Below are 119,455 nucleotides of genomic sequence, written 5' to 3' on the forward strand. Positions count from 1 at the left end.
ATGGGTTCAGTCTGTCCCACATGGGTGCAGTCAGTCCCACATGGGGTGCAGTCAGTCCCATGGGTTCAGTCTGTCCCATGGGTGCAGCACCTGCCATACGGAGCAGTCCCCGCCACACGTGCCGCGATGCTCAGCCCCATCCCGGGGTGGGACTCCCGGGGGATTCCCTGCGCGGGCGGGCGGGGCCGGGGCCGAGCCCCCTCCCCGGGACAGCCCGGGCTCCTCCCGCGGGCGGCGGAGCGGCGGGGCCGGGGCGCGGCGGCGGCGGCGGGATGGAGGGTCCCCGGGGCCGCTCCCGGTGCCGGTGCCGGTGGCTGCCCTGGGTCGCCCTGCGGCTGCTCGCGGTCGCCGCCTTCAACCTGGACGGCAGCAGCCCCGTGCTGAAGGACGGCGAGCGGGGCAGCCTCTTCGGGGCCGCCGTGGCGCTGCACCGGCAGCTTAGCCCCGAACCGGCGGGCTGGTGAGTGCGGGGGGCTGCGGGGGGCGACCCCCGGGGATGGGGGTGACCGGAGACCTGCGGTGGGGGCACCCGACCCCGGGAATGGGGGGGACCGTAAGTCCCGGGATTGGGGGGGATCTGGAGCTCCGGGACTGGGGGGAATCTGGAGCCCCGGGACTGAGGGGCTGAAGGAGGACCGGGAGTCCCGGCTCTGTGAGGGGACCTGGGCTGGACGAGCCCAGGAGCCCCGGGAATGGGAAGGGAAGGAGCCCCGGGGCGGGAGGAACCGGAGAGGAGGACCCCCCCGGGATTCGCGGGGGGTTCGACCCAGCTACCCACCCGCGCTGCAGCTCCGAGGGGACGGGGACAGGCGCGGAGTCGCCGCCTGCGCGGCCCGGGATTATTCAGCATTAACCGCGGACGGGGATTGGGGGGAGTGTTGGGGGGGTTCGGGGGTCCATCGCTGCATCCCCGGGGTGCTCGTGTGGAGGGACCCCCCCGGCTGGGCCCCCGGGCCGTGACCGCCGCTTCCCCCGCGGCCGCTGCGGCGAACGCCCACCCGCGGCTGCCGAGACCCCCGTCACGGCCCCGTGTCCCCTGTCCTCGTGTCCCCCAGCCCCCGTGTCCTCGTGTCCCCCAGCCCCCGTGTCCCCCAGCCCGCGGGGCTCCCCGTGTCCCCCCATGTCCCCCTGACCGCCCCCGGGCTCCTGCCGGGGGTCTCAGCGCCGGAGAGCCCCTGAGCGGGCAGGTCTCTGGGCAGTGTCACCGTCGTGTGCCCCCTTGTAGCCCCCCATTCCCGTCCGTCCCCGTGCCCCCGGTGGCGCCGTTGTCACCGTTGTCACCGTTGTCACCCGACTCCCTCCCGCGCCACGGTCTTGGCGCCGAGGGCGGTTTTTGGCTCCCGGTGGCCGCTGCGGGTGTTTGCGGAGCCGCGCTGGGCTCGGTCCCACCGGCCCCGCACCCGCAGTCCCCGCCCGTCCTCCCGGTGCCCCCCGGTCCCCTCGCAGGGTGCCCTGGCCTGGCTCCGGGGGGCACCCGGTGCCTCCCTGTGCCTCTCTCCTTTTTTGGGCATGTTACTGCGGGGTTATTTTGAGTGAATTCCAGTTTATTTTTACCGACTCTGCCTCTCTGCCACCCCCCGGGGCTCGGCCGTGTCCCCAGGCCACCAACACCCCCGGGGCAGACGGGCCGGGGGTGGCTGCAGGTGCCCCGTGGCCACCGAGGAGCCCCCAGTGGCACCGGACTTGTCCCGCGGAGTGTGACCCCTCGGGGACCCCGGGGTGGGGGTCAGGGTGCCCCCAGCGCTGCTGTCCCGGGTGGGGCAGTCGGGGAGCGTGGGGGGGCCCGAGTGTGCGTCCCCCCCGCACCCACCCGTGCACTGAGCTGCGGCTGAGGCCTGGGAACGGTGCCGGGGCAGCAGCTGCTCGGCCGGGCTGGCACCGCCCGGGCACGGGGACATCGGTGTGGGCGTGTGACAGCTCCGGGGGGGCTCCGGGGGGCTCTGGGCACCTGACGGGGGTCTGTGCCCTGCCAGGCTGCTGGTGGGGGCCCCCCAGGCGCAGGCCCTGCCCAGCCAAGGTGCCAACCGGACCGGGGGGCTCTTCGCCTGCCCGCTGACCCCCGAGCTCTCCGACTGCTGGCGGGTGCCCATCGATGAGGGAGGTGAGCTGCGCTCCCCGGGGGGGGGGCAGGGAGTCCCGGGGGGCTTCCTGGCGGGGCTGACCCTGCCCCCTGTGCCCACAGTGGACCCTCAGCGGGAGAGCAAAGAGAACCAGTGGCTGGGGGTGAGCGTGAAGAGCCAAGGAGCCGGAGGGAAGATCGTGGTGGGTGCTGGGGTAGGAGGCAGAGGGCACCGGCACCCTTAGGGGAGGGGGCCCGGCGCCCTGTGACCCCTCTGGGTGCCCCCAGACCTGTGCCCACCGGTACGAGCTGCGGCACCGGGTGCGGCAGCCGCTGGAGACGCGGGACGTGATCGGGAGGTGCTTCGTGCTGAGCCAGGACCTGCGGGTGCGGGACGAGCTGGACGGCGGCGAGTGGAAGTTCTGCGAGGGGCGGCCCCAGGGCCACGAGCGCTTTGGCACCTGCCAGCAGGGCCTGGCGGCCGCGTTCAGCCCTGACCACCGCTATGTCCTGCTCGGGGCCCCCGGCACCTACAACTGGAAGGGTGAGGGGGGCCGGGAACCCCCCGGACGGGCGAGGGGCTGCCCAGGAGAGGGAGGTGTGAGGTGTGGGAGGGCGTTCCTGCTCGGAGCCCCCTGCATGTGCAACTGGAAGGGTGAGGGAGCAGCCCGGACCCCCCGTCAAGGGGCGAGGGGCTGCCCGTGTGAGGGGCTGTGTGTGGACAGGGGGTGGATGTTCCTGCATTGGGGCCCCAGCACCTACAACTGGAAGGGTGAGGAGTTGGCCCGGACAGCCCCGTGGAGGGGTGAGGGGCTGCCCGGGAGGGGGGTGTGAGGGTGTGAGTGCAACCCCTGCCTGGGCAGGTGGGCCGGGTGTGCACATACGTGTGCAGGTGACCCTGCACGTGGAGCAGCTCAACCAGAGCCCCCCGGAGCATGAGGGATCCCCGGGGGTCCCCCTGGAGTCCCTAGGGGTCCCCCTGGTGTCCCCTGCCCAGCCCCCTCACCCCGGGCTCCCCCAGGGACCCCGAGCATGGAGCATCTCAACCAGAACTCGCCGGTGCTGAAGGGTCCCTGGGGGTCCCAGTGGTGTTCCCGGGGGTCCCCCCGGTGGTCCCCGTGGTGTCTCCCCTCACCCCGGCCCCCGCAGGGACCCTGCGCGTGGAGCAGCTCAACCAGAGCTCTCTGGACCTGCTGCGCCCGGACGCCGGTCCCTTCGAAGCGGGGGGGGAGAAGGACCAGGACCCCTCGCTCATCCCCGTGCCCGCCAACAGCTACTTCGGTACGGGGGGGCCCGGCCCGGGGGTCCCCCCCGGCTGCCGCGGCCCCTGCGCCCCCCCCGTGCCCGCCCTGACACCCACCCCCCACCCCCAGGGCTGCTCTTTGTGACAAACATTGAGAGCGCTGCCCCCGACCAGAGGGTCTTCCGGACCCCCCAGCCCGGCGAGAGGGTCCCCGGCGCCGCCCCAGACGTGGCCCACAATAGCTACATGGGTTCGTGTGTGCCACGGCTGTGCCACGCGTGTGCCATGTGTGTGCCATATGTGTGCCGTGTGTACCCTCCCTGCAGCGTGTCCTGTGCTGTGTCACCCATGTCACCTGTGGGGACAGACCCAGGCTCTGAGGGGCCCTGTGGGAGCCTGTGTGCACACACGTGTCACCATGCACATACGTGTGCCCTGTACAGACATGTCCCCTTTATCACGTGTCCCCATGCACGCGTGTCATTCTGGACATGTGTCCCCCAAACACACGCACATCCCCCCAGCACACATTTGTCCCCAGTCCTGGGGATCCCCCTGTCCCCCCTCACATCCATGTCCCCACACGTACCTCTCTCTCTCTCTCTCTCTGTACACACATCCCCCCCCATGCCCTCCCCGCACACGCAGCCGAGCACACGTGTGGCCACAGCCCCCCCTGCACGCTTCCCCCTCCTGTGTCCATCCCCCAGACCTCCCACTCCTGTCCCCTCCCATTCCTTGTCCCTGCAGCCCTGTCCCCCCAATGCCCGTGTCCCCAATCCCTGTTCCCCCACTCCTGTCCCCCCAGTGCCCGTGTCCCCAATCCCTGTTCCCCCATTCCTGTCCCCCCAATGCCCGTGTCCCCAATCCCTGTTCCCCCACTCCTGTCCCCCCAGTGCCCGTGTCCCCAATCCCTGTTCCCCCACTCCTGTCCCCCCAGTGCCCGTGTCCCCAGTCCCTGTTCCCCCATTCCTGTCCCCCCCACCCCGTCCTGTGTCCCGTCGCTGTGCCCGGGCTGTGTTGGGGGCACTGCCAGGCTGGGGGAGGGTGGACAGAACTCGGGGGGGGGGGGGGCCCAGAGCCCTGGAGGGGGGATCCCCGAGCCTGGCGTGGCCCCCAGCACCCCCCCGTCCCCCCGCTTGTCCCCCCGGAGTTTCTGCATGGGGGGGTGCACGGTTTTGGGGGGGCGGTTGGAGCCTGGCTGGGGGCTCGGGGGGCTGCGGGGGGGCTCAGGCGGCCGAGGGGGGCTGCGGGGGCTGCACTCTGCAATAGCTGCATGTGGGGAAGGGGCTCCCCCTGCTCTCTCAGCCCAAATCTGCTGCTCTGGTCCCAAAATCTGCCCTTTTTCCCCCCAAACCTTCCCTTCTGGCAATGCCGGGGGGGCTGCTCGTCGCTCCCCCCCACCCCCAAAAGGCTCAACCCCCTACCCAAGTTGGTGGGACCCCAAATCCTGCCCTCCCCAGGCAAGAAGAGCACGGACACTGAGGCACATGGGCCCCCCATTCCCACGGGGGAATCCCCCCATTCCCAGGAGCAAAATCCCCCCATTCCCCCTATTTCCATCAGAGGAATCCCCCCACTCCCCCCGTTCCCACGAGGGGAATCCCCCCATTCCCTCGGGGGTCCCAGAGGGGTCGAGCAGAGAGAGAGGGTGGGACGGACAGACGGACGGACAGCGCGGGCATTCGGGGGTCCGGGTGGGCACCGACCCTCTCCCCCGCTCCCCGCAGGGTTCTCAGTGGACTCAGGCGCGGGGCTGACGCGCCGGGGGGGGCTGAGCTTTGTGACCGGCGCCCCCCGCGCCAACCACACCGGGGCTGTCGTGATCCTGCGTCGCGACAGCGCCAACCGCCTGGTGCCCGAGGCGGTGCTGCCCGGGCCGCAGCTCAGCTCGGCCTTCGGGCACGCCCTGGCCGTGCTCGACCTCAACAGCGACGGGTGAGCGCGGGGGGACCCCCGGGAGACCCTCCCGGGCAGAGTCCAACCCCTGTCTCCCCACCCCCTCAGCCCCCAGGCTGAGGACCCCACCCGTTCCCAAGGCCCCCTCAATCCCTCGGATTCCCCCCCCCGGGACTCTCACCCTTGAGCATCCCCCCCCCGATCCCCAAGGACCCCCCAGTCCTTGAACCCCCCCAAAATCCCAGTGCCGTGTCTGGGGGCACCCAGGAGGTGACAGACCCGTGTTCCCTCAGGTGGATGGACCTGGTGGTGGGGGCCCCCCACTTCTTTGAGCGCCAGGAGGAGATCGGGGGGGCTGTTTATGTTTACATCAACCCCGGGGGGCTCTGGGACGCTGTGACCCCCCTGAGGCTCAACGGCACCCGGGGGTCCATGTTCGGCACCGCCCTGAGCACGGCCGGGGACCTCAACCATGATGGCTTTGAGGGTGAGGGGGTTTGGGGGGGATCTGGGGGAGTTTTGGGGTCCCCAGGGGCTGAGGATGGTGGAACTGGGGACTTTGACCGTGATGGATTTGAGGATGAGGGGTTTGGGGGGATTTGGGGTCCCCAAGGGCTGGGAGTGGTGCCATTGTGGACCACAAACAGGACAGCTTGGATGGTGAGGGATTTAGGGGGCTCTGGATACCCCAAAAACTGGGGATGGTGGCACCAGGACCTCAACCAGGACAGATTTGAGGGCTCGGGGGGTGGGGTTGGGGTCTCCAAGGGCTGGGGATGGTGGCACTGGGGGCTGTCCCCCCGAGAGGGTCCCGGGAGGGCTCTGTGCCCCCCCCAGCTGCCGTTGCCCCCCCAGACCTGGCCGTGGGAGCCCCTTTCGACGGCGCCGGCAAAGTGTTCATTTACCACGGGAGCGCCCTGGGCATCGTGGCCAGGCCGGCCCAGGTGAGGGGGGGATGGTGGGGAGGGGGCTGCCCCGGCAGGGCCCCCGCGGGGTCGTCACCTACCGGTGTCCCCAGGTCCTGGACGGGGAGGCCGTGGGGGTCCCAACCTTCGGGTATTCCCTGTCGGGGGGGCTGGACGTGGACGGGAACCTGTACCCCGACCTGCTGGTGGGGTCCCTGTCCGACACTGTGGTGCTCTACAGGTGAGACCCCATCCCGGGGACCCCCGAGACTGAGCATCCCCCCCAGTTCCCAAGGATCTCAATCCTTTGGAGCTCCCCATCCTCCAGGACCCCCATTCCCTAGGAGTCCCCAACCCTGCACTGCCCCCATCTCCAGAGACCCCCCCAGTCCCAAGGATTGGATCCCCAAGGACCCCCCATATCCCTGGGCATCCCCCCCTCCCTGAGGACCCTCCATCCCTGAGGACCCCCACCCCTAAGGATCCCCGTCCCAGGGCTCCCTCAACCCCTCCCAGAGCATCCCCCGCCCTGGGGGTCCCTGCAGAGCTGGGGGTGCCCTCAGGAGGGGGGTGCCCGCTCTGGGATCCCGTTTGCCCCCGGTAGGGCCCGCCCGGTGGTCCACGTGTCCCGGAACGTGTCGCTGCTGCCCCACACCATCGACCTGGAGCAGAGCAACTGCCGCCACCGGGAGGGCGTCTGGTGGGTGCCCCCGAGCCCCCTGTACCCCCTCCCCGGGCATGGGCCCAGGGGACTGCTGCCCCCCGTCTGACTCCGTGCCCCCCCCAGCGTGGAGGTCCAAGCCTGTTTCAGCTACACGGCCAGTCCTGCGAGCTACAGCCCCCACCTCGGTGAGACCCCCCGAGGGACCCCGGGAGCGTCCCAGCCCCGAGGATCCCCAGCCCTGAGGACCCCCAATCCCTGCTGCCTCCCCTCCCTGAGGCCTCCCCTCCCTGTGTCCCCAGAGCTGGAGTTCGTGCTGGACGTGGACACCGAGCGCCGGCGCCGTGGCCAAGCCCCCCGGGGGTCGTTCCTGGGCCGCGGCCCCACAGACCCCGAGCACCAGCTCTCTGGGACCCTGGAGCTGCCCCGGCAGCACAGCCGGGCCTGTGTCACCCCCACCTTCCAGCTGCACGTAGGTGCTCGGCCTCGGCCCCATCCTCATCCTCAGCATCCCCATCCCCATCCCCATCCCATCCCTGTCCCCATTCCCAATCTTCATCCTTCTCATCCCTATTCCTGTCTCCGCCTTCATCCTCATCATCCCCATCCTTGTCCCCCTCCTCAGTCCCACCCCATGGCCCCCTCCAGCTGTGCCAACACCTCCCAGGTCCCTGAGTGACCCCTGACCTTCCTCCCTCTGTCCTCCTCCTCCTCTTTGTGTCCCTCCAGGATGGGATCCGGGACAAGCTGCGGCCCATCGTTGTCACCTTGGCCTATGGGATCCGGGGGCCTGGGGGGCACAGGGGGGGGCGGGGGGCTGTGCTGCCCCCCCTTTCCCCCGCGCTCAGCCCCCACCAGCCCAGCACCCACCGCGCCGAGGTGGGCACTGCCAGGGACCGCCGGCCTGGGGGGCCTGTCCCTCCCAGGGGTACCTGGGGTGTCACCCCTGTCCCACCTGGGGGCCACCTGGAGAGTCCCCCAGTCCAACCTGGGGGTTACCTGCAGCGTCCCCCCATATCCCAGGGAGTGCCCTGTTCTACTCAGGGGTCACCTGCACTGTCCCCTGTGTCCCCAGGGGCATCCCATCCCCCCCGGAGCCTCCCTGAGTGCCCCCCGTGCCCCCCCAGGTGCATTTCCTGCGCCAGGGCTGCGGGGATGACAAGATCTGCCAGAGCAACCTCCGGCTGCACTTCCAGTTCTGCGCCCGCCGCGGTGACAGCGAGTTCCTGCCCCTGCCCAGGTGGGGGGGCAGGGGGGCAGTGCCCACCCTGGGGGGATGGGGGTGTGGGGCGGATGGTCCTGGGGGTGTGGGATGGTCCCGGAGGTGTGGGACGGTGGCTGTGCCCCCGCAGGGCCGAGGATGGCACTGCCATCTTCGCCATGAGTGACCAGAAGGACGTGGCCCTGGAGGTCCTGGTGACCAACGAGCCGTCGGACCCGGCGGAGCCGCAGCGGGACGGGGACGACGCCCACCAGGCCCAGCTCACGGCCACCCTCCCCCCGGAGCTGCCCTACGCGGCCCTGCGGCCCGACGAGGGCGGGGGGCTCGGGGTGAGGGGGGGTAGGATGGGGAGGGGGCTGGGGGTGTGGGGTGTGGAGGGGGCTGGGGGTGTAGGATGGTGAGGGGGCTGGGGGTATGGGGTGGAGAGGGGGCTGGGGGTATGGGGTGTGGAGGGGGTTGGGGGTGCAGCGGGCCGGGGGTGCCCGCTGGGGGGGCTCAATCCTGTGCCCCCCAGGACAAGCCCGTGCTGTGCCTCGCCAACCAGAACGGCTCCCAGGTGGAGTGTGAGCTGGGCAACCCCCTGAAACGTGGAGCACAGGTGGGCGCAGCCCCCTCCCCAATCCCTCGCCCCCCCCTGCCCCCTGGCCCAGCCCCAGCGCTCCCCCCTGTGCCCCCCCTGTGCCCCAGGTGCGGTTCTTCCTCATCCTCGGCACCTCGGGAATAACCATCCACACCTCGGACCTGGCCGTGGAGCTCGCACTGTCCACGTGAGCGGGGGGCGGGGGTGGAGACCCCCGGGGTTGGGGATGGAGACCCCCGGGGGGTTTGGAGACCAGAGCCCTGGGGGGGTCTGGGGGCTGGAGCACCCAGGATTTAGGACATGGAGGTCCCAGGATTTGGGGCGAAGCCGTTGGGGCTTTGGGGGGTGGATCCGCAGGGTTGGGGGAGTTCAGCCCCCCGCGCTGGGCTCTGGGCACGGCACGGGGGGATTTTTGGGTGCTGCCCCCCCCCGACCCCCCGACTCCTCCGCAGGATCAGCGAACAGCCGGGGCTGGAGCCGGTGGTCGCTCGTGCCCGGGTGGTCCTCGAGCTGCCCCTCTCTGTGACGGGGTAAGTGGGGGTCGGGACCACCCCAGAACCCCCCTGGAACCCCCTCCGGGACCCCCTTGACCCCTGTCTGTCCCCTCCCAGAGTGGCCGTGCCCCCCCGGCTGTTTTTCGGGGGGGAGGTGCAGGGGGAGAGCGCCGTGCGCAGGGAGAGCCAGGTGGGCAGCGCCGTCAGCTTCGAGGTCACGGTGAGTCCCCCTGCAGGGACCCCCACGGGAGAGCCTGGAGTGGGGCGGGGGGTGTCTGTGGGTGGGGGGGGTTCATGTGGGGGCATTTATGGGGTGGGGGGTATTTGTGGAGCGGGGGGTCCATGTGGGTGGATCATTTTGGGATGGGGGGTTTTTTGGGGGGGGGTGTCCATGTGGGGGCACCTTTGGGGCGGGGGGCCCACGGGGGAGCATTTAAGAGGTGGGGGCGTTTTGGGGTCTGGGGGGGGTCCATGTGAGTGGCATTGACGGGGTGGAGGGTGTTTGTGGGGTGTGTGGCACTCATGGGGTGGGGGTCTCGTACCCCCTCCAGGTGTCCCACAGGGGACAGGCGCTGAAGACTCTGGGCTCTGCCTTCCTCACCCTGCACTGGCCCCATGAGCTGCCCAACGGAAAGTGGCTCCTGTACCCTCTGAGCCTGGAACTGGGCACCCCCCCCGTGCCCTGCAGCCCCTCTGCCAACCCCCTGCGCCTCGCCCTGGTACGGCCACGGGGCTGGGGGTGCCTGGGGGGGGTTGGGGGTGCCTGGAGGGTGCCAATGGGGGTGCCCAGGGGCAGCCAAGGGGTGCTCAGCAGTGCCCGAGGGTGCCTCGGGGGTGTCCAGAGGTGTCTGGGGGTCTCTGGGGGTGCCCAGGTGCGCCTGAGGGTCCCTGCTGCCCCCCTCTTATTCCCCCCCAGGAGCCACTGGGACAGGGTGACCCCCCACAGGCATCCCCCCCCCGGTCCTGGTGGGTCCCAGCGCCCTCAGAGAGGAGGAGGAACGTGACACTGGTGAGTGGGGGGACACCCGCTTTGGGGGGGCCCTGCTCGGGGAGTCCTGCTTTTGGGGGGGCCTCTTCAAGGGGGGGGCACTCTGGGGATGCCCCTCCTAGAGTGCCCCTATTCCAGCACGCACAGTCCTGGGGTGCCCCTGTTCCCGGGGTGCCCCTGCTCTGGCACATGCAGTCCTGGGGTCCCCCCATTCCCAAGGCCCCCCAATTCCTGGAGTGCCCCCACCCTGGGGTCCCCCCATTCCCAAGGCCCCCCAATTCCTGGAGTGCCCCCACCCTGGTGTCCCGTTTCAGGCTGCAGTGGGACACCCCCCCCTTCCCCCATTCCCGGGGTCTCCCCCCATTCCCGATGTCCCGTCCCCCCAGGACTGTGCCCGGGGCACTGCCCGCTGCCGCCCGTTCCTGTGCCCGCTGCCCACCCTGGAGCGCTCGGAGCTGCGGGCGCGGGGCCGTCTCTGGAACAGCACCTTCCTGGAGGTACCGGGGCTGCGGGGGGCGGGGGGGCGGCGATGGGTGGAAAGGGGGCTCAGCCCGGCCCGGACTCCCCCTGTTCCCACCAGGAATTCCTGGATGTCTCCTCGCTGGAGCTGATCGTCCGTGCCGAGGTTTCCGTCACCTCCCCCAGCAAGAACCTGGTGCTCAAGGATGCGGCCACACAGGTCTGACCCCTGCCCCGACCCCCCCGGGGCCCCCCCACTCCCCTAGACTCCTCTGACCCCCCCCGCCCCCCAGATGTCGGTGTCCATCCACCTGGACCCGGGGGTGGCAGTGGCGGGGGTCCCGTGGTGGGTGGTCCCGCTGGCGGTGCTGCTCGGGATCCTCCTCCTGGCTCTGCTGGTCCTCGGGCTCTGGAAGGTGAGGGATGGATCCCCCTGAACCCCCCTGGCCCCCATGACCCACCCCCCTTTCCCCTGACCTGTCCCCCGGTGCCCCAGGTGGGGTTTTTCCGCCGTGCCCGCCGTGCCCCCCCGGCCGTGCCGCAGTACCACGCCGTGCGGATCCCGCGGGAGCAGCGGCGGCACCTCCTCGAGGGCAGGACGGGCACCATCCAGAGGCAGGAATGGGCCGCCAGCCCCGCCGAGCCCCCGGACGGACGCGGGACCCCCAGCTCCGCATAGACCCCCCACTGTGAAATGGGGGGTGGGCACGGGGGCACGGACACGGGGTATGGGGTGTGGAACATGGGCTATGGGATACAGGACATGGGTATGGGATATGGGACATGGACATAGACATGGGATAAGGGACACAGACACAGGATGTGGGACATGGACATGGGATACGGGGTGTGGGACATGGACACAGACATGGGATAAGGGACATGGACACAGGATATGAAACACGGAATATGGACATGGGACATGGACGTGGATACGGGATATGGGACATAGGACATGGACATGGGATATGGGACATGGAACACGGGATATGGAACATGGGACACGAAACATGGGACACAAACAGGGGACACAGGACATGGAACACGGGATTGTCCGCCCTGGCCGTGCTCTGGGGATGGCAGCAGGAACAGGGGACATGGACATGGACATGGAGCCTGGGAAATGGAACCTGGGACACAGGACATGGAACACGGGACATGGGATTTCCCACCCTGGCCGTGCCCTGGGAAGGTCCCAGTGAGGCACCGGCTGTGCTGGAGCACCTGGGAATGTTTGTCCTGGGATGGGGTCATCGGGCCCATGGGGCACTTTGGCCCCACAGGGTCAGTTTGGTCCCAGGGGTCACTTCAGCCCCACATGAAGGGTTTGGCCCCACACGGGGTCTCGACCCCCCGGGCTCAGCTCGGCCCCACAGCGACGTTCACCCCAATAAAAGGTGCTGTTCCCCCACCAGCCTGAGTCCTTCACAGCCTGGGGACAGTCACGGGGTAGGGGTGGGGGCTGAACCCCTGAAACTGCCCCTGGTTCATTGGGGGGCTGGGGGGAGCCCCTAAAACGGCCCTTAAATTGGCCCCTGCGTTATTGGGGTGTTGGTGCGAACCCCTGAAACAGCCCCTGGCTCAGCGGGGGCTGTAGGAACCCCTAAAAATGGCCCTTAAATTGGCCCCTGGCTCACTGGGGGCTCATGTGGCTCCCGGCTCAGACCCAAGAGCTAGTGGATATTCCAGCAGCCAAACTACACAGTTTTATTAACTAGATCGAATAAATTTGATCGGATCGATCGGGAAGTTCCAGGACCCCGTGATGGGTGAGGGCACCCGCCATGATAAGTGTGGCGGTGGTGCCACTATGATGGGAACGGCCGCTTCAACGGCCGGAACAAGCTGTATCTGCCGGGACAAGCGGGCACGTCCCGTTCCCACCCTCGTGAGTGGGGTCCGGCCGCTCTCGGCCCGCCCTCAGCTCCGGCTCAGAACGCGGGGCCGCGGCCCTGCCCTTAGTCAAGATGGCGTCACCCCGCGAGGGCAAAGGAGGAACCTTTCACATGGCGGCGGCCTCCGCGGCTTCGGTGACGTCACGGGCTTCCGGGAGGGAAGCGGCCATGGCGGCCCGGGGATGCCGGGGCTGGTGAGGCCTGGGGGGAGTGGGGGGTCCGGGGGGGTTGGGGAGGTCCGTGAGGGGTTCTGGGGGGGACACGGGGCTGGGGGACGGCGGGAGGGGCATGAGGCCCGGGCCGAGTCCCCCCCGCGCCGACAGGTTGTGCCCTTTTCGTCCCCCCCCCGTTGTCACCCCCCGTGTCTCCTCATGGCCCCCACACCCCCAGTCCGCCCCCCGGAGGTGTGACAGGACCCCCCCATGTCCTCATTGCCCCCTCCCCAATCCTCACTGTCCCCCAAATTCCTCCCGAATCCACCCCCCCGGAGTGTGACAGCCCTGGGGGGGGCACTGGGTGACACTCCCACCTGCTGTGACCCCCCCAGAGACCCCCAGGAACCCCCCCAGGACCCCCCATGGCCACGAGTCGCTCGGAGGACGAGGAGTCCCTGGGGGGGACCAAAAGGGGCCCGGCCCCCCCCCCGGGGACTGTCCCCAAACGCCGCAGCTCCTCCAGGTACGGGGGACGGGGGGGCTGGGGGAGCCTTGGTGGGGGTCGGAGGCGCTGAGAATGAGCCACAACGAGGGGGGGCTGGAGGGGTCCCCTGGGGACTGTCCCCAAACGCTGCAGCTCCTCCAGGTATGGGGGGCTTTGGGGGTTTTGGGGGTCTTGGGGGGTCTGGGAGGGTCTTGGGAGGGGTCGAGGGGAGCTGAGAATGAGCCGCAACGAGGGGACACTGGGGGTGATGTGGTAGGGGGTGGCGGACGTGGGGGGGCACGGGGGGCCCCAGGCAGGGTGTGGGGCACAGGGGGGTCTGGTGCCATGTCTGTTCCTCCCCGTGCCCCCCCGGCAGGTTCATCAAGAGGAAGAAGTTTGACGACGAGCTGGTCGAGAGCAGCCTGGCCAAGTCCTCGAGCCGCGCCAAGGGGGGCCCGGAGCCCCCCCCTCGGCCTGGTCCCGACCCCCCCCCGGGGGACAGGAGGAAGGTCAGGGCTGGGTGGGGACTGGGGGCAGCACGGGGACATTGGGGACACCCTGGGACCAGTGGGGGAGTCCCAGGGCAGGTGGTCTTGAGGCCGTCCCGGGGTCACTGGGGACATCCAGGTTCATTCAGGAGCCATTGGGAGCCCCCAGAGCCCCCCGCAGATGTTGAGGGTGGTGTCCCCCCATGACCCCAGGCCTGGGACCCCCCCATGGCTGTTGGGGACATCCAGAAGCCATTGGGGACATCCCAGCAGCCTAGGGACCCCCAGAGACCTCTCTAAACCTGTCCCTCCCCCCAAGGTGTCGAGGGCAGTGCCCCCCCCCGCGGCCCCCGGGCCCCCCCCCGGGCTGCCCAAGAGGCTCAAGAAGAGCAAACAGAGCCCGGCGGTGCCGCGGGACCTGGGCCGCTGGAAACCCGCCGACGACCTGCTGCTCATCAACGCCGTGCTGCAGGTGGGCTGGGGGGCTCAGGGACCCCCCTCACCCGGGGGGGTTTGGGGAGACCCCACAGACCCCTCCTCTGACCTGGGGGTGTTCCCAGACCAACGACCTCACCTCGGTTCACCTGGGGGTGAAGTTCAGCTGCCGCTTCACCCTGAGGGAGATCCAGGAGCGCTGGTACGCGCTGCTCTACGACCCCGTCATCTGCAAGTGAGGGGGCTCGGGGGGCTCGGGGGGGATCCAGGGGTCTATGGGGGGAGCTGGGGGTCCTTGCTCCCTAAGGGACATCCAGGGATGCTGCTCTACAGCCCCATCATCTGCAAGTGAGGGGGCTCGGGGGGCTTAGGAGGGATCCAGGGGTCTGTGTGAGGGGGAACCGGGGGTCTTGGGGGGCTCTGGGGGGTCTCAGGTGTCCCCAGAGGACCTGGGATGTCCCCAGGGGGTGGTTTCAGGTGTCCCTGAGGAGCGTCTCAGCCCTCCCTGGGGGTCTGGGTCATCCTTTGGGGTCTCACCTGTCCTTGGCGGGGTCTCATATCTGGGCTGTCCTTGGGGGTCTCTGGGGGGTCTCCCCCATGCTGGGGGTCCCTGGGGGTCTCACCCCCGGGTCCCCCAGACTGGCCTGCCAGGCCATGCGCTCGCTGCACCCCGAGGCCGTGGCTGCCGTGCAGAGCAAGGTCCTGTTCAGCAAAGCTGAGGAGCAGCTGCTCACCAGGGTCCCCTCGGTGAGTGGCCCCAAACGGCCCCAAAGAGTCCCCAGATGTCCCCTGACCCCCCAGCTGCTCATCAGGGTGGGATTGGGCACAGTGGGGGGGTTCCCAAGTGTCCCCAAGTGTCCCTTTGTGTCCCCTCCTGGCCCCTCCTGTTGTGTCCCCCCTCACATCCCTCCATGTCCCCTTGGGTTTCCATGTTTCCCCTTGCGTCTCAAAGTGTCCCCTCACATCCCCCTCATGTCCCCTGTCCTCCCCAGGCCCCCCAGCCCTCCCTGGAGACCTTCCAGGACCTGCTGCTCCGACACCCCGAGGTGTTTTACCCTTCAAGGACCCCCAAGGCCCTGCAGCTGCACTGGCAGCTCCTGCGCCAGTACCACCTGCTGCAGGACCAGACAGGTGAGGGGGGGCCTGGGGGGCACTGGGGGGGCCTGGGGGGTCACCAGCCCCTCACCCCCCCCCTCCCACCCCCCAGTGCAGCCCCTGCCCAAGGGGGACCAAGTGCTGAACTTCTCGGACGCCGAGGAGATGGTGGATGACGGGAAACTCAGGTGGGGGGGCTTGGGGAGGTTTGGGGGGGCTTTGGGGGAGTGGGGGGAAGTAGGAGGTCAAGGGAGGGACTGGAGATGAAGGGAAGGGTTTTTGTGGGGGCAGGGAGGTCAGGTGAGGTTTGGGGGGGCTCAAGGGAGAGTTTGGGAGGGCTGGAGGTGTTGGGAGCTCGAGGGTTTTGGGGGGCACAGGGAGCTCAAGGGAGGGTTTGGGGGGACTGAGGGAGAGTTGAGGGGGCTGGAGGCTGTTTGGGGGGGGCTGGGAGGGGGACAGGGCCCCCTCTGGGGAGTTCAGGGTGTCCCAGGGAGCCCCAGTGATATTTTTGGGGGGGCTGGGGTCCTGGGGGGTGGCCTCACCATCCCAACCCCCCTTCTCCTGGGCAGGGATGTGCGGGACGAGGTGCTGGAGCATGGTGAGTGTCCCCCACCCTCCTGAACCCCCCTAAACCCCCAGGACCCCTGGGGAGGGGTCAGGTACCCCCCGGCCCCCCCAGGACCCCCTTTGCCCCCCCTCCAGAGCTGACGGTGGCGGATCGGCGGCAGAAACGGGAGATCCGGCAGCTGGAGCAGGAGCTGCACAAGTGGCAGGTGCTGGTGGATTCCATCACAGGTGGGCTGTCTGTCTGTCTGTCTCCCGCTGTCCCTCTGTTCCCCCCATGTCCCTCTGTGTCCCTGGTGTCTCTGTGTCCCACTAACTCCCAGTGTCCCTCTGTCCCTCCCTCTGTGTCTGTGTGTCCCCCCTTGACCCCCACTGTCCCCCCATTCCAGGGATGAGCTCCCCAGATTTCGACAGCCAGACCCTGGCGGTGCTGCGGGGGCGGATGGTGCGGTACCTGATGCGCTCCCGAGAGGTAAAACACCCCAAAATCAACCCCAAGCCCCCACCCCCCAAAATCCTCCCGGGGACCCCTCAAACCCCCCCAAATCTCCCCCCAAAGATCACCCTGGGCAGGGCCACCAAGGACAACCAGATCGACGTGGACCTGGCGCTGGAGGGCCCGGCCTGGAAGATCTCCCGCAAACAAGGTGGGGCTGGGGGGGCTTTGGGGGAGTTTGGGGGGCTCTGCGGGGGTCAGGGGGCTGCATCCCCCCCTCTCCTAACAGGGTTTACCTGCCAGGTGTCACCAAGGTCAACCCCCCCCCCCCCCAAACGTGGGGCCCCTCATGAGGGGGAGGTTCCTCTGCTCAGGCTTTGGGGGCCATTTGCAGCCCCCTCCTGCCCCCCCCCGGACCCCCAACCCTGGGGCCCCCCTTCAGCCCCAAGGACCCCCCCAGAATCAGGGACCCCCCTTGACAGAAACCCCCCACCAGAGGAGGTTCCTGTTCTTCTCTCTTGGGGGTCGGGCTCTTCTTTGGGGGCCATTCCCGGCCCCCTCCTGCCCCCCCATCCCCACCTGGATCCCCTTGGACCCCCCGGCTCCCCTGAATCCCTGGAATTCCCTAGGGGTGATCAAGCTGAAGAACAACGGCGACTTCTTCATCGCCAACGAGGGCCGGCGCCCCATTTACATCGACGGCCGCCCCGTCCTGGGGGGCAACAAGTGGAAGCTCAACAACAACTCTGTGGTCGAGGTGGGGCCGGGGAGTCCTGGGGGGTCCTGGGGGTCCCGGGGTGTCCCAGGGGTCCCAGCAAGCCCCGCTTTGTCCCCCCAGATCGCCAGCCTGCGCTTCGTCTTCCTCATCAACCAGGACCTCATCGCCCTCATCAAGGCCGAGGCGGCCAAGCTGGCCCAGCAGTGAGGGGGGTGAGGGGGGATTGGGGTCCCAGTTTGGCACTGGGGGGGCTTGGGACCCCCCAGCACCCCCCCATCCCAAACTGCTTCCAATAAAGTCATCGCTACCCCTGGGGAGGGGCTGCTTGGGGCACCCCAAGAGCCAACTGGGACCCCCCTCAAAGATATTGGGGTGCCCCTCCCCCTTTACCTGGCCCAGGTGAGCTGGGGGGGGACACAGACAGACAACCCTCCCAACCCCCATCCCTGAATTCCTCTCCCCTCCCAAAAAAAAATTTTTAAAGCTCAACATTTCATTGATTTGTTCTGAAGTTGTAATTAATTAAAGAGAAGGAAAAAAAACAACAAAAAAAATCAAACTTGGAAAAAAACCATGGAAAAAAGGAGGGGGGCAGAAAAGTTGGGGACCCCCCCCCCCCAGCCCTCCCCCATTTGGATTTACTGTCCTTGTTCCCAGGAATGTCTGGGATTTGCTCCTGGGTGTTGCTGTGAAGGGGATTTTGGGGGGGGGAGAGGCAGGAACTGGGATGGGAATGAAAGAAATTCCCCAAAGAAAATCCAGGGAAAAAGCTGAAATGTGCAGCTGAGGGGACCCCCCCAATCCCAGCGCACACAGAGAGGTCAGAGGGGACACCCCAGATCCCACAGGGAACATTCCAGATCCTGGGGGGACACAGAGGGGACACCTCAGATCCCAGAGGGCCTCAGGGGACATCCCAGATTTGGGGGAGACAGAGGGGACTCCCCAGTTCCCAGAGGAGAACATTCCAGATCCTGGGGGGGTCAGAGGCCCCTCCTCCCCCCCGCTCCTCCTCGCTTCCAGCGCGAGGGATTTTTGGGATGGAGAAGAAGGAGAAGGGGGGGGGCGATGGCAGCACTGGGGGGGTCCTGAGCCCCCAAATCCCGATGGGACAACACGGAACAGACCAGGATGGGGGGGAGAAAGGGGTAAAAAGGAGGGGAAATGGCACAGAACGGGAATTGTAAACGTGGCTGGGACCCCTGTCAGGATCCCAGAGTTTTCCTCAGGAATTCGCTCCCTTGGGGTGGCTCTTGCGGGGTCTCCGTGGGGGGAGCCCCCCCCGGGGGGCTGGGGGGGGGCCCGGGGTCGGAGGGTTGCGGGGGCCGGGCCGGGTCCCGCTGTTGGGGGGCTCGGGGGGGCCGTTGTGCCGCGGGGTCGGGGCTCGGGGTCCTCCTTCCGCCCTCCGGATCCGCTGGGAAGGCTGGGAATGGAGGGAGTTGAGAACAGGGACCCCCCCAAAACCCCCTCCCCTGGAACCCCAAGTCCTGGGAATCTGGGAACCTCCCAACCCCCTCCCCTGGACCCCCAAATCCCACCCTGGGAACACCTGAGAATCTGGGAAGGCTGGGAATGAGAGGGGGTGAGAACCTGGACCCCCCTCAAACACCCCCCCCCCGAATCCCCAATCCATAGGGCCGATCCATCCAGGGAACCCCCAGAGCCCCCCAGACCCCCCCACACCCTCTCCAGACCCACCTCTCGGGGGGGTCGGGGCCGTCCCCCCCCCGTGTCCCCCAGAGCCCCCTCGGGGGGTCCCGGGGCTTTCCCGGCCGTGCTGGGGGTGGGGGAGGCACTGGGGGGGCCCGGGGGGGCCCCGGGGGGGCCGGAGCTGCAGCGGGAGCGGCTGGAATAGCTGGTCTTGGGGTGGGACACTGGAACAGAGACAGCAGGGGAGGGGTCAGAGGGGCTGGGATCACTGGGATACTGGCCAGGATGCTCTGGGAGCAGGTGGAGGGGCTCAGGTGAGTGACCCCAGGAGCCCCCAGCCCACCTTGGCCGAAGCAGGTGATGCTCCTCTTGAGCCCCTCCAGGTCGCAGGTGAACCTGCCGGCCCTGCCCAGCTCCTCGTCGTACTTGCGCTCGCTCACAAAGTGCTGCCAAGAGTGGGGGAAAAGGGGGGATTTGGGCTGGGAAGGGGAGCAGGGAACAGGGAGATCCTCCCAGTTCTGTGGTGGAAGGGGGAGACCCTCCTGGTTCAGCCCAGGACAGGAGGGGTTTCAGGGAATTCAGGGAATGTGGAACTTTCCCCAGGTGTTGGGTGAAATCAGGATTTTACAAAACCACTTTAAATTCTGTTTGGAATCCAAAGTGTTTGGAATTCAAGGTGCCCCCCCCAGGTGCCCCCGGGGCCCACCTTGATGTCAGCCCTGAGCTCCAGCAGCTGCTCCTCCGACATCCGCGCGGCCCCGTCCGTGAGTTTCCGCAGGGCCTCCGCCCTCCTCTGCCTCCCCACCAGGATCTCCACTGGGAAAACAGCCCTGGATCAGGGAAAAACCACCCCCCCAACCCCCCAGGCCCCTCCCTGGGGTAATTCCAGCTCCAAACAGGCACCAAACCAGAGGAGAAAGCTCCAGGAGGGACGTTGGGAGCAGCTCTGTCCCTTTGTCACCTCTGGAACTGGGTCTTTTCCATTAGATTTGTCCCCATTCTGTCGGGGAAATCCCATCAGCCCCCCTATCCCGAAAGATGGGATGTAGGATAAACCCTGAAGGGAATTTCATGGAATTTTATGGAATGGTTTGGGGTGGGAGGGACCTTAAAGGTGAGCAGAAAAGCTGTTTCCATCCTCAGGAATGTCAGGATTTCGGGAATTCCCACCCTCTGGGGAGGTTTTGTAACAGCCATGATGGAGTCCTGAGGTGTTTGGGAATGATGGGAACAGGAAGGAAATCCTGGGAAAACCCCTCCAAGAACAGCCCCTTACTTGCTTCTGCCTTCACTTTGTCCATCTCGGCCAGCAAAGCCACTTCTCGGTCCATGAGGCTGCGGAAAACAGGGAAAAGGGAAGGGATTTAGTGCTGGAGAGGGCAGGGAAAGGCTCCGGGAGGAGGATCCAGCCGGGACAGACCGGCAGGTGGAGCTGGAACCGCGGGAAGTGCCCGGAGAGCCCCGGATTGGGCTGGAATGGGGAGGGGAGAGGGGGGACAGGGAGGAACTGGGGGCGGGAGGAATTGGGGAGCAGGAGAAATTGGGGAACAGGAACTGGGAGCAGAGAGTTGGGGACAGGAGGATGGACTGGGGAGCAGGAACTGGGAGCCCCACGGGGCACCTGGAGCTCACCTGGAGCCCTGCAGGGCCCAGCACGTGGATTCTGCCGTGCCTGAGGCCCTTGGGGACACACAGGGGACACATGGGGGACACACACGGGACACCTGAGCAGGGCACAGCCCCAGGGCCTCAGGAGACTGAAATCCCCCCAGAACAGCAGCACTGAACCTGGGCCAGAGTCAGCCCAGGGGGGGGACAGAGACCCCTCGGGTGTCCTGGAGCCCCCTCAGGTCACCCAAAGGCCCCCCAGGGGAGGCAGAACCCTCTCAGGTGCCCCAGAGCCCCTTTAGGTGACCAAGAGCCCCCTCAGGTCACCCCGAGCCCACCCAAGTGACCCCGAATCCCCGGGGATGAGCAGGAGCTCTCTCAGGTGAGGAACAGCCCCCAGGGAAGGCAGAACCCTCTCGGGTGCCCCAGAGCCTCCCAGATCTCCACATCCCTCTGCTCCCACTCCAGAGCCTTTCCCACCCATTCCCCCAGGTGCCAACAAACCCTAAAGGAATCCCAGTCCCCCCAGTCTGGCTTTGTGCAGGAACTGGCTCCCAGACAGACCCTGGGCCCCTCTGCCCCCGTTCCTGGTTCCCACTGCTCCAGGTGAGTCAGGAATTCAAATCCAGCCCTTTAATTGGGCTCATTTCCCTTTTCATTCCCAACTACAAAAGCCCAAACCCTCCTGTCCCTGTTCCCCCCTCGGAGCCACCGGGGGACAGCGGGGTCAGCCCTTCATCCCTCGCCTTTTTTGAGGGAAAAATGTTGGAAAATGGGTAGAATGTTTAATTTAGTCCCTGTCTGAGGCACTGAAATACCAACCCCCCCTTCCCTGGGAGGGAGGGGGATCAATCTCCACAATTCCCTGGAACAGCAGCTCTGACATTTGGCTGCTTCTGGTGATTTATGGCTCCCTCCTCCTGCCTTTTTCCAGGGCAGGGAAGGGGCAGAGCCACGGGAATGAGGCTTCTCCCTGCTCCCAGGAATTCCCAGAGTGGCCACACCTGGATGTGCAGCACCCAAAGGGCATCAGTGTCCCCTGGAAAGGGCAGGAATTCCAGGAGCTGGGGGAGAAAGGGGGAATGTGGCCTTATTTGATTAATTCCCAGCCATTCCAAGCCATTCCCAGCCTTAATTAATGAATTTTCAGCCATTTCAGGCCATTCCCAGCCTTAATTAATGAATTCCCAGCCATTTCAGGCCATTCCCAGAGTGTTCACACCTGGATCTTCCCCTCCCACAGGTTCCCTTTCCCTCCTGCCCATCTCTGTGTGAGCATCCGGAATTCCCGGATCTGGAGAAGGGTGGGAATGTGGGTTAATTAAATATTCCTTAATTAATGATTAATTATAATGCAGGAACAGTCTCAGGGCCTGCCTCATCCTGTTCCCAGGATTATTCTCTGTTAGCCAGGAATTGAGACCAGGATTAATCCCTGTTAACCAGGAATTAGTACCAGGATTAATCCAAGGAAAGGATGTTTTCCAGACCTGGAAGAAGGTTTTTACACGTGGAATTTGTGTGGAGAGGTTAAAAAATCCTTAAACCCCCACTCTAATAATATAGAATTTTGATAATAATATAGTTAATGTTATATAAAATAGATAATAATACATTGTAGGTAATTATAAGATATATTATCAAAATTATAATTATAATATATTCTGTGTATTATATATAATAATATGTATATATATATAATTATATAATAAAGACAATATAGCTGGGAAAAGGCTGAAATTCCCTCTGGGAGTTCTCCAGGCTCAGCCCAGAGACCCCAGAACCCCCTGGGCACCTTTGACCCAAACCCTCAGGGAAATTCCAGACTCATTGATTCCCATTTTTAACTGATTTTAAGCTGATTTTAAGCCTGGAAAAAAAACCACTTCCTTCAGGGAAGCATTTTCCAGTGGGAATGTTGCAGGAGCACAAGGACAAGGCCACAATGAGCAGGCAAAACTGGCTAAAAGGTTTTAAATTCTTGGTTTTAGTAATTTAAAACTGTCAGGTTTTTGACACAAACAGCTTTTGACACCAAGAGCTGCTGAAATCCCAGGATGTGGGAGCAGGATTTCAGCTCCTTGTCAACCCAGGGCAGGGGTTTATGGATATTTTCTTGTTTTATGGATATTTTCTTCCCCCAAAACCAATATTTGTGCAGTTTCTCAGGGCTGGGTTCAATCAGCTGCTCCAAACATCATCCCCAGCACAAACCCAGCCCCAATTAAACCCCAGCACTAATTACACACAGAGGGCACAGTTTAAGCCTGGATTAAAATGGGAAAACAAGGGTTTTGATGAGTTTTTAGACCTCCCTGGTGACATCAAAGTCAAGCCTAATTTAAGGGTTTCAAATGGGAATGTTTGTTCCTCCAGGGACAAGATCCCAAAACTTCTCCTTCCACATCCCAAAATTTCTCCTTCCAGCTCGGCTCAGAGGGCAAACCAAGGCACAAACCTGGCTGGTTTTAGTCATGGATTCATGGAATGGTTTGGGTCCCACCGCCTGCTGTGGGCAGGGACACCTCCCACTATCCCGGGGGATCCAGCCTGGCCTGGGACACTCCCAGGGATGGGAAAGCCTCTGGAAAATCCATCCCAGCCCCTCACAGCCTCATAGGCAGGAATTTCATCCCAGAATTCCATCTAAATCTCCCCTTTTTCCAGATGGAAGCCCCTCACCCCTTGTGTTTGTCCCTCTTCAGCTCCTGGAGCCCCCAGGGAAGGAAAATGCCCTTTAAAGGTGATTCCAACCCAAACTGTTCCATGATCCCAGGCAAATAAACAGGAAGAGCTGCTCAAGCCTGGAATAATTCAGGGAAAATCATGGAATGTTGTGGGTTGAGAAGGAGCTCAAAGCCCACCCAGCTCCATGGGCAGCGATACCTCCCACCATCCTGGGACACTCCCAGAGGGTGGTGCAGCCACAACCCCGCTGGACAACCAATTCCAGCCATCCCAGGAGCAGGATCCATCCCCAAATTCCCACCCACCTGCTCTGGAGCTCGGCAAAGACCTGCTTCATCTTCCTGATGGACGTGTCCATCTCCTCCTTGAGCAGGGCCCGGTACCGCGCCAGGGACACGGAGCAGCGCTGCAGGTCCTTCACAGACTTCTCGATGTTCGACCCTGGAACGGAGGGAACAGGCAATTCCAGCCTCTGGATCCTTCCCAGGGACACAGGAAAGAGGGAACAGGCAATTCCAGCCTCTGGATCCTTCCCAGGGACACAGGAAAGAGGGAACAGGCAATTCCAGCCTCTGGATCCTTCCCAGGGGCACAGGAAAGAGGGAACAGGCAATTCCAACCCCTGGATCCTTCCCAGGGGCACGGGAAGGAGGGAACAGGCAATTCCAGCCTCTGGATCCTTCCCAGGGGCACGGGAAGGAGGGAACAGGCAATTCCAGCCTCTGGATCCTTCCCAGGGGCACGGGAAGGGATGTTCCAAAAACAGGGATCAAATGCAGCCCTGGGCTGGGTTTGGGCTGGAGATGAGCAAAGCCCAGGCTGCTCCAGAGCCCAGCACGAGGGAGATCAACGGTTTGTCTGGGAAGGGAATTTCATGGAATTATGGAATGGTTTGGGTTGGGAGGGACCTTAAAGCTCATCCAGTTCCACCTCCACCGGGACATCTCCCACTATCCCAGGTGGCTCCAACCCGGCCTGGGACACTGCCACGGATGGGAAATCCATGACTTCTCCAGGACTGAATGTCTGGACTCTCCAAGGGATGAAAATCCTCCCACCAGGAGGTGCCAGGACCCGTCCTTTCGGGTCCCGGGGGCAGAGTTTGGCTCCTGCCAAGTGAAATTACGGATCTTGTTCCACCATTCCCTGAACTGTGCCCCCGATCCCCCCCAGCACAACCTCCCCGGTCACCGGGGGGTCTCCAGGTCCCTCCTGTCCCTCCCTGTTACTGTCACATCCCAGATTTGGACAAAACACCCCAAAAGGGGGGGGAACTCCCTCCAGGGCTGTCACTTGTTGTCACTCGTTGTCACAGCCCCGGCCTGACCCTTCACAGGTTCTCAGGAACAGCCCCGGGATGTGACGGGACGTGGGGGGAGGGATGAGCTGTCCCTGCTCCAGAGAAAGTGCTGGAATTCCTGCTGTGCTGGGAGGAGGAGGAGGAAGGACCTGGACTACAGGAGATGGCCCTGCCCAGGGCAGGGGGTGGCACTGGATCACCTTCAGTGCCCCTCCCAACCCAGACCATTCCATGAATCCATGGCTTTATGGTTTTCCCTCAATTATCCAAGGCTTGAGCAGCTTTTCCTGTATTTTTATGGATATTTGACATATATTTTACGGATATCTGACATATTTTAGACTGATGAGTTCCCCTCCCAGTCTGGCCTAACCAAGCCCAGCTCCCAAGGCCTCTCCTCCTCCAGGAGTGGCTCCAAACCCTCCAATCCCTGCACATTCCCAAGGTTTTGTGTCCTTACCCATTTTCCTGCCGGGGGGTGACACCGGAGCCTCTTCCCGGGGGTCGGAGTGGGGGGTGGGCAGAGCCCTGGGGGGGGGGATGGGGAGCCTTGGGGGGTCAGGGCCAGACAATCCATTCCTTAGGCCGGGCTCTGCTGGGGAAAGGCAAACTCTGAGCCAAAAAAATCCAGCAAAAACCAGGATTTGGGACCCAAAACCAAGGAAAACACCTCCCAGAAAAAAAACCAGAAAATCAAGGCTGTGCTGAAAAAATCCCTGGAAAAATTAGGATTTAGGACCCAAAAACATCCCTCAAAAACCCCACCAGAAAATCAGGATTTAGGACCCAAACCCAAGGAAAATGCCCCAAAATGCCCTTCAGCCCCTCCCCACCATTCCCATTCCTGGTTTTCCAGCACTGACCATCCACTTCCCTGCCATCCATCGACATCCCATCCAGGCCCTCGCTCAGGGAATCCACGGATTCCGTGTCCTGGGCGCAGCCGTTCACGTGGAATCCGTTCATCCCCCCCTTCTCCCAGTTTCCCGGGGTCTCCTCTCCAGGAGGAACTGGTTTTCCAGGGGCTGGGAGGGCAGAGCTGGAGCCACTGGGAAGTTTGGGTTTGGGTTTCTTCTTTTTGTTCTGGGAATTTCGGCGGGGGGGAAAAAATATGTTAGTTGTGATTCCTGAGGGGATTTGTGATTCCTGGAGGGAATTCTGGCTGGAAGGGAAGGGAGTTAAATGGGTTTGAAGAGGAGGAGGGATTTATCCCACAATATGGGAATGCAGGGGGATTAATGAGGTGTGAAGGTGTCATGCCTTGTGAAATCTCATGGAAATCCCACTGGAATCCCACAGGAAATCTCATGGGAAATCACAGGAATCCCATGAGAAATCATGGGAATCTCATTGGAAATCTTATGGGAATCCCACTGGACAATCCCACAGGAATGCCATGGAAAATCACAGGAATCCCATGGGAAATCTCGTAAAAATCCCACAGGAATCTCATGGGAAATCTCATGGAAATCCCACAGGAAAACAGGGAATTTCTGTGCCAGGTCCCCACAAGGTGCAGCTCAAACTCCCCGTGGGATTCCCTTTCCCACCATTCCCAACTGGATCCCCCAAATTCCAAAGGTTTTAGGGAATATTTAAGGAGTGGTACCTTTTTTTTGCCTGTCACAGTCCATTCCTTCAGCACCTCACTGGCATTCCCTGCAAAGGAAAACAGGGATGAGAGGTGGGAAAAGAAGCATTTCAGGTCCTTCCCAGACACTTGGAGGTGCTTCCACACCTGGAAAACCAAGTTTCAAATCTCCTGGTTGATGGAATAAAAGGAGGGGTTTGAGCTGGGCTTTGGGAATTCCCAGTTGAGATGTTGCTCCCTTGGGATACAGGGGAAAAATCCCACTTTTTGGGGGAAAAATCCCATTTTCCAGGGGAAAAATCCAAGTTTCTGAGGAAAAAAATCCCCGAAATCTCCCCTTTGACTCTGCCATTTCACAGGTTTGGGCACCAAATTCCTGTCCACAAACACGGGATGAACCTTCCACACCCCAAGTTCCATCCCAAATCCCAGAATTCCCACCTTCCATGAAGGCCTGGACTGTTTTGTCCACACAGTTGTCAAAGTGCTGCAGGACCAGGACGATCTCGTTGTTGCTCCTGTTGGGAACGATCGCTCGGACAGCTCCGATCTGGGGGGAAAAACATGGAAAAGTGGCTGGAATTTGGGCCCTGGGAGGTGATTTATCTGGAATAAAGACTCCAAAGGCTCCTTTACCTTTTCCTTCATGTTCTCAAAGGTCCCTCCCTGGGCCATCACAGTGTTGGACTGAACATCAAAGATAAATCCCGAGGGATCTGTGGGAAAAGGAAAGTCCTAAATAACTGTGCCAAGGAGAATATGGCCTCCCAAATCCCACTAATCCCAAAATCCCAGCACCTGAGAACGTTGTCCACACCCTCCCTGACCTCTGGAATTATGGAATACTATCCTGGATCAAAGTCTAGCTCCAGGCCCTGCTCAGGACATCCCAAAACCTCCTTAATTCCCAAAATCCCAACTTCTCAGAGCCTTTCCCTGAGCTCTGGCAGGTTTGGAGCCTCCTCCTTCCCTGGGGAGCTATTCCAGGGCCCCACCACCCCCTGGGGGTTGGATTTATCCCAAAATCCAGCCTAAACCCTCCCCTGGCACAGCTCCAGCCATTCCCTGGGATCCCCCAGAGCAGAGACTGGGATGAACAATGACCATTCCCACCCCTCATCCCCACATTAAACCTCCCCCTGATCCCAGCAACAAAGAGTTAAGGAGCCTCTGGAGCAGCCCTTGGATACCAATTTCCTCCTCCTGGAGACACCAGTGGCATCCAGACTGATAAATGGGAATGAAGATCCAGCAGTTTGTGTTCCAGGAGCTCCCAGGGAATGTTTGGATGCTCCAAGAGACCCATAAACGGAGACGAGCCATCACTGACATCCAAAAGGTCACATAAATCTGCACATCCCCAGCCATTCCCGGGGGGATTTCCTGCCAGGCAGGTCTAATTCCAGGTTTTAAGAAGGAAAAGGGATGTTGCTGTGGTTTTCTGGGATAAAATATGGTGGTTTAGGGCTCAGAAAGGGCCTTGGAGGGGATAAAAACAGGACCCCGAGGTCTGGAATGACCCCATTTGGCACCACCACCCCTTTCCAGGGAGTCATGGAATTATTAAGGCTGGAAAAGTCCCCTCAGACACCAAATCCAACTGTTCGAGGGGGCTTTTCCAAACTTGCTAATTCCATGAACCCCCTGGAAATCCCATGACCCTCTTGGTGCTGGAATTATTAGGGTTGGAAAAGCCCCCTGAGACACCAAATCCAACTGTCTGAGGGGGCTCTTTCAACCTCAGTAATTCCAGGACTCTCCGGAAATTCCATGACACCTGTTCCCTCCTGAGACCTGAACCCCCAGGTCACCCATTTCTGTGCCAGTGAACCACACCTGGATCCCTTTTCCTTGGCAGCTCCCCAGGATTTGGGGATCCCACAGCCCAGTGCTCCTGCAGAGCCCCCCTGGTGTCCCTGGCTGTGTCCCTGCCCTCCCTGCTCCCTCCCCAGCGACATTCCCGATATCCCAGAGCCGCTGGCTCACCCCCTCCCCTCCTGTAAATAACCAGGACGTGGGGCGGAGACGCCCCATTGACTCCCAGACATTGACGGAGCTTTTCCTCCCCCACAGCTCCAAACACAGTGACAGAGCCCTGGGAATGATGGAAAGGTCAGCCCTGGATTCTGAGAGGATAAATCCCTCAGAGCCCCTCGGCTGGATCCACATTCCCACCCCCCCACGTCACTCCCCAGCATTCCAGCCCTTCATCTTCCAAAGGGCTCCAACCTCACCTCAACAGGGGGAATTAACGATGTTTTCCCCCAAAATTTTCACGGCAGAGCAGCCACTGAGGATCCTGGGGAAGGAATCCCAGAGTTCCAGGATCCCACGGATCCAGCCTGGCCCATCCCTCTGTCCCTTCCCACATCCCACCCAACTCGGTGCCATCCTGAAGGTCCCTCCATCCCCTTGTCCAGACTGATCCCAAATCATCACCAAGGACATTAAAGAGGCTCCTGAGCCCTGGCAAGTGCCCATTCCCAGCTGGAAGTGCTGGGATTCCCAGGGCAGGGAGCTCCTTCCAAGCCCCTTCTCCGGCTGCTTTGCTCCGGCCCCAAATCCTCCCGGAGTTCAGACACTTCTCATGCAAAAATTATGCACTGAGCCGACCCCAAACCCGCTGGATACGGCCCTGGATGTGCTCCCAGGAATCCTTAATGGGATCTGCTGGCACTGGGGCTCCCCGGGAAGGGACGGAATTTCAAACGCGGTCGCTGAGACTCAGGAGTTCGGAATTTGCATTTTTGTGGGAAGGGAAAGATCCTTCCTTGGGTTGGGAAAAGATCCTTCCCTGGGTTGGGAAAAGCTTCTTCCACCTGTCAGGAAAAGCTCCTTCCCCATGTCAGGAAAAGCCAGATTTTCCCTCTGGCCAGAGCCTGAATTCCCTCAAAATAACAACTTCCCAATGTTTTCCCGCAACTTCCCATCTTTTCCCTCAGCTTCCCCCTTGGTTTTCCCCTCCTTGACTCCCCAATTCCCTTCCCAGGTGGGATTTTCCCTCAGCACTGACGGAACCGACTCCATTCCTTAAAAATCCTTTAAGGATTCCTTAAATGATTCCAAGGGCTCACACTCCAACACAACCACTGAAAACCACTCCCAAACGATCCCATATCCCGATTTCCAGCACTAATTGCCTGGATCCAGCTCAGGGCTCCTCAGGTCGGTGGCATTTCTGTGACAAAGCCTCTGGAAATAACCACTTTATGGAGAACAAAAGCTCTTCCAGGAGGGAAAGGACAGGAATTGTCAACTCAGGAGCCTTAAATTATTAATTAGTCAGTGCAAATAAAGAGAAAATGTGACCTCCTGACACACAAACACCCTCTGGAATTAATATTCCACACAAAGAATCCCCTGGAATCAGCTCCGAGGTGGCACAGAAAGGTGGGTGTGGAGGGAAAAAACCTGCTTCTGGTGCCACATCCAAGGAAAAAAAGGCTTGGAGAGGGTTCACTGGAGGTGCTTTTCCAAGAGGGAAGTGTTTTTCCAAGGCCTGAGCCTTCCCACCCCAAATCCAGGCTCATTCCTTGACTGGACTCCTAGGAAGGGGTTCCCACGAGCCACTCCAAGGAGGAATCCTGTTCCCAAATCCCAAATTCTGTGGAAAACACGACCAAATTTGGGGAGAATTAATCCACAAGGAATAAAACCACACCCCAAATCCAGGCCCAGCAATGGGATTTCACCACTGGGATCCCAAAAAGCCCACAAAGCCCAGCTCTGCCACTTCCCAACTGTTATTTTTCCCTCAATGTCGCCCTTTTTTCCTGCTCTTTTCACTCCTGCTGCCCATGGAAAGGCTGAGATATTCCCATTAGAGCCTGGAAGTCACAGCTGTCCGAGTGGGGAGCTGAAATGCTCCTAAAAATGTCAGCGAGCCCGGCAGGTCCCGATGTCACCGAGCCGCTGACAAGGAGCTGTCACAGGGCCCCGGAGCTCCCCGGGGAACGGCGGGAGAGCGAGGCCTTTTCCCAATTAAAAAACTTGGGAATCACCGGCCCTGGGCCGGGTGGAAAACGGGAGGTTTGATCCTGTCACGTCTCACCTTTCGTGTTCTGCTTTTTAGACATTTCCAGCTCCAAATTTGGCCCCAGAAAGGGGAGGAAGGACGGGAATTCCGAGCGCTTTTGGGGACTGGGGAGGAAAATTCCCAGTCCGGGGGCCTGGAGCTGCTGGGAATGAAGGACAGGAGGAGCAGCTCCTTCCTGGGGGAGGGTCTGTCCAGCTCCAGGCGGAATTTCTGGAAGAGAAAAGAGGGAAGGAAAATAAGGGATGAAAGGAGGGAATTGCTGGGATGGGAGGCAAAGTGTTCCCAGGGGCTTCCAGGGGTTTGAAGGAGTTGGGATTTGAAAGGGATAAAAGAGCCAGGCAGGAAAAAAAACCAGCTAAAACTAGATAAAAATTTGTATTTATTATATAGGTTTAATTTATGTGTTATTAGTGATATTAAATGTTAGAAATATAAAAAATAATGCTATAAAATATTGTCTACAATCACTATGGTTTCTATACTTTAATTTATATATTATAGAATTTAATATACTATAAGTTGTATGTAATGTTATACATTATAATGTTTATAGCATAAATGTAATAATTCTATATATTATATTTTTATAACATAAATGGCATATAAAATAAAGTCCATATAAAATAACCTCCATATATTACAAATATATGTAATTTCATATAGCTTTTTCTAATATAATTTTATATCACAGAAATTATTCTATTATGAATTTTACAGCATATAATTTTTATACCTTATAAATTTTATAGCACATAATTAGTATTTAAAGGAAATTTTATATATTTATAACATTATTTTGTATATTTATAAAATATTACATATTTATATGTTATATATAAATATTTTCTATATGAATTTTATACAATGTACATTCTATGCTGTATAGATTTTAAGTATAATCTATATTTTGTATAATATACTTTTTGCTTAATACAAACACATAAATTATACTCAATACAAATGTTATGTAATATGAACTTTATTCTGTTATAAATTATCCATAAAATATCCATAAAGCCCCAAATCTCTTTGGATTTGCTTCAGTTCAACCCTTGAATTTAAAGCCACTTTAAACCCCTGACAGTGAGTGAAAAAATCGAGGAGATTGGAACTAAAACAATAAAAACTGCCACAAATCCCAACATTTCGGGACCAGATCCCACCCAGGGACAACCCAAACTCCTGGATTTCAGGATTGACTCCCCCAGAAAAGGCAAAATCCCTCCAGCAACACCCAAACCCCCGGATTTAACCCCTTCTTCCTGCTTGTTCCAAGGGGCACAACCCTCCCTCCGAGGTGGGAATTCCGGGGGGGGATTTTCCTTGGGGAAAAAAAAAAGCAGGATAAGGGTTAAACAAAGACCAGGATCCAAAGGTGAGGGAACAATAGACCCGGCTCTGGGATAAACCTCCGGATGGAGCAGTGGGAAAGCTCCCAAAATTCCCATTTTCTATGGAAAACAGATCCCAAAATTCTCATTTTCCTCTGGAAAACAGAGGGATCTGGAGGCACAAAATATTTGGGATATTGGGAGAGTTTGTCCCTGGCAGGAAAAGGGGCAGGAATGACCTGACAGGGAATTTGCTGCAGGATTAATTTACCCCTGGATCAAGGTTGTTTTTAAGGACTCAAAAGTGCCAGGGAATTTTTTTAAGGATTGGTAAGTCCCAGGAATTTTTTTAAAGGATTTACAGGTCCCAGGATTTTTTTTAAGGATTCACAAGTCTTGGGAATTCTCCAGGAACAGGGACAGGGTTTGGATTTAAAACCAGTCTTTTCCACTCTGGACTTTCCTTCCAAGCTCCCAAACTTATTCCCAAGGAGTGAATCCCAATGATTGAAATCCCAGATGAAATCAACCCTCCTTTCTGTACCAAAAAAAAAAACAAACAGGAAAAGGAATTTTTTACCTGGAAAGAGTCCCAAAAAGAAGGGATTAAACTCCTGCCTTCAGCTTTTCCCAGTTAAAACTCCTTCATCCCCAAAAAGCAAGTCTGGAGTTGGGAATTCCGGGGGATCCGAGGGATTCCAGCCCAGTTTCACTTCCCTGCTTTGCTCTGTGGCCAGAACCAGGAAACGCTGTGCCAGGAAAACCTTGGGATTCCAGATAAAGCCGGAGCTTAGGAAAGGCTGGAGCTCCCGCCCCGACCTCTGATCCCGGGATTAGAACCCTTTGGAAGGGCTTTAAACCCAGAGCCGGGCTTAAAATGCAGCAATTCAATAAAACCAAGACCAAAGTCCCCTTTCTAATCTTATTTTTGGGAACAAAATCGGTGGGAATGCTCAGGAATGAGGGGTTGGAGCACCTTGGGAGTGTTTCAATTCCCCGGGTTCGAATTCACGGAACAAAGGGATGTTTAAAAAGTGCCTCTGCAGGGACATCCCGGGAGCAAATCGGGGCAAAACCACCTCCAAGGCCACAAAAAAGCTGGAAAAAATAGGAGTTGTCTGTGGAGTTTTTTGAGAAAAGTCAAAAATCCCCCCAAAAATCCCACCTGAGCAGCCAAAAAATGGAGTTTTGTTGTGCAGTTTAAAGGAGGGAAATCAACAGGAATTAAGGGGGGTGGAACAAATGAGGGTTTGGAAAAGGGAATTTTGAGGAGAAAACGGAATATTGGGAATGGGAGTCAAAGCCCATGGATAGATAAAATGGGATAAAATGGTTAATTCTTGATAATTAATTAATATTAATTAATATTTCACCTGGTGAAGCTCCTGGGACCCGGCAGATCCCTGGGAATTCCAACCTAGCTTTAAGTGGGAATTTTCAACGTGAAGGGCTGGAAAAAACCACTAAATCCGAGTGGGAATTCAGTGGGAAAACAGGAATTAACGCAAAGAGGAGGTGGGGAGGTTATATAGAGAGAGGAAAGCCCCAAAACTGCCCCAAAAATCCAGATTTCAATCAAATATTGTTGTTTTAAGGGAATTTCCGTGGAGCAAAACAACCCAAATCTGGCTGGAAGGACCAAATTCCTGCAGGAAACTTCCCCACATCCCATGGAAATGCAGAGGATTGTTACAGGAGACTGTCAGCAGAGGGAAAACAGTTACATTTCTCAGCCAGCAAGTCAAAAAACCCCCTCAATTCCCAAATTCCCAATTCCAGAGCTGTTTTTGCTCCATCCAGACTGATTATTCAAGGAAAATTTGGGTGGAAAAGTGAGAAACAGGGAGAAATTTGTCTGGGTTTTTATCAGTCTCAGGGAGATTCGGCTAAAAGAACTGGTGTTTGAAAGAATTAAACAAAAATTGGGGGGTTTGGGGGTGTTTTGCGCTCCTGGAAAGGATCACGTGGATAATTGGCTTTGGAATTATGGAGCCTCATATTCCAGGTTATTTCCATCTTGGGGATCATCCCTGAGTACACAGAAATTGGCATTTTCTAATTATTTTCCAATAAAAATCCAATTTCCAACACTCTGGAGGCCCCAGGTGGGCCCTGACCCCCCTGTGGAGCACAAGGAATTAAATCCTGACTAAAAAATAGGATCAGACACTAAAAATCCAGGGATTTCTCACAAAAAACCACTGCAAAGTCCTCCCAAAAAGCTGAAAAAAGACACAAATTGTCTGTGAAGTGTCCGGGGAAGCTCAAAAATCCCCCAAAAATTCCACCTGAACAGCCAAAAAATAAGAGTTTTATTCAGTTTAAAGGAGGACAAGGAACAGGAATTAAGTGGGAAGGGGGGAATAAACACACCCAGGGTTGGGATGAGGGTTTGGAAAAGGGAATTCTGGGCAGGAAATAAAATACATAAATATATAAAATATATTATAGATTATATAAATAACATTTAAATAAAATACATAAAGATTTAACACCCCAACAGCCCAAATCCCTGTGCTGTGGTGGGAAGGTTTTTTTGTTTAGAACTCCCAGCTCCAGTTTTATCCCAAATTCTGCTGAATTCCCAGGAAATTTAAACCCTATACTTTGGGATTTTTTTTCTCCCCCAAAACATGTGAAGTTCAAGCAGAGCAAAATAAACCTTTTTATCCCTTCTTTTCACACATTCCTTGGTGGGTTCTGACCCAAAAGTGAATATTTTTACCCCAAAACAGCCACAAAATGCATCAATCCAGGGATTTTATCCCAAAGGAAAGAAGGAGTAGCACCAGCCTGCCTGGAATTGCAGGGTTTTTCCCTCCCAAAAAGTCTGGATAATCAGTTTTTTCCCCAAAAAAATCAGGATAATCAGTTTTCAGAAGCCTTTTAAAGACAAGGAAAGGCCAATTCCAGCAGCTCTTCCTATCCCAAAGGTGCTCCTGGAATACCAAACCCCATCTCAGGATTTAAAAGGAATAATTCCTTAATGTCCCTCTTGGGGCCTGGGGGGGAAGTGGAAGGTGGGAGATAATGAGGTGTCTGTATTCCAGGGAAATCCACACATTTATTGTCCGGAATTATTCCAGGCACGGCTGGGAATGAGGGATTATCCCCCATCCATCTTTTATGAGGTAACTGGGACACGTTTTCCTGCTTCAAAGGGGTAAAACTGTGGAGTTCAGGGGGTAAAATATTCCTGAACAAGGAGGGGGAGGGGGAAAGGGGGGAAAAAGGGAGAAGGGAAAAAAGGAGGAGGGAAAAGGAAAGGAAAAGGAAGGGAAAAGAAGGAGAAGGAAAAAAGGAAAGGGAAAGAAGGGAAAGAGGGAAAGAAAGAAGGGAAAGAAAGAAGGGAAAGAAAGAGGGGAAGGAAAGACCCCAAACTCTCCAGACCCTCCCCCTGCAACTTCTGAGGGGAAGAAGCCTGAACATCTTCCAAAAGAACCATTTTTATGCTGGGAAAGATCCCCAGGATCATGGAATCCAAGGAAGAACCTCCCAGGGAAGATGTGGCAGCCAGAGCTTTCCCGTGGGAGCATCCAGTGGGAAACACAGCCCAGAATGAGGGAAAAATAGTCCTAAACCCCTCAAAATCCCAAAATATCTGGTGGGACACTGAGGTCGAGCCCTCAGGAAGTTGTTGGGGAATTTTCAGGCCGTTCTTCCTGGTTTTCCAAGTTTTCCTCCCATCCCAAGCTGGAGTTGAAGCTCCTGGGACCCCTCAAACCACACCCTCAGGACCCCCAGGGGGGAACAATCACACCAGAAAGCACCTCAGGGACAATTCCCACATCCCAATTAGAATCTTCCCCATTCTCCACGTGGAATTAAATCCCACGTTTCCCCTTCCATCCCTCTGGAATCTCTGTTTTCACAGGGAATGAACCACAACTTCCCTGAAGGGGCTCCCTCAACAACAGGCTGGGACAGGAGCAGCACCCACGGGGAGGGAAAAGTGGGAATAAGGCTCTGGAAAAGTGGGATTTAAACTCTGGAAAAGTGGGAATCAGACTCTGGAAAAGCCTCCCCACATCCTGCTGCCTGGATGTCCCATGGAGAAATCCCTGAGTGGATGAGGAGGGTGAGAATCTGTGCTGATCCCAGGGACTTCGGGGGGGTTCTGGGGGGAACACGATGATGATGATGATGACGATAATAATAATAATAGTAATAATAATTTCTTGCCTATTTTCACCACGTTAACTGTTGGGAATAACGACCAAAGGAAGGGAAAACCCCAGTCCCTGGGGATTTGGGAGCCATCTGACAACCCCAAAATTCCTGTCACCCCCTTGGGCTGGCAAAGCTCCTCAGGCCCCCCAAACCCTCACAAAGCCCCTCAGACCTCCCAGAAGGTCCCTCCACCCCCATAAGTACCCTCAGAGCCTTCTCAAATCCTCACAAGGCCCCTCACCCCCCCTATGACTGGACCCCCCAACCCCCCACGAGGCCCCCTGTGACCCCCCAAACCTTCACAAGGCTCCTCTGACCCCCTCAGACCCCCCAACTCATCAAGAGACCCCTCAGCCCCCCCAAGGAGACCCTCGGCCCCCCACCCCCAACCCCTCACGAGACCCCTCGGCCCGGCCCCAACGGCGCCTCCCCCGCCTCCTCCCGCCCTCCGGGCCGATCCCGGAGGTGTCCGGGGGGTGTCCCGAGGGGTGTCCCGCACTCACCGGGGGGTCCCGGGGGGTCCCGGGGGGTCTCTCTCTTTGCCCCCCCTTCTCCTCCTCCCGCGATCGCTCCGCGCGGGGGCCACGGCCCGGCAGAGCCCCCTCCGCGCGACAGCCAATCAGCGCGCGGCCCCCGCCCCGCCGGCCAATCACCGTGCCCCCGCGGGGAGAGCTCTGCCAATGACAGCGCGGGGAGGCCCCTTTAGTCCCGCCCTCCACCGCCGTTCCGCAGCTAAGCCCCGCCCCCCGCGAGAGGGGCACGGCTAACCCCACAGACAACCAATCAGATTCCTGAATCTTTTGATCACGCCCATAATGGGCGGGGCGAATGGCGCCGAACGTGGACGGAAACTGGCGGAAATGCCCGAATGGGGGGGGGTCGCTGGAGGGAGGGGGTCCGGGATCGGGAGATGGCGGGTTCGAGTCCCTGCCTCGACACAACGAGGGACGGCCGGGGTGAGGGGACAGAGGAGTGTCGTGTTTGTCACAGTGTCACCCCCCCCGCCGCCCGCCGCGGCCCCGCCAGCTCTTCGTAGGCCTCCTGCAGCTCGATGAAGCGCCGCTCGGCCTCCCGCGCGCGGTGCCGGTTGTGGTCGGGGTGCCAGAGCTTGACGAGCTCCCGGTAGCTCCGCTGAACGTCCTCGGCCGAGCAGCCCCCGCGGAGCCCCAGGACCTGCGGGAGGCACAGGGCAGGGGAGCCCAAAGCGGGGGTGTGGCCCCCGGAGTGTGGAGCGGCCGAACCACTTGGACCCCCCATCCCAGCTTCCCCCACCCATGGAACCCCCGTCCCAGCCTCTCGTATGTCGCAGCCCCCCATCCCAGCATCCCCAACCCCACAGACCCGCATCCCACCCCCTCCACCCCACAGACCCCCATCGCAGCCCCTCCTACCCCACAGACCCCCATCGCAGCCCCTCCTACCCCACGGACCCCCAGCACATCATCCCCTGCCCCATGGACCCCCCAGCAGAGCATCCCCCACCCCACAGCCCCCACAGCCCCCCATCCCAACATCCCCCGCCCCAAAGACCCCCCAACAGAGTATCCCCTGTCCCATGGACGCCACGGACCCCCCAACCCACCATCCCCCTCCACCCTGACCCCCCAGCCCCCCACCCCTCTCGTCCCCCCCCGTGTCTCCCTCACCTCCAGCGCCCGCCGCCTCCTCTCGTTCGCTCCGCTCCCCGCGCCCCCCCGACCCCCCTCGGGGGCCCCCCCGACGACCCCCAGCCCCTCGAGCAGCGCCCACCCCGCGCGGAGGGGCAGGACCCCCACCCTGAGGGGCAGCGTCAGGACGGTGCCCGCGACCCCCAGGGCCCTGCTGACCCCCCCCCAGGCCAGGGGGGCCCCGAAAGCCGCGACCCCCAGCCCCAGGTGGCACAGCCGGGCCGACAGCGGGGGCGGGGGGTCCCGGGGGGGTTCGAACCGGCGGTGCCACGCGGCCACCGCGGTGGTCGCCAGGCTGGTGGGCAACAGCCCGCCCTGGAAAAGGAGGGAGGAGAGGAAGGCGGCGACCAGGACGCGGGGGCGGTTGGTTCCTTGGTCGCCCACCGAGGCCACCAGCAGCACCCCCAGCGCCACGGCCAGCGGGGGGGGCACCCAGGGGACCCCCAGCGCGGCCACCAGCCCGAAATACGCCCCCACCAGCAGCTGCCCCGCCACGCGTGGGGGGCTAAGGGTGGGCACGGCCCCACTTTGGGGGGGCCGGGGGGGGCCGTTGGCGGTCGCCACCCAGCCCGGGAGGTGCCACAGGTCCCAGAGCCACCCAGCACCGAAGCCCCCCAGGGTGAGGATCCAGAGCAGGGCGTGGCGGTCGCGGCCCAGGTACAGGTGGTGCAGCCCCAGGAGCCCCCCGAGCGCCCACAGCCCCAGGGCCACCACGAGGCTCTTGGCCATGGGGGGGGGGGGGGGGCTCGGGGGGTCGGTCCTGGGGGTCCCTGGCGCAGCCCCGGCGTCTGGTGAGCTGTGAGTAGGGGGTGAGGGTCAGGGACCCCCGGTCATGCCGGTGTCCCCCCCCATGTCAGGGACCTTCAGGGAGCTGCTGGTGCACCTGGGACCCCCTGAGCCCATCCCGGACCCTCCGAGCCCACCCAGGACACCCTGAGCCCACCCAGCACCCTGTGAGCCCACCCGGGACCCCCTGAACCCACCCGGGACCCTGTGAGGCCCCCCCGGTCCCACTGACCCACCCCGAGCCCCCCAGCCCCCCGTGAACCCCCCCGGGCCCCCCCGCCCCACCTGTCCCTGCGCTGCTGTCACCACGTCACCCCCAGACTTTGCCCCGGGCAAAGGGCACCGTGGGGGGGGCACCGCACGGGGGGGGACTTGCAGGAGCCTGGAGCCCCCCCAGACCTCCACAGCCCCAGATTCCCTTCCCGAAGCCCCCCCCTCTCACCACCCCCCCGAATCCCCTCTCAGGGGCGTCCAGGGGGGCTGCCACCCCCCCCCCCGAATCGCTACTGCCCTGAGGTTTGGGGGTCTATCACCTCCTCTCGCCGCTGCCTGAATGGGGACCCCCAGACCCCCCGGTTTGGGGGGTTTTGGGTGTGCGTCGTCCCCCCACCGCTGCTGCCCTGAGGTTTGGGGGTCCATCACACCCCCTTTGTTGTTGCCCTGGGCCTGGGTGGGCCCCAGGCCCCTGGTTTTTGGGGGCCCAGCCCACCCCCACTGCTGCCCGAACGAGCCTCCCCAGCCCCCCCCCCATTTTTTGGGGGTACCTCCCCCCTGCTCTCTGCTGTCCCCCCGGTTTCGGCAGAGCTGGAGCTCCCCCCGGTGCCCCCCCTTTGCCGTGGCCGGGGGGCCGCTGTAGCCCCCCCGTCTCGCTGCCGTCAGGGCTGACGGGCCCCCCCCGCTGCCCACCCGCGCCTCGCTGCCTCCCTGACAGCGGCTCCCGCGGGACCCCCGCCCACGCTCCGCTGCCCCCCGGCCCCGACAGCCCCAAACAGGGGGGTCCAGCCCCCCCCCGCGGCCCATTTTGGGGGGTCCAGCCCCCGCCAGCACCATTGGGGGGGGTCACCGCAGCCTGGGCAGCCCCCAGACCTCTCAGTGTTCCCCCCCCCCTCGGTGCGGGGGGGTCTCTCTGACATCCCGATCGATCCCTTTAAATATCTGGATTTAAAAATGTCAAATTTGCCTCGAGTCGATGGGGAGGAGGGGGGCTGAACCCCCCCCGGCGGCCTCAACTGCTCTCGGAGCCCTCCGGCACCCCTGGGGGGTGCAGAGGAGCCCTGGGGGGGTCTTGGGGCGCTGGGCGGGGTTAAGGGGGTCCCCAACCCCTCCCTCCCCAGCACCGTTTTGGGTGTAATTGATGCCATTGATCGACCACGGCCACCGACGGGGGGGCATCGATTTGGGGGAAGTTTGCTGGGAATTGGAGCATCTGTCACCGCCCGGGCACGGGGGGACACCGGGGACACGGGGGGGGCACGGGGGGGGCACGGCACGGGGAACACGGTGGGAGATAGGGGAGGACATGGAGGGGACATGCGGGGGACATGTGGGGACACGACACGAGGGGACATGTGACCCCCAACCCACACAGACACACACATCTGTGTGCTCTCACACACATCACACACATGTGCACACACACATGTGCACACACACATGTGCACACACACATGTGCACACACACACACACATGTACACACACACTCACGTGTCACACACACTCACACGTGTCACACACACACACGTGCACACACACACACATGTGCACACACACACTCACACGTGTCACACACCCCAGTGTGCTGTCACACACATGTGCACACACACACACTCACACATGTCACACACCCCAGTGTGCTGTCACACACATGTGCACACACACACACACACACGTGTCACACACCCCAGTGTGCTGTCACACACATGCTCTCACACACTCACACGTGTCACACACACACACACACACGTGTAAACGCCCATCCCCGTTCCCGTCCCCTCCCGCCCCCTCCCTGGTGCCCCCCCGGCCCGGGGGTCCCCGCGGGCTCGTCCATCACCGCCAGCGCCGCGGGCCCGGAATTGGGGGAATTTTGCCTGGATTAGGCGCGAGGCGCATTAATCCATTAGAAATGTCAGCGCGCGGCCCCGCTAATTGTCTCATTTAAATGTCTATTTGTCAGCGCCCGGCTCAGGTGGGCATGAGGCGCATCGCAATGAGCCCCCCCGGCCCCCCCGGCCCGGCGGGGAGGGGGCAGTGAGGACGGAGATGGGGGTCCGGCGGCCCCCCCCACTGCCGGGCTGGGTTTGTGCTCCGACATCTCCTGAATCCCTGATAAATGTCGCTTGTCCAGAGAATCGAACCCGGCCCGGCCTGTCCGTCCATCTCCTGCCGGGGGGGCGGACAAGGGGGGGCACGAAATCCCCCCGCCCCGGGGATCCCCCCGCAGCCCCTTCCCCCGGGACGGGCAGCAGCCGGGCCTGGGACCCCACGGCTCGTGGGAGCAAAATGGGGGGGTCGTGGTGGGGCGGGGGCTCGGCACCATCCCGGGGGGCACAGGGGGAGTTCGGGGGGTGGATGAGACCCGCCAGCACCGCTGTGGGGCGGGGGCTCAGCACCATCCTGGGGGGCATACGGGGAGTTTGGGGTGCAGATAAGACACCCCCCACAGCACCACTCAGCCCTGGGGCGATTCGGCTGCTCCAGGGTGGGACCCCCACCCCACCCCACCCCACCCCATCCCATCCCACTCCATCCCACCCCACCCCATCCCACCCCATCCCATCCCATCCCATCCCATCCCCGAGCCCTTCACTGCCCGGGGGGGGCCTGGCACAGCACCCTGACCCCCCCCGGCCCTAATAAAGAGCAGTCGCTAATGGGCTGGGGTGGAGGTGGGGGGGGGAGGGCTGAGGATGCCCGGGGGGTGCCAGGGCGGGGGCATTGACGGTTGGGGGGGTGGTGAGGGCTGGGGGTGGCAGGGGGGTGCCAGGGCAGGGAAGGGGGCTGAAGTGAGGGCTAGGGGAGCACACTGGGGTGCGGGTGGCAGCGGGGACTCCCCAGCGCTGTGACTCGCCCCCCCGGCCCCTCGACAGCTCCAGGACCACCCCCCCGTGTGTGTGTGTGTGTGTGTCCCCGCCGCTGGTTCATTGTGGCCTCAAGGACAATTTTCCTCCAATTCGGGCCGTTTGTCCCCGACCCGCCTCGGGCCCCCCCGTGGCCGCCCCCATCCCATCCATATCCATTCGCACGGGGGTCCCCTCGACCCGTCCCCCCCGGGGACAGCGGGGTGACACCCCCGGGCACTGGGGACGCTTCAGCACCGTGTACTGGGCGGCACTGGGCGGCACTGGACGCGCCCCCCCCGAGCCGGGGGGTCCTGGGGGGCCGCGGAGGCAGCTGGTGACCGTGGGGTTGTGTCAGAGCGGCGGGGGGGGGACAGGGGGGGCCGGCGGGGACACGGGGACGTGGTGTCATGAATTTATTCATGTGCTGCGGCCAAATCCGGCCCCGCCGGCCCCCCCCGCTCAGCCTCCCCGGCTCAGCCCCCCGCAGCCTGGGGGGGGGCTGGGTCCGTGTCCTCATCCGGGGGGGGTCCGGGGCGGGTCCTGGGCCCTGTCTGGGCTCAGCAGGATGGGGAAACTGAGGCAGGGATATGAGGGACCCCAAAGGTGGGGCTGAGCCCCCCAAGCCTAGTTTTACCAGCTGCAGACTCAGTCCAGGAGGGATTCAGGCAGGATCTGATCGTGACTGAGCCCCCCCAAACCCAGTGTAACCAGCTCCAGGCTCAGCCCAGGGGGGGATTTAGGCAGGATTTGGCCGTGAACTCCCCACCCCTCCACCTCCTCCGCTGCCCCCCAGCATCGCCTCCTCCGTCAGGACCCCCGGGGACCCCCAATGTCCTCTCGTGTCCCCGTCACCTCCCAGCCCTGCTAATTAGCGCCCGGGCTTCCCCTCGCCGCCGTCTTAATTAATTCGCTGTTGCTGCTCATTAAGCTCAGCCCGCGCGGGGGTCGGGGCTCCGCCGTGTCCCCGGGGCGGGGGGGACACACGGGGTGGCATCGACGCCCCCAGACCCTCCCCTCTGGCCCCCCCGGCGCCGTAATTTGTTGCACAAACACGGCGGTGTCGGGGCCGCATCGATCGCGGGCAGCGCGGCCGTAAATCCGCGGCCGATCCGCGGCCGATGATGGATCGCGGGGATCGGAGGGATCCGAGACCTTTGGAAGCGCCGGGAGAGGGAGAACGGACCCGATAAATCACCCACGGGAGGGGGGGCAGGGGGAGCGGAGCCCACCCGTGTGACTCCTGAGTGGGGATGGACACGGATGTGCTGGGGATGGATGTGGAACGGACACAGGGATGTGGGATGGACACACAGACACATGGGATGGACACGGGTATGGGATGGACACAAGGATGTGGGATGGACACACAGACACATGGGATGGACACAAGGGTATGGGATGGACACAAGGATGCAAGATGGGCACATGGATACATGGGATGGACATAAACACGCAGGGATGTGGGATGGACACAGGGATGTGGGATGGACAGAGGGATGTGGGATGGACACAAACACAGATGGAATGGATATAGAGGGAATGGACACACGGAACACATGGACACAGAGCACACACATGCACACACAAACGCAGCAGGCTCACACTCACACATGCACTGAGCATGAACACACACAGAACACGCACACATGCACAGCACACACACACAGAGCACACACACACACATGGACAGCACACACACAGAGCACACACGCACACAGAGCACACACCACACACAGAGCACACACACACACACACATGCACAGCACATACACACACACACACACATGCACAGCACACACACACAGAGCACAGACACAGAGCACACACAGAGCACACACACATGCACAGCACACGCACACACACACACAGAGCACACACACACACACAGAGCACAACAGAGTACACACACATGCACAGCACACACACACATGCACAGCACACACACAGAGCACACACATAGACACAGAGAGCACACACAGAGCACACACAGAGCACACACACACACACAGAGCACACACAGAGTACACACACATGCACAGTACACACACACATGCACAGCACACACACAGAGCACACACAGAGCACACACACAGACACAGAGAGCACACAGAGAGCACACAGAGCACACACACACACACAGAGCACACACACACACACACACACACACAGAGCACACACAGAGCACACACACACACAGAGCACACAGCCCCACACACCTGCACACACACCTCCACACCCCCCCAGCTTCTGTCCGTGGGGGTCCCACTGTGACACCGCACAGACACACATGGACCCCCCCAGGACCCAGCCTCCCCCCAGCTTCATGCAGGGGACCCACCATTCAACCCCCCCATCCCACCCCTCCATCCCACCTCCCCAGTCTGTCCCTTCTGGGGGCCCCTTGGTGGCGGGGGGGGCCCTGAGGCCCCCAGGACGGTGCTGGGGAGGGCCCGTGAGCCCCCCACTCTGACGCGGAGCTCCCCACGCGTTTGGACCTCAAAGGGACCCAAAAAAACTGCCCCGCGGCCGCCTGCGTGGGGCTGACCCCCACTGGGGGAGGGTCCCTGTGCATGGGGGGGGGTGTCCCTGTTCCCCCTGTGCACCCCCCCCGGCATCCCCCCTTCCCCGCTCTCCCCCGCCCAGGACTGTGCACACTCACCCCCCCCTTGCACACTCACCCTCCTGCGGGTCCCCCCCGCCCCTGGCCGCCTCCCCGCCCCCGCCGTGCCCGGAGCCGTCGAGCGGGGCGGGCGGAGCGGGGCCGTGCGGGGCGGGCGCGGTGCGGGCGGCGGCACCGGCGGCAGGTACCGGAGAGGGGGGGATTGGTGTGGGGGGGTGGTGTTCCACCGAGGGCCCGGGGCCGCGGGTCCCCCAAGAGGGGCGCGGGGGGGTCCCAGAGAACCGCCCCGGGTGGTGCTGCCCAGCCGCTCCCGGGGCAAGGGGGTCCCGCTCCCGGGGTCCCGCTCCCGGGGGTCTCATTCGCGAGGGTCTCATTCCCAGGGGTCCCGGTCCCGGGGGTCCCTCTCACGGACAACTTGGGGAGAAGTTGCCCCGCGCGCCGTGGCGAATCCTCCCCGGCTCTATTTCGGTTCCATCCTGGCTTCGGTCGCGGGTCCTTCCCGGCTCCATCCCGGCTCGTTCCCGGCTCGTTCCCGGCTCCGCTCCCGGGTCCTTCCCAGCTCCATCCCGGCTCCGGTTACATCACCAGCTCCAACACCGGCTCCGGTCCCGGCTGCTGCTGCAGAAGCTCCACTCTCCGCTCCCGGCTCCGCTCCCGGCTCCGCTCCGGTACCATCGTCGGCTCCGGCTTCATTCCCTTCAGCAGCTCCGGTCCCGGCTCCACCCGCAGCTCCGGCCCCGCTCCCGGTCCCAGCGTCGGGAACAGCCACAGCCCCGCTCCCGGTCCCATCTCCGGCTTCCCTCGCAGCTCCGCTCCCGGCTCCGTCCCCAGCCCCATTCCTAGTCCCATTCCTGCTCCCGATCCGTCCTCGGCCCCATCTCAGCTCTCGGTCTCATCCCCGCTCCTGATCCCATCCTCGGCCCCATCCCTGCCCTCAGTCCCATCCCTACCTCCACCCGCAGCTCCAGCCCCGGCCTCGGCTGCTGTCCCCATCCCCATCCCTGTCCCCATCCATATCCCTGTCCCCATCCATATCCCTGTCATCATCCATATCCTTGTTCCCATCTCCAGCCCCATCTGAGCCCCGTTTCTGTCCCCATCCCCATTCCTGTCCCCATCCCCATTCCTGTCCCCATTTCCAGCCCCGTTTCTGTCCCCATCCCTGCTGTTGTTCCCACTCCCATCCCCTCTCCCAACTCTGCCACCATCCCCATCCCTGTCCCCATCCTTGTCCCCATCCCTGTCCCCATTCCTGTCCCCAGCCCCATCTCCAGGCCCGTTTCTGTCCCCATTCCTGTCCCCATTCCTGCTGCTGTTCCTACTCCCATCCCCTCTCCCAACCCCACTGCCATCCCCATCCCTGTCCCCATCCCTGTCCCCATCCCTGTCCCCATCCCCGTCCCCATTCCTGTCCCCATTCCTGTCCCCATCCCTGTCCCCATCCCTGCCTCTATTCCCATCCCCAATCCCGCTCCCATCCCCTCTTCCCCCGCCCTCCCCGTGCCCTGATTGCCCCGGGGGCGTCCCCTGCGCGCCCCCCGCTATCGCCACCATCGCCCCCAAGGGCGAGCAGGACCTGCTGGCCGTGGCCGCGTCCCGGCTGCGGCGGCGGCGGCGGGTGGCCGGGGTGGCCGCGGGCGTGGCGATGGTGCTGGTGCTGTTGGTGGCCATCCCGCTGCTCGTGCACAGCTCCAAGGCGGCCGCGCACTACGAGATGCTGGGGAGCTGCCGCATGGTCTGCGACCCCTACCCCGAGCCGCCCCCCCCGGCCTCCCCGCAGCCCCCCCCGGGCCGCCGGGGCCGCGCCGGAGCGCGGGGACCTCCCGGCCCCCCCGGCCCGCGGGGGCCTCCGGGCGAGCCGGGCCGGCCGGGCCCGCCGGGACCCCCGGGGCCGGGACCCGGGGGGTACATCCCGTCCTTCTACAGCCCCAAAATCGCCTTCTACGCGGGGCTGCGGAAGCCCCACGAGGGCTACGAGGTGCTGCGGTTCGACGACGTGGTGACCAACGTGGGCAACTACTACGAGCCCTCCAGCGGCAAGTTCACGTGCCCCCTGCCCGGCATCTACTTCTTCACCTACCACGTCCTCATGCGCGGCGGGGACGGCACCAGCATGTGGGCAGACCTCATGAAAAACGGGCAGGTAACGCGGGGAGAGACCCCCGAGACCCCCGGGCCCCCCCCGCCTTCTGCCAGCCCCATGTCTCTCCGTATGCTCCCCCTCCATCCCGGTTTTCCCCATCCAGGTTTTCCCCATGCCGGTTTTCCCACCCAACTTGTGGTGCCTCGGTTTCCTTGTTTACACCCGTCCCGTTTTTTTGTTTACACCCATCCCGTATTTCCTGGTTTGGTTTTCCTTAATTTTAGCTCTCCCGGCCTGGTTCTCTCCCATTCCTGATTCCCCATCCCAGTTCTGCTCCCCTCCAAAATCCCCACATCCCATTTCCCCCATCCAATCCATGCTCTCCAGTTTCCATCCTCTCCCCCCAGAATTTCCATTCTCTCCCCCTCCATTCCCGATTCCCCACCCCCAGTACACTCTCCTCCAAATCCCCACATCCTGTTTCCCTCATCCAATTCCCATACACTCCCCCCATTCCCGATTCCCCATCCCTGGTTCCTCCCTCCCAAGTCCCCACATTCCATTTCCGCCGTGCAATCCCACCCCCAGTTCCTATCCTGCTTCCCCCCTCCCTGATTCCCCATCCCCAGTTCTGCTGCCCCTCAAATCCTCACGTCCCATTTTCTCCATCCAATTCTCCCCAATTCCCTCTTCCTCTCACTCCCAATTCCCCATCCCCAGTTCTTCCCTCCCCCAGATCCCACATTCTCCCATCCAATACCCCCCAGTTCCCATCTCGATTTTCTCCCACTGCTGATTCCCCATCTCCAGTTCCTCCCCACTTCCCACATCCCATTTCCACCATCCACTTCTCCTCCAATATCTATCCTTTTCCCCACATTCCCAATTCCCCATCCCAAGTTCCTCCCACCCCCAGAATCCTCATCCCATTTCCTCCATCCCATTTCTCTCATCTAATCCCACCCCAATTCCCATCTTCTTCCCCATTCCCAATTCCCCATCTCCAGTTCCTCCCTCCCAAGTCCCACATCCCATTTTCTCCATCCAACCCCCCCAGTTCCCACCCTTTCCCCCCCTCCATCTGCTCCCACCCTGTTCCCTTTCTGGTACCACGGGGGGGGTGACACCCCCCCCGTCCCCATCCCTCCCTCAGCCTTGGGGTCACAACCTCCCCATTCCTGGGAGTCCTGCCATGGGGGCCAGGGGGCCACAATCCCCTGGGAATGCTGGGCTTGGAACTTGTGGGACATGGGGGGAGCTGTAGGGGGTCACCGGAACACCCCCAGCACGGGGGGGGGGTCGGTGGGCTGTGCCCCCCGGCCACTCCCTTTGTTTGCTCCCGAATGGCCTCACCCCAGGACTCTTCCCATCCTTTTATTCCGGGAAAAACAAGGATCGATCCAAGGTGGTCGATGTCCCCCCAGGACCCCCCCCCCAAACCGAGCTGTCCCCGTGTCCCCCCGGGCATCCCTGGTCCGAGGAGGGGCTGCACAGGAGCCTGGGAGGGTCCCGTGCTCCTGGTCACCGTTCTTGGAGCCTGCCCTGGGTGGGGGGGTCTCCCTGTCACCCTGTGGGACCCCCAGGGTGCCCCTGTTATCCTGTGGGATTCCGGTGGTGCGGGAGGGGCTCTACCCAGGTGTTCCCAGGTGTCTCCAGGTGTCCCCCCGTCCCCCCCGGTTACACTTGTGGCCCGGGGGGACATCGGCTCTGCCTCATCCGGACACCGTGACCTTGAGCGCCCCGCGGGGGTCCCGAGCACCTCATCCCCCATTCCCTCGTGGATGGGGGGTGGTCCCTGACCCCCGTGCCCCCCCCAAGGTCCGTGCCAGCGCCATCGCGCAGGACGCGGACCAGAACTACGACTACGCGAGTAACAGCGTCATCCTGCACCTGGACGTGGGCGACGAGGTGTTCGTGAAGCTCGATGGGGGCAAAGTGCACGGGGGCAACACCAACAAGTACAGCACCTTCTCCGGCTTCATCATCTACCCCGACTGACCCTTCGGGACGGGGAGGGGGCTCGGGATGCTGGGACGGGGGTCCTGCCCCCCGCTGCTCTCCCCGCCCCACGACCCGCAGCCCTCGCTCATAAAACCCATAAAACTACCCCAAAACCACCCCAAAAATACCCCCAAGTCCAGCACCTTCTCCGGCTTCATCATCTACCCTGCCTGACCCCGCCTCGTGACGTGGGGAGGGGGCTCAGGGAGCTGGGGTGGGGTCATGCCGCCCCATCCCCTGCAGCGCCCACCTGTAAAAAGCATCATAACTCCCCGAAAATACCCCCAAACCGCCACCCCCCCCGCATGCCGCCACTCCCGAGGGGGGAAGGGGGTTCCAGTGTTGTCACCCCAGCCCTGGGATACCCCTGGGACACCCCCGGGCCCCGCGTGTGGTCTGTCCCCCCCCGCCCCAATAAAACGCTCTGGGTTTGGAGCTGCGGCTGCTGATTTGGAGAGGGGGAGGGAGTGTCTGGGGACAGAGGGGACACCTGGGGACACCTGGGGGAAGGGGGGGACCCCCAGGGGAGTCCAGGGGACACATGGGGACACCTGGAGACAGAGGGATACCTGGGGGCAGGGAGGACACCTGGAGACACCTGGAGGCAGAGGGGACACCTTGGGACACCTGGAGACAGAGGGGAACCCCAGGGGGGTCTGCGGGACACATGGGGACACCTGGGAACGCCCCTTTACGGTGACCACGCCCCATCACAATGACCACACCTCCTTTGCTGTGGCCACGCCCCTCACACCACTGACCCCTCCGTTCCCACCGCCCTGCCCTCTATGCGCGTGCGCACCCGTGCCTCGCTGTTGGCATAAAAACCACAGCTCCCGTGATGCCTCGCGCGGGGGGCGGGCCCGGGGGCGGGGCCGAGCGTTGATTGGCCGTCGCGGAGATTTGAACGCGCGCGCGGCGCGAGGTGCCCCCTGGCGGCCGAAGAGGAGCGGCCGCGGAAGGTGAGCGGAGGTTTGGGGGGTCCCGGGGGGAAATCGGGGGGGTCCCGGGGGCCGGGGGGGCCGGGGAAGGTGGTTGGGGGGAGAGGATTGGTGAGGAGGAACGAGGGGGCAAAGAAGGGGGGAAAAGGCCTGAAGGCAGCGGGGTGCGGGGGGTTGGGTTATCCTGAGGGGAGATCGGAGGTCCTGGGACCCCCTCAGAGGGCTGAGGGTCCCGGGGGTCCTGGGGAGGGGGGCTGTGAGTGGGAAGGAACAAAAGGGGGGGGGGGAAAGGCCTGAGGGGCTGCAAAAATGGGAGGGATTTGGAGGGAGTTTGGGAGGGCCTGAAGGGGAAATTAGGGGGCCTGATATTGGGGCTGGGGGCCTGAGGATGTGGGGGCTGGGGGGGGCTGTGAGTTTTGGGGGTTTGTGAGCTCGGGGGCGGCTGTGGGGGTCCCACACCTTCCCCTGCCTCCCCCAGCCCCACATCACTTTGGAAGCCCCTTGGAAACACCCCAGGATGGATGGGAAGGAGAAGGGGGCCAACATCGAGGAGAGGCTGGAGAAGCTGAGGGTGAGCTGGAGGTCCCTCCCTGGGGAGGGGGCTCTGGGCTGGAGGCTGGGTCCCTTTTTTTCCTAGGAAAACCTCTGAATTCTGCTGGGGGACTCTTGGGGGGGTCTCTGAGCTGGGGTATGGGGTCTTAACTCCCTTATCCCCAGGAAACCCTCTGGATCTCACTGGGACCCACCAGCTGTGGGTGAGCTGGGGGACTCTCAGGGGGATCCTCAGGAGGCTCTGGGCTGGGTTTGGGGGGTCTGACTCCCTCATTTCCCCAGAAAAGGACATTCAGAGGGGCTCTGGATCCCTCTGGCAGACTCCCTGACTGGCTCTGGGCTGAGGACTGGGGGTCTGACTCGCTCTTTCCCCCAGGAAATGACCCTCGGGGGGCTCAGGGCTGGGTTTTAGGGGTCTTGACTCCCTCTTCCAGGGGTCTGAGTCCCTGTCTCCCCCCAGGAATCCCTGCAGATCCCCCCGGGAGCGCCCCCCCCATCCCGGCAGCGGCGGCTCCAGACGTGTGACCGTGTGCTCCGATCGTGTGTGGAGCAGCTGGGCCGGGAGGGTCCCCCCTCCTTTGGCCCCCCCCTCGTGGCCCTGGCCCAGGAGGCCGCCAGGGGCTACCTCAGCGTGGTCCCGAACCCCCCGGGCCTGTACTTGGAGAAGATCCTCTTCCACTTGCTCAGGAATGCCGTGAATTCCTGCTGGAGGACCGGGAATTCCTGCTGGGCTGCGGCTGAGCTGCTGCGGGAGCGACTCCGAACCTACACCCCCCTCCAGGACCCCCCCAAAGACTTCACCACTGTCACCTACAACACCTTCTGTGTTCTCTGGAAAGGGGCAGCAGCCCTGGCAGGGCCTGACCGGCCTCGGGAAGAGGGAAGATCCCTGTTTTCTGCCCAGATTCGTGCCCTGCGCTTCCTGCTGCTGCTGGAGCGGGACGGGGGGTCTCTGCCCCCTCTGCAGCCCCCCTTCTTCACCTCCCAGACAGCCCAAAAGGCAGCAGCAGCCTCTGCCCTCTATGAGGCCGAGAGGGCTCCCTGCCCTGTGTTCTTGGCCCGGCAGCTCCGGGAATTCCTCCTGGAGACTCTCCGGGAGGAAGCCCCAAATCCTCCCGGGATCCAACACTCCCTGTGCTTCCTGGAGCTCACCCTGGAGTGCTCCAGGCACCTCTGCAGGGCTGGCAGGTTCCACGAGGCTCTGGAGGCCCTGGAGGAGGCCAAGGCATTCCTGGGGTGCTCCAGGGAGGATTTGGGGGCCCCCCTGGCGCTGCTGGAGGCCGGGATCCAGCTGGGAAAGGGGAGGTCCCCCCCAGGGCCCCTGCTGTCCCAGGCAGCTGCAGTGCTGAGGGGGGAGGGCTCAGAGAGGACCCTCAGGGTGCTGCTGGAGGGGGCCCGGTTTGTGACAGCCCAGCTCGGGGAGGTGACGAGGAGGAGTCGGGAGCTGCCCTTCGGCCTCGAGGACCTGCCCGGGCTCTGTGCCTTCACCGAGGGGCATTGCTGGGCCCTGCAGCGGCTGCTCGGCAGGGTGAGGGACTGGGGGGCTGGAAGCGGGTCTGGGGGCAGCTGTGGGGGGGTGTAACCCTGTTTTGGGGTTGGGGTTCACTTTGTGTGAACCCTCTGTGTCCCTCTCCAGTGTTTGTGTCACCAGGAGCAGCTCCAGGAGCTCCCGAACCCCCAAATCCCACTTCCCTCCTTCCCTGCCCTTCCCAGGTCCATCCCAGCAGCTCCCAGAGATCTTGCAGCTCCTGATCCCCATTTTTCCCATTCCCAGGTCCATGCCTGTCCCCATTCCCAGCTCCTGGAGCTGCTGCCCTCCCTGAACCCTTCTTCCCTCCCCAGGTGCCCCCCGATGCCCTCAAGCAGCAGGTGACAGTGAAGCAGCTCCTGTTCCGGAGCCTCCAGCTCTTCTCCAACACCATCCATGACACCTTCCAGGGCTCCCAGGTACCCCCCGGATGGATCCCCAGGACCCTTGGGGTTGGAAGGGGGGCTTCAGTGGCCCTGAGGGGGTTCTGGGAGTGCTGGGATCTTCTCCCTTTGTTGGTGGGGTTGGAAAGGAGAGTTTGGGGTGCTCAGGATAAGACCCTTGGGGTGCTGGAAGCACCTTGGGGTTGGAAGAGGGGGCTGGAGGTGCCCTGAGAGGGTTCTGGAAGCTTCTCCCCTCCTTGGTGGGGTTGGAAGGGGGGCTTGAGCCACCCTGGGGGATTTCTGGGGGTCCTAGAGGCTTCTCCCCTTGGTGGGGTTGGAAGGGGGGGCTCAGGGTGCCCTGGGGGTGGTTCTTTGGGGGCTGTGGAGGTGACCCCTTTGCTGACCCCCTGTCCCTTCAGCCCTCAGGGTGGCTGGGGCTGGCCCAGGTGAGCAGGACCTGCACCCGGAGCGTGACCTGGATGGTGGAGGCTCTGAGGGGGCTCCCCGAGACCGACAGGGCCAAGTTCCTCGATGTCACCGGTCAGTGCCACCAAGGGGGAGCCCCTGTCCCTGTCCTGGGGGGCTGTCTCTGCACAGCTGGGAGGTCTCAGTCCCCTTGTGGGTGGGGAGGGGGCTCTCTCAGTGACTTTGGGGGTCCCTCTCCCCACAGCCTCATGCACCTTCAAGCTGGGCTTCGCCTTCCAGAGCCGGAACTTTCTGGAAGAGGCCGGAACTATCTGCGAGCCCTTCTGCAGGGGGGTGGTGGAACTGGGGGGCTACAGCTGCCCTGACACCCCCCCAGAGAGGGTATGGGGGACTGGGAATGGGGAGGGGGACAGTGGAGGGTTTGGTCCTGGAATAGCCCCTATTCCCAGCTCTGAGCAATTCCCTCATCCTGGTCTCAGTGAAGGGAGAGAGGATGGGACCAGTTTTTCCTCCTGGAATAACCCCAAATCCCAGCCCTTCCCTTGTTCCAGGGTGGGAAGGGAGACATGAGATTATCCCAGTGAGGGGAGGAACTGAGAGGATAGAATGGCTTAGCCTCTGGAACATCCCCAATTCCTAGGTTCCCTTCTCCCAGGTGGGGACGGGATACAGGGATGATACGGGGATTCCTACCGGTGACAGGAGGACTGGAGAGGATGGGACCAGGTTTTCCTCCTGGAACAATTCCAATTCCCACCTCCCAGCCCTTCCCTTGGCCCAGGGCAGGTTGAGGGGGATACAGAACCCCTGGAATTCCCTCCCCACACACCTCTTCTCTCCCTGTCCTCCCACAGCTCCACAAGTGTTTCCGGATGCAGGTGGAGAGCTGGAAGCGCCTGGGGCGGACGGAGCAGGCTCTGGGCTCAGTGACCACGTGGCTCCTGGCCCTGACCCAGCCTGGGGGACCCCTGGTCCAGCCTGGGGGGGTCCTGAGGGCCCAACCTGGGGGGCTCCTGCATGAGCCTGTGGGACTCTGGGCCAGGATCAAATCGGAGGCGGCCAAACAGGGCCAGGAGGAGCTGCGGCTGCGGTGAGGGGGAACTGGGGCACTGGGAGGGACTGTGGTGGGGACTGGGAGCTGCTGGGAGGGACTGTGGTGGGGACTGGGAGCTGCTGGGAGGGACTGTGGTGGGGACTGGGAGCTGCTGGGAGGGACTGTGGTGGGGACTGGGAGCTGCTGGGAGGGACTGTGGTGGGGACTGGGAGCTGCTGGGAGTGTGGTGAGGCCCTGCAATGGATTTCCCAGAGGATGCCCCATCCCTGGCAGTGTCCCAGGCCAGGCTGGAGCTGCCTGGGATAGTGGAAGTTCCCGAGGCAGAGGGTGGGATGGGATGAGCTTTAATGTCTCTCCCAACCCAACCCACTCCATGAATCCATGAAAACAACGGGATTTCTTCCCCCAGGACCCTCAGGGACTCCCTGGAAGGCCATTCCCTGGACAAGGCCACCCTGGTGTCCCTCCTGCTGGCCGAGCTCCAGGCTTACAAGTGCCTGAAGTGGGACACGGGGCCGGAGCGTTACAACGTCCTGTGTGACCTCCTGGAGCTCTGCCCCGAGGACCCCGGGGGGCTCCTCCCGAGGGCTCTGGGGCTCCTGGAGCTGGCCCAGGTCCTGTGCTACCACAGCTTCGCCCCCCACACTGACTGGTGGGTGCCCTGGGACCACCTCCACCCCAAATGCCCCCCCAGGAGTGGTGGAGGCACCGGAGGGTTTCGGGTTTGGGGTTTTGGGGAGAGGGTTGGTGGGTCTGGGGTGGGGGAGGGTGTTGGAGGGGGGGAAGGGGTTTTTTTGGGACCCTGGTGGGGTGGGAAGAGCTTTTCCAGGACAGATGAGAAGGTTGGGAAGGGTTTTTTGGAACTCTGGTGGGTTGGGATGAACTTTTCCAGGCCCATCTTGTTGAGTGTCCATCTGGGAACAGGTTTTTTGGGTTCCCCTGTCCCTGTTTGAGGTCTCTCAGCCCCATGGTGTTTCTGGTGTTTCTTTGGGGTCCTGGGGTGTTTCCTTCCCTCTCCTGTGGATCTCCAGAGGTTTTTGGGGCTGTTCATGATCCCCCTGTGGATCTCCAGGGATTTTGGGGGCTGTTCCTGATTCCCCTGTGGAGTTCCAGGGATTTTGGGAGGGCTTCCTGACCCCTTTTCCTGGCAGCTCTGCGCTGGACGCGATCCGGGAGGCCCTGAGGCTGCTGGAAAAGGTGCCCCAGAATTCCCAGAACCGGGATCAGCTCCTGGATGAGAAGGCCCAGGCCCTGCTCTGGCTCCACATCTGCACCCTTGAGGCCCACATGGAAAAGGTTTTGTGGATCAGGGGCTCGAAGGGGCTGTTTTTTCCCAGGATTTCAGAAAATCCCGGAGGTCTGGGTGTGTCCTGGACCCATCCAGAGCCTCCTGTGGTGTCCTAAATTCCCAGGGCATGGAGAGGGAGCAGAGGGGGAGGACCCAGGGCAGCAGGAACCTGGAGGAGTTTGAGCCCAACGACCTGAATGCCGAGGGAAGGGCGGGAGAGGAGCTGGATCCGCAGGATGGGATCAGCTGCACCCTGGACACCGACAGGGGTGAGGGGGCTGGGGGACTAGGAGGGGGTTTTCTGGGACCCCGGAGGGGTGGGAAGAGCTTTTCTTTTGGGAAGAGCCAGGTGTCAGCCTGGGAATCCTCCTTTTGGCCCCACCTGGCTCTGCCCAAGCTCTCTTAGCCCCTTGGTGTCCCCTCAGCTCTGACCAAAAGCCTGGACGAAGCCTTTTCCCTATGGAAGCAGCTCCTGGAATCCCCTGGAATTCCCTGTGTTCGGAGCCTGGAACAAACCGTGACCTCCCTGCACCTCCTGGCCACCCTTTACAAGCTCCTGGCCAAGGTGAGACCCCCAGGACCACCGGGAGACCCCCCAGGAGGTGGCTTTGGGGTGTAACCAGTGGATTTTGTGCTTCCCAGCCCATCCAAGCCCTGGAGAGTTTCCTGCTGCTCCGATCCTTGTGCCGGAGCCTCAGTGACACTCCCGGCGCTGCCTGGGCCTTGTCCCACCTCACCCGCCTGCTCCTGCAGCTGGAATGTCCCACCCATGCCCAGGTGAGCCTGGAACGACCCTCTGGAATGGTTCAGTTGATCCCTGAGGTCCTGGTGTTCATCCCAGTGTGGCATTCCCAGGTTTTCCTGGAGGAGCTGGAGTGTATCCCACAGGAATTCCCAGCAGCTCCTCCAACATCCTGGGAATGACCAGGTCTGGATTTGGATAATCCCTGAGGTCCTGGTGTTCATTCCAGTGTGGCATTCTCAGGTTTTCCTGGAAGAGCTGGAGTCCATCCTGAGGGAATTCCCAGGTGGAGATGAATCCCAGCAGCTCCTGCAACATTCCTGCCTCCTGCTCCGGAGCCACCTGTGCTGTGTCAGCCAAAAAGTAAAGCCAAAAGGGCTCCTTTTTGCCCCAAAAGTTGTGGGAAGAGGGAGTTTGAGGGGTGCAGAGACCCTCCAAAAGTAGGACAGGAGGGAATTATGGATGTGGAGGACCCATGCAATCCCTGAATCCCGATTTTTCCTAGATGGAGGAGGGGCTGTCCCTGCTCCTGCAGGTTCTCCAGAGCCCCCTGGCCCAAAAGGCCACCAAGGGCTGGTACCTGCTCCAGGCCCAGGGGCTCCAGGTGGTGGCCACGTACCTGGGAATGGCCCCTGCACACCTGGATCCAGAGCTCCGGCACCGGCTGCACCGGAAAGGTGGGACTGGCGGGGTGGGAGTCACCCCTGGGGGGGATGGAGGGGTGGGGAGGGGGGATGGAGGGTCCCAGGGGGGTTTTGGGGAGAGGATGGAGGGTCCCAGGGGGGTTTTGGGGGAGGATGGAGGGTCCTAGAGGGGTTTTGTGGGGAGGATGGAGGATCCTAGGGGGGGGGGACACAGGGAGAGGGGAGGAGGGTCCCAGGGGGTCTCTGGGGGGATGGAGGGTCCTGGAAAGGTTTAAACTCTGGGATTTTGAGGATGATGAGGAGGAATGGTGGGAGTTTGGGGGTGAGGAAGAGAAGGATGGAGGGAGTTTGAGGATAAGGAGGAAGGGGGAGTTGGAGGATGAGGAGGAAAGTTCGATTTGAGGAGGAAGAAGAGGGTTTGGTGTGAGGAGGAGGGAACTTGGAATAAGGAGAGGGAATTTTGGGGGTGTCTCCATGCTAGAGGGGCTAGGAAGGGCTTTCCTTGGTGCTGACCCCCCTCCCAAACCCCTCCAGGCTGGAAGACCCCCAAGGTGGCCCTGATGGAGGTCCAGAAGCTCCTTCGCAGTGTCATCATCTTCCTCCTGGGCTTTGACATCCTGGGGGGCTCCCGGAGCAACGAGGGGGCAGAGCAATTCCAGGACTATGGTGAGAGGGGAGGGGGGACCCTCTGGAATGGGGTAGGATCCCTGGAAAGGATTGGGAGCCTCTGGAATGAGTTGGGTTCCTTGGGAGGGGTCAGGACCCTCTGCAGTGAGTTGGGCTCCTCCAGGGAGGACCTGGAGCCTCTGGAAGAGCTCAGGCTTCCCCTGGGCCGGATCTATCCCTCCCTTCTACCCCCTCAGGTGCCAACGTGGTGCTGAAGTGGGAGGTGCTGGGGGAGGCCCTGTGGTGCTGTGAGCGCCTGGTGACGCTGCTGGGCCGGGCCGAGGTGCTGTGCCGGGCCAGGGCCTTCTGTGGGGAGGCCCTCAGGCTGTCCGGGCTCCTGCAGGGCACACGCTGGTGAGTCCTGGGCTTGGGATCCTCGGGGTTGGGAATGGGGGAAAATGGGACTAAAGAGCAGGATTGGCAAAACCCTGACATTAAACCTGAGGGGTCTTTGGCAGGGTCTGAGGGGTCTTTGGCAGGGTCTGAGGGGTCTTTGGCAGGGTCTGAGGGGTCTTGGGAGGTCTGAGGGATCTTTGGGGGGGGTCTCAGGGGTCTTTTGGGGGTCTGAGGGTATCTGGGGCATCTGAGGGGTCTTGGGGGGGTCTGAAGGGTCTCTTTCCCATCCCTTTTCCAGGTGCACGTCATTCCTGCTGCTGAAATCTCAGCTGGAGCTGCAGCAGGGGGAGCTGGAGCTGAGCCAGCTCAACCTCCAACACACCCTGTTCCTGCTGCAGCCCCACCCAGGTGAGAGCCCGGGATGCAGGGGGGGTTTTTGGGGAGCGGGGTGGACCCCTGAGCTTGGGGGGATCCTGGGGGTCCCCAGTTTTGGGATCTGCCTCGGGATCCTTCCTGGATCTAGTACTGGAGCACCCAGGGATTGACCTTGAGCTGGGCAAGTTTGGGATTCAGGTTGGATCCTTGGGCTGGAGGACCCCAAATATCAACTCCCTTCCATCCAGAGTTTAAATCCAGAAAGGAGAGTGTTGGATCCAGGTTTCTCAGGCTGAAGGATCCCAAATTAACCCTCCCTTCCCTTTCAGAGCTCAAAGCCCCCCAGGAGCCCCTGCTCCCACCCAAGATCCACCCGAGGAAGGGCCACATGGAACCGAGGAGGCGCTGGGACCACCCCAAAAACCCCTCGGGGGAGGAGGACGAGGGGTTCCTAAAGGGCCCTGCCCTGGAATTCGTGGCTCCTTCAAGCTCCCAGGACCCTCTGAGTGCCCTCACAGCCTCCCCTGAGCTGAAACCCGGGAAGAAGATGAGCCTGGCCTTCCTCTCCCACCCCTGGAGCTGCCCCTGCTGCCTCTGCTCAGACCTGGTGGTGTCGGTGCTGGGCCTGCGCTGGGCCCTGGCCCAAGCCCGAGGCCGGGTCCTGGCAGGGGAAGGGGCCACGGGGGTGGCCCTGGTGAGGAGGGTCCTGCCCCGCTGTGCCAGGGTGGGCCACAGGTTTGCCAGGGAGCTCAGCGACAGGCTGGGGGGGCACCACGGAAAAGGGGAGCCCCCCGGGGACAGGGACCACCCCGGGAACCAGAACTGCTCTGGGACTGGGGACCCCACCAGGGACAGGGACCCTCTTGGGAACCAGGACCTGGGGCTGCAGGACCCCTGTGAGGACCAAGACCCTGCTGAGAACTGGGATCTGCCCACCCTGGACCCCCAGAACCCCCCCAGAACAAGACCCCAGCCCACCCTGGGCCTGCTGGACGAGCTGGTGGCCATGGGCTACTCCACGCTGGCCCTGCAGAGCCTGAGCAGTGCCGGGGGGCTCTGGGACCCCCAGGATGAGGAGCTGGAGTGGGGATTGACCTTCCTGGGGTCCTGCAGCCCCCACCTGCCTGGCCTGGGGGTCTCCAGGGCCACCCTGCTGCTGGCTAAGGCCATGGCCACCCTTGGCCACCTGGCCACCAAACTGGGCCTCTCTGTGGACGATGTCCTTGCCCAGGGCTGGACCCTCCAACTGCAGCCTCCCCCCCAAAAAAAGACCCTGAAAGACTCCAAGGCTGAACCCCAAAAGCACAAACCTGCCCCCCCCAAGGCCAGGGGGGTGAAGCCCCGTGGGGTGGAACCCCCCAAGGAGAAGCCCTCCAAGGAGAAGCCCCCCAGGGTGAAGCCCCCCAGGGTGAGCCCTCCCAGCCCCCAGGACGTGTTTTCTCCGGGGGACTTGGACTCTGAGGTTGTGCCCCCCATTGCCATCAGGGGGCCCTGCACCCCCCACCCCAAAGCTTTTCCCTCCTTCCCGGGGCTCCCCAGCCTCCCCAGGACCCCCTTCACCATCTACAACGAGGCCTCACCCCCTCCTTGCAAGGCCCAGCTCAGCAGAGCCCCCAGAGCCCAGGGGAGGGTCAAGTCCCGCCTAAAGGTCAGTTTTTGGGGGGAAAAGCTTGGGGGGATTTTGGGGCGGGGGAGGTTGGAAGGGAAGGATTGGGGTGAAAAGTTTTGGGGGGGAAGTTTGAGGGGAGGAAATTGAGGGGGAAAAGTTTAAGGGAGGAAAGTTTGGGAGTAAGCTTGGGGGGAAGTTTGGGGAGGGAAGGTTTTGAAGGGGGAGAGGTTGAGATGGGAAGTTTGAGGGGGGAAAAGGTTGGAGGGGGAAACTCAGGGGGAAAATGTTCTTTGGGCAAAACTTTGGGAGGCAAAGAGAGGGGGGAAGGTTGAAGGGGAAAAATGGGGGGAAAGCTGAGGGGTAAAGTTTGGGGTGCCCCCCAAACCACCCCTGACCCCCCTCTTCCCCCTCTTTCAGGTGACATTCAGTGATGACAGCGACCTGGAGGATCCCAAAGCCCCCCCGAGTGCCTCAACCACCCGAAAAACATCCTGTACCCGCAGGAAGGGGCAGCCCCCCAAGTCCCCAGGATCCCCCCAAATGAGCCCCCCAGGAATGGGGGTCAGACGACAGCGGGGGAGGCCCAGGAAGGACCAAGGAAGCCCCCAAAAAGCGGCTCAGGAGAAGAAGGAAAGGGGGACTCACTGGGCTAGGGGTTCCAGGAGGAAGAAGGAGCAGGAGCCCCCCCAAAATGTGGCTCTGGAGGAGAAGAAAAGGGGAACCCGCCGGGCTGGGGGTCCCAGGGGGAAGAAGGAGCAGGAGACCCCCCAAAAAGGGGCTCTGGAGGAGAAAACAAAGCAGGGACCTCCCTCCCAGGGGGTGCTGGAGGGGCTGAACCCCCTGAGGGCCATGGAAGAAGAGGAGGAGGAAGAGCTACGGCGCAGCTTCGAAGTCTCCCAGGAGTGGGGGGGACCCCCAGGTGAGTTTTGGGGCTGATCTGGGGGGTTCTGTCCCCAAATCTGTCCTCAGCCTGGGGTTGAAGCCCCTCTGTGTTCTCTCCACCCCACAGGGAGGGTCCAGCCCAAGGCCACTGAGGACGTCCCAGGCAGGGGGGACCCCCCACCAGGTTTGGGGGCACCCCTGCCCATGGCTAGAGGTGAGAATCTGGAATTTGGGGGATTTGAGGGAGCTGGGGAGTGGGGGGGCAAAGGTCTTGCTGGGCATTTATTGATTTCCAACTTCATTTATTTCCCTTCCCTAAGAACTTCCTTCCCTTCCCCAGGAGTTTCTTTTCCCCTAGGAGTTTCCTTCCCTTCTCCAGGAGTTTCCTTCCCCCAAAACTTGCCTTTCCTCACCCAAAACTTGCCTTTCCCAAAACTTGCCTTTCTTAGAGCTGGGGGCTGAGGCCATGGTGGGTTCCCCCCTCTGTCCCCTCCCCTCCCTGCTCCTCCCATGGTGTCTGACCCCACCCTGGAGTGTCCCTGGGGTTTCACTGTCCCCTCTCTGAGGTGTCCCTGACCCCTCCCTGAGGTTCCTGACCCCACTCTGGGTGTCCCCGGGGTGTCCCTGACCCCTGTCCATGGTGTCCCCTCTCTTTCACCTCCAGGTCACCCATCCCTGGACTCAGTTTTGGAGCTGCTGCAGGAGGCCCTGGGCTGGATCAGCCACTTCCCCCCGGGGTCCCTGTATGGGGGGCTGTGCCAGCTGCTGGCCCTGCTCACGGGGGACAGGGACCCCCTGGGCACAGCAGGGCTGCTCTCGGAGTCCTTGTGTGTCACCGCCCGCCACCAGCTGCTGGGCATCCTGCACAGCCGGGCAAGGTGGGTGTCCCCTCCCCGTGTCCCCTCCCCGTGTCCCCTCCCTGTGTCCCCTTCCTTCATCCTCGGGGCTTTGGGCCCCATTCCATTGCCCCATCCCAATGTCCCCTCTCTTCCCCACCATCCCCCCATCCTGGGACAGGGTCTCACCCCACACTCCCCTCACCCTGCAGAGGTCATTTTGGGATGATTTCTCCACCTTTGAGATGATCCCCTCTCACCTTTGGGACAATCCCCCCCTTCACCTTTGGGACAATCCCCCCCTTCACCTTTGGGATAATCCCACCTCACCTTTGGGATGATCCCCCCACTCAGGAAGAAGAGGAAGAAGGAGAAGTTGGGAGGGGATGTGTCGGAGCAGCTCCAGAGCCTTTCCCTGCGGGAAGGGGGGGACCCCCCCCAGCCCTGCCCCCGCCTGGCCCAGCTCGAGGGGCTCTTCCAGTTCAGCACGTCGGGGCTGGGGGCTCCAGAGAGGGAACAATTCCAGGAGCAGATCCAGCAGATCCCCAGTGGTGAGTCCACGGGGGCCACTGGGACCAGCACTCAGCACTGGGGAGGGGGATCCTGAACCCTGGGGGGGGCTTGGGTGTCCCCCTGTGCAGGATATGGAGGGGCTGGAGAACGAGAAAAACAAGAAAGGGCTGGAGAAGGAGGGAAAGTGGCTGCAGAAGAAGGAAAAGGTGCCCTGGGGGAGGTGGGTCTGTGGTGCCCTGGGGGGTCTGTGATGTTTTGGGGGGCCTCTGGTGGCCGGGGGTGTCCCTGACCTCGTGTGTCCCTAGGGGTGACCGTGGTCCTGCTGGCCCTGGGCAGCCCCTGCCCGGGGGCCGTTGGGGACACTCTGCTCCTGACGCGGCTGGAGAGGGACATGGAGCCCCTGAGCATCCGGATCCCCACCCACAGGTCCCAGGTGAGGGCAGCAGGGGCATTCCAGGGTCTGGGATCTGTCCCCAGCCTCCTCATCCTGGGGAGGAGCGAATTCCCCATTCCAGGGGCTGGCATCATGGACCACCTTCATCTTCGTCCTGGGGAGGGGGCACCCTCCATTCCAGGATCCCTTTAGGGAGTCACTTACCATTTCAGGGGGTGGGATCCCTTTAGGATGTCCCCCCCCCCATTCCTAGATCCTTGATGCCTCCCCCTCCAGGCCCCCCTCAGCTCCATCCTGAGGGAATTTGAGTCAATCCAACGTGAGCAGAAGGAAGCCAACGGATGCACAGACAAGCAGGAGTGGTGGTCACGGCGTTCCCGGCTGGATCAGAGGATGAAGGTGGGGAGACCCCCCCCAACCCCAAATTTGGGATGGGGGTGTCCTGACCCCTCTGAGTGACTTGTCCTGGAGTTGGATCCCGTTACCTTTTGCACCTCTCCCTATCCCCTTCTCTGTCTCCCTTTCCCTTTTCCACATCTCCCATTCCCATGTGTCCCATTCCCACCTCTCCCCTTCTCTTTTCCACATCTCCCACTCTCTTTTCCACGTCTCCCATTCCCCTTTTCCCATTCCCAGACCCTCATCCAGAGCCTGGAGTCCCATGTTTTGGGGTGCTGGCGGGGGCTGCTCCTGCCCAGGCCCCCCGGGAGCTCCCCCAGCTTGGCCGAGGAATCCTCTCGGCTCATCCCGGAGCTGCGGAGCTGCGGCTGGAACGACCCCAACCCTGCCCTCGTCCAGGTGGGTGGCCTGGGCTGAGATCTGGGGGGGGGGGGGGGGTGGTGATCCTGCGATTTGGGGGGCTGCATGTGGGTTTGGGGGGGCTGAGCCCAGGATTTGGAGGGGCTGAGCTGGGATTTTGGGTGCTGATCCTGGATTTTGGGGTGCTGACCCCGGATTTTGGGGTGCTGACCCCTTTGCCCCCCAGGTGCTGCTGAATGGGGCCCCTGCACTGACCCCCCCTGACATCCAGGCCTTGGCCTTCGGCCTCTGCCCGGCCCGGCCCCTCCGGGCACGGCTGCTCCTGGAGGAGGCCCTGGAGGGGGCCCTGGAGAGGGACCGAGGGGACAGCAGGGGGTCCCTGGTGCTGCTGCTGGACAAGGTGAGACCCCTGGGGCTGCTGCTTCATCCTCATCATCCTCACTCCTTCCTCATCCTCCTCACACCTTCATCTTTATCCTCACACCTTCATCACCCTTCTCCTCCCCTGCTCCTGGAGGAGGCCTGGGAGGGGGACCGGGTGGCTCTAGGGGATCCCTAGTGCTGCTGCTGGATAAGGTGAGACACCCCCAGGGCTCCTTCCTCATCCCCACACCTTCCTCACCCTTCTCCTCCTCCCTGGCAGCACCTGCAGCGTCTCCCCTGGGAGTCCCTCCCGGCCCTCGGGGCCGTGCCGGTGACGCGACTCCCGGCCCTGCGGTTCCTGCTCAGCTACGTGATGGCCCGGCAGGTCAGGGGGGCACAGACCCCTGGGACCCCCTCCCTGGTGGGTGGGGGGACCCCTGAACCCCCTTCCCAGGGTTTGGGGACCCTCCATCCCCCATTCCCGGGGTTTGGAGTGTCCCAGGGTTTATTCCCCCATTCCCTGTCCCTCCCAGAGCTCAGGATCCGTCCTGGCCCGGGGGGTGAACCCCAAAAGCACCTTCTACGTCCTGAACCCCCACAACAACCTGGGGGGCACCGAGCAACGTTTCCGGGCCTGGTTCGAGAGGTCAGGGCACCTTTGGGGGGCTGGGAGGGGGGGTGGGGCTGCACCCCAAATCCTGCCCCTATAACCCCTGGGAGGGCTGCACTCCAAATCCTGCCCCTGTCCCCCTCCTGGGCGGGGTCTCACCCCCAAATCCTGACTGTTTTCCCCCAGTGAGCCAGGGGAAGGAGGGGTCTGCACCCATGATTCTCACCCTATACCCCCCAGCAAGGAGTTTGCTCCCCAAATCCTGCTCCAAATCTGCCCCTGTCCCCTCTGGGGTGGCTCTGGCCCCCAAAATCTACCCTGTCCCCCCCAGTGAGCCAGGCTGGCACGGCGTGTCTGGCTCTATCCCGACCCCGGAGCAGATCCAGGAGGCCCTTCTGGAGCACGACCTGTACATGTGAGTGGGATTTTGGGGGGTCCCTAGGGTGTCCCTGGAGGGTCCTGATCCCCCCAGAGCTCGAAGTCAGTTCTGAGCTGAGGGGATGAACCCCAACAGCACCTTCTCCCCCTTCCCTGGGTTTTGGGGACCCCCTGTTCCCCATTTCCGGGTTTTTGGGAACCCCTGGGACTCACTCCGGGGGTCTGTGTCCCCCAGCTATGCAGGGCACGGGTCGGGGGTGCGGCTCCTGGACAGACAGACCCTTTCCCGGCTGGAATGTCGGGCTGTGGTGCTGCTCTTCGGCTGCTCCAGCGCCGCCCTGGCCCTGAGGGGGGCCCTGGAACCCACCGGGACAGTGCTCAGATACGTCATGGCCGGGTGGTGAGTCTGGGGGGGCCCGGGGGGCTTTGGGAGGATCTAGGGTGTATCTGGGGTGATTTGGGGGGGATCCGGTGGGCCTGGAGCCCACTGGGACCGTTCTCAAATACATCATGGCTGGGTGCTGGCTCTGGGGGGCTCTGTGCCTTTGGGGGACTCTTGGGCTTTGAGGGGGCTCTGCATGCTCAGTTTGAGGGGGGCTTTGGGAATTTGGAGGGTCTCTGTGACTCTGGGGGTCTCTCCACGCTCACAGCCTGTGTTGGGGGGCCCTCTCCCCCTTGTTTTGCAGCCCCCTGGTGCTGGGGACGCTGTGGGACGTCACTGACCGGGACCTGGACCGCTTTGCCCATGCCCTGCTGCGGGGTTGGCTGGGGGGAGGCCCCGGGACCCCCCTCCTGCCCCACCTGTCCCAGGCCCGCCAGGCCCCCCGACTCAAATCCCTCATCGGGGCCGCGCCCGTGGCCTACGGGCTGCCTGTGAGCCTCAGCTGAGGGGGGTCCCTCCCATTGTCTTTGGGGTCCCCCCATTGCTTGTGGTGTGGGCTGGAGGGTCCCCCAGTTGGTTTTGGGTCCCCCCTGTTACCTACAGGCTCCTCATCTCCCTGTGGGGATGGTTGGGGGGTCCCCCCCATTGTTTGGAGATCCCCTTGTTACCTTTGGGGTCCCCCCATTGCCCTGCTGAGGATTTTGGGGTCCTCCACCACCGTGGGGCCTTTTGGGGGTATCTCTGTCTGTTTTGGGGTCCCCGTGCCTGTTTTGGGGAGTTTTGCACGCCTTAATTTATTTTAATGAAATTGGTTTTATTCGAGTTTCCGCAACAATTAAATAAATAAAAGCTGCTGCCTCTTTATCCGACCCCCACCTCGAGTGTTTCTGAGCCCCCAAATCCCACTGGGCTTCCCCAAGTTTCTTTGGCCCCCTCAAGTTTCCCTGGGTCCCCTCAGGTCTCAGGGTCCCCCCCAGGTCTCTCATTAAGACCACCCCCCTTTCTCCTGGAGGGAGCATTAGGGACACCCCCTTTTCCCCTGGGGGGGGCATTTGGACCCCCTTTCTCTGGGGAGCACCTTGGACCCCCCTCTTCCCTGTGGGAGACCTTGGATCGCCCTTTCTCTCGAGTGGAGGGGGCTTTACGACCCCCATTTTTCGCGGGGGAACATTAGGACCCCCCTTCTCGCAGGAGGGGGGCATTAACACCCCCCCCTTTCCCGGAGTGGGGTGGGCATCAGGACGCCCCCCCGCAGTCCTCCAGCCCGGCAGGGGGCGTTGTCTCTCAGAGGGTGGTGGGGACGGGGTGTTGTCGGTCCTCCAGCCCGGCAGGGGGCGCTCTCACGCCAGGGCGTGTCCTGGGGCGGGGCGGCCCAAGATGGCGCAGACCGTGAGCGTGGGGGAGCTGGGGCTGCCCCAGCTGGAGCTGCTCAAGGGGCAGCTGGACCAGGTCTGGGGAGCCTGGGGGGCTGTGGAGGGTGTGGGGATCGGGGGCGGCGGGGTCTGAAGGTAAGATGGGACTGCCCCCGCTTTGGGAGTTTGGTTTGGGGAGTCGTGGGGGGGTCCTGGGAGGGGCTGGGGGGCTTTGGGGATCGGGGGGGTCTGGGGGTCCCAGCTAGAGCTGTTCAAGGGGCAGCTGGAGCAGGTTGGGAGGTCCTGGGGGGTTATGGCGGTCTAGGAGGGGTTATGGGGAGGTCCTGAGGGCTGGGGGGGCTTTGGGGATCAGAGGGGGCTCTGGGGGTTTTGGGGGGTCCCAGCTGGGGCTGCTCAAGGGGCAGCTGGAGCAGGTGTGGGGGGATTGGGGGTCCTGGGGGGTTACTGGGGGCTGGGACGGGTTATGGGGAGCTTTGGGATCGGGGGTTCTTGGGGGCTGGTGAGGCTCTGGGGGAGGCCTCTCTGCTCCCCCACCAGCCCTGGGGACCCCCGAGCCTCACTAAAGCCCCCCCCGTGCCCCCCCAGGAGGTGGAGTTTCTCTCCTCATCCCTGGCCCAGCTCAAGGTGGTCCAGACCAAGTTTGTGGAGGCCAAGGAGTGTCTGAACGTGCTCAACAAGGGCAACGAGGGTAAGGGGGGCCCCAACCCGGGGGGCCTCAGGGGGGGCCCTTGGGGGGTACAGGGGATCGTGGGGGGGGGCTGGGGGTGGCACAGAGGGCTTTGGCTGCTTGGGGGGGGCCCTGGAAAGGTCTCAGGGGGGTCCTTGGGAGAGTTGGAGGGCCCAGGGAGGTGCTGGGAGGGGGGCTCAGGGGGGTCCTGGGGACTGTTTGGGATCACAGGGGGTCCCAGAGGGGCTTCTGGGGGGTCCTAGGTCTCTGTAGGGGGTCTCAGGGGGTCTTCCCAGCCCCCCCTTGATCCCCTCTTCGTTTTCCCCAGGGAAGGACCTGCTGGTGCCTCTCACCAGCTCTGTATCCTTTGCCCCCTCTGGGGGTCTCTGTGCCCCCCCCAGGCTCTGCTGCCCCCCAGAGCCTCCCCCTGTGCCCCCCAGCCCCTCCCTTTGCTCTCTGGGACTCCCCTTTTCCCTGACCCACCCTGGATCCCTCTCTTTGGGTGGAGGTGTCTCTGCCCCACCAGGACCCCCCTTTTCTCTGACTCCCCCAAACCCCCTCAGGCCCCCAAGAGCCCCCCAGACAAACCCACCCTGGCCCTGCCAAGATCCCTCAAACCCCCACAGAGCCCCACCCCAGACCCCTCAAACCCCTCCCTGGAACCCCCCCCAGACCTCCCCAGACCTGCCTTGTCCTCTGTGCCCCCTTTTCCCTGACCCCCCCAGATGTACGTGCCCGGGAAGCTCTCGGACGTCAGGAGGGTCCTGGTGGACGTGGGCACTGGGTACTACGTGGAGAAGGTGGGGGGAGGCCCTGGGGTCTCGGGGGGTGTGGAGGGGGTTTGGGGGGGTCTTGGTAGGGCTGGGGTGGGTTTTGAGGAGCTTTGAGGGGCACGGTGGGAGCTCCTGGGGGGCTTGGGAGGGGGCCCTGAGAGGGTCTGGGGGGTTCTGGGGGGTCTTGGAGGTGGGGAGTCTGGGAAGGTTTGGGGTTTTTTTGTCCTGCTCTCATCCTGGTTTTTTCCCCTTCCCATCCCTTTTCCCTCTTTTTCTCCCCTTCCCACCCCCTTTCCCACCTCCTTTCTCATCCCATTCCTCCCCCATTCCCATCCCCCCTCATTCTCACTCCCATTCCCACCCTCTTCTCCCCCAATCCATTCCCATTATTCCTCCCATTCCTATTAATCCTATTCCCATATTCCCATTTTCCCCATTATTCCCATTCCTCCCCATTTCCATTTCCTCCATTCCCACCCTCATTTCTCAACCCCCGTTTCTCCACATTCCCATTCTTCCCATTATTTATTCCCATTATTACCCCGATTCCCACTATCCCCATTATTCCCATTATCCCCCCATTACCATCATTATCCCCACTCCCCCCATTCCCGTTATCCCCATTATCCTCCCATCCCCCTATTCCCATTTTCCCACTATCCCATTCCCATCCCCCATTCCCAGTCCGCCGACGCCGCCCGGGCGTTTTTCCAGCGGAAAATCGAGTTCCTGACGCGGCAAATGGAGAAAATCCAACCGGCCCTGCAGGAGAAACACGCCATGAAACAGGGTGGGCACCCCCCCCGGGACCCCCGGCTTTGGGGGACCCCCAACTCCCCCAGGGCTTGGAACCTCAACGCCCCCCAACCCCTTGGTTTTGGGGTCCCCCCGGGGTTTGGGGTCCCCTGACCCCTCATGTCCACCCCCCAGTTTTGGGGTCCCCCTGTCCCCGGTGTCCTTGCTGTGGTTTTGGGGTCCCCCCAGTTTGGGGGTCCCCCCTGACCCCCCTGTCTCCCGCAGCCGTTCTGGAGATGATGACGCAGAAGCTGCAGCAGCTCACGGCAGCCCCGGGCGGGGCCAAGGTGTGACCCCCCCTTCATCCTCCTCGGGGGGGGCTCGGGGGGGTGGCCCCCCCAGATCCTGGCCCCCTCAGCCCCCCCAGATCCCCCCTCCTGTTTTGTAGCAGCTTTTGCTGCCAACCCCCAATAAAGGAGAGATGGAGTGGGGGGTCCTGGGGGGTTTTTTGAGTGGGGCTGGGGGGCTTTGGGGGGGGGTCTTGAGGTACAGGGGAGGTTTACTGGGGGGGGGGCTCTGCCACACCTGCACCCACACAATTTGGGGTATCCCTGTCCTGGGTTTAGGACCCCCTTCCTGCTCTTGTGGCCCCCCCCCAACCCCCATCCTAGTTTTTGGGTTCTCCTGATTCCCCCTCCCCAGTTTTGGGACCCCCCGGCTCTCCTGACCTCCTCCTTGGCTTTGGGGCCTCCCAACCTCCCCTCCCAGTTTTGGGGTCCCCCAACTCCCCTCTCAGGTTTTGGGGCCCCCTTGACTCCCCCTCCTTGTGTTTTGGGGTACCCCCCAGCCCCCTCCCGGTTTTGGGGCCCCCATTTGCCCCCCCCAAAATCCTGTTGCCCCCCCCTCGACCCCCAAACCCCCCAAAACCCCCCCCCCGAGTTTTACCACCCCCCATGTGGGGCATTTTTGCCCCCTCCTCCCCCAAAAAACACCCCCAGGTCCCCCAAACACAACTTTATTCACAGCCCTGCCCCCCCTCCCCTCCCTCACAGGGGGGTCCCACTTCTTGTGTGTGTCCCCTCCCCCCCTATTTACAGCTTTGGGTTCTGGCACCGACAGGGACATTGGGAGCACTGGGGGGTCCTGGGGGGCACTGAGGTGACACGGGAACACGGAGGAATTTGGGGACACCGTGTCCCATTGTGTGTGGCACTGTCTGCGTGTCCCCAGCCCTGTCCCCATGTCCTGCCTGTGGCACAGCCCGTGTGTCCCCTGGATGGTGTCACACAGTCCCTGTGCCCCTCAGGGCACAAGGTGCCCGGAGCTGTGCCCAGGGCAGAGCCACTGTGGGCCAGGTGTCCCCCTGTCCGTGTGTCCCCTTCATGGTGTCCCCCTGTCCGTGTGTCCCCTGGCCATTGTCCCCATGTCCCCTTGGGGTACAAAGAGCCCTCAGTGCCCCCTCCGGTGCCAGGGCAGTGTCCCACTGTCCATCTGTCCCCTGTCTGTGTGTCCCCATGTCCCAAACAGCAGCCAGTGCCCTCTGCAGTGGCAGGGCCATGTCCCGCTGTCCATGTGTCCCCTCCACGGTGTCCCCGTGTCCCCTCAGGGCCCGAAGAGCGGGAGGTGCCCCCTCCGGTGCTTCCTCAGTGCCGCGCTCCGGGCGAAGCTCTCCCCGCACTCCACACAGATCAGGGGCTCCCCAGCCCCCTCCTCTGCCCCCTCCACCCCCGAGGACTCCCCCCTCGCCCTGGGGGGCTTCCCGGGGTACTGAGGGGCTCTCCGTGGCCGTGCCCCCCCCGCGTGGGTTCGCTGGTGCTTGATGAGGTTCTTGCTCTGCGTGAAGCTCTTCCCGCAGTCGGAGCAGCCGTAGGGCCGTTCCCCGGTGTGGATCCGCTGGTGCTGGATGAGGTTGGAGCTCCAGGAGAAGCTCTTCCCGCAGTGGCCACACCTGTAGGGCTTTTCCCCGGTGTGGGTGCGGCGGTGCTGCACCAGGTGGGAGTTCTGGGAGAAGCTCTTCCCGCACTCCCCGCAGGTGCTCGGCCGCTCCCCCGTGTGGGTTCGCTGGTGCCGCAGCAGCTTCGACCAGTGGCTGAAGCTCTTCCCGCACTCGTTGCAGATAAAGGGGCGTTGCCGACCCCCCCCGCGGCGCCCCCCCCCTTCCTCGGACCCGCCCTGGGAGGGGCCCGGGGGTGCCCGTGGGGCGGGGGGGCACAGGGGGCTGTGGGGGATCACGGTCTGGATGATCTCCTGCGGCAGAATTTCCTCCTCCTCATCCTCACTCACGATCCCGTCATCGGCTGGAGGGAGGGGAACCAACAAACAGAGGTACTGACCCCGGGAATGGGCACTGTGGCCTAGAAGGGGCTGTAACCCCTTCACTGCCCCCCCAAAGGGGCTGTATCCCCAACCCAGGGTGGCTGGAGACCCCAAAAGGGTTTGTACCCCCCCAAATGGTCACCGCACCTCAAAAAGGGTTGTAACCCCCCCCAGGAATGGTCACTGTACCCCAAAAGGGTCTGTACCCACATCCCAGGGTGCTTGGAGACCCCAAAAGGAGTTGTGACCCCCCTAGGAATAGGCACTGTGTCCTAAAATGGCCCTCACTGACCCCCAAAAGGGGCTGTACTCCCTCCCAGGCAGTCTGGAGACCCCAAAAGGAGTTGTAATCCCCTCAAATGCCCTAAAAGGGTCTGTACTCCCTTACTGTGCCACCAAAAGGGACTGTACCCCCTGTCCCAAATGATCGCTGCACCCCAAAAGGGGCTCTACCCTCCTCCTCAGGTGCCTGGAGCCCCCCAAAAGTCACTGTACCCCCCTCCTTGGGTACCTACTGCACCCCAAAAGTGCATCCTGAAGTGCCTGGACCCCACAAAACTGCCCATACCCCCCCTCTGGGGTGCCTGGAGCCCCCCCCAGTTTTGGAGTCCCCCCTCACCGATGAAGACCCTCCTGACCATGTCCCCCTCGTCCCCCTCGTCCGAGTCCTGCAGCTCCACCACCTCAGGCTCCTCCTGCTCCATGGGGGGGTTTGGGGGGCCTGGGGGGAAATGGGGATCCTGAGCACCCCAAAACACATGTGGGACCCCCCCGACCCCAGAAACACCCCCCCCCAAGTCCCAAAGGACCTTTTGTGTCCCATTTTCTGCTGTGCTGGGGATGGATCCTCTGAATCCAGGGCTTTGGGGAGGGGCTGCTCCCTCCAATCCCTCTGTGCCCTCCCAAATCCCTCTGTGTGACCCCAAATCCCTTTGCTACCCCCCAATCCCTTTGTGCCCCCCAAATTCCTTTGTGCCCCCAAAATGTGACCCCAAATCCCTTCTTTCCCCTCCAAACCCCTCTGTGTGCCCCCCCAAATCTCTGTGCTTCCCAAACCCTTCCGTGCCCCCAAATCCCTCTGTGTGACCTCAAATCCCTTTGTTTCCCCCCAAATCCATTTGTCCCCCCAAAATCCCTCTGAGTGACCCCCAATCCCTCTGTGCCCCCCCAAATGTGACCCTAACCCCCCTGCACCCTCCCCAGTTCCCCCTGTGCCCTGCATTCCCCCCCCTCACCTGTTCCTTGGGGGGTCTTGGGGGGTCCCACGGTTGCTCCGGACTCAGCTCCCGAAATCTGGGGGGAGGGGGATGGGAGGGGTCACAGGGAGGTCCCGGGGGGTCCCTTGTAACCCCCTCCCATGGAAACGGGGCTGAACTGAGCCCCCCCCCCCCCCCACATTTAGGGGTCTTGTAACATCACTGGGGGGGTCAGGCCCTCCCCCACACCAAATCCAACACAGGGATCTCCCAAATTTTGGGGGGAGTCTCCCAATGTTTCGAGGGGCCCTCACTCCCCTTCCCCCCTCAAACCCAAAGATAGATGTTCATCCCCCCCCCAAAATCCATCGCTGCCTCCCCCCAACGCGCTCCTTCCCCCCAAATCCAAGACGGAGGGGGGGGTGTCCCAAATTTTGGGGAGGGGGGGAATCTCCCCATGTTCCGGGGGGGTCCCACCCTTCACAACTCCAAAAACGGCGCCTCATTTCCCCCCCCCCTCAAATCCATCACCCTCCCCATCTTCTCCCCCACCCCAAATCCAACACGGGGGGGGGGCTCAAGTTACGGGGGAGGTGTCTCCCAATGTTCCGGGGGGTCCACACTCCCCTCTGCCCGAACCCCAAAGATGGCTGTTCAGCCCCATCCCCCCGCTCAAAATACATCGCCCCCCCATCGCCTTCCCCCGCCCCAAATTCAACACAGGGGGGGTCCCAAATTTTTTGGGGGGGTCTCCCAATGTTCCGAGGGGTCCCCACTCCCCCCCCCGCCTTTACAAACCCCAAAACGACCGTTCCTTCCTCGCCCCGCCCCCATCCATCGCCCCCTCCTCGCTCCCCCCAGTCGCCTCCCCCCTCCCCAAATCCAACACGGGGGTGTCCCAAATTTGGAGGAGGGGGTGTCTTCCAGTGTTCCCCAATCCTCTTCCCCCTCTCGCCCCAAAGATGGCTGTTCAACCTCCCCCCATCGCCCCCCGACTCACCCCTTTGGGGCCTCGTTCCTCGGGGATCCCGGAGGGTCCGGGGGGCTCCAGGGCTGGTTTTGGGGGGGCTCTCGGGGGTGCGGGAGGTCCGGGGGGGTCGTTTCGGGGGGAGCCCCCGGGAGCGAGGCGGGAGCGGGGCCGGGAACAGGAAGGTCCCGTCATCCCGTTCCCCGGATACGCGACGGGAAAAGGGGGGAAAAAGGGGGGAAAACCTCGGGAAAAAGGGGGGGAACTTCCAAAAATTGAGGGTGTCCCACCCGTGACCCCCCGGACAAAAAGCCGGGGAGGGGGTTTAGGAATCACCCGAATTACGGGGGGGTTGGGGGAGGAAGGGAGAGTTTTCCAATCCCCGGATGGGAAATTAAACGGGATTTTTTGAGTCGGGGGGGTTTGAGGTGAGGAGGGAGAGAAAGAGAGGACGCCCCCCCCCAAACAATACCCCCCCCTTTCCTGCTTTGTGTAACGGCGGCTCCGCGCGTTTCCTGCCCCCCACTCCCCCCCCCCCCCCCCCCCGGGAATTAAAAACGTTGGAACTACGCAACAGCCGGAGGGGGAAATAATGGGACTGGGGGGGGTTGGGGTCGTGGGATAACGGGGTTGGGGGTTTGGGGGGTCCCCTGCACCCCCCAAGCCACTGAGACTCCCCCCCTCGATGTTTTGGGGGTGTGGTTTGTGCCCCACCCCTCGTGAATTAAAAATGGTTGGAATTACACAACAAGCCGGAGGGATCTCGGGATTCCAGGATAGAGGGACAGCAGGATCGTGGGATAACGGGATGGTGGGGTTGTGGTATCGGGGTTTTGGGGTGTCTCCTGTGCACCCTAAGCCTTGAGCCCCCGCCCGGTTGTTTTGGGGGCGTGTTTTGTGCTCCCCCCCCCGGGAATTAAAAATGGTTGGAATTACACAACGAGATGAGCCTGAGGGGTAAATATTGGATCGAGAGGTTTGGGGATTGTGGGATAATGAGATTGGAGTTTTAGGGGGTCCCCTGCACCCCCTGGGACCCCCTCTCATGTTTTGGGGGTGCATTTTTTGTCCCCCCCAGTAATTAAAAATGGTTGGAATAACACAAGGAGCCAGAGGGATCTTCAGATTCCAGAATGGAGGGATTTGGGGACTGTGGGATAATGGGATGGTGGGGTTGTAGGATCGGGGTTTTGAGGTGTCCCCTGCACTCTCCAAACCCCTGCGACCCCCCCTCTTGTTTGGGGGTGTGTCTTTTGTCCCCCCCTTTGGAAATTAAAAATGGTTGGAAATAGGGAATGAGTCAGGGTTTGAACTGGGAGTCACTGGTCTGAACTGAGGGGGATGTGGGCAGACTGGGAGTCACGGGTTTGAACTGGGAAGGGTCAGTGGTTTGGTGCCCCCCCAAACAAAGGTTTTTGGGGGGGAGGTCCCCAGTGTCCCCGGGGGCTGTGCCCCTCCACCCCCACGTGACTCCAACCCCAGGCGGGCCTTCACAAACACCTCAATTTGGGGGAGGGGGTTATTAAAAAATAATTTATTCATTCATCAATAGACCTTCCTCGTGCACACCACGAGGCCATTCCGGGGGGGACACACTCACCCCGGTGTCCCCATGGCCCCTCCATGGTCCCTTGGGTTGGGGGTTGACACTGTGACCCCATCACAGCTCAGTGTCCTCACTGGGGTGTCCCGGTGTCGTTGTCACCCACAGCCCATTGTGGTGACACCATGGCCCTGTCACAGCCTGGTGTCCCTGCTGGGGTGTCCTGGTGTCACTGTCACATGAAGCCCATCACGGGGGTGACACCGTGACCCCATCACAGCTCAGTGTCCCCATCGAATGTCCTGGTGTTGTTGTCACCTGTAGCTTGTTGTGGGGGTGGCCTTGTCACAGCTCAGTGTCCCCATCGAGTCTCCTGGTATCACTGTCACCCACGGGCTGTTGTGGGGGTGACACTGTGACCCTGCCACAGCTCAGTGTCACCACTGGGGTGTCCTGGTGTCCCTGTCACCCACAGGCCGTTGTGGGGGTGACACTGATCCCATGATCCTCTCACTGCTCAGTGTCCCCACAGTGCTGTCCCAGTGACCCTGTCTCAGCGGGGGTCACACTGTGACAGTGTCCCTGCCGGGCTGCCCCCGTGTCACTGTCCCAGTCACAGCCCCATGTGGGGCTGACACTGTGACCCTGTCACAGCCTGATGTCCCTGTCCTGCTGTCCCCATGTCACTGTCCCAGTCACAGCCCGGTGTCCCCATCAAAGTGACACTGTGACCATGTCATATCCAGGTGTCCAGCCTGGTGTCATAGTCCTCCTGTCCCTGTCACTGTCACATCCCAGTGTCCCCATCCTGGTGTCCCATCACATCCCAGTGTCCAGCTCACTGTCCCCCTCCTGGTGTTGCTGTCCCTGTCCCATCCCCATCTCCGGCCTGTTGTGTCCCTGTCCCCATCCCGATGTCACTGTCCCCATCTCAGTGTCCCTGTCCCCACATCCCTGTCACATTCTGGTGTCCCTGTCACATCCCAGTCATCCTGTCCCCATGTCCCTGTCCCCGTCACATCCCAGTGTCCACCCCGCCCTCCCCTTCCTCCCCCCCCACCCTCAGGTGCGGGTCCCCCCGGGCCACTGCCAGGACCCCCCCGGCTGCCGCCAGCGCCACCAGCGCCGCCAGTGCCGCCCCCCCAAACACGCCCTGTGCCCCCCCCTCCCCGGGGGGCAGCGCCGGCAGTGCCAGGGCCACCCCCAGCCCCAGGGGCACCCGCAGCCACCGCGACCCCCCCGCGGCCCCCCCCTGCTCCAGCCGGCGCCGCAGGAACCCCATGGCTGGGAAGTAAATCCCACAGGAGAATTCCAGCAGCAGGAACACCAGGAAGGCGCCGGGCGGGGGCACGGGGAGGGCAAGGAGGAGGAGAGAGACCCCCAGGAGCGCGACGGACCCCAGCAGGAGGTGCAGGGGCTGCAGCCGGAGCCCCCCCACGACCCCCTGGCGGAACAGGGATGATCCCACAGCACTTGCTGCCATAAATCCTGAGAAGGCGATTCCCAGTGGGATCCCCAGTGGCTCCAGCACAGGTGTCCAGAGGAAGATGAAGATGAGGATGACGCCCTCCACCAGTGCCTGCACCACCCCCAGCAGTGCCCCAGGGGGGTCCCGCAGCCCCCGCAGCCCCTCCCCACACGCCTTGGGGCAGGAGCGGTGTTTTCCATAATTCTCATCCCAGTTTTTCACGGCAAAAATCCCAGAAAAGGCCAGGAAGGGCACAGCTGCCACAAAGGGGGTCACAGGCCCCCCCCCCAGCACCAGCAGCTCAGCCACAGCCCCCGCGGCCACAGCCACGACCCCGTTCCAAAGGGCCACGCGGGAGAAGGTGTCTGGGATCCACTCCCGGGGGAAATCGTGGCGCTCCAGGTGCTCGTGGACGTACCAGGACTCGAAGGAGGTGAAGAGCAGGGAGGTGCCGACGCCCCCCAAAAGCCGCCCTGCCGCCAGTGCTGGGAAATCCCGGGAGAGCTGCAGGAGGCAGGACAGGGAGCAGAGCACCGAGAACAGCACACAGGACCTTCTCCTGCCGAGCCGGTCCACAAAAAAGTGGGAGAAGAGCCCGAACACCAAGTTGGAGGCGAATCCCAGTGAGTAGAGGGCGGCGATCTGCGTCTGCAGGAAGCCCCGGCTGCGGAACACCTGGAACAGGTGAGGCCCCTGCAGCCAATCAGCTGCCAAGGCAGGCAGGAATCCCAGGTGGAAGCGCCGCTGGAATTCCTGGAATGCCGGGTTGGAGCTGGGGGGGTTCCGGGGAGGGAACTCCAGGAGCAGCAGCAGCAGCAGGAGGAGCAGGAGGGCACTGAGGGGCAGCAGGAGCATTGTGGGGAGGGGGGGGGATAAAGGGGTAAAAGGGGGGAGAAGGGGCAGCCTGTGGGGGGAAAAGGGGGGTCAGTGATGGAAGAGGTTGGGGGGCACTTAAAAGGACCCCCCAGGTGTTATGTGGGTGTTTAGTGACTCCAACCCCAGGGAAACCCCCCAGACGGGCTATAGACCCCAGACTCACACACACCCCACAGAAGGCTATAGGGACCCCCACCCCAAGGACACCCCACTGGGGGCTATGGGAAGCCCAACCCTCCAAACAGCCCCAAAGACTCCCACATCCTCCAAGAGCCTCCCTCACCTCCCCAGACCCTCCATAGCCCCCTCCCAGCTCCACAGCCCCCCCATAAGATCCCCATATGGCCCCACAGGACCCCCCATTAACCCCTCCCGGTCCCATAGACGCCCCATAGGCTCCCCATAGACCCCCACATCCCTCACTGGACCGCCATAGGCCCCCCTCAGCCCCACAGAGGCCCCACAGGACCCTACAGACCCCCACAGGCCCCAACACAACCCTCCCATAGTCCCCACAGGACCATGCCAGACCCTCCCAGAACCCTCCAACGCCACTGGCCTGTCATAGGACCCCCATAGACCCCCCACCACCCCCCAGGATCCCCGGGGCCTCACCGAGGTCGCAGCGGCCGGGCGGCTCCTCCACGGACCCACTTCCGCTTCCGCCTCCCCCATGGGCGCAGCCATCTTGGTCCGTGTCACGTGACACAGGAACACTGCCCCCTCAGGGGTCTGTAGGGACCCCCCCGCCTTCCCTTGGGGGGTTATAGAGACCCTCCAGCCCAAAGGGACTCCTTCGAACACGCCCCAGACACCCCATGGGGAGGTTATAGCGTCTCTTTCGGGTGGGGGCCCCTGTAACTCCCACCATGGGGTGTCTGGGGGAGTCCCTTCGGGGTGGGGACCCCTATAACCCCCCTAGGGGAGTCGGCGGCGTGTCACCCCTATGACGCCACAATGACGTCACACCGAGCCGCCGCGTGGGGGGGATCACTGGGAGGTCCCCGGGGTCACACCCCCCCATAGGGTCACACATTCACGGCCCCAAACAAATACCCCCCTGCAACTGCCCCGACCACCCCACAGCTACCCCAACCCCGAGCAACTGCCCCAAACCTTGTGTAATTACCCCCGAGCAACTGCCCCAAATGCCCCAAATCCCCCTGCACAAATCCCTCCTGCAACTGCCCCAGTCCTTATGCAACTGCCCCAAATACCCCTCGCAAACACCCAAGTCCTCGTGCAAATACCCCCAAGCAAATGCCCCCCGAGCAAACAACTGCCCCACCCCCTCAATTGCCCCCGCCCCGTACAATGCCCCAAACCTCGTGCAAATACCCCCAGTACTTGTGCACCTCCCCGTGCAATTGTCCCCCCCAGTTGCCCCGGCCCTTGTGCAAACCCTCGAAATGCTCCAACCTCCCCCTGTGCAATTTCCCCGCACCCCCAATTGCCCCAGTCCAATGGAAACCCCCCCGCCTACCCCACCCCATCCCGGGTCCCGCCCCCCCGTGCCTCAGTTTCCCCAAATTTGGGGGCAGTCCCCCCCTTACTCACCTCGGCCGCCGGGTCCGGGGGTCCCTGGGGAGCTGGGGGGGGCGGACCCCCCTCACTTGATGCTGAGGCGGGGGCGGGTGTGGGGGCGGCGCGGGGGGGGGCAGCAGCGGGAGGGGGGACGGCACTGGGGGCAGGAGGGGGGGCGGCAATTGGGGCAGGAGAGGGGGCGGCAATTGGGGCAGGAGAGGGGGCGGCAATTGGGGCAGCAGGGGGGGTGACACGAGGGGGGACAGGGCGGGGGGTGGCACTGGGGGCAGGCGGGAGCAGGGGGGCAATAGAGGGGGTAACAGGGCGAGGGGTGACACTGGAGGCACCAGGGAGGGGGATGGCACTGGGGGCCACAGGGAGGGGGGTGGCAGGGCGGAGGGGGGCACTGGGGGCAGCTGGGGGGGTGACATTGGGGGCAACAGGGCAGGGGGTGACATTGAGGACAGGCGGACGGGGGGGGGCACCAGGGAGGGCACCAGGGGAGGGGACAGGGTGGGGGGCAGCAGGAGGAGGGGGCACAGAAGGAGGGGGGGCAACAAAGAGGGCAGAGCGGGGAGGGGCAGAAGGGGGGGGCGCAGCACGGGGGGGGGTGGCAGAGGAGGGGGTGGCAGCCCCCGAGAGTCCCCCCGCGGCGGCGGGAGCGGGGTCGCGGCCAGCCTAGCCCCATGGCACTGCCATCCCCCTCGCCTCCCCCCGCCCGGTGGCACTGCCACCACCACCCCCGGCCCCCCCCACGCGGGATTTACCGGGAAAAGCGGCTGAGCCGCAGGGCACGAGGGGGGGGCACATGGAGGAACCCGTGGGTGTGGGGACACGGAGACACGGGGAACAATGGGGGACACGGAGTCATGGGGACAGGGGGGACAAGGGGGACACTGGAGACATGGGGGATATGAGGGGCACGGGGGACATGAGGGACATGGGGGACAGAACTGGGAGAAACACGACGTTATTGAGGGGCACAGGGGGCACGAGACAGGGGGACACGGGGAATGTGGGGGACATGGAGGGGACACAATTGGGGGACACGGGGAATGTGGGGGACATGGGGAGACATAGGGACAGGAGGGGACACGGAGTTATGCGGACGTAGGGGGACATGGGGGGACACGATGGGGGACACAAGGGGGGGAACATGAATGGGGGAGACACGGAGGGGGACGGGGGACAAACGTTGGGGGAACACGAGTGAGGCAGACGTGGGGGGACACACGGGAGGGGACATCGAGGGGGAGACATGGGGGAACACGGGGGGGTACAGGGACCCCCGGGGGGTCCCGGCGCGGTGGGGGTGGGGCCAGGTCCTCACAAAGGGGCCGTTGAGGCGCGGGTGGGGGGAGGGGCAGGGGAGGAATTTCCACCCAAAACTTTTTCCATTAACCCATTCCCGCCCCTCCCCCCATCCCACTCCAACCCCTCCCCAGCCCGGGGGATTCCCAGGGGAAACTGAAGCACGAGGGGGGGGTTACTCGCGTGTGTGGGGGGGGACACGTGTGTCAGTGGGGGGGGATGTCCTCACGTGTCCTCCCGCCCTGACACTCTTGTGCAGGTCCCTGTTTACACACACACGTGTGCAGTGACATGTGTCCAGGTGTGTTCCATGTGCAGGAACACGTGATTCCACATCCAGGTGTGTCACATGTGCAGTGTCACATGTCCAGGTGTGTCACATGTGCAGTGTCACATGTCCAGGTGTGTCATATATGCAGTGACATGTGAGTCCATGTCCAGGTGTGTTTCATGTGCAAAGCCCCAGGAATGCAGCCTGGACACACCTGGACACGCCACGGGGTGGGAACATGCGTGCAATCGCACACACAGTTGTGTTGCTGCCTCGGGACTGGGTCTGCTCGTGGGGGGAGTTGCACACCTGGGCACATCTGGACATGTATATGCGGGGTCACACAAACCTGGACGTATCTGTGTGCACCTGGACACGTGTGTAGGGTCACACACACCTGTGCACAGTCACACACGCACACCTGTGCACACCTGGACACACCCGGACACATGTGTAGGGTCACACACACCTGTGCACAGTCACACATCTGGGAGGATTGGGAGAGAATGGGGCAGTGACATGGACTGGGAGGACTGGGAGGGACTTGGGAGGTGACAGGGGCTGCGAGTATTGGGGAACTGGGAGGACTGGGAAGACAGGTGGTGACATGAGGACTGAGAGGGACTGGGAGTGCACAGGATGGAACTAGGAGGGGACTGGGGAGGGGGTGACATGAGGACTGGGGTTACTGGGAGGGGCTGGAGGGAGTGACAGTGAGGATTGGGAGGACTGGGAGGGACTGGAGGAGGTGACACTGGGAGTGGGAAAACTGGAAGGACTGGGAGGGAGTATGCACAGGATGGAACTGGGAGGGGACTGGGAGGACTGGGAGGGGCTGGGGTGACAGGAGGGCGGGGCTGGGGACGGGACGGGGCGGCCCCTCCCTCCTGGCGGCCGGGATGTGTGTGTGACACGTGTGACACCGTGTGTGTGTGACACGAGTGACGTGTGTGACACGTGTGTGCGCTACTCCGCGTGTGACTGCGGCCCCAGGCCCCGCCCACACATCCGAGCCCCGCCCTTCGCTCAGACCACGCCCCATCCGTATTCAGCCACAACCACCGAGGCCCCGCCCCTCACTTAGACCAAGCCCAATTCATCATCAGGTCACGCCCCTCAAAACCCTCCCCCCTCCCCTCCCAGTCAGCCCCTCCGCCTTTCCCCCTTCCCATTCATCCCATCCGCTCGAGCCCCGCCCTCTTTCAGGCCCCACCCCATTTCAGACCCCGCCCCTTTCCCGTCTCCCAACTCACCCCCACCCCTCAGGCCCCGCCCCTTCCCCGGGGGCGTGGCCGGGCCGCACCCGCCGGGGCCGAGCGGGGCCGGTCGGGGCCGATCGCGGCGGGGCGGGGGGGTGTTAGGGGGTGTCGGGGGGCTCCAGGGGGTCCTGGGAGGCTCAGGAGGACCATGTTCGACTGCCTGGAGGCGGCGGCGGCACCGCGGCGGCTCCACGACGTGACCAACCGGGGGGGCTGCGCCCTCCGCAGGGTCCTGGTGCCCGCGGGCTGCGGGACCCCCGCCCGCAGAGGTACCGGGGGGGCACGGGGGGGACAGGAGGGTGAGGAGGTTGAGGGAGGAATGCGGCGCGGGAAGGGCCCTGGGCGAGGGAGGTGGGGGGGCAGATGCGCGAGTGGGTGTGGGGGGCGAGGGAGGGCGGGGAAGCGTCTGTGAGCTTGAGTTTGAGTGTGCAAATGAGTGTGAGAATGAGTGTGAGAGCGACGGGGGGGGGAGGTTGGTGTGTGCGGGGGGGGTCGGTGGGTTCGTGGTCCGCGAGTGGGTGTGGGGGAGTGAAAAGGAGTCTCTGAGTGTGCAAATGAGTGTGAGAGCGACTGGGAGCGTGCGAGGAGCGGGAGGAGTCGGTGGGTCCGGGGGGGGGGTCAGTGGGTGCGTGGGGGGGTCGGTGGGTCCGTGGTCCGTGCGTGGGAGTCTCTTAGTGTGATCCTGAGTGTGCAAACGAGTGTGAGAGCGAGTGCGAGTGTGCGGGGAGTGAGGGGGGGGTCGGCGGGTGCGCGGGGGGGGCGTGTCCGTATCCCCGAGTGGGTGCGGGGATGTGGAAAGGGCTGCGGGCGTAGACGTGTCCGAGTGTGCAAATGCGCGTGCAAGGGGGGGCTCAGGCGACCCGCGGGGGTCGGGGGACACCCCGCGTGGGTGCGGGGGGGGCCTGGTGAGTGACGCCCCGGGGTGCGGGACCGACCCGGGTATGTGCGGGAGTGACGTGAGAGGTGTGGAAAATGGGGAGGGGGGGCGAGTGGGGGCGTGTGAGCGCGGGGCGAGTGAATGGGGTGTGGGACCTCCAATTCCCTTCCTCCCCCCCCCCCCCCGAGGGAGCCAGGGAGTGAGGGGGGGCGGTTTTGGGGGATCCCCTTCGGGGGGGGGCGGAGTCCCAGACCCGATTTTGAGGATGTCCCGGTTCGGGGGGGGGCATAGGGACGTGGAGAACCCACCCGGGATCCCTTCTGGGGAGGTTTGGACTCGATTTGGAAGGTTGGAGGATCTGGACACTGTTTTTGGGGAGGCTCAGGAGGCCCTAAACCCTGTTTTTTGGGGGGTCGCGGGGTCCCGGACCCCTTTGGGAGGGCGGAAATAGGGACCCGGGTGTTTTGGGGGAGCACAGAGACGTGAACCTCACTAAAGGGCCATTTGGAACCGCTGGTGGGGGAGTTTGGACTCGATTTGGGGAGGTCGGGGGGCCCTAAACCCTGTTTTTGGGAGGGGTCCTGGACCCCTTTGGGGTGGCAATGAGAGGGACTTGGTTTTGAGGGGAGAGGCCCACGCGGGGGGTCCTGGGGCGCACTCGGGAACCCCCCTCGTGTAAATTTGGGCACAAACAGGTTGGGGGGGGCGGGACCCCCAAAACCCGCCGAACTTCCCTCAAACCCTCCCTAAAACCCCCCTAAAGCTCCCCCTGTGCCCGTGGCGCGGTTTTCCATCCCGTGTCCCCCCCACGCCCAGTTCCCCTGCCCAACTGGTTCCAGTCGGGGCCGCACCCGCCCCCCCCGCGTCCCCCCCCCGCGCTGCCAATGTGGCACTTTAACCCCTGCAGGGCCGCCCCAAAACCGCCCCGACCCCCCTTCGGGGTCGCGGAGAGGCCCCCCCTTCTCAGCAGGGCGGGAGGGGGCGTCACCCCCCGATTTTTGCAGAGGAACACCCCTGGCCCCCCAAATTCCACCCCAGGGAGGGGGAACCCCCCCGTCCCCCCCTGTCCAAATTTAAGCTCTCGCCTTGGAGTTGGAGGTCCCCCCAGAATTGGGGGGGGATATATGGGGGTCCCACAGCGTTGTGGCTGCCCCGAGGGGTGTAGCCACTTTGGGGGGCTGTTTTGTGGGGTTGGGGGTTTAGATTTTGGTTTCCCCCCCCAAATCCAGCGAGACACGGGAGTGTTCCCCAAATATACCCCCCCCAAACTCTCCATGGGACCCTCCAGTATTCGGAGGGGGCACAACCAGCCCCCCCTAAACTTGGGGGGTCCCCGTGGAGGGAGGAGCGCGGGGGCGGGAGGGTGTGGCCCCCATTTCGGCCCCATTTTTAGGGGAGGGGGGTCAAGGGGAGTTTATTTTGGGGTGCCTGTGGCACGTGCGCGCCCAAGGTGGGCCCCACCCCTCCCTCAGCCCCCCCCCGGGGTTAAAAACGCGCCGGTCGGGGCCGGAATTTCTTTAATTTCAGCAATTTTGGGTTTTCTGGAAAAAACCACACAAAACCCACCCAAAAAATACCCGCCCGCCCCTCCCCCAGCGCCGCCCGGGCCGCGCGCGGGGGGGGGGGGCTCTTCCCCTCCCCCACCGTGTCACACCCCCCCGGCACAGCGAGGGGGAGTTTGGGACGCGTCCACCCCGAATTTTGGGGTTGTGGGGAGCTGGGAACCTCCCCCACCCTTAATTTTGGCGTTTATGTAGGCTCGGGACTCCCCGTCTCCAAATTTTAGGGGGTGGAAGGGGCCGGGGACCCCCCACCCCCAGTTTTGGAGTTCCGGGGGTGACATAGGTGGGCATTGGGGGGTGACACTGATGATGCCCCCCCTCTCCCCTGTTGTGGCACCCCCGGGAACATTGGGGGTCTCAGACACTCCCATTACAAATTTTGAGGGTTTGGGGGCCTCAGGACCCCTCTGCTACGCATTTGGGGTTTTGGGGGGCTGAGACCCCCCCCAACCGAATTTTGGCGTTTGGGGGGGCGTGGGACCTCGCATCTCCGAATTTGGGGGGGACTGGGACCCCTCTAACAAGAGTTTTGGGGTTTGGGGGGCTGGGACTCCCCCACACCAAGTTTTGAGGTTTGAATCTCAGATTTTGGGGCTGGAGGGGTTGTATGAAGGGTCCCCCTTTTTTTGGGGGGACTTTTTTTTTGAACCCTGTTTTTGGGGGGGTCGCAGCGTCCTGGACGCGTTTGGGGGTGCAGAAAGAGGGACCTGGTTTTTTTGGAGGGGGGCACAGGGATGTGGAGACCCCACTGAGGGACCATTTGGGACCCCTTGGGGGGAGTTGGACCTGGTTTGGGGTGGTCGGGGGTCCTGGACCCTGTTTTTGGGGGGGGGAGCCCGAGATGAAGGGGGGGATTAACATGGCGACCCCTCCAACGTAGGAGGATCCTGCCCCCTCCCTTTTACCCCTCCTTTTAGGGAGCGGTTCAGAGGATCTGCCTGACCCCCTCCCCTCCTCTTTTTGTGCCCCCCCCAGCCCTGGAGGCCCCCCCCGGGCGGGTTTTGGGGGACACGGGCCCCCCCTCGCCGCCACCTCCCCCCCGCGTGTACAAACCCTGCTTCGTGTGCAGCGACAAGAGCTCGGGGTATCACTACGGGGTCAGCTCGTGCGAGGGCTGCAAGGTGGGCACTGGGGGATGGGAGGGGACGGGAGGGGCACGGGGCTGGGGGGGGCCTGGGGACAGTGGGGACTCTCCTGGGGCCGTGGGAACCTGCGGGTAGCAATGGGTACCCCGTGGGGGGCAATGGGGACCCTGTGTGGGGAGTGGGGACTCCGGGGACCCCCCCCACCAGGGAATGAAGATCCTCCCCAAGCACTGGAACCCCCCCCAGTTGACCCCAGGCAGCTTTACTGGGATCCCTGGTGATCTGTTCCTGGTGCCCCCAGTCTGGGGGTACTCCTAGCCCCCCTTCACCCCGTTTTTGCCCCCCCTTCCCCCTGAGGTGCTGGGGACCCCCCCAAAGACCTGGGACCCTCCCCAATAATGAGGGTCACTTCAATGACCCCTGTGGAGCCACTGGGGAGCCCCCGGTTAACCCTGGGCAGCCTTACTGGGACCCCAGTGCCCTGTTCCCGCTGCCCCCATTTTGGGGGTCCCCCCAGTCCCCTTGAACCCCATTCCCCCCAATTCTAGGGTTTTTTCCGGCGCAGTATCCAGAAGAACATGGTGTACACGTGTCCCCGGGAGCGGAACTGCCCCATCGACAAAGTGACACGGAACCGCTGCCAGTTTTGCCGTCTCCAGAAGTGCCTCCGGGTCGGGATGTCCAAGGAAGGTGCGAGGGACTCCCCAAAAAATTGGGACAACCTCCTCCCCCCCCCAAAGTGGCGCTGAGGGGTCCCAGGGTTGTCACAGTGGGGCTGGGGAAGCTCAGGGGGGGATGGTCCTGTGCCAGGGGGGGATTTTGGGGTCTGTGAGGGCTCTGGGGGGTCACCCCTGAACCCCCCTGCCCACCCCCCCTAAATTCACTACCACCCTCAGCCGTGAGGCACGACCGGAACAAGCGGAGGAAGGAGGTGAAGGAGGATTTTGGGGGAGACGAGCTGAGCCCTGAGTTGGCCGAGCTGGTGCGGAGGGTGAGCAGAGCCCACCAGGAGACCTTCCCCTCCCTGTGCCAGCTGGGCAAGTACACCACGGTGAGTGGGGCTGGGGGTTCTGGGGGGTCCCTGGGTGGGCACTAGGGGGGTACCCCAAGCCTTGGATCCATAGAGGGTTGCTGAGTGACCCTGAACCCCCAAAACAAAAGATCTGAGCTCGGGGGGGGCAGCTGGGGAGCAAGTTCAGGGGGAGGGCGGTGCTGGGGAGGGGTCCCAGGAGTTCCTAGGCAGTCGGGGATGGGGGGGGGGATTGGGGGTCCCTGAGGGGGGCACCCCAATCCTCAGACCCTTAGAGGGGTTCCTGGCCCCCCTGGCCCCCCAAAACACCAGATCTGAGCACTGGGGGCAGCTGGAGTCAAAGGCAGAGAGGTGCTGGGGAGGGGTCCCCAGGAGGCTCTGGGGGGTCCCAGTGATCCCAGGGGGTCCTAGAGGTCTGAGGAGGATCCAGACCACCCTGAACCACCCTGACTGGGTCTGTGCCTCCCAGAACTTGAGCGCAGACCACTGTGTGCAGCTGGGCAAGGGGCTGGGGGACAAGTTCAGGGAGCCAAGGTTGGGTTTGAGTGGTTCCAGGGGGTCTCAGCAGGTCCCAAACCACCCTAAACCCCCCTAACTGAGTCCCTGGCCCCCTATGTCCCCCAGAACTCGAGTGCAGACCACCGTGTGCAGCTGGACCTGGGGCTGTGGGACAAGTTCAGTGAACTGGCCACCAAGTGCATCATCAAGATCGTGGAGTTTGCGAAGCGGCTCCCGGGATTCACAGGGCTCAGCATGGCCGACCAGATCACCCTGCTCAAGGCTGCCTGCCTCGACATCCTGGTGGGCATCAGGGGATGTGGGGTCCTGGAGGGTGTTTGGAGGTTCCTCAGGGGGTTTGGGAGGACCTCAAGGGGGCTTGGGGGGTCCCATGGTGGCTCTGACCTCACCACCCACAGATGGATGTCCTGGAGAGGGGCAGGGTGGGTTTGGGGGTCCCCTATGGAAATTTTGGGGTCTCTTGAGGGGTTTTGATGTCCCTGGGTGGATATTTGAGGTCCCTGAGTGGGGGGATTTCAGTGACTCCTGTGTGATTTTGGGGATCCCTGACCCCCATGACCCCCAGATGCTGCAGATCTGCCCATTACAGCCTGAGCAGGACATGAGGACATTCTGGGATGGGCTGACCCTGGTGGGGAGTGGTGTGTTTGGGATCCCTGGGTGATTTTGGGGTACCCTGACCCCCAGATGCTGCGGATCTGTACCCGGTACACCCCCGAGCAGGACACGATGACGTTCTCGGACGGGCTCACCCTGACTAGGACCCAGATGCACAATGCAGGGTTCGGGCCCCTCACTGACCTCGTGTTTGCCTTTGCGGGGCAGCTCCTGCCCCTGCAGCTCGATGACACTGAGACGGGGCTGCTTAGTGCCATCTGCCTCATCTGTGGAGGTAGGGGGACATCAGGGACATTGGGGGGAAAAGGGGGGCACAGGGGGCACGGGGGGTATCGGGATATGGGTGTCACAGCGGGGCAGCTCCTGCCTCTGCAGCTCGATGACACCAAGACTGCACTGCTCAGTGCCATCTGCCTCATCTGTGGAGGTGGAGGGACATGAGGGACACCAGGGGGACATGGGATATCAGGAATATAGGGGTCACAGCAGGGCAGCTCCTGCCCCAGCAGCTCAGTGACACTGAGCTGGGGCTGCTCATGGCCATCAGCCTCATCTGTGGAGGTGAGGACACGAGGGGGGACATCGGGGAGACACCAGGAGGCTTGGGGAGTATCAGGGGTTTGGGGATAGGAGGGGTGTAAGGGGGTATAAGGGACATGGGACTGAGAGGGGGCTGCTCAGGGCCATTGGCCTAATGTGAGGAGGTGGGGGAACACTGAGAACGTGGGGACATTGTGGGGACATCAGGGACACGGGTATTGGGGCACATGGGGGGCTCGGGGACCAGGCTGTGGGGACATGTCTCCTAGGACGAGAGACAATGGTGGGCATGTGGGGACACGGTGACACTGGGATCTGCAGGGCAGGAGAGGGCAGGGATGGGGGGACAGGGGGACATGGGAATATGGGGACACAGGGACACTGTCCTGGTGGTCCCATCCCGGGGGTCTCTGTCCCCCCAGACCGGATGGAGCTGGAGCAGCCCCGGCGCGTGGAGCGGCTGCAGGAGCCGCTGCTTGAGGCTCTCCGGGTCTACGCGCGGCGGCGGCGGCCTCGGCAACCGCAGCGATTCCCCCGAATGCTGCTCAAAATCACCGACCTGCGCGGCATCAGCACCAAGGGTGAGACCCCCGGGACCCCCCCAAACGGATACACCCTCCCCCAAATGGGTACAGCCCCTCCCGACAGCCCAAAACCCCCCGAAAACCCACCCCAACCCCAGTACTTCTGCAAATGCTCAAAAATCACCGATCTGTCTGGCATCAGCACCAAGGGTGAGACCCTCGGGACCCCCCCAGACAGGAATAGCCCCCAAAGGCCCCTCGGGACCCCTCTGATCCCAAAATCCCCCAAACACCCCCCTCTCAACACCCCAAAATCCTTCTCTGGGACCCCCCCCAGCCTCATTTTGGGGGGGGGTCTAAGGTCTTGGTGGGGCGGTTGTCCAAGGTTTTGGGGGGTTCAAGGTTTTGTGGGAAGGGGAGTTGAAACTCTCGGGGGGGGGGGGGTGTTCAAAGTTTTTGGTGAGGTTGAAGGTCTTGGGGGGGGGTTGAAGCTCATTTGAAGGGGATTCAAGGTCTTTGGGGGTGCTTAAGCTCTAGGAGGGGGTTGAAATTTGGGGGGTTCAAGTGCTTGAAGGGGCTTAAATTTAGGGGGGTTGAAGGTACTTTGGGGAGGGTCCAAGATCTTTTTGGAGGGAGTTGGAACTCTTGGGGGGGGTTCAGAATTTTGGGGGGGGTTCAAGCTCTTGGTGGTCTTTTGAGCTCATTTTGGGGGCTCCAAGGTCCTGGGATGGAGAGGGTCTAAGCTCTCACGGGAGAAATTCCAAGCCCCTGGGGCAGATGTTAATTATTGGAGGGGGGGGGTCACTCACACTTTGCTCCCCACCAGGGGCAGAACGGGCTCTGACCCTGCGCACGGAGATCCCGGGGCCGATGCCCCCCCTGATCCGGGAGATGCTGGAGAACCCTGAGATCTTCACTGAGGGGGGGGGGCAGGGGGAGCCCCCCCCACCCCCAGACCCTCCCACAGCCCAGGACAGCCCCCCTGGCCCCCCCAAATCCCCATAACCCCCCCAACTCCCCAGAGCCCCTATGGTGGGGGCACTCATAGCTGCCTTCCAGGGTCCCCCCCTTTTGCTCTGGGGGGCGGGAGACCCCCAAAGTGCCCCCCCCCCTGAGTTGGGGTGTGGGGGGGTCAGAGACTGACAGAGCAAAGCTATTGCCTTAAGCTGGGGGGGGTCCAGGGACCCCTCCCCCATTCCAAACTCAGCTTCAGCCAAAGCCCCCCCAGCCCCTGCTGCCCCCGCCTTGTATTAAGAGGAATTTTAAGAGGGGCAGCCCCCTCTCCCCCCAAATTAACACTCCTGGGTTGCCCCCCCTAAATACCCCCTGAGGGTTTATTTATTGGACACAGGGTGGATTCTGGGAGGGGGGGGAACCCCTATTATCCCCCCCCAGGACATTCCCCCCCCCCAGTTTGGGGGGGCCCCATTTATATGTTGTTAGGGGTGGGGGGACCCCAAAATTCCTCCCTCCATCCTATTCCCTATACACTACAGAGACCAAAGATGGGGGGACACAAGATGACTCCCCCAACTTCCCCCCTATTTTGGGGGGTTCTCAAGCCATAGGGTGACCCCAGTACCCCCCCCGGGCACCTTTGGGGGGGGACACACTCCCAAATATGTTACCCCCCCCCCCAAGTCTGGCTGGGTGGGGGGGACCGGGCTTGCTGCCACTCCCCTAAATTTGTCGTCCCCCCCCATCTTGGGTGGGGTCTGTTACACTACGGGGGGGTGGTGACCCTTCCCCCCAGGGCAGCACTTTCATCCCCCCCCTTTATTTATTCCTCTGCGTTTACATTGGGCCCCTGCCATTTTTAGGGGGCCCCCCTGCCGCTGCCCCGCCCCCCGCTAGCCAACCCTCGCTTTTGGGGGGCCCCCCAGCCATGTTTACAGCCCTCCCCCACTCCCTCTGTGCTGAGGGGAGGTCTCGGGACTTTTCTATTTTTGCAAAATAAAGTGATGGAAATTTTTTTTTTGGAGGGGTTGGGAATCTGGGGGGGGCAAAGGGGGTCTAGGAGGAGGGGAGGCTTGGGACCCCCCTGAGGTGATGGGGGGCACCAATGGGGTGGGAGTGGGGGCACTCCTGGGTTATTTGGGGGGGGCATTGGGAACCCTCCAAACTTGGGGACTCCTCCAGAGATAAAGGGGAGGTCACTTGGGGACCCCTCTCCAGGGATAAGGGAGGGGCACCCCTGGGGTATTTGGGGGGGTGTTTGGGGACACCCCCTCTCCTGTTTAATGATTTCTCCCCACTTTTGGGGTCTGGGGGGGGGGAGGCACAAATAGGTTCTGGGGGTCCCCCCCAAATACCACTCCCTCGCTCCCAAAGAAACCAAATTTAGGTTAAAAAAAGCAAAACCCCAAAGTTTTATTTAAATAAACCCTAAAGGAAGGGGGGGGCACATGGGGGGTGGTGGAGGAAAGGACGACATTTTGGGGACACGGGTGGGGGACACAAAATTTGGGGACCCTTAGAAAAAACTACTGTTTAAAAGTGACCCCCCCCGGGGGTGACCCCTGACCCCCCCCCTCCCCATAGCAAAATAACTGTAATAAACCCCAAAAACCCAACAAAACATCCCAAAAATGAATCTGGGGAGGGCAGAGGGGTGGGGTGTGTGTGTGTGACCACCCCCCGGGTTTGGGAGGGCCCCAAAACCCCCCCAGAATCCCCCCAACCCACCCCCTGGAGCCCTCAAACCACCCTCCCTGACCCCCAAATTTAGGGGGGGGGCTCAGCAGAGCCAAAGCCTTTTTCGAAGCGTCACTGGGGAGGGGGGTGTCCCCAAAGTCCTGCAGGTCCAGAAAGGGGGGTCAGGGCACCAAAAAAAGGGGGGGGGCCAAAATTCATCAGCTTTGTCCCCCCTTGGAGCAGTCTGTGATTGGGGGAAGCATGAGACCCCCAAAATGTGGGGGGGAGCACTGGGGGGGACCCCCCAGAGTTTTTTGGGACATCCTGGATCTTCCAACCACTCCCCCTCAGCAGATCCATGGTTTTCCCACCCCAGGGAATGGAGGTTTCCAGGATTTTCCTCCCCCTGGGAATGGGGTTTTCTGGGAAATGGGGGTCCCTTTGCCCCCCCTCCAGGTGCAGCCCCCCCCACAGGTGCAGGGGGAGACACAGGGAGCCCCCCCCAAAACCACGTGGAAACAGGGGAAACGTCCCTGGAATCCACAGGAATTCCAGAGGGAATGGGAAGTGCTGCCGAGTCCCAAATCAGGGACGCCCCCAAGTTCCTCATTCTCTGTTTTCCATAAAAAGGGGGAATTTGCCACCCTCCTGAAGCTGGAACACCCCCCAAAATCCTCAGTTTTCCTCCTTTTTCCCCCCAAAAAAGCAGGCTTGGAGATGTCATTCCCAGCGGGACCCTCCTACCTGTGTCCTTGGTACCTCAAACCTGCTGGGATTTGGGGCAGTTTGGGGGCTCCCAGTCTGTCCTATGGGGGAATTTGGGATGGATTTAGGGATCCAACGATGAGGAGGGCACAGCTTGAAGATTCCAGGAGGATTTTTGGGTTCATTATCCCAGTTTTTAGGCCAGAAGGGTGGGAAAGATCCGAGTTTTTCACACTGGGAACGCTCCAGGTTTTTTAGGAGTTCGCAGCTCAGGGTGAAAAATCCGGGTGAAGCAGAGGATGCAGAGGGTGGGGGGTGCAGGAGGGAGGCTCCCCCTTCCTCCAGCACCCCCAGAATTCCCAGAATTTCACAGCAGGAGCTGGGAGTCAGGGGGGGTCTTGCCCTGGCAGCCCTGGCACATCCGCTTGTGCCGCAGGAGCCGGTCCGTGCGGGAGAAACTCTGCGGGATGGAGGGGATTAGGGTTGGAATTCGGGGTGGGGGCGCTTCTGGGGGTTTCCAAGGGAATTCCAGGTGGGATTTCCCATGGAATTACCTGCATGCAGCGCTCGCACTGGTAGGGCTTCTCCCCACTGTGCACCCGCTTGTGCCGCTCGAGGTGGTACTTCTGGATGAAGCGCATGTCGCACACGTCGCACTCAAAGGGCTTCTCCCCTAAAGTGAGGGGGAGTTGGGGGGGGTAATTAACACCCCTGGAGGTAATTAGGGGGTGTGGGAATGGAGGAGGAGGGGGGGAGTTGTGGGATTAAGGGGTGGTTGGGGAGGGAGGGAGCACAGGTCACACTCAAAGGGCTTCTCCCCTAAACTGGGGGGAGTCCAGGGGGTTAATTAACACCTAACTGGGGGGGAATCAGGATGGGGGGGGGGAAGAGAGAGCTAATTAAGGCTGTGAGGGGTTAATTAGGGTGTGTTAATTGGTGCCCCCACCGGTGTGGATGAGGATGTGCCGTTTGAGGTGGTAACTGCTCCGAAAGGCCCCGAAACAGTGGTCGCAGATAAAGTTCTTGAGCTGGAAGGACCCGTTTTGCTCGATCACCACCATCTACAAACCATGGGGGGATAGAGATTGGGGGGGCTCAGAGCCGGGGGGGGCCCCCAGCAGCCCCACCCAAATCCCCCCCCCGGCCGTCCTGCGCCTGCCGGAGTTTGGGAGATTCTCTTCCTCCTCCTCCTCCTCCTGGGGGGCGGCGGCAAACCTGGGACTGGGAGCGGCGGGACGAGCTCGGGGGTCCCTCGGCGCTGGGAACCCGCTTGCGGCGCTGCCGGGGGGGTCAAGGGGGGTCAGTGGGCACGGGGGGGGCACAGAGACCCCCCCACGCCACAGAGACCCCCCATTGGGGAGGGGAACCTGCCTTTTTCATGGATTTCTTGGGGTTGGAGGCCTCGGGGGTGTCGTCGTCCTTGCGGGCGCGGGGCTTGTCGGGGTCTTGGCGGAGGGACTGGGGGGATTTGGGGGTGGGATGGAGGGGATTGGGGAGGGGGGGATTTGGGGGTAAAAGGGGCAGGGAATGGGGAGGGATTTGGGGGGTCATTGAGGGGTTGAGAATCGGGAAAGGGAGTTAAAAGGGGGATTTGGGGGCAGGAATTGGGGGAAAAATCAGGGAGGGGGGATTGGGGGGTAAAAGGGGGGGCAGAAATTGGGGAGGGGGGGATTTGGGGGGGGCAGGGAATGGGGGGGATTTGAGGGGGCAGGAATTGGGGAGGAGGATGTGAGGTAAGTGGGGGCGGGAATTGGAGAGGGGGTTTTGGGGGCAGGAATTGGGGGTTGAAGTGGGACAGGAATCGGGATTGGGGGGTTGGGAATTGGGGGATAAGATTGGGAAGGGAATTTGGGGGTTAAAGGGGGCAGGGAATGGGGGAGGGGGGATAATGGAATTGGGGGGGGGAATCAAATGGAAATAACGGAATTAGGGCAGGAAAAGGCAAATCAGAGATAGAAAATTCCAATTAAAGGACAAAAAACCCAAACGAAAGAGAAAAAGTCCAATTGAATGGAAATGAAATTGAATTAAAGAAGGAAAAGATCCAATTAAAGAAGAAAAAACTCAAATAAAAGCAGGGAAAAGCTAAATTAAATCAGCAAACACCCAAATTAAAGGTAGAAAAACCTGAATTAGAAGTGGAAAATCTGAAATTAAAGACAGAAAGTGCCAGATTAAATGTGGAAACCCCTGCATTTTTCTTAAGTTTTAAGCTGTAAAACAGGAAACCCCCAAATTAAAGGTTGAAAGAGCCAAATTAAAGGCAGAAAAACACAAATCAAAGGTGTAAAAAGACAAATTAAATCAGGAGAAAGCAAATTAAAGCAGAAAAACCCTCAAATTAAAGCCAGAACCCCTCCAACTGAAGGTATAACCCCCCCATTAGAGCCAGACCCCCCCAGTCCAGGGGGTTCCCCCCGATCCCATACCAGCAGGTCAGGGCTGGAGCCTCTTTCCCGGTTCCCATCCTGTTTTCCAGCCTTGGGCATCATCTTCTTACTGGCGACTGTGGGGACCAGGCAGACCCCCGAGAGCCCCTCACAGGCCAGGAGACTCGCCTGGGGGGCACAGAGACCCCCACCATCAACAGAGACCCCAAAACCCTCCCAAAACCCCCAAGAGACTTGCTGGGGGAGGACAGGGACCCCCAACACCAGCACAGACCCCCAAACTCCCCCCAAACTCCCTCCTATCAGCACAGACCCCAAAACCCCCTAGGGACTTGCTGGGACCCCCCCCCATCATGAACCAAACCCCCCAAAAGCCCCCCCAAAAAACCCTACAAGACTCGCCTGGGGGGGACAGGGACCCCCACCATCAACAGAGACCCCCAAAAAACAAGGAGACCCTGGGAGGGAACGTGGGAAAATCCCAAGGAAACCTGGGATAATCGCAGGGTGATTCTGAGTCGGGAGGGGGAGGTGAACTCCCTTTTTTGGGGCCTGGCAAGACAAAGGATTAATGGGAAATTTGGGGGTAATCCCACAGAAATTGGGATAATTTTAGGAAAAATTTAGGATAATCCCAGGGAAAAGTGGGAAGACTCCAAAAGTGGGGATGAGAGGGCTGAACCCGCTTATTTGGGGCCTGACAGGACCAAAGGTTAATGGGAAATTTGGGCATAATTCCAGAAAAACTGAGAAACTTTGGAATAAGCCTGAAGAAAATTTGGAATAAAACCAGGGGAAAGTGGGAAGGGGGGGTTCCAGCTCCAGCTCTGGCCCCATTTTCCCCCTTTTTCCCATATTTCGGGGCCATTTTTCCCCCAAAAAGCTGCCAGGCCTTGGGATTTGGGGGCCTTTGGGGGATTTTGGGGATGGGGGGTGGGGGCTCATTACCTGAGCCATGGTGTGGGAGCCTTTGGCCTGACTGTCGCCCAGGCAAAGCTCCTTTTGGGGGCAGAAAAGGTGGAATCAGTAAATTTTTATGGATTTTTGGGCAGGCTCCAGTACCCGCCACGGCGCCGCCATTCCTTCCTCCTCCTCCTCCTCCTCTTCCTGGGGGGCCACGGGCTCAGGAAAGGGGGGGGACACTCGGCCAGGCCCCCCCCAAAGCCGGGACCCCCCCAAAGTGGGAGGTGTTGGATCCGCAGGGACGGAGTTGTCGGGGGGTCCTAGGGGGAAAAGAGGGTAAAGGGGGGTCCCCAAAGGTGGGGGGGTCACCCACCCACAACGGGGGGGGAGGGACGACTCTGGGGGTAATTTGACGGGGGTGGGGGTGGCTTTGGGCTGTTGGATCTGAGGAGGACTGGGGGGGTGATATGGGATGGCAGGGGTCACCAACCCTAAACTGGTGGAGTCTGGCAGGGTTTGAGGAGGCCCAAATGTGTGGGGGGAACCTGGGGGTGGGGTCCAGGGCAGGGTGACACGGTGGGGGGAGGAAGGGGGGTCCTGGGGGGTGGGTGACCCTGAGGGGAGTTTGGGGGGGGGCCCTAGGCAGGGAGGTGAGAGCGGTGGGGGAATGTCAGGTCTCGGGGGGTCCCGGCGGGGGAGTCACAGTGACGGGGGGGGGGGGTCCGAAGAAGGGAGAGGGCTCGGGGTTTGGGGGTTCGCACGGGGGGAGGTCCCAGGCACGGGGGTCGCACCGAGACGGTGAATCATCGGGGGGGGTCACACCGGGGGTGGGTCAGGGTCCCACCAGGGTGGTCTCGAGCGCCCCCCCCATTGTACCTCCCCTCCCTCCCCCCCTCCCCGGGCGGGGGGGGGGCGCGAGTCGGCCCCGGGGGTGTCTCGGGGGGGGTGTGTGGGTCTCTCCGGGGGGTTTTTCGGGGGCTGTCGGTCCGTACCTTCCGCGGCCCCTCCGCGCTCCCGCCGCCCCCCCGTCCTCACCCGGAGCCGGAAACTCCGCCCCCGCCGCCACTTCCGAGAGCCACAAACGCCGGGCGGAAGGGACGGATGCACTGCGCATGCATATAAAGGAGAAGCGAGGCCAGGCTCCGCGTCGCCATCTTGGGTGATGGTGGTTGCCATGGCAACCGCGCGGCCTACACCTCTCAGAGCAGCCTGAGCCCTCCGACAGGGGGAACGGCCCCGAGCCGACGACCCCCGACACCCTCTGGGACCCCCACCTTGTCCTCCTCGAGACGCAGTCCTCGCTGTGACTCCTCTTCCCTGCTGGGACCCTGTGGTGTGTTGACCTTGGCTGGATGCCAGGTGCCCACCCAGCCGCTCTATCACTCCCCTTTCCAGCGGGACAGGTGAGAGAGTAAGTTGTAAAAAAAACCCCAACTCGTGGGTTGGGTTAAGGCAGTTTATTTAAAGCAAAGCAAAAAAGTAAAGCGAAGCTTGCGTCTGCAGAAGCAAAAGATAGCAGAGTTTATTCTCTACTTCCCGTGAGCAGCGATGGTCAGCCACTCCCGAGAAGCAGGGCTTCAGTATATGTGATGGTTCCTCAGCAAGCAGCCATTGGAGACAATGAATGCCCCCCTTCCTGCTCTTTGTCTCAGCTTTTATATCTGAGCTGACGTCATATGGTCTGGAATATCCCTTTGGTCAGTTTGGGTCAGCTGGCCTACTTGGGTCCCCTCCCAGGATCTTGCCTGATTTCTCTCTTATATAGCTCACAGACTTAATCTTCATTCTTTCCCTGTTCCACTGATGGGTAGGATCACTTATTTCCTTTGCCCTGTAATGTAGTTGAAGATCAAATAGACTTTCTATGTTGCTTTGGCTATCCTGATTCTAGCTTTTTTTTCAGTAACACAAGTAGAACAAGTACTGAAATAGCGCTGAACTGTCGTTTCTTCCCCCAGTGACTGAGGAGAGCCATGAAGAACTAGCCTTCAGAAACTTTGTGCAGGACATGCGGATGAAATGCCAGAGGAGAAGCAACCCAAAGGAATGAGACCTTCAGAAACAGAAGGTTTGGAATCACTTGTAATGGAGTTAAAACTGAAGGAATGGCATAAAGAAACTTGCACGGAACCATGCATGAAGACTTTTATCTGTGAACAACTTCCTCTGATGGATTTTTATTTTTCTGTCTGCAGTAACTGTTGGTCCGGTGAGTTAAAGGTCTTGCAGCCAACTGACTGTACATTTGGCCATCTGCCACTGTGGCTTCCTGAAGCTGAAGGAACCAGAAAGCAGTTTCTTTTCCTGCAACTTGTTCAGATCTCTCTGTTGAGAGCTTAGATTTTGAGCTCTGACAGCATTAGCATCCAGAGTACTCACTGGTCCCAGAGGCACCTTCCATTTGCAGAGTGCAGTCAGGCATCTGCTGCAGCCAGGGAACAACTTGATCGATCCACTGTTTGATGTTTTGGTTTTCATTAAGTAGATTTTACGTACTAAGAAATGCATGATGGTTAATAGAAGGAGATTTCATGTCACCATTCTAAGGTGAGACATTTTCCCTGTGCTTGCAGCCTATTCATATGGATGCACAGCAAATCTATCTTAAGTATATTACAACCCTGCAGGTTACCTGGTAACAACAGGGAGGTCCCTTTGCCCACATTGCCTTTCTCTTGCCCCTCTCCAGCCTGAGGCCACTCCTCTGCTCACTCAGTCTGGCCTCGCTGTCCTACACGATGCCTCTTCTGTCTTCTCCAATGGCTGCTGCCAAGAAAAGAGGACACAGTGAGTCCCAAGTGCTGACTCCTCACCACTACACCTGGAGAACCACTATGCCAGCCCCTCAGTGATTCCACCTCCAACCCTATCCCCCATACGCTGGGATAGCTACTCTGGGGCTGAAGCTGGAATACAGTTTCTAGAGCTGGACCTGAAGTAAACATCCTGCTCTGATCAAGGAGCAACTTCACTTGGTGGTGGGAAGATGCGGAGCTGGAGCTGAAATCACTGCAGGGCTAGGACTGCAGAGAGGCCTTCCAGAGATTGGTTCGCAGAACCTGGGCACAGATCAGCTTCAGCATCAGCGGGGACTGCGCGAGAGAAGGAGGGTGGGCAGCGGGCCTGGGGCGGGCAGGGGGATAGGGGGTGGGGGCAGGCACTTGATTTCGGCCGGGGAGCTGATCTCAGCCAGCACCCAGTCGGGGCAGTCTAAGTCCCCGCAGAAGCAGAACTGCTGCGAGGGGAGAGGCGATCAGAGGCGCACTGCCGCTCTCCGTCCTCCCCGCTCCCGGCCGCCGGTTCCCGGCCGCCGACTCCCGGCCCACCACGTCGCCGCTGCTCCCCGGTCCCCCGTGCCGCACAGTCCGCCTTCGCGACCCGGAAGCGCCCCGTGTGCCGATGGGGGGCTCCCCGAGGGGCTCTGCAGGGGCCTTGGGGCCGGGCCCCCGGGAGTGCGGCCCGACCAAGGGGCGGGGTCCCGGGAGCGGGACCCGGGACGGCCACGGACCCGCGGGAAGGGCCCCTCCGACACGGCCCTCGTCCCTCCTCCCGACCGCCCGAGCATCTCCCGCCACCCGCGGCCCCGGCCCCGCGGGTTCCAAGCCCCGCCAATCCGGGCCCGAGGCAGCGTCTGGCCCGCCAATCCCGGCCCGCCTTTCTCGGCGCCGTCCAATCACAGCCCGCCTTTTCAATCCGGCAGCGGCCCCGCAAGCTCTGCCCGCTCAGCCGCGGCGCGGCCCCTCCGCGCGGCCCCGTCCCCCCGTTCCCCTCAGGCGCCGCTGGGACCACGGCAGGGCGGTGAGAGCTCCGCGGTCACGTCCCGTCCGGGAGCTCTCCCAGGAGAAGGGGAGGGAAGCGGGGAGCGGGCGGAAGCGGAGCAGCCCCTGGGAGCGGGGCGTGAGGGGACAGCGGGATTCTTGGGGACGGGCAGGGCGGGAACGGGCAGGCGGGGATTGGCGGGACCGGACGCTGCCGGACGCTGGGATTGGCTGGGCTGGCACGGGGGGCCGGGGCTGTGCGGGCCGGGGGTCTATAAATGGCGTGGGTGGGGGGCCCTGGGGGCAGTTCGGCGGCGGCGCTGGAGGCGGCGCTGGAGGCGGCGCTGGAGGCGGCGCTGGAGGCGGCGCTGGAGGCGGCGCTGGAGGCGGCGCGGGATCGGCGCGGCCGCCGGGCCGAGGAGCGGCGGTGAGCCAGGCTGGGACCCTCGCGGCTGCCGCTCCAGGGAGCGGTGGGGAGCCATGGGGCAGCACCCCCTCGGCTGCCGATCCAGGGGGAGCCGGGGTCGGTCCCCCACAGCTGCCGAGGCAGGGCGTTGGGCAGGCGGTGTCCCGGGCAGCTGTGCCGGCCAGCTTTGGTCAGTGCTCAGGGGGGGAGCAGCCCATGCTCAGGGGTCCTCCCCCGAACCAGAAGGACTAGGATGCAGCCTCTCAGTGGGGCTGGTATTGAAAGTATTGTTACAAAGAAAAGTAATAAAAGGTGTTTCATTCTATTCTCATTTTATTTTACTTTTATTTTCATCTTTGATTACTTGATTGTTTATTCTATTGTTTTGTTGCTGTAGTACTGTTCCTGTTGGGATGAGTGGGACAGCTCCTAGAGATATTTAAGTGAATGACAAAGACTGATTTGTGGCCTTGTCAACAGCCCCAGGCTGCAGAGATACCCAGGAGCAGCTTTAGGCAGAGGCAGCAGAAAGCTGAGGCAGAGGCAGCAGAAAGCTGAGGCAGAGGCAGCAGAAAGCTGAGGCAGAGGCAGCAGAAAGCTGAGGCAGAGGCAGCAGAAAGCTGAGGACCTGGAGCTCAGGCAGCAGAGCTGGTGGAGACCTAAAGACGGTAGGACTGTGGGCAGAACAAGAGTGAGGCTGGGTTAGGGAGCATGGACCTGGCATAAGTACTGCAGGGATGGAGCTGGGATAAAAATAGTCAGGCCTGGCCTGGAATGTGGGCTTGAGAGCTGGGGCAGAAAACTCAGACCTTTAACAAAAGAAAGATACTAGGGTAGGAACGTACAGCAGCTTTACTGGGAGCTGACAGCAGAGCTGTCAGAGAAATAAAGGTTGTGGGTCTGGGTTTGGGATAGGGAGAGTGGTGCTCGGGAAGGGACTGTGGCACTGCAGCAGAAATCACTGTAGGATTGAGACAGGGACTGGCACCGTCGCTGAAACATCAGTGTGGCTGTGGAATAGGGATTGATGGGCAGGAATGTGGACTGGGCAGGTAGAACTGAAATCAGTCTAGGGCAGGGATCTGGACTTTGGAGTTGGGATAGGGTTTGTGGGACTGGAGGAGCACCTGGGGGACTGGGATTGGGAGTGTGAGGTTGGAGCCTGAAAGTCACAGAGCTGGAGCCAAGCAGAAGATCCTGCAGTGAGAACCTGGAGCAGCTTCCCGTGGCGGCGGTGGCAAGATTTGGAGCTACTGCTGAGAGAGCAGAGCTGGCAGTGCAATAAAGCTTGTGGGTCTCGAGCTGAAATCACTGAGGGGCTGGGGTAGGGATGGGTTCTGGGCTTAGGACTGTAACACTTGGGCAGGAATCAGTGTGGGGCAAAGATAGGGCCTGTGGCACCGTCACTGAAATCCCTGTGTGGTTGGAATTGGGATTATAATTGGGAATGTGGACTGAGAGGCTGGGGGTGAAATCAGCATAGTGCTAGGATTGCATCTCTGGAGCTGGGAGAGTGTCTGGAGCTCAGATAGGGCCTGTGGCACCATCGCTGAAATCCCTGTGTAGCTGTGGAATAGGGATTGATGGGTGGGAATTTGGTTTGGGTGGGTAGAGCTGAAATCAGTATAGGGCAGGGATCTGGATTTTGGAGTTGGGATAGGGTTTGTGGGACTGGAGGAGCACCTGTGGGACTGGAATTGGGAGTGTGAGGTTGGAGCTGGAAAGTTACAGAGCTGGAGCCAAGCAGAAGATCCTGCAGTGAGAACCTGGAGCAGCTTCCTGTGGCGGCGATGGCAAGATTTGGAGCTGCTGCTGAGAGAGCAGAGCTGGCAGTGCAATAAAGCTTGTGGGTCTCGAGCTGAAATCACTGAGGGGCTGGGGTAGGGATGGGGGCTAGAATATGGACTGGATGCTTTGGTCAGGGACTGTTGGTTTTGAGTAGAAATTACTGTGGGATTGGGATTGTATTTTTGGAGCACTCTGGGGAATCTAGTAATTCTATTGCAAGCCATTGGAGGGAACTGGGAGTACTGGGTGGAGTCAGCTGTTCTGTGGAGAAGGCCGAGGTGTGAACAATGACGGGGAGGAGGGTCCAGGGCTGGGGCTGAGGCCTCTCGGCTGTTGTTCGGGCTCAGGAGCTGGAGCAGGACTTCTTAGACGTTGACTCAGGTGAGTCTATTTCAATTTCACCTTTCCAGTCCCCTCCCACTGTCCCCAGTCCCTCCTCAGCCCATCCTGGTTTCTCCGAAATGCCCCAAACCCTATCCCAGTGCAGCCAGTCCCATCCCTGTTCCTTCCCCAATGCCTCCACTCCTTCCCAATTGCCCCCCCTGCACCCCAGTCCCATCCCACTCTGTCTCCAGTACCCTCAGTCCCATTCCAGTCCCATCCCAATCCATCCCTAGTACCCTCAGTCCAACCAAGCTCCCTGCGCAGTTCCCTCCAGAACCTCCCCAGTGCTCCCAGTCCTTCCAAAGTTGCCTCAAGCCCATTGCAGTCCCTCCCCAGTGCCCCCAGTCCAATCCCAGTCCCTCCCTAGTGCCATTCCAAGTTCTCCCAGTTGCATACCAGTCCCTCCCCAGTGTCTTCAGCGCTCCCGGTCTCACCCCAGTACCCTCAGTCCCATCCCAGTTCCCTCCTCAGTGATCCCACTCGCTCCCAAGTGCCCCCAGTGCAGCCCAGTCCCAACCCAGTGCCCCTGGTACCTCCCCAGTTCCCTCAATGCCATCCTAGTTCTCTCAGTCCCATCCAAGTGCCTCCAGTCCTTCCCCACTGCATCCCAGTGCTCCTAGTCCCTCCCAAGTGCATTTGAGTGCCATCATCAGTGCCCCCAGACCCATCCCAGTCCCTCCTAAATGATTCCTAGTCCCTCCCCAGTGCTTCCAGTCGAATCCCAGTCCCTCCCCAGTCCCTTCCCAGTACATCTGCGTCCTATCCCAGTGACAGCAGTCCCATCCCAGTGGTCCCAGTCCCTCCCCAGAGATTCTCAGGCCCATCCCAGGCACACTCCCCAGTCCCCTCCCCAATCTTGTCACAGTCCCCTTGCAGTCCCTCCCCAGTCCTATCTCAGTCCCTGCAGTCCCTTTCCCAGTGCTCCCAGTCCCATCCCAGTTCCCTCCCCAGTGACCTCAGTCCCATCCCTGTGCCCACCCAGCGCATCTCAGTCCCATCCCAGTGCCTGTAGTCCCACTGTCCCCAATCCCTCCCTAATGACCCCTGTCCCATCCCAATTGCCCCAGTCCCTCCCCTGAGAATCCCAGTTGCAGTCCAGTGCCCCCAGTGCCAGCCCAGTTCTCCCCAGTCCATCTCCTGTGCCCTCCGTCCCATCCCAGTTCTTTCCCACTATCCCCAGTGCCCCCAGTCTCATCCCAGTGCCCCTAGTCGGACCCAGTGCATCCAATTCCCTTGAAGTGTCTCCAGTCCCATCCCAGTCCCTCCCCACTGCCCCCAGTCCCTCCCCAGTGCGTTGTGCTCCTTTTCCCTGTGCATCCCATTCCCATCCCAGTCACCTCACAGTCCCTCCCAGTTCCCTCCCCGGTTCCCCCAGTCCTATCCCAGTGGCACCAGTGCTCCCAGTCCCACCCCAGTGCCCCCCCTCTCATCCCAGTCCCTTCCCACTTCTCTCAGTGCGAGCCAGCGCACCCATTCCTTCCCAAGTGTCCTCCTGCAGTGCAACCCAGTCCTTCCCCAGTTCACCCAGTCCCCTCCCAGTCCCTTCCCACTGCCCCCAGTCCCATCCCAATTCCCTCCCCAGTGATCCCAGTCCCCTCCCAGTGCTTCCCTGCTGTATTCCAGTCCCTTTGCAGTGCACCCCTGTCCTTCCCTACTGGCTCAGTCCTATCCCAGTTCCCTCCCCACTGACCTCAGTCCCATCCCAGTGGTGCCCCAGTGTGTCCTAGTGCCTCCCCAGTGCCTCTCAGTCCCATCCCAGTGCCTCCAGTCCCTCCCCAGAGAATCCCAGTCCCAGCCCAGTTCCCCCAAGTGCCCCCAGGGCCTCTCCAGTGCCCTCAGTCCCGGTCCAGTCCCTCCCCAGCGCATCTCAGTCCTATCCCAGTGCCCCTAGTCCCATGGTCCCCAGTCCCTCCCCAATGACCCCAGTCCCATCTCAGTGTTCCCAGTCCCTCCCCCAAAAATCTCAGTCCCACCCCAGTGTCCCCACTCCCAGCCCAAATCCCCCCAGTGCCCCCAGTCCCTCTCCAGTCTCCCCAGTCCCATCCCCATCCCTCCCCACTACCCCCAGTCCCTCCCAGTGCATCCCAGTCCTGATGCAAGAGACATAGGGGGCATGAAATCCCAGGGCAGCTGCACTGAGGTTCTACGACTGAGTTGTTCTAAATTAGGTAATTCTCTTAGTGAGCAATTTGAGCTGTTAGACAGCGCAGACTGCAGAAGGATTTTTCGGTAAACTGATTGTTTTTTAATTTATTGTAAAGCTTTTCTAAAAACCCTGCATCGGTGTGCGTTCGCTGCACCTTCCATGGGGGCTGCAGGGAGAAGTAGCTGAGGGGGGTTTGCTCTCTGCCCCTTTCCCACCTTCCCCTCGGTTCCCCGGGATTCCAGGGAATCCCAGCTTCCCTTGGTTTCTCCGGGGGCCTCGCGGCAGGGTTTCTAAGTGTGGCCCCGAGATTTTCTGGCCTTGGAACTGATGGCTGTTTTGGGGCACGTCTCACCGGGCAGTCTGTCTTTTAACACTTCCTGGGGCAGGAGAATTGCAGCAGAAGAAAGCAAAGGAAGCCCAGAGCCTGGAGTAGGCAGGCCCGGGCCTCTGGCGAGCCCAGGCCTTGCTGCTCGGTGCCGATTGTGCCCAGGGCTTGTTCCTCACCGTTCAGTTCCAAATGAGAGGGGAGCAAGAGGCAGAAAAGCAGCTGCTACTGCTGGGGCTGAACTGTCTGCAGTGCTCGGGGGCCGGGCAGGACTCAGCCCTGATGCCTGCATTGCTCTGCGGTGGCCAGGGAGGGGTCCCGAAAGTCATCCCCCTGCGTGCTGTGCTGCACAACAGGGGCTGGGTAGCCCGGTTCCTGGCCGGGGGACCCTGGGGGAGGCCGTGCTGGGGCTGAGGGGCTGCTGCTCTCTGGGCCTCTCGGGGTTTGCCTTGGAATCCCAAAGCCTGTGTCTGCGCAGGGGGGAGGAGGCAAAGGTGACTGTAAATTGGTTTGTTGTGGAGTGTTTTGGGGCCAAGTTCATGCTCTTGGCTTGTTGTGTGTCAACTGCCAGCCTCGGTCAGGGCTTCACGGGGAGCGTTGCTGCTGCTGCTGCTGCTGCCGCCGGGAGAGAGAAATCCTTTGAGAAGCTGGGGTGGAAACAGCAGCTCTGTGAATTGCTCAGCTTTTCCTAGGCAAGGGCAGGTTTTAGGGAAGAAAGGCCCGTACTCGCGAAAGGAGCCGCGCGTCTCGCCAAGGAGGGGGGGGGCGCGCGGCTGCAGTGGCGCGCGCGGCTGCAGTGCCGCTCCCGGCCGTGTCCGCCAGGCGGCGACTGTGAGGCAGGGCCCGGCGCTGGGGGGCGCGCTCGCAAGCGACGCCCGTGGGAAAGCGGCAGTGTTTTGGCCCTGCCGGCCTTCCCCCGGAGTGCCCGGGCTGGCCCAGCACCTGGCAAAACCTCTTAGGGAAAAGGCAAGGAACAACTGCAGTTGTTCTACCGTTTCTTTAGCCAGGGACTGGACGGCGAAGCTGTCTGTGGGAATGACCTGGCTATTGGTCAGTGTAGTCCTAATTAAAGTGTCTTTTACTCCGTGTTCCCAGGCTCCCTCTTTCCCTTCGGTCGCCGTGGGTGTGCCGGACGCCTCTGGCAGGACTAACCCTGTGGCTTTTATGTCCAACGCGCCTGCAGGTAAGAAAAGCTGGGAGTGCAGTCCCTCTGCTTTGATTGCTGTGTCTCTTTGGTAGTGATTTTGGAGGGGAATGGTAGAACGATTTGTTTTGAAGGGGACCTTCAAAGGCCACCCTGTCTTCCGTGAGCAGGGACACCTTCCACTGTCCCCGGTTGCTCCAAGTCCCGTCCAGCCTGGCCTGGAACACTTGCAGGGATCCAGGGGCAGCCTCGGCTTCCCTGTGCAGTGTGCTCTGATATCTCTCCACTGGCATCATGAAAAATGTTGTCAGCGTGTTTTGGTGGACAACGGTGAGCAGGACCTGGGTGAAAATGGCATTCTGTTAGGTGCTGGGACAAGGAGGACTGGTGTGGGCACCTCCAGAGACAGCGGGAACGGGAGCGTGCTGCGGAGAAGGAAAGTTCCAGGTGGTGGGTGCTGAGAAATTTGTCCTTCCCTTGCCCTGTGCTCTGCACTTAGCAATGGGTCAAGTGCAGAAGTTTCCTGGGGACCCCGGAAAACGATGCTGGGTCTGCTGAGAAAAGCGGGGCCAAAAGAGCAGGACCCTGGGTCTGCGAGCGTGGGAGAAACAAGGGGCGGGTCATCCTCTGCCTCCGGGAGGGAGGGCAGCAGGAAAGGCCACGGACTAAACCACTGAAGAGCCGTTCCCCAGGGAGCCCCTGCCCAGCACTGAGCTTGCTCCTGCACTTGCTGTCCCTTTCCCCGCAGAGCCGAAGCGTCGGGTGCGGGTGCCAGGGGGATGGAGCTGCCAAGGACAAACTGGGAGGGTGTTTGCGAAGGAAGGGGGGAGAAGGAGCTCCTGACGTGCTTTTTTACTTCTTCATCCCACAGAATTGCCACGAGAGGAAATACTTCAGATGGGCTTCCCTCCAGATAAGCCCTGAGTATGCCAGGAGGTTTCAGCCGGGAGAAAGGAGCTGTGGAAGAAAACCAGCCTAAAAATAGCCAGTGGGGATCATCAGGTTTTCCAGCCAGGAAAAACAAGGAGGGAGATGAGGGAATCGGGTTCCAATTCCTAATGATTTGGTGGGTGCAGGAATGATTTCTGTGTGTTTTCCAGTCCCTTTTGATTCCCGGGATGATTTTAAAATGATGGCTTTAGCAATCAACTAAATTGGAGATGTTGTTTTTGAGAGGAAATGATGCCAAATAAATGCAGAGTTTTGGGTCAGTTTTGGGGATGATTTGGGTCAGTTTTTGGGGTCAGTTTGGGGTCATTTTTTGGGGTGATTTGGGTCAGTTTTGGGTCAGCTTTTGGGATGATTTGGGTCAGTTTCTGGAGTCAGTTTTGGGTCAGTGCTTGGGGCGATTTGGGTTGGTTTTGGGTCAATTTTTGGGGAGCACTGGGTGTTACTGGGGGTTGTTGAGGAGCACTGGGTGTTACTGGGGAGCACTGGAAGAGAAAATGAAAAATAAAGAGAATAAAAAATAAACGAAATCAAAAAGGAAATATAAAATACAAAAGAAAATAAAAAATTAAAGCAAAAAAACTAAAAAAGAAATAAAATGAAAAGGAAATAAAAGGGAAAAAAAAAAAAGAAACCCCTTCTTGGGCACCCCGTTTCCTCTCCTCCCCCCCCCCCCGAACCGTAAATTGCGTGGTCATCACCCCTAAAATGTGAGAAGGGGACCCCAAAATGTGGGTGGGGGAACCCCAGGGAGCCGAAAAAGTGGAGGGGGAGCGGCAGTAAGAAAGCGAAGCCGGGCGGTCGGGCGGCGGGGCGGGCGGAAGCCGAGGTGGCGACGCCGGCGCCTGCGCAGTCGTTGGCAAGACGCCGACGATCACGGGGTCACTAAGGGCGGCCAGGCGCGGGAACGGCGACGCATGCGCAGTGGCTCTCGTGGCGGTGCAGCGCTCCCTGCTCGAGTTAAGGCCCGGTTCCGGCGGCACGGCGGGACTTGCGGTCTCCCGTCTCTCCCGGGGGGTGTGTGTGGGGGAATAACATGAAGATTTTTAGGGTCGAAAGCGCAGAAATTAGCGAGGGAGGCTAATTTGGGTAAACTCGGTCGCCGGAACTAGAGAGCGACCGGAAGTCCTCCAAGGCCCCCGGCCCGGAAGTCCGCCAAGCCCACAGTAAAGATGGCGCCGCCAGGACCGGAACTTAGCCGAGACCACACTAAAGATGGCAGCGAGAGGACCCCTTGCCTCAGAGAGGCGTCTATCCTGTTGCCTGACCTCCGCCGCGATCCGGACCCCCGCCCCGCGCCCGCAGCGCCGTCTCGCCGCGTCGCTTCCCGCTGTGGGGACAGGGCGGGGTGCTCGGCGGCGCCGGGCGCGGGCGGCAGGTTCGTGGGCGGCGGCAGGCGCCGACGCGGCAGCCCCCGCCTCGGCGCCGCGGCGCGCGCCGGAGCGCGAGGACCCCCAGGCGCGGCCCCGCCCCGTTCCGTTCCGTTCCGCTCCGCTCCCGCTCCCGCCCCCGCCCCCGCCCCGCTCGGTCCCGCCGTGCCCTGGAGATGCTCTCGGGGCTGCGCCGCCGCTTTTTCCCCCCGGAAGCGACCCACGGCGGCAGATCCGACGGAGATCGTCCCCGGGGTAAGCGGCGGGGGCGCGGCGGGGGCGCGGCCGCTCTTCTGCCTCTCCCGCGGCCAGCGGGGACCGCGGGCAGGGGAAGCGACAGGCAAGTTTCTCGCCTCTGCGGAGAAACTTGCACCTGCGTGCCGCCGCAGGGCCGGGTTCGGATGTGCCCTGGCATTGCACGCCCCCCCCCGCCAGTCCCCCCCCCTCTCCCGCTCCCCCCCCCTCCCGCGGGGAGGGTCTGCGCTGCCTCGGGGACCCTGTCTGTGCTACTGGGAGAGAGAAATCCTTTGGGAAGCTGGGGTGGAAACAGCAACTCTGTGAATTGCTCAGCTTTTCCTAGGCAAGGGCAGGTTTTAGGGAAGAAAGGCCCGTCCTCGCGAAAGGAGCCGCGCGTCTCGCCAAGGAGGGGGGACGCGCGGCTGCAGTGGCGCGCGCGGCTGCAGTGCCGCTCCCGGCCGTGTCCGCCAGGCGGCGACTGTGAGGCAGGGCCCGACGCTGGGGGGCGCGCTCGCAAGCGACGCCCGTGGGAAAGCGGCAGTGTTTTGGCCCTGCCGGCCTTCCCCCGGAGTGCCCGGGCTGGCCCAGCACCTGGCAAAACCTCTTAGGGAAAAGGCAAGGAACAACTGCAGTTGTTCTACCGTTTCTTTAGCCGGGGACTGGAACACAGACAAAATCAAGGTGGTCTTTGACCTGTGCAGGCTCCGAGCATTTTTCAACCTTCCTTAGCAGGGCATTCTCACCCTCTGAAAAGCTGGAAGACTTTAACATCTGGATCCGCACCTGCAGCTGTGCAAATTAATGTAGTTTCTTTTAGGAAACGAAGGGAAAGTTTTCCTGTTGTGAGCCTAAATACCGAGTCTACTCTGCTTTTTCCATCAGGTGACGAAGCTTATGGAAAAAAAGACCAAAGGCCTCGAGGTGAGTACATTCTACCGAGTTCTGCTTTTCTGGGATGGGTTTGGGAAAATCACGTGACGTTCTAAAAAGCTTCTCTCCGTGTTTTCTAGTTGTTTTTTCAACCTTGGTCTAAGTTTTGTGTAGAAAAGGGCATAGAATTATTAGAACAGAGAAACACGACTTTCTCGGGAGAGATGGAAGAAAAGTCTGCTGATTCCAGTTCTGCTTTTCTTGTCTTCCTTTCGACTGTCATTTTCTCTCCCCTGCTGTTCAAACAGGCAGCAATTAATTCCTCTGCTGAAGAGTTTGCTGTACTAAGTGTCTGTCAAATTGATGCCTTCAACTCAAGATAGCACCTGCTCCTTAGTTACAAAAAGTTCCTCACAGGAAATTTTCAGGTGTGCCCATAAATCTCCTCACTGTTTGTTTGGGAGAACAGGGTTTTCTCGTCGGTAACAAAACAGTCGTGGCATTTGCTATTGAATGCCGGTGGCAGTCTAGTCAGAAGAGGACTCCGTGCTTCACTAATTTTCCCTTTTTGTCATTTGGGGTGACTTCTTACCAGGGATGTTATTCTTGACCCCCCGGGGCAAAGGGAGGTGTTCACCTGGTCAGCGTCAGGAGCCATCCTAACTGAGGCCCTGGTAGGTAAGTGCTTTTTATGTGACTGGACGGCGAAGCTGTCTGTGGGAATGACCTGGCTGTTGGTCAGTCTAGTCCTAATTAAAGTGTCTTTTACTCCGTGTTCCCAGGCTCCCTCTTTTCCTTCGGTTGCTGTAGATGTGCCGGACGCCTCTGGCAGGACTAACCCTGTGGCTTTTACGTCCAGCGTGCTGTGCTGCGTGCCTGCAGGTAAGAAAAGCTGGGAGTGCAGTCCCTCTGCTTTGATTGCTGTGTCTCTTTGGTAGTGATTTTGGAGGGGAATCCCAGAGTGATTTGTTTTGAAGGAGACCTTCAAAGGCCACCCTGTCTTCCGTGAGCAGGGACACCTTCCACTCTCATCCCCGGCTGGATGCTCCAAGTCCCATCCAGCCTGGCCTGGAACACTTCCAGGGATCCAGGGGCAGCCTTGGCTTCCCTGTGCAGCGTGCTCTGATAGCTCTTCACTGGCGTCACGAAAAATGTTGTCGGCACGTTTTGTGCGACGATGGTAAGCGGGACCTGGGTGAAAATGGCATTCTGTTAGGTGCTGGGACAAAAGGAGGACTGGTGTGGGCACCTCCAGAGACAGCGGGAACAGGAGCGTGCTGCGGAGAAGGAAAGTTCCAGGTGGTGGGGTGCTTAGAAATTTGTCCTTCCCTTACCCTGTGCTCTGCACTTAGCAATGGGTCAAGTGCAGAAGTTTCCTGGGGGCCCTGGAAAATGATGCTGGGTCTGCTGAGAAAAGCGGGGCCAAAAGAGCAGGACCCTGGGTCTGCAAGCGTGGGAGAAACAAGGGGCGGGTCATCCTCTGCCTCCGAGAGGGAGGGCAGCAGGAAAGGCCACGGACTAAACCGCTGAAGTGCTGTTCCCCAGGAAGCCCCTGCCCAGCACTGAACTTGCTCCTGCACTTGCTGTCCCTTTCCCCGCAGAGCCGAAGCGTCAGATGCGGGTGCCGGGGGGATGGAGCTGTCAGGGACAAACTGGGAGGGTGTTTGCGAAGGAAGGAGGTAGAAGGAACTCTTGACATGCTTTTTTTACTTCTTCATCCCACAATTGCCCTGAGAGGAAATACCTCAGAGGGGCTTCCCTCCAGATAAGCCCTGAGTATGCCAGGAGGTTTCAGCCAGGAGAAAGGAGCTGTGGAAGAAAACCTGCCTAAAAATAGCCGGTGGGGATCATCAGGTTTTCCAGCCAGGAAAAACAAGGAGAGAGATGAGGGAATCGGGTTCCAATTCCTAATGATTTGGTGGGTGTAGGAATGATTTCTGTGTGTTTTCCAGTCCCTTTTGATTCCCGGGATGATTTTAAAATGATGGCTTTAGCAATCAACTAAATTGGAGTTGTTGTTTTTGAGAGGAAATGATGCCAAATAAATGCAGAGAGAGAGCATGGAATCATCCTGGGATCCTGGAGTGGTTTGGGTTGGAAAGGATCTCAGGGATCATCTCCTTCCACCCCCTGCCATAGGCAGGGACACCTTCTAATAGACATCCAGCCTGACCTTGGCCACTTCCAGGGATGGGGCAGCCACAGCTTCTCTGTGCCAGGCCACCTCCCCACCCTCCCAGGGAAGAATGTCTCCCTTATGTGCAATCTTTTCCTTTCTTCTCTGCAGAAGTGGGCTGGGACAAGGGAATTGGCTCCCCCGAGGCCGAGGATCAGAGCGGGCTCTGCACAGGGGACGACTTCCACTTCCGAACAGGGAAGGGCACCTTCGTCCCCACCCCCAGCAAACTGGGACGGAGTAACATCTGCCTGCAGCTGGCTGGAGTTCCCGTGTGCTCTGGGCTTTCTGTCCACGGGCCAGGGATCACGGCCAGAGTCCTTCCAACCTGGGAACAGTGGCCTTCACACCATCCCTGCAGCCAGTCCAAGGCAGGCTCCTGCCCATTGGCCCCTGATCGCAGGTGGATGTAGAAGTGATGGTGTTTAGGGAATGCTGATTTTATTTCCCTGACTTTAGCAACGTGGTCATTAAAAAGAGAAAAATAACAAGTCTATGGAAATCCCCTGCACTTGGGAGCTTGCGGTGCTCTGGATTAAATCTTGGCCCTCTAATGTTAAAACTGTGGGCGAGGCGAGGGGCGGTGGCCGAGCAGGGCCAGCGGCGGGGCCGGACGGGGCCGGCCCGGGGGTCCCTTCCCGGCGGGGTCGCAGCCGCGGGACCCGCCCCCGCCCCGCACGGCCCCTCCCGGCGCGCCCCGCCCGTCGTTGGGGGCTGCGGCCGGTCCTGGCGCTGCCGAGGCTGCCGGGGAGGGACCGGCCTGTGCTGGGGGCAAGGGGTTTGTTCCTTGTGTTCGAGGGCGGCAGCGGGAGCGGCGCTGCGGGGCGGGACGGGCGGGAGGTGCCGGGTGAGGGCGGGGAAGCCGCGGCGGGGCCCGGGGGCTGCAGCTCTCTCGCTTCCCGACTCGCTTTGCAGACATTTGCCACCTTCAGAGGAGGCACAAATCCCCGCGGAGCTGAGCAAGGGGTCCGGGGAGTGCAGGGAGCTGGGGCGGGGCTGTGGCCAGGGGAGGGTGTGCGCAGTCCCCCAAAACCCGCACCCAAAACCAGCCCGAAACAACCCCAAAGCCCAGAGCGAAGCGCTGCGGGATCGTGCCGGCCCCGCCCCTCGGCCCGCCCAGGCCCGCCCCCCGGCTCGCGCCGGCCCCGCCCCTAGACCCCTCCAGGCCCGCCGCCCGGCCCCGCCCTGCCCGTCCCCAAGAACGCCGCTGTCCCCGCTCCCCGCCTCGCTCCCCTTGTCCCGGGAGAGCTCCCGGACGGGCCGTGACCGCGGAGCTCCCAACCGCCTTTTCCCGGCCCCAGCAGCGCCTGCCGGGGCTGCGGCAGCGGCGGGAGCCGCGCGGAGGGAACGGGGGGCGGGGCCGCACCGAGGGGCGGGGCCGGGCTGAGCTGCTGGGGCGAGCGGGGCGGGGCCGCAGGGACAAGCGGGCTGGGATTGGGCGGAGGCGCTCGAGTGCTGATTGGGCAGCGCTGCCGGCCCGCGCTATAGAAGGGCCGGCGGGGCAGGTGCGGCCGGCTGTGTGTGAGGGCTGAGGGTGCGGTCCCGCTGCTGCCCGGGCTGCGGAGGTGAGAGCGCCTTGTCCGCTGGGTTTACGGACTGGGGGAGCTGGGGGGCGTTTAGGTGCGTGTTGTGCTGGGCAGCGGGGGCCGGGTAAGCCCGTTACTTGCCGGGTGCCCCGGGGGGAGCCGTGGCGGGCCTGCGGGGCTGGTGCTCTCTGGGTGTCTCGGGTTTTGCTTTGGAATTCCAAACCCTTTCCCCGTGCAGGGTTATGAGGCAAAGACTACTTTAACTTGGTTTTTTTGTGCTGCGTTAATGCTTTTTGCTCGTTCTGTGTCAATTTCCAGCCTCGCTCGTGGTTTCCCCTGGTGCTGGCAGAGTGGAGGCGAGTTGTGCTTTCTGCTGGGAGAGAGAACGGCCTTGGGAAGCTGCTCCATGACCCCCAGCTGTGCCGAGCCTTGGAGTCTGTCCAGGTAAGAGCAGGGCTTATACTCCCAGTGAGGAGCTGGGGTTTGCTGTTGGAAGATAGAATATGCCCATGCCTTTAAATGCAAGGACAGGCAGAAGCTGGGAGGGACCCTGAGCAGGTTTGGTGGCATTACAGCAGTTTTAAAAGACCTTGACTGTGGGGGAAGTGTCCAGGAAAAATGATTCCTTTTTTGCAAGGAGGCAGTTTGCAAGGACAGGGGGGTTACTGTGCTCTCTAGCAAAAATACTCCCCTTGGGATGTCCCGGGTGAGGAAATGTTGGCCATGTGTGGGCTGGAGAAAAGGTGTGTGGGTGCCTTGTGTGTGCAGGAAGGGGGTTCTGGTGCCATTGGAGCTGCCAGGGAGCCAAAAAGGGCACAGTTGTCTGAAAAAGGCAAAAAGTCTCAGCCTCTATTGACACCCGTACCAAAGGAAATGCAAATTTTCCCTTTCTCGTCTGTAGACTTCACAAAGCTCCCAAGAAAGGAAACTTTAGATTCCTTCCCAGCTTTATGCTAAAGGTTTCCTTCCTCCTGTCTCAGCACCCTTTCTGCTGTTGGGAGAGCACAAGGCAGATGGAGAGGATCCCCAGGCATCTGCAGGCACAAGGGACTCATACAACTGTGATTTTCCTACAGCCCTCGTAAAAGGGACTTCCAGGATACTCCTGGGAATGTGCCAGCTCTCCTGCTGGAGCTTTTCTATGGAATCTTTGAACACAAAGGGTAGAACTAAAGTCAGGTCTGTTCTGGAGTATGTTACACTTGTGCAAAACTCCTTTCTTCTGTTTATTTTCTGTTCTGAAAAGCACAGTCTGGGGTTCCTGGGCGCTTCCTATTGAGTGATTCCATGAAAATAATTTTGTACGGAAAGGGGAAAGGAGCTGTCTGTGGGAGGTCAGGTGTCCATGATAAAAACTTTATGCTTTTCAGTCAGTAAAGCCTTAAAATATCTCAGTGTATAGGAATGCCTGGCTTCTAAAGCTCACCAGCTGAGTCTTAGAGGCTTCTTTGAAGAGCTGATTTCAGGCAGGAAAATTGGCCCCCCAGGAGGGACTCTGTGCCTGCTCTCCCGTGGCTCCAAGGGATCTCTGGGCCTTCACGCCGGCACCGAGATTTTCTCAGGAAGGGCCTCAGATCCCTGGACCACTCTGGGACACAGGCAAGATCCCCCTGCCTTTAGAAATGAGGCCTTCTTGTGGCTTCCGACCCGTACATGTTGGTGGGTTCCAAAGAAGGCCTCTTGAAATCCCTTTTGGGCTGTCCACTGAAAGCTTGGGACCAAATTGGGCCCCCTGGAGGGACAGTGCTGTTGGTGCCCCCCGGGCTGGGGCACCCCGAGGACTCCAGCGCGCACCGAAAGGATTATTCGGGGAGATCCTCGGGGTGCCCGGCCCTGGGGAGTTCAAAGCAAGGTCCCTGCAATGGATTCAGGCATTCCTGAGAGTATCCCAGGGGTACCTGTCCCTGCTAGACATGGAGCTCTCTAATGGGCTGTAGTTGGGTTCTAAAAGTGGTGCTCCAACTGTCAAAGAAGGGTGGGATTGGGATTAAGAAATGAGCGGTGATGGTACAATTGGCTGTTTTCTCTTGAATGTAACTGTGAGAGCTGCAGGAGTGCAAGGTGTGTTCCAGTCCCCAGCATTTGGTTTGCACGTGTCCTGGTCAGACACAGGTCCAACTTCCTCAGTCCTTAACACAATAGTGTCTAGGGACACTGAACTTATCAGGAGCAGAGTGTCAGTCTTGCCTTGCTGAGCAACCCCGGGGCCACCAGTGCCTGCATTCAGCACTCTTTAACTGTGTGCTGTGTCCAGTGTTAATTCCCAAGACCCCTTTGCAAAGGTTGTCCTTACAGACTGAGGTGCGCAGAGGTTGGGGTGTGGGTGCTGTGGATTCGGTTCGAGGTGGGTCTGTTAGCACATATTCTGATCCCCGTACAACCACGTCCTAAAGCTTCATGGGCTGATCTCCCTGCAGCAGTGTCGGAGGGTAGGGCTGAGACATCTGGCACTGACTGGAGCACAGTAAATGAGAGGGAGTGTGGCTGAGTAGAGCCTGAGCGGAGGCAAGGCAACATCCTCATACAGGTGAGGTTGATGGGAAGTGAGGGGATTTATACAGGGTCCTTCCAGAAATGCCTGAAGACTAACATTTCTCATTTTTCTATATATTGAAAAAAATACTATTTTATGTATAAATTGATTTCAAAATAGAACCTTGTAACAGCTGCATTATATATAGGATCTTACAGTATAAGAAATTCTGAATATAGATATATAGGGTTGGAAAATATAAATATAAGTTTTATATGTAAAATACCAGGAAAGGGCGTGAAAGTATGAGAAAATATGCTGAATATGACGGAAATAGAAACGGTGTATTTGGAGGGTTTTTTTGTCTCCTCTCAGTGTAACACAGGAAGTCTGAGATCTGGTCTGGGATTTGAACCACTGCTGCCACCTGCTGATGAACACGGAGTACTGCAGTCAACCCCGAAAAGGAGGTGCCTGGCTCCGCCCCCTCTAGCTCGTCTCCCTCCCCCTGGCCTGTGGCTCCACGTGCCTGTGGCTCCACGTGCCTGTGGCTCCACGTACCCTCACCTCCCATGCGGGGCAGCCCCAGATGTGGCCAGTGAGGATGATGAGGGGGAGGCCCCGCTGGGTGATCATCTGGGAGCACTTTATGTCCGGAGCTTTTGCAGGGGAGCAGCCCATTCCGAGGGAGTTTCTCAAGCAGTGATGGTGAGAGCATCTTGCAGCAGCTGCAGGAAGCCCCTGTGTGTGTCTGGAGATGGATGATGGCTCAAGGAAGGTGCCAAGAGGTGAGCCCTGTGCCAAGAGGCAGTGCAGGAGAGGGGAGTAGTGCATGTGAACAGGTGGGGAAATGTGAGGGTGCAGGGAAGATGCAGCTCGGGCGGGAGGAAGAGCTTAGAGGTTTCTTTTATTGATATGAATATGCAAAACAGGGAGTGAGGTGGAATATAAGCATTGGAGGTGTTTGGGCAGGGGAGCCAGGACTCAGGGGAGGGGGTCACTTTGCTGAGAACCCAAAGTTCCAGTAGGCTCTCCCAGGAGCAGTCAAAAGGAGTTTCTGCTTTGGGGCTGGTCTCCAAAGGAAGGCACCTGAAACTGCTGCTTCTGATAAATTTGTAAGTATGAGAGGCTGTAGGAAGCTCACTGCTGTAACAAGCCAGTAATTTCCACCGATATTTTTGCTATTAAAAACAGTGAGTTTTATTTCCTCTGTGCTCAAAACCTGATGGTATTTGTTAAACTGACTTGCTAAGTTGTGCATTGCTTGATGAACCCTTGCCTCTTTCCCTTTTCCTGGAGAGATAATTGTTCCTGCCTTGGAAGCAAGAGAATGCCCTGCTGTCTGGGGCTTTTGCCAGTGTTTTTCCCCTGGCTTATCTTTCATTGAGTCACTTTGACTGGGACAAGCCCCCTTTGAGCCTTAGCTAGTGCCTTGTGTGGTTATTGTCAGCGAGGGAGAAGGGGAAGGGCACAACTTTCCAGAGTATTGGTCCATGTCCTCCTCTGTACAAAAGCTCATGTTTAGGAAGTGTGATGTAGCCTTGAACTGCTTTGCCCAATATGTAGACTCAGAAATCAGTGGAATAGGTTCCTTACCATGTATCATTAGCATGCTGAAATGCTAAGCTGCTTGAGGCAAGGGTTCTGCAGTGTTCTCAGTAAGAGTAGTCAGGAATGTTCAGTCAGGAGAACAGGGGTTTGCGGGGGAGATACAAGTTGCATCCATGCGCTTTGAAGATTGTCTCGTGTTCATTTGTTTCTGTGAATGATTATTAATGAGAAGTAATGTAATTTAACCATTAAGTCTGCAACTTAGGGGCTATAATTTTTTCTCTTGACTTTCCATAAAGAATTGTAAAAACCTTTAGCCAAAAATTTCTTGCAAAAACAAACAAAGAAACAGATGTGCTACTTAAGTTTTCCTTTCGTTCACCCAGATATTCTGCACGATTACAGCTGCAGTCTTTGGCTGCAGGCAGTGACCCTGGGTGGTTTGCCTGAAGAGAAGAGAGACTTTCAGCTCTCCCCATCTATCTGGGTGACTTTGGTTAGGGTTTCTTTACCATGTCAGAGGGACAGGGTGTAAAGCAGAGTTGAACAGAACAGAGGCCAGAGGAGCAGAGCAAGAAGGTGGGTCGTCACCTGACATCAGCACAAAGATGTGGCTTTTGGCTCCACGTTTACTCGCTGCGTTAAGGATTTTCTTGTTTTGGTTTGGTTTTTCTTTGTTTTCAGATGCAGAGCCCTCAGCACAGGAGGCTATAGGCACCGGAGGGGAAGTGATCCAGGTGAGTACCTGTGAGCAAGGTGAGCATTGACTCCAGGACAGAACTAGATGGTCTTCTACAGGTGTTGTGGTGAATCTGTGCACATGCTTTGTTTCTTGTGTTTTCCAGGGGTTCTGCCACCTTCTAACAGACAGTCCAATGCTTCAGGGACCCTGTCGGTAAGAGGTCACTGTCGAGGAGAGGTAGGTAGGAGCTCCCACAGGAAAGCCATCCTTTCAGGCTGTATCTCAGTATGTATGTTTGCTTTTGTTTTTTTTACTTTGCAGAGAAGGTATGCAGTCTCAGAGGGCTGGAGCCACCTGCCAATTAGGTTTGATGGTCTTCAGCTGTCCATGTGAGTAATCTCCTAGTACTATGAGGGTCATCAATTAAGGCTCAACCTCTTCCAGTTGCTGGTGCCATCCAGCCTGCCTTTGGCAATGGAGGAGCATTCAGGTTGAGTTGGGGAGGTAGCGAGGAGATGCTGGGTGTTTCAGAAACACCACGTAACTTTTTTTACTAACTCACCCAGGTACATGGTGACGGCAGCAGCCTATGACTCGAGTCGGAGCCAGTGACCCGAGAACCTCACAGCTTAGGGGACAGTGAGTAGCCAATTGCGGGGTTATCGCCCATGTGCTGCCGAACTCTTGCGTCAGTTTCGATTTTCTTTCTCGCAGCCGACAGAGTCAGTGATCGCAGGACCCTCTGAGCCAGCTGGGCGTCCTTCCTTCCCATCGAAGATGGATTCACACCCCCGCCTATGGGAAAGATAAGTGGAGGACTATCACCTGGAGAGGGGATGAGAGCTGGGTCCAGTTTTATGGTTAGGAGGGAGGGATTTTCAAATTAGCATAGGGGAAAGGGTCTGCCCTAAGAGGCCCTTGGCACACATAGGAGGAGCAGTTTACTTTTCATCACTGGAGTAGAATGTGCAGGGCAGAGTCGTTCAGGTCTGTGTCGTGTCCTTTGTCCAGTCTGTGTTTTGTGTCTTACAATTCGCAATCACAATTCACAATTGTTGCACCACAGCACTTGTCTGGAAACGTGTCACTGGAGTTTGTGTTTGGCTTGGAACTGCTCTGTCCTGCAGTGTAGACTTGAGGATAGGTGGAGTAGGAAAGAGACTTTACAGGTAACCTGTGATAGGCTTAGCCACTCAGGGCAACAGTTCTCCGGTCCTCCGGGAGGCAGCCCCTGCCTGCAGCGTGTGTGCAGTCACAAGGGTGGGCTTTTCTGGAGACGATGGGAGCGGTACGGCAGGGCCTTTAAGTTAGGTCAGTGTTTGTTTGTGCAGGTTGTCTTCAGACCCCAAATGGCTTGTCTAAAGAGAAGTTAGAATTGCACAGCAATTAAAGTCCCTCCATTTATATGGCTGACTTTGGTAACTCATTTCTTTGCAGCGTCAGAGAGACTGGATGTAAAGCAGAGATAAAAAGAAGAGGCTGGAGGAGCACAGTCAGAAGGTGGGTTCTCATGTGAGGTCAGAGCCAAGACATGACTTTTGGCCCTAGGTTTACTTGATCATTTGGATGGTTTGGTGGCTTAGTTTTGTGGTTTTGTTTTTTTTTTTAAGATGCGGAGCACCCTGCCCAGCAGATGATAGGCACCAGAGGGAAGGTGAGCCCGGTGAGCAAGGTGAACAGTGACTGCAGGACAAAACTAGATGCTCTTTTGTAGGCAGGGTACTTGTGGTGAATCTGCATACAGACTTGGTTTTTTGTTTTACAGGCAATGCACCGACATCTAACGTGCAGTCCAACGTGAGGGGGACCCTGCCTGTAAGAGGTCACGGTCAAGGGGTGTCAGACAGAAACTGCCATGGGAGCAGCATACTCTTGGACAGTATCTCAGTACTCAGATTTGCCGCTGGGTTTTTTTTGCAGGAGACGTACGCAGCCTCACAGGGCTGAAGCCAACTCACAATGAGGTGACGAACATGGTTTGGTCCTCTCAAGCTGTCCTTGTAGGTAATCTCCAATTATTAAAAGGATCAGCAATGAAGCATTGAGCTTTTTTGATTGCAGGTACCATCTGGCTAACCTTTGGGAGCAGATGAGCCTTCTAGGTAAGTTGGGGAGGCAGCAGGAGGAGCGGGGATCCCACTGCAGCTTTAGAGATGCCCTCTAATTTTGTCTCTCGCTCACTCAGCTATCCCAGAAGATGAGAGCCACAGTGTCCGACTCCGGTCAGAGCCAGCGCCCCGAGGACCTGCCTCGGTGACAGTGAGTAGAGGGATCATGGGGGCTGGGGCCACGTGCCACACTGCTCAGATCTGGTGTCTGGTTTTCTTTCTTGCAGTTGACTCCTAGTAGTCTGAGGATGGCAGGAACCTCTGAGCCAGCCCGCGTGCCCCTCCTGTGCCTGAAAGATGGCTTTGCATCCCCGACTGTCGGAAAGATAAGTGCAGGGCAAAGACCCAGAGAGGGGTTGGGAGTCGGGGCAAGTATGTGCCTCGCCTGGAGGGATTTTTGAAATTAGTCCGGTGCAAGGGGTATCCTGGAACAGGTTATTTGGACGAATCAAAGGGAGGGCTTACTTTTTCTCATTGGATTCATGTGTGCAGGGCAGAGCAGTTCGGGTCTGTGTCACGTCCTTTGTCTGGTCCGTGTTTTGTGTCACGTGGTGTGTGTTGTCACAGGTGTGGGGTGTCTCACTTGGGGTCAACCTGGAACTGCTTTGCCTTGCTACGTGGATCAGTGGGTAGACAGAATATTGCTCAGTCTGACATCAACGTGTCAGTTCCCTTAGACAGTTGAACCAATGGCTGTACAGTCTGTGAGCAGGATTGTCTTGCTCTATACACGTCTGCTTGGGTATATAGAGTCACAGCTAGATAGAGTAACAAACAGTGTCTAGGGTTTAGAAGTTTTTGGCTTTCCTTGTGAGCAATCCCTAAATGTTTGAGAGCTGAGTGTTTGAGCATTTCCCCATTTCATTTGCAGGGGCGGTCTTGGGAGCAGCTGAAGAGAGAGGAGCCTTCTAGGTGAATTGGGGAGGCAGCAGGAGGAGTGGGGATCCCACTGCAGCTTTAGAGATGCCCTCTAATTTTGTCTCTCGCTCACTCAGCTGTCCTAGAAGATGAGAACCACAGTGTCCGACTCCGGTCAGAGCCAGCGCCCCGAGGACCTGCCTCGGGGACAGTGAGTAGAGGGATCATGGGGGCTGGGGCCACGTGCCACACTGCTCAGATCTGGTGTCTGGTTTTCTTTCTTGCAGTTGACTCCTAGTAGTCTGAGGATGGCAGGAACCTCTGAGCCAGCCCAGGTGCCCCTCCTGTGCCTGAAAGATGGCTTTGCATCCCCGGCTGTCGGAAAGATAAGTGCAGGGCAAAGACCCAGAGAGGGGTTGGGAGTCGGGGCAAGTATGTGCCTCGCCTGGAGGGATTTTTGAAATTAGTGCAAGGGGTGCAAGGGGTATCCTGGAACAGGTTATTTGGACGCATCAAAGGAAGGGCTTACTTTTTCTCATTGGATTCACGTGTGCAGGGCAGAGCAGTTCGGGTCTGTGTCACATCCTTTGTCTGGTCTGTGTTTGGTGTCACGTGGTGTGTGTCTTCACAGGTGTGGGGTGTCTCACTTGGGGTCAGCCTGGAACTGCTCTGCCCTGCTAGGTGGATAGACAGAATATTGCTCAGTCTGACATCAACATGTCAGTTCCCTTAGACAGTTGAGCCGATGGCTGTACAGTCTGTGAGTAGGATTGTCTTGCTCTATACACCCCTGCTTGAGTGTATAGAGTCACAGCTAGGTAGAGTAACAAACAGTGTCTAGGGTTTAGAAGTTTTTGGCTTTCCTTGTGAGCAATCCCTAAATGTTTGAGAGCTGAGTGTTTGAGCATTTCCCCATTTCATTTGCAGGGGCGGTCTTGGGAGCAGCTGAAGAGAGAGGAGCTTTCTGGGTGAATTGGGGAGGCAGCAGGAGGAGCGGGGATCCACTGCAGCTTTAGAGATGCCCTCTAATTTTGTCTCTCGCTCACTCAGCTATCCTAGAAGATGAGAACCACAGTGTCCGACTCCGGTCTGAGCCAGCGCCCCGAGGACCTGCCTCGGGGACAGTGAGTAGAGGGATCATGGGGGCTGGGGCCACATGCCACACTGCTCAGATCTGGTGTCTGGTTTTCTTTCTTGCAGTTGACTCCTAGTAGTCTGAGGATGGCAGGAACCTCTGAGCCAGCCCAGGTGCCCCTCCTGTGCCTGAAAGATGGCTTTGCATCCCCGGCTGTCGGAAAGATAAGTGCAGGGCAAAGACCCAGAGAGGGGTTGGGAGTCGGGGCAAGTATGTGCCTCGCCTGGAGGGATTTTTGAAATTAGTGCAAGGGGTGCAAGGGGTATCCTGGAACAGGTTATTTGGACGCATCAAAGGAAGGACTTACTTTTTCTCACTGGTTTCATGTGTGCAGGGCAGAGCAGTTCGGGTCTGTGTCACATCCTTTGTCTGGTCCGTGTTTTGTGTCACGTGGTGTGTGTCGTCACAGGTGTGGGGTGTCTCACTTAGGGTCAACCTGGAACTGCTCTGCCCTGCTACGTGGATAGACAGAATATTGCTCAGTCTGACATCAACATGTCAGTTCCCTTAGACAGTTGAGCCAATGGCTGTACAGTCTGTGAGCAGGATTGTCTTGCTCTATACACCCCTGCTTGGGTGTATAGAGTCACAGCTAGGTAGAGTAACAAACAGTGTCTAGGGTTTAGAGGTTTTTGGCTTTCCTTGTGAGCAATCCCTAAATGTTTGAGAGCTGAGTGTTTGAGCGTTTCCCCATTTCATTTGCAGGGGCGGTCTTGGGAGCAGCTGAAGAGAGAGGAGCCTTCTAGGTGAATTGGGGAGGCAGCAGGAGGAGCGGGGATCCACTGCAGCTTTAGAGATGCCCTCTAATTTTGTCTCTCGCTCACTCAGCTATCCCAGTAGATGAGAGCCACAGTGTCCGACTCCGGTCAGAG

The 119,455-nt window shown here is 60.9% G+C and overlaps 11 protein-coding genes and 5 long non-coding RNA genes across 31 annotated transcripts; 11 read left to right on the forward strand and 5 right to left on the reverse strand.

Moving 5' to 3' along the window:
• Window positions 1–249: 249 nt before the first annotated feature.
• On the forward strand, window positions 250–11,921 carry ITGA7 (integrin subunit alpha 7). 4 transcript variants are annotated; one of them, XM_032713532.1, is made up of 26 exons: window positions 250–460; window positions 1,974–2,101; window positions 2,183–2,262; window positions 2,348–2,603; window positions 3,209–3,340; window positions 3,433–3,552; window positions 5,033–5,240; window positions 5,495–5,688; window positions 6,057–6,145; window positions 6,220–6,347; window positions 6,711–6,806; window positions 6,894–6,955; window positions 7,070–7,239; window positions 7,497–7,646; window positions 7,895–8,007; window positions 8,120–8,318; window positions 8,504–8,587; window positions 8,677–8,756; window positions 9,022–9,099; window positions 9,181–9,283; window positions 9,615–9,782; window positions 9,980–10,072; window positions 10,438–10,548; window positions 10,632–10,730; window positions 10,804–10,926; window positions 11,007–11,921. In XM_032713532.1, the coding sequence occupies exons 1-26, from the start codon at window positions 273–275 to the stop codon at window positions 11,187–11,189; spliced, it is 3,435 nt and encodes a 1,144-aa protein (XP_032569423.1). In that variant the 5' UTR covers window positions 250–272; the 3' UTR covers window positions 11,190–11,921. The 4 variants fall into 4 exon arrangements, with proteins under 4 accessions (XP_032569423.1, XP_032569424.1, XP_032569425.1 ...); XM_032713533.1 differs by lacking the exon at window positions 3,433–3,552; XM_032713534.1 differs by lacking the exon at window positions 3,209–3,340.
• Window positions 11,922–12,345: 424 nt separating this feature from the next.
• On the forward strand, window positions 12,346–17,332 carry MCRS1 (microspherule protein 1). Of its 2 annotated transcripts, XM_032713501.1 has the most exons (14): window positions 12,346–12,599; window positions 12,953–13,083; window positions 13,421–13,553; window positions 13,852–14,004; window positions 14,093–14,202; window positions 14,606–14,714; window positions 14,960–15,098; window positions 15,175–15,250; window positions 15,632–15,660; window positions 15,765–15,857; window positions 16,016–16,098; window positions 16,186–16,273; window positions 16,692–16,819; window positions 16,901–17,332. In XM_032713501.1, the coding sequence occupies exons 1-14, from the start codon at window positions 12,588–12,590 to the stop codon at window positions 16,985–16,987; spliced, it is 1,371 nt and encodes a 456-aa protein (XP_032569392.1). In that variant the 5' UTR covers window positions 12,346–12,587; the 3' UTR covers window positions 16,988–17,332. The 2 variants fall into 2 exon arrangements, with proteins under 2 accessions (XP_032569392.1, XP_032569393.1); XM_032713502.1 differs by lacking the exons at window positions 12,346–12,599; window positions 12,953–13,083; window positions 13,421–13,553; window positions 13,852–14,004 and having other exon boundaries at window positions 14,104–14,169.
• SPATS2 (spermatogenesis associated serine rich 2) lies at window positions 17,268–35,820 on the reverse strand. 4 transcript variants are annotated; one of them, XM_032713498.1, is made up of 14 exons: window positions 35,658–35,820; window positions 31,565–31,748; window positions 29,669–29,863; window positions 26,254–26,333; window positions 26,059–26,167; window positions 25,636–25,685; window positions 24,890–25,109; window positions 24,487–24,621; window positions 23,032–23,167; window positions 19,707–19,765; window positions 19,137–19,246; window positions 18,774–18,876; window positions 18,479–18,654; window positions 17,268–18,203 (listed from the first exon to the last, which is right to left on the reverse strand). In XM_032713498.1, the coding sequence occupies exons 3-14, from the start codon at window positions 29,691–29,693 to the stop codon at window positions 18,006–18,008; spliced, it is 1,401 nt and encodes a 466-aa protein (XP_032569389.1). In that variant the 5' UTR covers window positions 29,694–29,863; window positions 31,565–31,748; window positions 35,658–35,820; the 3' UTR covers window positions 17,268–18,005. The 4 variants fall into 4 exon arrangements, with proteins under 4 accessions (XP_032569389.1, XP_032569390.1, XP_032569388.1 ...); XM_032713499.1 differs by lacking the exon at window positions 31,565–31,748 and having other exon boundaries at window positions 24,487–24,618; XM_032713497.1 differs by lacking the exon at window positions 31,565–31,748.
• A 117-nt stretch (window positions 35,821–35,937) lies between these two features.
• Window positions 35,938–37,936, reverse strand: DNAJC22 (DnaJ heat shock protein family (Hsp40) member C22). 2 transcript variants are annotated; one of them, XM_032713504.1, is made up of 3 exons: window positions 37,893–37,936; window positions 36,801–37,617; window positions 35,938–36,327 (listed from the first exon to the last, which is right to left on the reverse strand). In XM_032713504.1, the coding sequence occupies exons 2-3, from the start codon at window positions 37,548–37,550 to the stop codon at window positions 36,139–36,141; spliced, it is 939 nt and encodes a 312-aa protein (XP_032569395.1). In that variant the 5' UTR covers window positions 37,551–37,617; window positions 37,893–37,936; the 3' UTR covers window positions 35,938–36,138. The 2 variants fall into 2 exon arrangements, with proteins under 2 accessions (XP_032569395.1, XP_032569394.1); XM_032713503.1 differs by lacking the exon at window positions 37,893–37,936 and having other exon boundaries at window positions 36,801–37,886.
• A 6,987-nt stretch (window positions 37,937–44,923) lies between these two features.
• C1QL4 (complement C1q like 4) lies at window positions 44,924–47,717 on the forward strand. Its single transcript, XM_032713546.1, has 2 exons — window positions 44,924–45,430; window positions 47,189–47,717. Exons 1-2 carry the CDS (start codon window positions 44,933–44,935, stop codon window positions 47,366–47,368), a joined length of 678 nt encoding a protein of 225 aa, XP_032569437.1. The 5' UTR covers window positions 44,924–44,932; the 3' UTR covers window positions 47,369–47,717.
• Window positions 47,718–48,298: 581 nt separating this feature from the next.
• On the forward strand, window positions 48,299–63,901 carry ESPL1 (extra spindle pole bodies like 1, separase). Of its 2 annotated transcripts, none has more exons than XM_032713540.1 (31): window positions 48,299–48,333; window positions 48,791–48,883; window positions 49,325–50,392; window positions 50,707–50,811; window positions 51,195–51,315; window positions 51,446–51,582; window positions 52,056–52,291; window positions 52,665–52,907; window positions 53,407–53,551; window positions 53,668–53,812; window positions 53,969–54,108; window positions 54,186–54,320; window positions 54,529–54,648; window positions 54,791–54,962; window positions 55,464–55,595; window positions 55,793–55,949; window positions 56,230–56,339; window positions 56,636–57,954; window positions 58,333–58,834; window positions 58,925–59,011; window positions 59,462–59,675; window positions 59,988–60,184; window positions 60,452–60,579; window positions 60,817–60,939; window positions 61,177–61,338; window positions 61,526–61,699; window positions 61,943–62,047; window positions 62,196–62,308; window positions 62,604–62,687; window positions 62,886–63,050; window positions 63,337–63,901. In XM_032713540.1, exons 2-31 carry the CDS (start codon window positions 48,830–48,832, stop codon window positions 63,536–63,538), a joined length of 6,795 nt encoding a protein of 2,264 aa, XP_032569431.1. In that variant the 5' UTR covers window positions 48,299–48,333; window positions 48,791–48,829; the 3' UTR covers window positions 63,539–63,901. The 2 variants fall into 2 exon arrangements, with proteins under 2 accessions (XP_032569431.1, XP_032569432.1); XM_032713541.1 differs by lacking the exon at window positions 48,299–48,333 and adding an exon at window positions 48,398–48,402.
• Window positions 63,902–64,354: 453 nt separating this feature from the next.
• On the forward strand, window positions 64,355–67,067 carry PFDN5 (prefoldin subunit 5). Of its 2 annotated transcripts, XM_032713544.1 has the most exons (6): window positions 64,355–64,481; window positions 64,991–65,093; window positions 65,401–65,432; window positions 65,798–65,872; window positions 66,530–66,635; window positions 66,866–67,067. In XM_032713544.1, exons 1-6 carry the CDS (start codon window positions 64,410–64,412, stop codon window positions 66,931–66,933), a joined length of 456 nt encoding a protein of 151 aa, XP_032569435.1. In that variant the 5' UTR covers window positions 64,355–64,409; the 3' UTR covers window positions 66,934–67,067. The 2 variants fall into 2 exon arrangements, with proteins under 2 accessions (XP_032569435.1, XP_032569436.1); XM_032713545.1 differs by lacking the exons at window positions 65,401–65,432; window positions 65,798–65,872.
• Window positions 67,068–67,637: 570 nt separating this feature from the next.
• Window positions 67,638–71,776, reverse strand: LOC116800025 (zinc finger protein 787-like). Of its 2 annotated transcripts, none has more exons than XM_032713542.1 (4): window positions 71,093–71,776; window positions 70,132–70,189; window positions 69,516–69,617; window positions 67,638–68,877 (listed from the first exon to the last, which is right to left on the reverse strand). In XM_032713542.1, the coding sequence occupies exons 1-4, from the start codon at window positions 71,252–71,254 to the stop codon at window positions 68,183–68,185; spliced, it is 1,017 nt and encodes a 338-aa protein (XP_032569433.1). In that variant the 5' UTR covers window positions 71,255–71,776; the 3' UTR covers window positions 67,638–68,182. The 2 variants fall into 2 exon arrangements, with proteins under 2 accessions (XP_032569433.1, XP_032569434.1); XM_032713543.1 differs by lacking the exon at window positions 71,093–71,776 and adding an exon at window positions 70,891–70,945.
• Window positions 71,777–72,570: 794 nt separating this feature from the next.
• On the reverse strand, window positions 72,571–74,936 carry MFSD5 (major facilitator superfamily domain containing 5). The gene has a single exon (XM_032713665.1). It carries the CDS (start codon window positions 74,923–74,925, stop codon window positions 73,618–73,620), a length of 1,308 nt encoding a protein of 435 aa, XP_032569556.1. The 5' UTR covers window positions 74,926–74,936; the 3' UTR covers window positions 72,571–73,617.
• Window positions 74,937–79,401: 4,465 nt separating this feature from the next.
• RARG (retinoic acid receptor gamma) lies at window positions 79,402–88,038 on the forward strand. Its single transcript, XM_032713396.1, has 8 exons — window positions 79,402–79,580; window positions 82,726–82,871; window positions 83,384–83,525; window positions 83,732–83,886; window positions 84,490–84,666; window positions 85,072–85,276; window positions 85,965–86,123; window positions 86,893–88,038. The coding sequence occupies exons 1-8, from the start codon at window positions 79,460–79,462 to the stop codon at window positions 87,069–87,071; spliced, it is 1,284 nt and encodes a 427-aa protein (XP_032569287.1). The 5' UTR covers window positions 79,402–79,459; the 3' UTR covers window positions 87,072–88,038.
• A 373-nt stretch (window positions 88,039–88,411) lies between these two features.
• Window positions 88,412–93,777, reverse strand: ZNF740 (zinc finger protein 740). 3 transcript variants are annotated; one of them, XM_032713397.1, is made up of 8 exons: window positions 93,691–93,777; window positions 92,744–93,018; window positions 91,835–91,963; window positions 90,777–90,863; window positions 90,621–90,683; window positions 90,352–90,466; window positions 89,960–90,078; window positions 88,412–89,865 (listed from the first exon to the last, which is right to left on the reverse strand). In XM_032713397.1, exons 2-8 carry the CDS (start codon window positions 92,750–92,752, stop codon window positions 89,773–89,775), a joined length of 615 nt encoding a protein of 204 aa, XP_032569288.1. In that variant the 5' UTR covers window positions 92,753–93,018; window positions 93,691–93,777; the 3' UTR covers window positions 88,412–89,772. The 3 variants fall into 3 exon arrangements, with proteins under 3 accessions (XP_032569288.1, XP_032569289.1, XP_032569291.1); XM_032713398.1 differs by lacking the exon at window positions 90,621–90,683 and having other exon boundaries at window positions 89,313–89,865; window positions 93,691–93,772; XM_032713400.1 differs by lacking the exons at window positions 88,412–89,865; window positions 89,960–90,078 and adding an exon at window positions 90,094–90,224 and having other exon boundaries at window positions 93,691–93,774.
• On the forward strand, window positions 93,777–95,669 carry LOC116799939. The gene is made up of 3 exons (XR_004361145.1): window positions 93,777–94,101; window positions 94,657–94,766; window positions 94,894–95,669. It is a non-coding gene; the product is annotated as an uncharacterized LOC116799939 (long non-coding RNA).
• Window positions 95,670–102,517: 6,848 nt separating this feature from the next.
• Window positions 102,518–103,861, forward strand: LOC116799937. The gene is made up of 2 exons (XR_004361141.1): window positions 102,518–102,688; window positions 103,521–103,861. It is a non-coding gene; the product is annotated as an uncharacterized LOC116799937 (long non-coding RNA).
• A 1,201-nt stretch (window positions 103,862–105,062) lies between these two features.
• LOC116799938 lies at window positions 105,063–107,036 on the forward strand. Of its 3 annotated transcripts, XR_004361144.1 has the most exons (4): window positions 105,063–105,222; window positions 106,022–106,125; window positions 106,670–106,748; window positions 106,857–107,036. It is a non-coding gene; the product is annotated as an uncharacterized LOC116799938 (long non-coding RNA). The 3 variants fall into 3 exon arrangements; XR_004361143.1 differs by lacking the exon at window positions 105,063–105,222 and having other exon boundaries at window positions 105,712–106,125; window positions 106,670–106,752; XR_004361142.1 differs by lacking the exon at window positions 105,063–105,222 and having other exon boundaries at window positions 105,712–106,125.
• A 2,661-nt stretch (window positions 107,037–109,697) lies between these two features.
• Window positions 109,698–110,942, forward strand: LOC116799940. Its single transcript, XR_004361146.1, has 2 exons — window positions 109,698–109,815; window positions 110,095–110,942. It is a non-coding gene; the product is annotated as an uncharacterized LOC116799940 (long non-coding RNA).
• A 3,578-nt stretch (window positions 110,943–114,520) lies between these two features.
• Window positions 114,521–114,937, forward strand: LOC116799941. The gene is made up of 3 exons (XR_004361147.1): window positions 114,521–114,556; window positions 114,646–114,719; window positions 114,804–114,937. It is a non-coding gene; the product is annotated as an uncharacterized LOC116799941 (long non-coding RNA).
• The last annotated feature ends 4,518 nt before the right edge of the window (window positions 114,938–119,455 follow it).

This window comes from Chiroxiphia lanceolata, chromosome 30, assembly GCF_009829145.1.
Source record: "Chiroxiphia lanceolata isolate bChiLan1 chromosome 30, bChiLan1.pri, whole genome shotgun sequence".
NCBI lineage: Eukaryota > Metazoa > Chordata > Aves > Passeriformes > Pipridae > Chiroxiphia > Chiroxiphia lanceolata.

Bases quoted from the DNA above. Each gene is read 5' to 3' on its own strand.
- ESPL1 (XM_032713540.1), top strand. From the start codon at position 48,830: ATGGATGGGAAGGAGAAGGGGGCCAACATCGAGGAGAGGCTGGAGAAG. The intron at 48,884-49,324 runs GTGAGCTGGAGG...GTCTCCCCCCAG, and splicing joins AGAGGCTGGAGAAGCTGAGG to GAATCCCTGCAGATCCCCCC. The intron at 57,955-58,332 runs GTCAGTTTTTGG...CCCCTCTTTCAG, and splicing joins GGGTCAAGTCCCGCCTAAAG to GTGACATTCAGTGATGACAG.
- RARG (XM_032713396.1), top strand. From the start codon at position 79,460: ATGTTCGACTGCCTGGAGGCGGCGGCGGCACCGCGGCGGCTCCACGAC. The intron at 85,277-85,964 runs GTAGGGGGACAT...CTGTCCCCCCAG, and splicing joins CATCTGCCTCATCTGTGGAG to ACCGGATGGAGCTGGAGCAG. The intron at 86,124-86,892 runs GTGAGACCCCCG...GCTCCCCACCAG, and splicing joins GCGCGGCATCAGCACCAAGG to GGGCAGAACGGGCTCTGACC.
- C1QL4 (XM_032713546.1), top strand. From the start codon at position 44,933: ATGGTGCTGGTGCTGTTGGTGGCCATCCCGCTGCTCGTGCACAGCTCC. The intron at 45,431-47,188 runs GTAACGCGGGGA...GCCCCCCCCAAG, and splicing joins ACCTCATGAAAAACGGGCAG to GTCCGTGCCAGCGCCATCGC.
- SPATS2 (XM_032713497.1), bottom strand. From the start codon at position 29,693: ATGTCTAAAAAGCAGAACACGAAAG. The intron at 25,686-26,058 runs GTGGGAATTCTG...TTTCCTTTGCAG, and splicing joins AGTCCAGGCCTTCATGGAAG to GGAATGCCAGTGAGGTGCTG. The intron at 23,168-24,486 runs GTAAGGACACAA...CCTCCGTTCCAG, and splicing joins ACCCCCCGGCAGGAAAATGG to GGTCGAACATCGAGAAGTCT.
- MCRS1 (XM_032713501.1), top strand. The intron at 13,084-13,420 runs GTACGGGGGACG...CCCCCCCGGCAG, and splicing joins AAACGCCGCAGCTCCTCCAG to GTTCATCAAGAGGAAGAAGT. The intron at 15,251-15,631 runs GTGGGGGGGCTT...TCTCCTGGGCAG, and splicing joins GTGGATGACGGGAAACTCAG to GGATGTGCGGGACGAGGTGC.
- DNAJC22 (XM_032713504.1), bottom strand. From the start codon at position 37,550: ATGGCCAAGAGCCTCGTGGTGGCCCTGGGGCTGTGGGCGCTCGGGGGG. The intron at 36,328-36,800 runs GTGAGGGAGACA...TGCCTCCCGCAG, and splicing joins GGAGGCGGCGGGCGCTGGAG to GTCCTGGGGCTCCGCGGGGG.
- PFDN5 (XM_032713544.1), top strand. From the start codon at position 64,410: ATGGCGCAGACCGTGAGCGTGGGGGAGCTGGGGCTGCCCCAGCTGGAG. The intron at 65,094-65,400 runs GTAAGGGGGGCC...CGTTTTCCCCAG, and splicing joins GCTCAACAAGGGCAACGAGG to GGAAGGACCTGCTGGTGCCT. The intron at 65,433-65,797 runs GTATCCTTTGCC...TGACCCCCCCAG, and splicing joins TGGTGCCTCTCACCAGCTCT to ATGTACGTGCCCGGGAAGCT.
- ITGA7 (XM_032713532.1), top strand. From the start codon at position 273: ATGGAGGGTCCCCGGGGCCGCTCCCGGTGCCGGTGCCGGTGGCTGCCC. The intron at 2,604-3,208 runs GTGAGGGGGGCC...CGGCCCCCGCAG, and splicing joins CGGCACCTACAACTGGAAGG to GGACCCTGCGCGTGGAGCAG. The intron at 8,319-8,503 runs GTGAGGGGGGGT...TGTGCCCCCCAG, and splicing joins ACGAGGGCGGGGGGCTCGGG to GACAAGCCCGTGCTGTGCCT.
- LOC116800025 (XM_032713542.1), bottom strand. From the start codon at position 71,254: ATGACGGGACCTTCCTGTTCCCGGCCCCGCTCCCGCCTCGCTCCCGGG. The intron at 69,618-70,131 runs GTGAGGGGGGGG...ATTTCCCCCCAG, and splicing joins CAAGACCCCCCAAGGAACAG to GCCCCCCAAACCCCCCCATG. The intron at 68,878-69,515 runs GTGAGGGGGGAC...CCCTCCCTCCAG, and splicing joins GGTCAGGAGGGTCTTCATCG to CCGATGACGGGATCGTGAGT.
- MFSD5 (XM_032713665.1), bottom strand. From the start codon at position 74,925: ATGCTCCTGCTGCCCCTCAGTGCCCTCCTGCTCCTCCTGCTGCTGCTG.
- ZNF740 (XM_032713397.1), bottom strand. The intron at 90,467-90,620 runs GTTTGCCGCCGC...CATGGTTTGTAG, and splicing joins CCCGCCGCTCCCAGTCCCAG to ATGGTGGTGATCGAGCAAAA. The intron at 89,866-89,959 runs GTAATTCCATGG...TCCATCCCGCAG, and splicing joins AGTGCGAGCGCTGCATGCAG to AGTTTCTCCCGCACGGACCG.